Source organism: Microcebus murinus, unplaced genomic scaffold, assembly GCF_040939455.1.
Source record: "Microcebus murinus isolate Inina unplaced genomic scaffold, M.murinus_Inina_mat1.0 scaf014_hap2_Mmur4.0, whole genome shotgun sequence".
NCBI classification, from domain to species: domain Eukaryota; kingdom Metazoa; phylum Chordata; class Mammalia; order Primates; family Cheirogaleidae; genus Microcebus; species Microcebus murinus.
In genome coordinates this window covers 38,578-160,473 of record NW_027438960.1, presented here as the reverse complement: position 1 = coordinate 160,473, position 121,896 = coordinate 38,578, and the positions used below count along the sequence as shown (strand labels likewise).

Below are 121,896 nucleotides of genomic sequence, written 5' to 3'. Positions count from 1 at the left end.
TCTTCTGGAACTCCCTCCCCTCTCAGACTCTCAAGGTTTCCTCCAGCGTGTCGGTTCCCACAGAGCAGACCTTTGGTCTGAGACCTGACAGTCCAGATGCCACGCATGCTGCCGCGTGGCGGCGGTGTCGCGGCTTGGGACAAGAGGAGGCCCCACGGTGCGGGCTGGGGCGCCAGGCACCGCGGCGGGCGCTGAGGGTTGGGGTCACCCCCACCCCGGGCCGCCGCCGCGCTCCCAGAAAGGGGACAGAACAAGAGGCAAAAAAAAAAAAAAAAGAAGCAGCCTGTGGCACCCGGTATTCCCAGGCGGTCTCCCATCCAAGCACTAGCCAGGCCCGACCCTGCTTAGCTTCCGAGACCAGACGAGATCGGGGGCGTTCAGGGTGGTGTGGCCCTAGACGGCGGCCGCCGCCGCCTCCCGCCCCAGGCCCCGCGGCGGGCCGGGCCTGTTGAGTTCGCCGGCCGGGTCCCGCGGGCTCCCAGGGACGGGGGTGATGGGCGGGGCGGGGCGGGGCGGGGGGCTGTCTCTCTATACACACACACACACACTCACACTCACTCACACAAGATACGCCTCCACGGCTGGACTCGCCAAGGTGGAGCCCTCCCAGCCCCCCTCGTCTCCTCGCCCGGCCTCCTTCACCTACCCGCTGCCCACCCCCGGCGCGTCGCTGCCGCTGACTGCGCACGCGCGGGGCGCTCGCCCTTTGACCCCAGCCAGGGGCCGCCCTCCCCCACAACCCCTTTCAGCTGCGCCCCCCCCCTCGCCCTGTGGGTGGGCTGCCGCCTATTCCCCCGGGCCAGGGCTGGGGCACAGCCAGTGTATGGGGCGTCTCTCTCTGGGGATGTGTCCCATGGGTGGGGTGGGGTGGCGTGGTTTGGGGGGCGCTGAAGAAATCAGTCCCCTCCATCTCCTACCTCTGGAAAACGCCCAACCCCGTGGAGAACTGCCGGCACCGCTTCGTGGGGGCCGGGACCCTCCTCTGTGTCCTCCTGTGGCCCAGTCCAAGGGGCCTGGGCCTGGCCGGGGCTGCATTGCCCCCCAACCACCCTGGCGTGTGGACTCGCTAAAAATCGGCCATTAGATATTGGATTCCAGCTTCATTGAGGTCATTTCACTAATGAGTGCACCGGAAAGAGTTTCCTAATCCATCTGTGAGGGTGGCAACTGAAAGAGAATTTTCAAGCTGACAGAATAGGCGAGGGAAGGCATAGGAGATTTCCACACCCAGCAAGGAAGACTTTCCCGAAATGGAAGAAAGAAACGAGCAAACAGAGACACCGGTAGCCCGCCCGGAAAAGAGTCTGCCCCTTAGAGAAAGCACCCTGACCAGGTTCACCCGTGGGTGGGTGGCGAGCTAGCGGCCTTCAGAAGAGCGAGGCCCGCAGTCTGTGCGGAAGACACCTGCACTCGGGTGTGTGTGGCGGCGCGATTCCCAAGCAGCTCTAGATGTTAAACCAAGGAGAAGCCAGGGAGTTCCCAACGCCCCAGGTGTCCTCAGCCCACGACTGGCTGCTGTGGGAATGCGAAGCCCGGCTCCTTGTCTCAGAGCGGGGTTCCCAGGAGGATCAGGCTGAAGCTGGGACTTGGCCTCAAAGTGTCCCCTCGCATGGCCACCCCCTTCCCCTTCCTGCTCCTCTACTCCTGGTGCCCCTCCATCCAGGGGCCAGACCTTAAAGAGTCACCGCAAGAGAATCCTGGTCCCAAAGGAGCCTTCTGGGGGACCGGTGCTGAGAGAGGTGGTGGGCATGGCCCGCTGGGGCTCTGCCCGACCCAGGGCTGAGAGATGCAACCTCCCAGCTCTGGGTCCCTGCAGGAAGTGTTGGCAAGCACAGGGCCAGTCCTCCAAAGGCCCAGGTGCGGGGAGCCCAGGCCAAGCAGCCTGTGCAAGAAGCCACTTGCCGTGCCACCCCGGGAACAGGACTGCAGGCCCCGGCCCTTCCCACCTCCTCCTCCTCCTCCTCCTCCTCCCCCCCGCACCCCCCGCCCCCCCCCGACATGGCACAGGGCTCAGAGACACCTCAGACTCTTGCTACCCAAAGTGCAAAGGGCATCAGTTGCTCCTCCAACCCCCCCGCCCAGCAGACCACGTTGTCCAGCCAGCCCCCGGGCCTCCCTGGGGTGCCCAGCACAAAAGTGCAGACACCCACCGGACCCTCAGTCTCAGTTTTCGGATGTTTTTGCCACTCTAAGGACCCGCAGGCCAGCTGGGCCTTCGGGCAGGACAGAGAGCCCCGGAATCCGACGTGGAGAGCTGCGTGTACGTCCCCATGAGGAGGCGGTCCCCACCTCCGCGGCTCTCCCCTTGCGGGGAGCGGCAGCCGGCAGCCGCAGGGCCTCAGGGAAGACACCAGGCTGGGTCCCCGCGGGGGCACAGCGGGGGCACGTCCCCCGCACTCACGCGACTTAGGGACGGCTGCTGGAGACTGCTGCGGCCACCCTGCTGCCGGGTTTCTGGAGGGCTTCCTGGAAGCAGCGTCCACACCAAGCCCTTGGAAGGCCCAGGCGACGGAGGAGCCGGTCAGGCAGGGGCCGAGGACGGTGAGAGGCCGGGCGGGAAGGAGCATGTCAGGCAGGGGCAGAGGACGGTGACAGGCCGGGCGGGGAGGAGCCGGTCAGGCGGGGGCCCAGGACAGTGACGGGCCTGGCCGGGGAGGAGTGCGTCAGGCAGGGGCAGAGGAGACGGGCTGGGTAAGGGTTAGGGTGACAGTTAGGGCACAATTCACAATCGCAAAGACGTGGAAGCGACCCGAGTGCCCATCCATCCAGGAGTGCATCAATAAAATGTGGCGCGTGGACACCACGGAGTGCCATTCGGCTGTGAGGAGCAGCGGTGAGGGGGCACCTCTCGTGTTCTCCTGGCCAGAGCTGGAACCCGTTCCAGTAAGCCAGGTATCCCAAGAACGGACACACGAGCACCACGTGAGCGCGCTCACCAGCAAATTGGTACGAACGGATGGACACCTAAGTGGACGGAGAGGAATCACCTTCATCGGGTGGGTGTCGGGCGGGTGGGGGGAGGGGAGGGGCATACACCTCCATTAGGAATGGGGTGGGTGCGCACCCACTGGGGGATGGGCGCACTTGAAGCTCTGACCCGAGGGGGGAGGCTTGGAGAGGGCAACGCACCCGACCCTAACATTGGTACCCCCACAATACGCTGGAGCAACATGAGAGGTATATGAATAAGAACACAGGGGGGAGGGGGGCACGGGCAACACATGTCACCTGAATACTTGTACTCCCATCATCTGCTTGAAAAGAGAGAGAAAAGAAAATGCAATAATAGAGGTAAGAGACACTTTTTAAAAATCATGAATCCGAAGAGAAAAGTAAAAGGAGGCCTGTGGAGCAGGTCTGGGTGTGACTCCGGATCCCCCAACATCAGGTGCCACCACCAAAGATTCCTGCGTGTAGCCCATAGAACCCCAAAAGCAACGGGACGAGTTCTGGTCACATACTCCCTCAAAATGACATCCTGGCCTTCTTCTGGAACTCCCTCCCCTCTCAGACTCTCAAGGTTTCCTCCAGCGTGTCGGTTCCCACAGAGCAGACCTTTGGTCTGAGACCTGACAGTCCAGATGCCACGCATGCTGCCGCGTGGCGGCGGTGTCGCGGCTTGGGACAAGAGGAGGCCCCACGGTGCGGGCTGGGGCGCCAGGCACCGCTGCGGGCGCTGAGGGTTGGGGTCACCCCCACCCCGGGCCGCCGCCGCGCTCCCAGAAAGGGGACAGAACAAGAGGCAAAAAAAAAATAAATAAAAAGAAGCAGCCTGTGGCACCCGGTATTCCCAGGCGGTCTCCCATCCAAGTACTAACCAGGCCCGACCCTGCTTAGCTTCCGAGACCAGACGAGATCGGGGGCGTTCAGGGTGGTGTGGCCCTAGACGGCGGCGGAGGGCGCCCCTGCCCCGCTCAAGAAGCCGAGCCTCTCTGCGCTTTCCCGCCGCCTCCCGCCCCAGGCCCCGCGCCGGGCCGGGCCGGGCCTGTTGAGTTCGCCGGCCGGGTCCCGCGGGCTCCCAGGGACGGGGGTGATGGGCGGGGCGGGGCGGGGCGGGGCGGGGGGCTGTCTCTCTATACACACACACACACACTCACACTCACTCACACTCACACAAGATGCGCCTCCACGGCTGGACTCGCCAAGGTGGAGCCCTCCCAGCCCCCCTCGTCTCCTCGCCCGGCCTCCTTCACCTACCCGCTGCCCACCCCCAGCGCGTCGCCGCCGCTGACTGCGCACGCGCGCGCGGGTCGCTCGCCCTTTGACCCCAGCCAGGGGCCGCCCTCCCCCACAACCCCTTTCAGCTGCGCCCCCCCCCCCGCCCTGTGGGTGGGCTGCCGCCTATTCCCCCGGGCCAGGGCTGGGGCACAGCCAGTGTATGGGGCGTCTCCCTCTGGGGATGTGTCCCATGGGTGGGGTGGGGTGCCGTGGTTTGTGGGGCGCTGAAGAAATCAGTCCCCTCCATCTCCTTCCTCTGGAAAACGCCCAAGCCCGTGGAGAACTGCGGGCACCGCTTCGTGGGGGCCGGGACCCTCCTCTGTGTCCTCCTGTGGCCCAGTCCAAGGGGCCTGGGCCTGGCCGGGGCTGCATTGGACCCCGACCACCCTGGCGTGTGGACTCGCTAAAAATCGGCCATTAGATATTGGATTCCAGCTTCCTTGAGGTCATTTCACTAATGAGTGCACCGGAAAGAGTTTCCTAATCCATCTGTGAGGGTGGCAACTGAAAGAGAATTTGAAAGCTGACAGAATAGGCGAGGGAAGGCATAGGAGATTTCCACACCCAGCAAGGAAGACTTTCCCGAAATGGAAGAAAGAAAGGAGCAAACAGAGACACCGGTAGCCCGCCCGGAAAAGAGTCTGCCCCTTAGAGAAAGCACCCTGACCAGGTTCACCCGTGGGTGGGTGGCGAGCTAGCGGCATTCAGAAGAGCGAGGCCCGCAGTCTGTGCGGAAGACACCTGCACTCGGGGGTGTGTGGCGGCGCGATTCACAAGCAGCTCCAGATGTTAAGCCAAGGAGAAGCCAGGGAGTTCCCAACGCCCCAGGTGTCCTCAGCCCAGGACTGGGTGCTGTGGGAATGCGAAGCCCGGCTCCTTGTCTCAGAGCGGGGTTCCCAGGAGGATCAGGCTGAAGCTGGGACTTGGCCTCAAAGTGTCCCCTCGCATGGCCACCCCCTTCCCCTTCCTGCTCCTCTACTCCTGGTGCCCCTCCATCCAGGGGCCAGACCTTAAAGAGTCACCGCAAGAGAATCCTGGTCCCAAAGGAGCCTTCTGGGGGACCGGTGCTGAGAGAGGCTGTGGGCATGGCCCGCTGGGGCTCTGCCCGACCCAGGGCTGAGAGGTGCAACCTCCCAGCTCTGGGTCCCTGCAGGAAGTGTTGGCAAGCACGGGGCCAGTCCTCCAAAGGCCCAGGTGCAGGGAGCCCAGGCCAAGCAGCCTGTGGAAGAAGCCACTTGCCGTGCCACCCCGGGAACAGGACTGCAGGCCCCGGCCCTTCCCACCTCCTCCTCCTCCTCCTCCTCGCCCCCGGCCCCCCCCCCCCCCCCGCGACATGGCACAGGGCTCAGAGACACCTCAGACTCTTGCTACCCAAAGTGCAAAGGGCATCAGTTGCTCCTCCAACCCCCCCCCCGCCCAGCAGACCACATTGTCCAGCCAGCCCCCGGGCCTCCCTGGGGTGCCCAGCACAAAAGTGCAGACACCCACCGGACCCTCAATCTCAGCTTTCGGATGTTTTCGCCACTCTAAGGACCCGCAGGCCAGCTGGGCCTTCGGGCAGGACAGAGAGCCCCGGAATCCGACGTGGAGAGCTGCGTGTACGTCCCCATCAGGAGGCGGTCCCCACCTCCGCGGCTCTCCCCTTGCGGGGAGCGGCAGCCCAGCCGGCAGCCGCAGGGCCTCAGGGAAGACACCAGGCTGGGCCCCCGCGGCACAGCGGGGGCACGTCCCCCGCACTCACGCGACTTAGGGACGGCTGCTGGAGACTGCTGCGGCCACCCTGCTGCCGGGTTTCTGGAGGGCTTCCTGGAAGCAGCGTCCACACCAAGCCCTTGGAAGGCCCAGGTGACGGAGGAGCCGGTCAGGCAGGGGCCGAGGACGGTGAGAGGCCGGGCGGGAAGGAGCATGTCAGGCAGGGGCAGAGGACGGTGACAGGCCGGGCGGGGAGGAGCCGGTCAGGCGGGGGCCCAGGACAGTGACGGGCCTGGCCGGGGAGGAGTGCGTCAGGCAGGGGCAGAGGAGACGGGCTGGGTAAGGGTTAGGGTGACAGTTAGGGCACAATTCACAATCGCAAAGACGTGGAAGCGACCCGAGTGCCCATCCATCCAGGAGTGCATCAATAAAATGTGGCGCGTGGACACCACGGAGTGCCATTCGGCTGTGAGGAGCAGCGGTGAGAGGGCACCTCTCGTGTTCTCCTGGCCAGAGCTGGAACCCGTTCCAGTAAGCCAGGTATCCCAAGAACGGACACACGAGCACCACGTGAGCGCGCTCACCAGCAAATTGGTACGAACGGATGGACACCTAAGTGGACGGAGAGGAATCACCTTCATCGGGTGGGTGTCGGGCGGGTGGGGGGAGGGGAGGGGCATACACCTCCATTAGGAATGGGGTGGGTGCGCACCCACTGGGGGATGGGCGCACTTGAAGCTCTGACCCGAGGGGGGAGGCTTGGAGAGGGCAACGCACCCGACCCTAACATTGGTACCCCCACAATACGCTGGAGCAACATGAGAGGTATATGAATAAGAACACAGGGGGGAGGGGGGCACGGGCAACACATGTCACCTGAATACTTGTACTCCCATCATCTGCTTGAAAAGAGAGAGAAAAGAAAATGCAATAATAGAGGTAAGAGACACTTTTTAAAAATCATGAATCCGAAGAGAAAAGTAAAAGGAGGCCTGTGGAGCAGGTCTGGGTGTGACTCCGGATCCCCCAACATCAGGTGCCACCACCAAAGATTCCTGCGTGTAGCCCATAGAACCCCAAAAGCAACGGGACGAGTTCTGGTCACATACTCCCTCAAAATGACATCCTGGCCTTCTTCTGGAACTCCCTCCCCTCTCAGACTCTCAAGGTTTCCTCCAGCGTGTCGGTTCCCACAGAGCAGACCTTTGGTCTGAGACCTGACAGTCCAGATGCCACGCATGCTGCCGCGTGGCGGCGGTGTCGCGGCTTGGGACAAGAGGAGGCCCCACGGTGCGGGCTGGGGCGCCAGGCACCGCTGCGGGCGCTGAGGGTTGGGGTCACCCCCACCCCGGGCCGCCGCCGCGCTCCCAGAAAGGGGACAGAACAAGAGGCAAAAAAAAAATAAATAAAAAGCAGCAGCCTGTGGCACCCGGTATTCCCAGGCGGTCTCCCATCCAAGTACTAACCAGGCCCGACCCTGCTTAGCTTCCGAGACCAGACGAGATCGGGGGCGTTCAGGGTGGTGTGGCCCTAGACGGCGGCGGAGGGCGCCCCTGCCCCGCTCAAGAAGCCGAGCCTCTCTGCGCTTTCCCGCCGCCTCCCGCCCCAGGCCCCGCGCCGGGCCGGGCCGGGCCTGTTGAGTTCGCCGGCCGGGTCCCGCGGGCTCCCAGGGACGGGGGTGATGGGCGGGGCGGGGCGGGGCGGGGCGGGGGGCTGTCTCTCTATACACACACACACACACTCACACTCACTCACACTCACACAAGATGCGCCTCCACGGCTGGACTCGCCAAGGTGGAGCCCTCCCAGCCCCCCTCGTCTCCTAGCCCGGCCTCCTTCACCTACCCGCTGCCCACCCCCAGCGCGTCGCCGCCGCTGACTGCGCACGCGCGCGCGGGTCGCTCGCCCTTTGACCCCAGCCAGGGGCCGCCCTCCCCCACAACCCCTTTCAGCTGCGCCCCCCCCCCGCCCTGTGGGTGGGCTGCCGCCTATTCCCCCGGGCCAGGGCTGGGGCACAGCCAGTGTATGGGGCGTCTCCCTCTGGGGATGTGTCCCATGGGTGGGGTGGGGTGCCGTGGTTTGTGGGGCGCTGAAGAAATCAGTCCCCTCCATCTCCTTCCTCTGGAAAACGCCCAAGCCCGTGGAGAACTGCGGGCACCGCTTCGTGGGGGCCGGGACCCTCCTCTGTGTCCTCCTGTGGCCCAGTCCAAGGGGCCTGGGCCTGGCCGGGGCTGCATTGGACCCCGACCACCCTGGCGTGTGGACTCGCTAAAAATCGGCCATTAGATATTGGATTCCAGCTTCCTTGAGGTCATTTCACTAATGAGTGCACCGGAAAGAGTTTCCTAATCCATCTGTGAGGGTGGCAACTGAAAGAGAATTTGAAAGCTGACAGAATAGGCGAGGGAAGGCATAGGAGATTTCCACACCCAGCAAGGAAGACTTTCCCGAAATGGAAGAAAGAAAGGAGCAAACAGAGACACCGGTAGCCCGCCCGGAAAAGAGTCTGCCCCTTAGAGAAAGCACCCTGACCAGGTTCACCCGTGGGTGGGTGGCGAGCTAGCGGCATTCAGAAGAGCGAGGCCCGCAGTCTGTGCGGAAGACACCTGCACTCGGGGGTGTGTGGCGGCGCGATTCACAAGCAGCTCCAGATGTTAAGCCAAGGAGAAGCCAGGGAGTTCCCAACGCCCCAGGTGTCCTCAGCCCAGGACTGGGTGCTGTGGGAATGCGAAGCCCGGCTCCTTGTCTCAGAGCGGGGTTCCCAGGAGGATCAGGCTGAAGCTGGGACTTGGCCTCAAAGTGTCCCCTCGCATGGCCACCCCCTTCCCCTTCCTGCTCCTCTACTCCTGGTGCCCCTCCATCCAGGGGCCAGACCTTAAAGAGTCACCGCAAGAGAATCCTGGTCCCAAAGGAGCCTTCTGGGGGACCGGTGCTGAGAGAGGCTGTGGGCATGGCCCGCTGGGGCTCTGCCCGACCCAGGGCTGAGAGGTGCAACCTCCCAGCTCTGGGTCCCTGCAGGAAGTGTTGGCAAGCACGGGGCCAGTCCTCCAAAGGCCCAGGTGCAGGGAGCCCAGGCCAAGCAGCCTGTGGAAGAAGCCACTTGCCGTGCCACCCCGGGAACAGGACTGCAGGCCCCGGCCCTTCCCACCTCCTCCTCCTCCTCCTCCTCGCCCCCGGCCCCCCCCCCCCCCCCCCGCGACATGGCACAGGGCTCAGAGACACCTCAGACTCTTGCTACCCAAAGTGCAAAGGGCATCAGTTGCTCCTCCAACCCCCCCCCCGCCCAGCAGACCACATTGTCCAGCCAGCCCCCGGGCCTCCCTGGGGTGCCCAGCACAAAAGTGCAGACACCCACCGGACCCTCAATCTCAGCTTTCGGATGTTTTCGCCACTCTAAGGACCCGCAGGCCAGCTGGGCCTTCGGGCAGGACAGAGAGCCCCGGAATCCGACGTGGAGAGCTGCGTGTACGTCCCCATCAGGAGGCGGTCCCCACCTCCGCGGCTCTCCCCTTGCGGGGAGCGGCAGCCCAGCCGCCCAGCCGGCAGCCGCAGGGCCTCAGGGAAGACACCAGGCTGGGCCCCCGCGGCACAGCGGGGGCACGTCCCCCGCACTCACGCGACTTAGGGACGGCTGCTGGAGACTGCTGCGGCCACCCTGCTGCCGGGTTTCTGGAGGGCTTCCTGGAAGCAGCGTCCACACCAAGCCCTTGGAAGGCCCAGGCGACGGAGGAGCCGGTCAGGCAGGGGCCGAGGACGGTGAGAGGCCGGGCGGGAAGGAGCATGTCAGGCAGGGGCAGAGGACGGTGACAGGCCGGGCGGGGAGGAGCCGGTCAGGCGGGGGCCCAGGACAGTGACGGGCCTGGCCGGGGAGGAGTGCGTCAGGCAGGGGCAGAGGAGACGGGCTGGGTAAGGGTTAGGGTGACAGTTAGGGCACAATTCACAATCGCAAAGACGTGGAAGCGACCCGAGTGCCCATCCATCCAGGAGTGCATCAATAAAATGTGGCGCGTGGACACCACGGAGTGCCATTCGGCTGTGAGGAGCAGCGGTGAGAGGGCACCTCTCGTGTTCTCCTGGCCAGAGCTGGAACCCGTTCCAGTAAGCCAGGTATCCCAAGAACGGACACACGAGCACCACGTGAGCGCGCTCACCAGCAAATTGGTACGAACGGATGGACACCTAAGTGGACGGAGAGGAATCACCTTCATCGGGTGGGTGTCGGGCGGGTGGGGGGAGGGGAGGGGCATACACCTCCATTAGGAATGGGGTGGGTGCGCACCCACTGGGGGATGGGCGCACTTGAAGCTCTGACCCGAGGGGGGAGGCTTGGAGAGGGCAACGCACCCGACCCTAACATTGGTACCCCCACAATACGCTGGAGCAACATGAGAGGTATATGAATAAGAACACAGGGGGGAGGGGGGCACGGGCAACACATGTCACCTGAATACTTGTACTCCCATCATCTGCTTGAAAAGAGAGAGAAAAGAAAATGCAATAATAGAGGTAAGAGACACTTTTTAAAAATCATGAATCCGAAGAGAAAAGTAAAAGGAGGCCTGTGGAGCAGGTCTGGGTGTGACTCCGGATCCCCCAACATCAGGTGCCACCACCAAAGATTCCTGCGTGTAGCCCATAGAACCCCAAAAGCAACGGGACGAGTTCTGGTCACATACTCCCTCAAAATGACATCCTGGCCTTCTTCTGGAACTCCCTCCCCTCTCAGACTCTCAAGGTTTCCTCCAGCGTGTCGGTTCCCACAGAGCAGACCTTTGGTCTGAGACCTGACAGTCCAGATGCCACGCATGCTGCCGCGTGGCGGCGGTGTCGCGGCTTGGGACAAGAGGAGGCCCCACGGTGCGGGCTGGGGCGCCAGGCACCGCTGCGGGCGCTGAGGGTTGGGGTCACCCCCACCCCGGGCCGCCGCCGCGCTCCCAGAAAGGGGACAGAACAAGAGGCAAAAAAAAAATAAATAAAAAGCAGCAGCCTGTGGCACCCGGTATTCCCAGGCGGTCTCCCATCCAAGTACTAACCAGGCCCGACCCTGCTTAGCTTCCGAGACCAGACGAGATCGGGGGCGTTCAGGGTGGTGTGGCCCTAGACGGCGGCGGAGGGCGCCCCTGCCCCGCTCAAGAAGCCGAGCCTCTCTGCGCTTTCCCGCCGCCTCCCGCCCCAGGCCCCGCGCCGGGCCGGGCCGGGCCTGTTGAGTTCGCCGGCCGGGTCCCGCGGGCTCCCAGGGACGGGGGTGATGGGCGGGGCGGGGCGGGGCGGGGCGGGGGGCTGTCTCTCTATACACACACACACACACTCACACTCACTCACACTCACACAAGATGCGCCTCCACGGCTGGACTCGCCAAGGTGGAGCCCTCCCAGCCCCCCTCGTCTCCTCGCCCGGCCTCCTTCACCTACCCGCTGCCCACCCCCAGCGCGTCGCCGCCGCTGACTGCGCACGCGCGCGCGGGTCGCTCGCCCTTTGACCCCAGCCAGGGGCCGCCCTCCCCCACAACCCCTTTCAGCTGCGCCCCCCCCCCGCCCTGTGGGTGGGCTGCCGCCTATTCCCCCGGGCCAGGGCTGGGGCACAGCCAGTGTATGGGGCGTCTCCCTCTGGGGATGTGTCCCATGGGTGGGGTGGGGTGCCGTGGTTTGTGGGGCGCTGAAGAAATCAGTCCCCTCCATCTCCTTCCTCTGGAAAACGCCCAAGCCCGTGGAGAACTGCGGGCACCGCTTCGTGGGGGCCGGGACCCTCCTCTGTGTCCTCCTGTGGCCCAGTCCAAGGGGCCTGGGCCTGGCCGGGGCTGCATTGGACCCCGACCACCCTGGCGTGTGGACTCGCTAAAAATCGGCCATTAGATATTGGATTCCAGCTTCCTTGAGGTCATTTCACTAATGAGTGCACCGGAAAGAGTTTCCTAATCCATCTGTGAGGGTGGCAACTGAAAGAGAATTTGAAAGCTGACAGAATAGGCGAGGGAAGGCATAGGAGATTTCCACACCCAGCAAGGAAGACTTTCCCGAAATGGAAGAAAGAAAGGAGCAAACAGAGACACCGGTAGCCCGCCCGGAAAAGAGTCTGCCCCTTAGAGAAAGCACCCTGACCAGGTTCACCCGTGGGTGGGTGGCGAGCTAGCGGCATTCAGAAGAGCGAGGCCCGCAGTCTGTGCGGAAGACACCTGCACTCGGGGGTGTGTGGCGGCGCGATTCACAAGCAGCTCCAGATGTTAAGCCAAGGAGAAGCCAGGGAGTTCCCAACGCCCCAGGTGTCCTCAGCCCAGGACTGGGTGCTGTGGGAATGCGAAGCCCGGCTCCTTGTCTCAGAGCGGGGTTCCCAGGAGGATCAGGCTGAAGCTGGGACTTGGCCTCAAAGTGTCCCCTCGCATGGCCACCCCCTTCCCCTTCCTGCTCCTCTACTCCTGGTGCCCCTCCATCCAGGGGCCAGACCTTAAAGAGTCACCGCAAGAGAATCCTGGTCCCAAAGGAGCCTTCTGGGGGACCGGTGCTGAGAGAGGCTGTGGGCATGGCCCGCTGGGGCTCTGCCCGACCCAGGGCTGAGAGGTGCAACCTCCCAGCTCTGGGTCCCTGCAGGAAGTGTTGGCAAGCACGGGGCCAGTCCTCCAAAGGCCCAGGTGCAGGGAGCCCAGGCCAAGCAGCCTGTGGAAGAAGCCACTTGCCGTGCCACCCCGGGAACAGGACTGCAGGCCCCGGCCCTTCCCACCTCCTCCTCCTCCTCCTCCTCCCCCCCGCCCCCCCCCCCCCCCCGCGACATGGCACAGGGCTCAGAGACACCTCAGACTCTTGCTACCCAAAGTGCAAAGGGCATCAGTTGCTCCTCCAACCCCCCCCCCGCCCAGCAGACCACATTGTCCAGCCAGCCCCCGGGCCTCCCTGGGGTGCCCAGCACAAAAGTGCAGACACCCACCGGACCCTCAATCTCAGCTTTCGGATGTTTTCGCCACTCTAAGGACCCGCAGGCCAGCTGGGCCTTCGGGCAGGACAGAGAGCCCCGGAATCCGACGTGGAGAGCTGCGTGTACGTCCCCATCAGGAGGCGGTCCCCACCTCCGCGGCTCTCCCCTTGCGGGGAGCGGCAGCCCAGCCGCCCAGCCGGCAGCCGCAGGGCCTCAGGGAAGACACCAGGCTGGGCCCCCGCGGCACAGCGGGGGCACGTCCCCCGCACTCACGCGACTTAGGGACGGCTGCTGGAGACTGCTGCGGCCACCCTGCTGCCGGGTTTCTGGAGGGCTTCCTGGAAGCAGCGTCCACACCAAGCCCTTGGAAGGCCCAGGCGACGGAGGAGCCGGTCAGGCAGGGGCCGAGGACGGTGAGAGGCCGGGCGGGAAGGAGCATGTCAGGCAGGGGCAGAGGACGGTGACAGGCCGGGCGGGGAGGAGCCGGTCAGGCGGGGGCCCAGGACAGTGACGGGCCTGGCCGGGGAGGAGTGCGTCAGGCAGGGGCAGAGGAGACGGGCTGGGTAAGGGTTAGGGTGACAGTTAGGGCACAATTCACAATCGCAAAGACGTGGAAGCGACCCGAGTGCCCATCCATCCAGGAGTGCATCAATAAAATGTGGCGCGTGGACACCACGGAGTGCCATTCGGCTGTGAGGAGCAGCGGTGAGAGGGCACCTCTCGTGTTCTCCTGGCCAGAGCTGGAACCCGTTCCAGTAAGCCAGATATCCCAAGAACGGACACACGAGCACCACGTGAGCGCGCTCACCAGCAAATTGGTACGAACGGATGGACACCTAAGTGGACGGAGAGGAATCACCTTCATCGGGTGGGTGTCGGGCGGGTGGGGGGAGGGGAGGGGCATACACCTCCATTAGGAATGGGGTGGGTGCGCACCCACTGGGGGATGGGCGCACTTGAAGCTCTGACCCGAGGGGGGAGGCTTGGAGAGGGCAACGCACCCGACCCTAACATTGGTACCCCCACAATACGCTGGAGCAACATGAGAGGTATATGAATAAGAACACAGGGGGGAGGGGGGCACGGGCAACACATGTCACCTGAATACTTGTACTCCCATCATCTGCTTGAAAAGAGAGAGAAAAGAAAATGCAATAATAGAGGTAAGAGACACTTTTTAAAAATCATGAATCCGAAGAGAAAAGTAAAAGGAGGCCTGTGGAGCAGGTCTGGGTGTGACTCCGGATCCCCCAACATCAGGTGCCACCACCAAAGATTCCTGCGTGTAGCCCATAGAACCCCAAAAGCAACGGGACGAGTTCTGGTCACATACTCCCTCAAAATGACATCCTGGCCTTCTTCTGGAACTCCCTCCCCTCTCAGACTCTCAAGGTTTCCTCCAGCGTGTCGGTTCCCACAGAGCAGACCTTTGGTCTGAGACCTGACAGTCCAGATGCCACGCATGCTGCCGCGTGGCGGCGGTGTCGCGGCTTGGGACAAGAGGAGGCCCCACGGTGCGGGCTGGGGCGCCAGGCACCGCTGCGGGCGCTGAGGGTTGGGGTCACCCCCACCCCGGGCCGCCGCCGCGCTCCCAGAAAGGGGACAGAACAAGAGGCAAAAAAAAAATAAATAAAAAGCAGCAGCCTGTGGCACCCGGTATTCCCAGGCGGTCTCCCATCCAAGTACTAACCAGGCCCGACCCTGCTTAGCTTCCGAGACCAGACGAGATCGGGGGCGTTCAGGGTGGTGTGGCCCTAGACGGCGGCGGAGGGCGCCCCTGCCCCGCTCAAGAAGCCGAGCCTCTCTGCGCTTTCCCGCCGCCTCCCGCCCCAGGCCCCGCGCCGGGCCGGGCCGGGCCTGTTGAGTTCGCCGGCCGGGTCCCGCGGGCTCCCAGGGACGGGGGTGATGGGCGGGGCGGGGCGGGGCGGGGCGGGGGGCTGTCTCTCTATACACACACACACACACTCACACTCACTCACACTCACACAAGATGCGCCTCCACGGCTGGACTCGCCAAGGTGGAGCCCTCCCAGCCCCCCTCGTCTCCTCGCCCGGCCTCCTTCACCTACCCGCTGCCCACCCCCAGCGCGTCGCCGCCGCTGACTGCGCACGCGCGCGCGGGTCGCTCGCCCTTTGACCCCAGCCAGGGGCCGCCCTCCCCCACAACCCCTTTCAGCTGCGCCCCCCCCCCCGCCCTGTGGGTGGGCTGCCGCCTATTCCCCCGGGCCAGGGCTGGGGCACAGCCAGTGTATGGGGCGTCTCCCTCTGGGGATGTGTCCCATGGGTGGGGTGGGGTGCCGTGGTTTGTGGGGCGCTGAAGAAATCAGTCCCCTCCATCTCCTTCCTCTGGAAAACGCCCAAGCCCGTGGAGAACTGCGGGCACCGCTTCGTGGGGGCCGGGACCCTCCTCTGTGTCCTCCTGTGGCCCAGTCCAAGGGGCCTGGGCCTGGCCGGGGCTGCATTGGACCCCGACCACCCTGGCGTGTGGACTCGCTAAAAATCGGCCATTAGATATTGGATTCCAGCTTCCTTGAGGTCATTTCACTAATGAGTGCACCGGAAAGAGTTTCCTAATCCATCTGTGAGGGTGGCAACTGAAAGAGAATTTGAAAGCTGACAGAATAGGCGAGGGAAGGCATAGGAGATTTCCACACCCAGCAAGGAAGACTTTCCCGAAATGGAAGAAAGAAAGGAGCAAACAGAGACACCGGTAGCCCGCCCGGAAAAGAGTCTGCCCCTTAGAGAAAGCACCCTGACCAGGTTCACCCGTGGGTGGGTGGCGAGCTAGCGGCATTCAGAAGAGCGAGGCCCGCAGTCTGTGCGGAAGACACCTGCACTCGGGGGTGTGTGGCGGCGCGATTCACAAGCAGCTCCAGATGTTAAGCCAAGGAGAAGCCAGGGAGTTCCCAACGCCCCAGGTGTCCTCAGCCCAGGACTGGGTGCTGTGGGAATGCGAAGCCCGGCTCCTTGTCTCAGAGCGGGGTTCCCAGGAGGATCAGGCTGAAGCTGGGACTTGGCCTCAAAGTGTCCCCTCGCATGGCCACCCCCTTCCCCTTCCTGCTCCTCTACTCCTGGTGCCCCTCCATCCAGGGGCCAGACCTTAAAGAGTCACCGCAAGAGAATCCTGGTCCCAAAGGAGCCTTCTGGGGGACCGGTGCTGAGAGAGGCTGTGGGCATGGCCCGCTGGGGCTCTGCCCGACCCAGGGCTGAGAGGTGCAACCTCCCAGCTCTGGGTCCCTGCAGGAAGTGTTGGCAAGCACGGGGCCAGTCCTCCAAAGGCCCAGGTGCAGGGAGCCCAGGCCAAGCAGCCTGTGGAAGAAGCCACTTGCCGTGCCACCCCGGGAACAGGACTGCAGGCCCCGGCCCTTCCCACCTCCTCCTCCTCCTCCTCCTCCCCCCCGGCCCCCCCCCCCCCCCCCCGCGACATGGCACAGGGCTCAGAGACACCTCAGACTCTTGCTACCCAAAGTGCAAAGGGCATCAGTTGCTCCTCCAACCCCCCCCCCGCCCAGCAGACCACATTGTCCAGCCAGCCCCCGGGCCTCCCTGGGGTGCCCAGCACAAAAGTGCAGACACCCACCGGACCCTCAATCTCAGCTTTCGGATGTTTTCGCCACTCTAAGGACCCGCAGGCCAGCTGGGCCTTCGGGCAGGACAGAGAGCCCCGGAATCCGACGTGGAGAGCTGCGTGTACGTCCCCATCAGGAGGCGGTCCCCACCTCCGCGGCTCTCCCCTTGCGGGGAGCGGCAGCCCAGCCGCCCAGCCGGCAGCCGCAGGGCCTCAGGGAAGACACCAGGCTGGGCCCCCGCGGCACAGCGGGGGCACGTCCCCCGCACTCACGCGACTTAGGGACGGCTGCTGGAGACTGCTGCGGCCACCCTGCTGCCGGGTTTCTGGAGGGCTTCCTGGAAGCAGCGTCCACACCAAGCCCTTGGAAGGCCCAGGCGACGGAGGAGCCGGTCAGGCAGGGGCCGAGGACGGTGAGAGGCCGGGCGGGAAGGAGCATGTCAGGCAGGGGCAGAGGACGGTGACAGGCCGGGCGGGGAGGAGCCGGTCAGGCGGGGGCCCAGGACAGTGACGGGCCTGGCCGGGGAGGAGTGCGTCAGGCAGGGGCAGAGGAGACGGGCTGGGTAAGGGTTAGGGTGACAGTTAGGGCACAATTCACAATCGCAAAGACGTGGAAGCGACCCGAGTGCCCATCCATCCAGGAGTGCATCAATAAAATGTGGCGCGTGGACACCACGGAGTGCCATTCGGCTGTGAGGAGCAGCGGTGAGAGGGCACCTCTCGTGTTCTCCTGGCCAGAGCTGGAACCCGTTCCAGTAAGCCAGATATCCCAAGAACGGACACACGAGCACCACGTGAGCGCGCTCACCAGCAAATTGGTACGAACGGATGGACACCTAAGTGGACGGAGAGGAATCACCTTCATCGGGTGGGTGTCGGGCGGGTGGGGGGAGGGGAGGGGCATACACCTCCATTAGGAATGGGGTGGGTGCGCACCCACTGGGGGATGGGCGCACTTGAAGCTCTGACCCGAGGGGGGAGGCTTGGAGAGGGCAACGCACCCGACCCTAACATTGGTACCCCCACAATACGCTGGAGCAACATGAGAGGTATATGAATAAGAACACAGGGGGGAGGGGGGCACGGGCAACACATGTCACCTGAATACTTGTACTCCCATCATCTGCTTGAAAAGAGAGAGAAAAGAAAATGCAATAATAGAGGTAAGAGACACTTTTTAAAAATCATGAATCCGAAGAGAAAAGTAAAAGGAGGCCTGTGGAGCAGGTCTGGGTGTGACTCCGGATCCCCCAACATCAGGTGCCACCACCAAAGATTCCTGCGTGTAGCCCATAGAACCCCAAAAGCAACGGGACGAGTTCTGGTCACATACTCCCTCAAAATGACATCCTGGCCTTCTTCTGGAACTCCCTCCCCTCTCAGACTCTCAAGGTTTCCTCCAGCGTGTCGGTTCCCACAGAGCAGACCTTTGGTCTGAGACCTGACAGTCCAGATGCCACGCATGCTGCCGCGTGGCGGCGGTGTCGCGGCTTGGGACAAGAGGAGGCCCCACGGTGCGGGCTGGGGCGCCAGGCACCGCTGCGGGCGCTGAGGGTTGGGGTCACCCCCACCCCGGGCCGCCGCCGCGCTCCCAGAAAGGGGACAGAACAAGAGGCAAAAAAAAAATAAATAAAAAGCAGCAGCCTGTGGCACCCGGTATTCCCAGGCGGTCTCCCATCCAAGTACTAACCAGGCCCGACCCTGCTTAGCTTCCGAGACCAGACGAGATCGGGGGCGTTCAGGGTGGTGTGGCCCTAGACGGCGGCGGAGGGCGCCCCTGCCCCGCTCAAGAAGCCGAGCCTCTCTGCGCTTTCCCGCCGCCTCCCGCCCCAGGCCCCGCGCCGGGCCGGGCCGGGCCTGTTGAGTTCGCCGGCCGGGTCCCGCGGGCTCCCAGGGACGGGGGTGATGGGCGGGGCGGGGCGGGGCGGGGCGGGGGGCTGTCTCTCTATACACACACACACACACTCACACTCACTCACACTCACACAAGATGCGCCTCCACGGCTGGACTCGCCAAGGTGGAGCCCTCCCAGCCCCCCTCGTCTCCTCGCCCGGCCTCCTTCACCTACCCGCTGCCCACCCCCAGCGCGTCGCCGCCGCTGACTGCGCACGCGCGCGCGGGTCGCTCGCCCTTTGACCCCAGCCAGGGGCCGCCCTCCCCCACAACCCCTTTCAGCTGCGCCCCCCCCCCCGCCCTGTGGGTGGGCTGCCGCCTATTCCCCCGGGCCAGGGCTGGGGCACAGCCAGTGTATGGGGCGTCTCCCTCTGGGGATGTGTCCCATGGGTGGGGTGGGGTGCCGTGGTTTGTGGGGCGCTGAAGAAATCAGTCCCCTCCATCTCCTTCCTCTGGAAAACGCCCAAGCCCGTGGAGAACTGCGGGCACCGCTTCGTGGGGGCCGGGACCCTCCTCTGTGTCCTCCTGTGGCCCAGTCCAAGGGGCCTGGGCCTGGCCGGGGCTGCATTGGACCCCGACCACCCTGGCGTGTGGACTCGCTAAAAATCGGCCATTAGATATTGGATTCCAGCTTCCTTGAGGTCATTTCACTAATGAGTGCACCGGAAAGAGTTTCCTAATCCATCTGTGAGGGTGGCAACTGAAAGAGAATTTGAAAGCTGACAGAATAGGCGAGGGAAGGCATAGGAGATTTCCACACCCAGCAAGGAAGACTTTCCCGAAATGGAAGAAAGAAAGGAGCAAACAGAGACACCGGTAGCCCGCCCGGAAAAGAGTCTGCCCCTTAGAGAAAGCACCCTGACCAGGTTCACCCGTGGGTGGGTGGCGAGCTAGCGGCATTCAGAAGAGCGAGGCCCGCAGTCTGTGCGGAAGACACCTGCACTCGGGGGTGTGTGGCGGCGCGATTCACAAGCAGCTCCAGATGTTAAGCCAAGGAGAAGCCAGGGAGTTCCCAACGCCCCAGGTGTCCTCAGCCCAGGACTGGGTGCTGTGGGAATGCGAAGCCCGGCTCCTTGTCTCAGAGCGGGGTTCCCAGGAGGATCAGGCTGAAGCTGGGACTTGGCCTCAAAGTGTCCCCTCGCATGGCCACCCCCTTCCCCTTCCTGCTCCTCTACTCCTGGTGCCCCTCCATCCAGGGGCCAGACCTTAAAGAGTCACCGCAAGAGAATCCTGGTCCCAAAGGAGCCTTCTGGGGGACCGGTGCTGAGAGAGGCTGTGGGCATGGCCCGCTGGGGCTCTGCCCGACCCAGGGCTGAGAGGTGCAACCTCCCAGCTCTGGGTCCCTGCAGGAAGTGTTGGCAAGCACGGGGCCAGTCCTCCAAAGGCCCAGGTGCAGGGAGCCCAGGCCAAGCAGCCTGTGGAAGAAGCCACTTGCCGTGCCACCCCGGGAACAGGACTGCAGGCCCCGGCCCTTCCCACCTCCTCCTCCTCCTCCTCCTCGCCCCCGGCCCCCCCCCCCGCGACATGGCACAGGGCTCAGAGACACCTCAGACTCTTGCTACCCAAAGTGCAAAGGGCATCAGTTGCTCCTCCAACCCCCCCCCCGCCCAGCAGACCACATTGTCCAGCCAGCCCCCGGGCCTCCCTGGGGTGCCCAGCACAAAAGTGCAGACACCCACCGGACCCTCAATCTCAGCTTTCGGATGTTTTCGCCACTCTAAGGACCCGCAGGCCAGCTGGGCCTTCGGGCAGGACAGAGAGCCCCGGAATCCGACGTGGAGAGCTGCGTGTACGTCCCCATCAGGAGGCGGTCCCCACCTCCGCGGCTCTCCCCTTGCGGGGAGCGGCAGCCCAGCCGGCAGCCGCAGGGCCTCAGGGAAGACACCAGGCTGGGCCCCCGCGGCACAGCGGGGGCACGTCCCCCGCACTCACGCGACTTAGGGACGGCTGCTGGAGACTGCTGCGGCCACCCTGCTGCCGGGTTTCTGGAGGGCTTCCTGGAAGCAGCGTCCACACCAAGCCCTTGGAAGGCCCAGGTGACGGAGGAGCCGGTCAGGCAGGGGCCGAGGACGGTGAGAGGCCGGGCGGGAAGGAGCATGTCAGGCAGGGGCAGAGGACGGTGACAGGCCGGGCGGGGAGGAGCCGGTCAGGCGGGGGCCCAGGACAGTGACGGGCCTGGCCGGGGAGGAGTGCGTCAGGCAGGGGCAGAGGAGACGGGCTGGGTAAGGGTTAGGGTGACAGTTAGGGCACAATTCACAATCGCAAAGACGTGGAAGCGACCCGAGTGCCCATCCATCCAGGAGTGCATCAATAAAATGTGGCGCGTGGACACCACGGAGTGCCATTCGGCTGTGAGGAGCAGCGGTGAGAGGGCACCTCTCGTGTTCTCCTGGCCAGAGCTGGAACCCGTTCCAGTAAGCCAGGTATCCCAAGAACGGACACACGAGCACCACGTGAGCGCGCTCACCAGCAAATTGGTACGAACGGATGGACACCTAAGTGGACGGAGAGGAATCACCTTCATCGGGTGGGTGTCGGGCGGGTGGGGGGAGGGGAGGGGCATACACCTCCATTAGGAATGGGGTGGGTGCGCACCCACTGGGGGATGGGCGCACTTGAAGCTCTGACCCGAGGGGGGAGGCTTGGAGAGGGCAACGCACCCGACCCTAACATTGGTACCCCCACAATACGCTGGAGCAACATGAGAGGTATATGAATAAGAACACAGGGGGGAGGGGGGCACGGGCAACACATGTCACCTGAATACTTGTACTCCCATCATCTGCTTGAAAAGAGAGAGAAAAGAAAATGCAATAATAGAGGTAAGAGACACTTTTTAAAAATCATGAATCCGAAGAGAAAAGTAAAAGGAGGCCTGTGGAGCAGGTCTGGGTGTGACTCCGGATCCCCCAACATCAGGTGCCACCACCAAAGATTCCTGCGTGTAGCCCATAGAACCCCAAAAGCAACGGGACGAGTTCTGGTCACATACTCCCTCAAAATGACATCCTGGCCTTCTTCTGGAACTCCCTCCCCTCTCAGACTCTCAAGGTTTCCTCCAGCGTGTCGGTTCCCACAGAGCAGACCTTTGGTCTGAGACCTGACAGTCCAGATGCCACGCATGCTGCCGCGTGGCGGCGGTGTCGCGGCTTGGGACAAGAGGAGGCCCCACGGTGCGGGCTGGGGCGCCAGGCACCGCTGCGGGCGCTGAGGGTTGGGGTCACCCCCACCCCGGGCCGCCGCCGCGCTCCCAGAAAGGGGACAGAACAAGAGGCAAAAAAAAAATAAATAAAAAGCAGCAGCCTGTGGCACCCGGTATTCCCAGGCGGTCTCCCATCCAAGTACTAACCAGGCCCGACCCTGCTTAGCTTCCGAGACCAGACGAGATCGGGGGCGTTCAGGGTGGTGTGGCCCTAGACGGCGGCGGAGGGCGCCCCTGCCCCGCTCAAGAAGCCGAGCCTCTCTGCGCTTTCCCGCCGCCTCCCGCCCCAGGCCCCGCGCCGGGCCGGGCCGGGCCTGTTGAGTTCGCCGGCCGGGTCCCGCGGGCTCCCAGGGACGGGGGTGATGGGCGGGGCGGGGCGGGGCGGGGCGGGGGGCTGTCTCTCTATACACACACACACACACACTCACACTCACTCACACTCACACAAGATGCGCCTCCACGGCTGGACTCGCCAAGGTGGAGCCCTCCCAGCCCCCCTCGTCTCCTCGCCCGGCCTCCTTCACCTACCCGCTGCCCACCCCCAGCGCGTCGCCGCCGCTGACTGCGCACGCGCGCGCGGGTCGCTCGCCCTTTGACCCCAGCCAGGGGCCGCCCTCCCCCACAACCCCTTTCAGCTGCGCCCCCCCCCCCGCCCTGTGGGTGGGCTGCCGCCTATTCCCCCGGGCCAGGGCTGGGGCACAGCCAGTGTATGGGGCGTCTCCCTCTGGGGATGTGTCCCATGGGTGGGGTGGGGTGCCGTGGTTTGTGGGGCGCTGAAGAAATCAGTCCCCTCCATCTCCTTCCTCTGGAAAACGCCCAAGCCCGTGGAGAACTGCGGGCACCGCTTCGTGGGGGCCGGGACCCTCCTCTGTGTCCTCCTGTGGCCCAGTCCAAGGGGCCTGGGCCTGGCCGGGGCTGCATTGGACCCCGACCACCCTGGCGTGTGGACTCGCTAAAAATCGGCCATTAGATATTGGATTCCAGCTTCCTTGAGGTCATTTCACTAATGAGTGCACCGGAAAGAGTTTCCTAATCCATCTGTGAGGGTGGCAACTGAAAGAGAATTTGAAAGCTGACAGAATAGGCGAGGGAAGGCATAGGAGATTTCCACACCCAGCAAGGAAGACTTTCCCGAAATGGAAGAAAGAAAGGAGCAAACAGAGACACCGGTAGCCCGCCCGGAAAAGAGTCTGCCCCTTAGAGAAAGCACCCTGACCAGGTTCACCCGTGGGTGGGTGGCGAGCTAGCGGCATTCAGAAGAGCGAGGCCCGCAGTCTGTGCGGAAGACACCTGCACTCGGGGGTGTGTGGCGGCGCGATTCACAAGCAGCTCCAGATGTTAAGCCAAGGAGAAGCCAGGGAGTTCCCAACGCCCCAGGTGTCCTCAGCCCAGGACTGGGTGCTGTGGGAATGCGAAGCCCGGCTCCTTGTCTCAGAGCGGGGTTCCCAGGAGGATCAGGCTGAAGCTGGGACTTGGCCTCAAAGTGTCCCCTCGCATGGCCACCCCCTTCCCCTTCCTGCTCCTCTACTCCTGGTGCCCCTCCATCCAGGGGCCAGACCTTAAAGAGTCACCGCAAGAGAATCCTGGTCCCAAAGGAGCCTTCTGGGGGACCGGTGCTGAGAGAGGCTGTGGGCATGGCCCGCTGGGGCTCTGCCCGACCCAGGGCTGAGAGGTGCAACCTCCCAGCTCTGGGTCCCTGCAGGAAGTGTTGGCAAGCACGGGGCCAGTCCTCCAAAGGCCCAGGTGCAGGGAGCCCAGGCCAAGCAGCCTGTGGAAGAAGCCACTTGCCGTGCCACCCCGGGAACAGGACTGCAGGCCCCGGCCCTTCCCACCTCCTCCTCCTCCTCCTCCTCCCCCCCGCCCCCCCCCCCCCCCCCCCGCGACATGGCACAGGGCTCAGAGACACCTCAGACTCTTGCTACCCAAAGTGCAAAGGGCATCAGTTGCTCCTCCAACCCCCCCCCCGCCCAGCAGACCACATTGTCCAGCCAGCCCCCGGGCCTCCCTGGGGTGCCCAGCACAAAAGTGCAGACACCCACCGGACCCTCAATCTCAGCTTTCGGATGTTTTCGCCACTCTAAGGACCCGCAGGCCAGCTGGGCCTTCGGGCAGGACAGAGAGCCCCGGAATCCGACGTGGAGAGCTGCGTGTACGTCCCCATCAGGAGGCGGTCCCCACCTCCGCGGCTCTCCCCTTGCGGGGAGCGGCAGCCCAGCCGCCCAGCCGGCAGCCGCAGGGCCTCAGGGAAGACACCAGGCTGGGCCCCCGCGGCACAGCGGGGGCACGTCCCCCGCACTCACGCGACTTAGGGACGGCTGCTGGAGACTGCTGCGGCCACCCTGCTGCCGGGTTTCTGGAGGGCTTCCTGGAAGCAGCGTCCACACCAAGCCCTTGGAAGGCCCAGGCGACGGAGGAGCCGGTCAGGCAGGGGCCGAGGACGGTGAGAGGCCGGGCGGGAAGGAGCATGTCAGGCAGGGGCAGAGGACGGTGACAGGCCGGGCGGGGAGGAGCCGGTCAGGCGGGGGCCCAGGACAGTGACGGGCCTGGCCGGGGAGGAGTGCGTCAGGCAGGGGCAGAGGAGACGGGCTGGGTAAGGGTTAGGGTGACAGTTAGGGCACAATTCACAATCGCAAAGACGTGGAAGCGACCCGAGTGCCCATCCATCCAGGAGTGCATCAATAAAATGTGGCGCGTGGACACCACGGAGTGCCATTCGGCTGTGAGGAGCAGCGGTGAGAGGGCACCTCTCGTGTTCTCCTGGCCAGAGCTGGAACCCGTTCCAGTAAGCCAGGTATCCCAAGAACGGACACACGAGCACCACGTGAGCGCGCTCACCAGCAAATTGGTACGAACGGATGGACACCTAAGTGGACGGAGAGGAATCACCTTCATCGGGTGGGTGTCGGGCGGGTGGGGGGAGGGGAGGGGCATACACCTCCATTAGGAATGGGGTGGGTGCGCACCCACTGGGGGATGGGCGCACTTGAAGCTCTGACCCGAGGGGGGAGGCTTGGAGAGGGCAACGCACCCGACCCTAACATTGGTACCCCCACAATACGCTGGAGCAACATGAGAGGTATATGAATAAGAACACAGGGGGGAGGGGGGCACGGGCAACACATGTCACCTGAATACTTGTACTCCCATCATCTGCTTGAAAAGAGAGAGAAAAGAAAATGCAATAATAGAGGTAAGAGACACTTTTTAAAAATCATGAATCCGAAGAGAAAAGTAAAAGGAGGCCTGTGGAGCAGGTCTGGGTGTGACTCCGGATCCCCCAACATCAGGTGCCACCACCAAAGATTCCTGCGTGTAGCCCATAGAACCCCAAAAGCAACGGGACGAGTTCTGGTCACATACTCCCTCAAAATGACATCCTGGCCTTCTTCTGGAACTCCCTCCCCTCTCAGACTCTCAAGGTTTCCTCCAGCGTGTCGGTTCCCACAGAGCAGACCTTTGGTCTGAGACCTGACAGTCCAGATGCCACGCATGCTGCCGCGTGGCGGCGGTGTCGCGGCTTGGGACAAGAGGAGGCCCCACGGTGCGGGCTGGGGCGCCAGGCACCGCTGCGGGCGCTGAGGGTTGGGGTCACCCCCACCCCGGGCCGCCGCCGCGCTCCCAGAAAGGGGACAGAACAAGAGGCAAAAAAAAAATAAATAAAAAGCAGCAGCCTGTGGCACCCGGTATTCCCAGGCGGTCTCCCATCCAAGTACTAACCAGGCCCGACCCTGCTTAGCTTCCGAGACCAGACGAGATCGGGGGCGTTCAGGGTGGTGTGGCCCTAGACGGCGGCGGAGGGCGCCCCTGCCCCGCTCAAGAAGCCGAGCCTCTCTGCGCTTTCCCGCCGCCTCCCGCCCCAGGCCCCGCGCCGGGCCGGGCCGGGCCTGTTGAGTTCGCCGGCCGGGTCCCGCGGGCTCCCAGGGACGGGGGTGATGGGCGGGGCGGGGCGGGGCGGGGCGGGGGGCTGTCTCTCTATACACACACACACACACTCACACTCACTCACACTCACACAAGATGCGCCTCCACGGCTGGACTCGCCAAGGTGGAGCCCTCCCAGCCCCCCTCGTCTCCTCGCCCGGCCTCCTTCACCTACCCGCTGCCCACCCCCAGCGCGTCGCCGCCGCTGACTGCGCACGCGCGCGCGGGTCGCTCGCCCTTTGACCCCAGCCAGGGGCCGCCCTCCCCCACAACCCCTTTCAGCTGCGCCCCCCCCCCCGCCCTGTGGGTGGGCTGCCGCCTATTCCCCCGGGCCAGGGCTGGGGCACAGCCAGTGTATGGGGCGTCTCCCTCTGGGGATGTGTCCCATGGGTGGGGTGGGGTGCCGTGGTTTGTGGGGCGCTGAAGAAATCAGTCCCCTCCATCTCCTTCCTCTGGAAAACGCCCAAGCCCGTGGAGAACTGCGGGCACCGCTTCGTGGGGGCCGGGACCCTCCTCTGTGTCCTCCTGTGGCCCAGTCCAAGGGGCCTGGGCCTGGCCGGGGCTGCATTGGACCCCGACCACCCTGGCGTGTGGACTCGCTAAAAATCGGCCATTAGATATTGGATTCCAGCTTCCTTGAGGTCATTTCACTAATGAGTGCACCGGAAAGAGTTTCCTAATCCATCTGTGAGGGTGGCAACTGAAAGAGAATTTGAAAGCTGACAGAATAGGCGAGGGAAGGCATAGGAGATTTCCACACCCAGCAAGGAAGACTTTCCCGAAATGGAAGAAAGAAAGGAGCAAACAGAGACACCGGTAGCCCGCCCGGAAAAGAGTCTGCCCCTTAGAGAAAGCACCCTGACCAGGTTCACCCGTGGGTGGGTGGCGAGCTAGCGGCATTCAGAAGAGCGAGGCCCGCAGTCTGTGCGGAAGACACCTGCACTCGGGGGTGTGTGGCGGCGCGATTCACAAGCAGCTCCAGATGTTAAGCCAAGGAGAAGCCAGGGAGTTCCCAACGCCCCAGGTGTCCTCAGCCCAGGACTGGGTGCTGTGGGAATGCGAAGCCCGGCTCCTTGTCTCAGAGCGGGGTTCCCAGGAGGATCAGGCTGAAGCTGGGACTTGGCCTCAAAGTGTCCCCTCGCATGGCCACCCCCTTCCCCTTCCTGCTCCTCTACTCCTGGTGCCCCTCCATCCAGGGGCCAGACCTTAAAGAGTCACCGCAAGAGAATCCTGGTCCCAAAGGAGCCTTCTGGGGGACCGGTGCTGAGAGAGGCTGTGGGCATGGCCCGCTGGGGCTCTGCCCGACCCAGGGCTGAGAGGTGCAACCTCCCAGCTCTGGGTCCCTGCAGGAAGTGTTGGCAAGCACGGGGCCAGTCCTCCAAAGGCCCAGGTGCAGGGAGCCCAGGCCAAGCAGCCTGTGGAAGAAGCCACTTGCCGTGCCACCCCGGGAACAGGACTGCAGGCCCCGGCCCTTCCCACCTCCTCCTCCTCCTCCTCCTCCCCCCCGCCCCCCCCCCCCCCCCGCGACATGGCACAGGGCTCAGAGACACCTCAGACTCTTGCTACCCAAAGTGCAAAGGGCATCAGTTGCTCCTCCAACCCCCCCCCCGCCCAGCAGACCACATTGTCCAGCCAGCCCCCGGGCCTCCCTGGGGTGCCCAGCACAAAAGTGCAGACACCCACCGGACCCTCAATCTCAGCTTTCGGATGTTTTCGCCACTCTAAGGACCCGCAGGCCAGCTGGGCCTTCGGGCAGGACAGAGAGCCCCGGAATCCGACGTGGAGAGCTGCGTGTACGTCCCCATCAGGAGGCGGTCCCCACCTCCGCGGCTCTCCCCTTGCGGGGAGCGGCAGCCCAGCCGCCCAGCCGGCAGCCGCAGGGCCTCAGGGAAGACACCAGGCTGGGCCCCCGCGGCACAGCGGGGGCACGTCCCCCGCACTCACGCGACTTAGGGACGGCTGCTGGAGACTGCTGCGGCCACCCTGCTGCCGGGTTTCTGGAGGGCTTCCTGGAAGCAGCGTCCACACCAAGCCCTTGGAAGGCCCAGGCGACGGAGGAGCCGGTCAGGCAGGGGCCGAGGACGGTGAGAGGCCGGGCGGGAAGGAGCATGTCAGGCAGGGGCAGAGGACGGTGACAGGCCGGGCGGGGAGGAGCCGGTCAGGCGGGGGCCCAGGACAGTGACGGGCCTGGCCGGGGAGGAGTGCGTCAGGCAGGGGCAGAGGAGACGGGCTGGGTAAGGGTTAGGGTGACAGTTAGGGCACAATTCACAATCGCAAAGACGTGGAAGCGACCCGAGTGCCCATCCATCCAGGAGTGCATCAATAAAATGTGGCGCGTGGACACCACGGAGTGCCATTCGGCTGTGAGGAGCAGCGGTGAGAGGGCACCTCTCGTGTTCTCCTGGCCAGAGCTGGAACCCGTTCCAGTAAGCCAGGTATCCCAAGAACGGACACACGAGCACCACGTGAGCGCGCTCACCAGCAAATTGGTACGAACGGATGGACACCTAAGTGGACGGAGAGGAATCACCTTCATCGGGTGGGTGTCGGGCGGGTGGGGGGAGGGGAGGGGCATACACCTCCATTAGGAATGGGGTGGGTGCGCACCCACTGGGGGATGGGCGCACTTGAAGCTCTGACCCGAGGGGGGAGGCTTGGAGAGGGCAACGCACCCGACCCTAACATTGGTACCCCCACAATACGCTGGAGCAACATGAGAGGTATATGAATAAGAACACAGGGGGGAGGGGGGCACGGGCAACACATGTCACCTGAATACTTGTACTCCCATCATCTGCTTGAAAAGAGAGAGAAAAGAAAATGCAATAATAGAGGTAAGAGACACTTTTTAAAAATCATGAATCCGAAGAGAAAAGTAAAAGGAGGCCTGTGGAGCAGGTCTGGGTGTGACTCCGGATCCCCCAACATCAGGTGCCACCACCAAAGATTCCTGCGTGTAGCCCATAGAACCCCAAAAGCAACGGGACGAGTTCTGGTCACATACTCCCTCAAAATGACATCCTGGCCTTCTTCTGGAACTCCCTCCCCTCTCAGACTCTCAAGGTTTCCTCCAGCGTGTCGGTTCCCACAGAGCAGACCTTTGGTCTGAGACCTGACAGTCCAGATGCCACGCATGCTGCCGCGTGGCGGCGGTGTCGCGGCTTGGGACAAGAGGAGGCCCCACGGTGCGGGCTGGGGCGCCAGGCACCGCTGCGGGCGCTGAGGGTTGGGGTCACCCCCACCCCGGGCCGCCGCCGCGCTCCCAGAAAGGGGACAGAACAAGAGGCAAAAAAAAAATAAATAAAAAGCAGCAGCCTGTGGCACCCGGTATTCCCAGGCGGTCTCCCATCCAAGTACTAACCAGGCCCGACCCTGCTTAGCTTCCGAGACCAGACGAGATCGGGGGCGTTCAGGGTGGTGTGGCCCTAGACGGCGGCGGAGGGCGCCCCTGCCCCGCTCAAGAAGCCGAGCCTCTCTGCGCTTTCCCGCCGCCTCCCGCCCCAGGCCCCGCGCCGGGCCGGGCCGGGCCTGTTGAGTTCGCCGGCCGGGTCCCGCGGGCTCCCAGGGACGGGGGTGATGGGCGGGGCGGGGCGGGGCGGGGCGGGGGGCTGTCTCTCTATACACACACACACACACTCACACTCACTCACACTCACACAAGATGCGCCTCCACGGCTGGACTCGCCAAGGTGGAGCCCTCCCAGCCCCCCTCGTCTCCTCGCCCGGCCTCCTTCACCTACCCGCTGCCCACCCCCAGCGCGTCGCCGCCGCTGACTGCGCACGCGCGCGCGGGTCGCTCGCCCTTTGACCCCAGCCAGGGGCCGCCCTCCCCCACAACCCCTTTCAGCTGCGCCCCCCCCCCCGCCCTGTGGGTGGGCTGCCGCCTATTCCCCCGGGCCAGGGCTGGGGCACAGCCAGTGTATGGGGCGTCTCCCTCTGGGGATGTGTCCCATGGGTGGGGTGGGGTGCCGTGGTTTGTGGGGCGCTGAAGAAATCAGTCCCCTCCATCTCCTTCCTCTGGAAAACGCCCAAGCCCGTGGAGAACTGCGGGCACCGCTTCGTGGGGGCCGGGACCCTCCTCTGTGTCCTCCTGTGGCCCAGTCCAAGGGGCCTGGGCCTGGCCGGGGCTGCATTGGACCCCGACCACCCTGGCGTGTGGACTCGCTAAAAATCGGCCATTAGATATTGGATTCCAGCTTCCTTGAGGTCATTTCACTAATGAGTGCACCGGAAAGAGTTTCCTAATCCATCTGTGAGGGTGGCAACTGAAAGAGAATTTGAAAGCTGACAGAATAGGCGAGGGAAGGCATAGGAGATTTCCACACCCAGCAAGGAAGACTTTCCCGAAATGGAAGAAAGAAAGGAGCAAACAGAGACACCGGTAGCCCGCCCGGAAAAGAGTCTGCCCCTTAGAGAAAGCACCCTGACCAGGTTCACCCGTGGGTGGGTGGCGAGCTAGCGGCATTCAGAAGAGCGAGGCCCGCAGTCTGTGCGGAAGACACCTGCACTCGGGGGTGTGTGGCGGCGCGATTCACAAGCAGCTCCAGATGTTAAGCCAAGGAGAAGCCAGGGAGTTCCCAACGCCCCAGGTGTCCTCAGCCCAGGACTGGGTGCTGTGGGAATGCGAAGCCCGGCTCCTTGTCTCAGAGCGGGGTTCCCAGGAGGATCAGGCTGAAGCTGGGACTTGGCCTCAAAGTGTCCCCTCGCATGGCCACCCCCTTCCCCTTCCTGCTCCTCTACTCCTGGTGCCCCTCCATCCAGGGGCCAGACCTTAAAGAGTCACCGCAAGAGAATCCTGGTCCCAAAGGAGCCTTCTGGGGGACCGGTGCTGAGAGAGGCTGTGGGCATGGCCCGCTGGGGCTCTGCCCGACCCAGGGCTGAGAGGTGCAACCTCCCAGCTCTGGGTCCCTGCAGGAAGTGTTGGCAAGCACGGGGCCAGTCCTCCAAAGGCCCAGGTGCAGGGAGCCCAGGCCAAGCAGCCTGTGGAAGAAGCCACTTGCCGTGCCACCCCGGGAACAGGACTGCAGGCCCCGGCCCTTCCCACCTCCTCCTCCTCCTCCTCCTCCCCCCCGCCCCCCCCCCCCCCCCGCGACATGGCACAGGGCTCAGAGACACCTCAGACTCTTGCTACCCAAAGTGCAAAGGGCATCAGTTGCTCCTCCAACCCCCCCCCGCCCAGCAGACCACATTGTCCAGCCAGCCCCCGGGCCTCCCTGGGGTGCCCAGCACAAAAGTGCAGACACCCACCGGACCCTCAATCTCAGCTTTCGGATGTTTTCGCCACTCTAAGGACCCGCAGGCCAGCTGGGCCTTCGGGCAGGACAGAGAGCCCCGGAATCCGACGTGGAGAGCTGCGTGTACGTCCCCATCAGGAGGCGGTCCCCACCTCCGCGGCTCTCCCCTTGCGGGGAGCGGCAGCCCAGCCGCCCAGCCGGCAGCCGCAGGGCCTCAGGGAAGACACCAGGCTGGGCCCCCGCGGCACAGCGGGGGCACGTCCCCCGCACTCACGCGACTTAGGGACGGCTGCTGGAGACTGCTGCGGCCACCCTGCTGCCGGGTTTCTGGAGGGCTTCCTGGAAGCAGCGTCCACACCAAGCCCTTGGAAGGCCCAGGCGACGGAGGAGCCGGTCAGGCAGGGGCCGAGGACGGTGAGAGGCCGGGCGGGAAGGAGCATGTCAGGCAGGGGCAGAGGACGGTGACAGGCCGGGCGGGGAGGAGCCGGTCAGGCGGGGGCCCAGGACAGTGACGGGCCTGGCCGGGGAGGAGTGCGTCAGGCAGGGGCAGAGGAGACGGGCTGGGTAAGGGTTAGGGTGACAGTTAGGGCACAATTCACAATCGCAAAGACGTGGAAGCGACCCGAGTGCCCATCCATCCAGGAGTGCATCAATAAAATGTGGCGCGTGGACACCACGGAGTGCCATTCGGCTGTGAGGAGCAGCGGTGAGAGGGCACCTCTCGTGTTCTCCTGGCCAGAGCTGGAACCCGTTCCAGTAAGCCAGGTATCCCAAGAACGGACACACGAGCACCACGTGAGCGCGCTCACCAGCAAATTGGTACGAACGGATGGACACCTAAGTGGACGGAGAGGAATCACCTTCATCGGGTGGGTGTCGGGCGGGTGGGGGGAGGGGAGGGGCATACACCTCCATTAGGAATGGGGTGGGTGCGCACCCACTGGGGGATGGGCGCACTTGAAGCTCTGACCCGAGGGGGGAGGCTTGGAGAGGGCAACGCACCCGACCCTAACATTGGTACCCCCACAATACGCTGGAGCAACATGAGAGGTATATGAATAAGAACACAGGGGGGAGGGGGGCACGGGCAACACATGTCACCTGAATACTTGTACTCCCATCATCTGCTTGAAAAGAGAGAGAAAAGAAAATGCAATAATAGAGGTAAGAGACACTTTTTAAAAATCATGAATCCGAAGAGAAAAGTAAAAGGAGGCCTGTGGAGCAGGTCTGGGTGTGACTCCGGATCCCCCAACATCAGGTGCCACCACCAAAGATTCCTGCGTGTAGCCCATAGAACCCCAAAAGCAACGGGACGAGTTCTGGTCACATACTCCCTCAAAATGACATCCTGGCCTTCTTCTGGAACTCCCTCCCCTCTCAGACTCTCAAGGTTTCCTCCAGCGTGTCGGTTCCCACAGAGCAGACCTTTGGTCTGAGACCTGACAGTCCAGATGCCACGCATGCTGCCGCGTGGCGGCGGTGTCGCGGCTTGGGACAAGAGGAGGCCCCACGGTGCGGGCTGGGGCGCCAGGCACCGCTGCGGGCGCTGAGGGTTGGGGTCACCCCCACCCCGGGCCGCCGCCGCGCTCCCAGAAAGGGGACAGAACAAGAGGCAAAAAAAAAATAAATAAAAAGCAGCAGCCTGTGGCACCCGGTATTCCCAGGCGGTCTCCCATCCAAGTACTAACCAGGCCCGACCCTGCTTAGCTTCCGAGACCAGACGAGATCGGGGGCGTTCAGGGTGGTGTGGCCCTAGACGGCGGCGGAGGGCGCCCCTGCCCCGCTCAAGAAGCCGAGCCTCTCTGCGCTTTCCCGCCGCCTCCCGCCCCAGGCCCCGCGCCGGGCCGGGCCGGGCCTGTTGAGTTCGCCGGCCGGGTCCCGCGGGCTCCCAGGGACGGGGGTGATGGGCGGGGCGGGGCGGGGCGGGGCGGGGGGCTGTCTCTCTATACACACACACACACACTCACACTCACTCACACTCACACAAGATGCGCCTCCACGGCTGGACTCGCCAAGGTGGAGCCCTCCCAGCCCCCCTCGTCTCCTCGCCCGGCCTCCTTCACCTACCCGCTGCCCACCCCCAGCGCGTCGCCGCCGCTGACTGCGCACGCGCGCGCGGGTCGCTCGCCCTTTGACCCCAGCCAGGGGCCGCCCTCCCCCACAACCCCTTTCAGCTGCGCCCCCCCCCCCCGCCCTGTGGGTGGGCTGCCGCCTATTCCCCCGGGCCAGGGCTGGGGCACAGCCAGTGTATGGGGCGTCTCCCTCTGGGGATGTGTCCCATGGGTGGGGTGGGGTGCCGTGGTTTGTGGGGCGCTGAAGAAATCAGTCCCCTCCATCTCCTTCCTCTGGAAAACGCCCAAGCCCGTGGAGAACTGCGGGCACCGCTTCGTGGGGGCCGGGACCCTCCTCTGTGTCCTCCTGTGGCCCAGTCCAAGGGGCCTGGGCCTGGCCGGGGCTGCATTGGACCCCGACCACCCTGGCGTGTGGACTCGCTAAAAATCGGCCATTAGATATTGGATTCCAGCTTCCTTGAGGTCATTTCACTAATGAGTGCACCGGAAAGAGTTTCCTAATCCATCTGTGAGGGTGGCAACTGAAAGAGAATTTGAAAGCTGACAGAATAGGCGAGGGAAGGCATAGGAGATTTCCACACCCAGCAAGGAAGACTTTCCCGAAATGGAAGAAAGAAAGGAGCAAACAGAGACACCGGTAGCCCGCCCGGAAAAGAGTCTGCCCCTTAGAGAAAGCACCCTGACCAGGTTCACCCGTGGGTGGGTGGCGAGCTAGCGGCATTCAGAAGAGCGAGGCCCGCAGTCTGTGCGGAAGACACCTGCACTCGGGGGTGTGTGGCGGCGCGATTCACAAGCAGCTCCAGATGTTAAGCCAAGGAGAAGCCAGGGAGTTCCCAACGCCCCAGGTGTCCTCAGCCCAGGACTGGGTGCTGTGGGAATGCGAAGCCCGGCTCCTTGTCTCAGAGCGGGGTTCCCAGGAGGATCAGGCTGAAGCTGGGACTTGGCCTCAAAGTGTCCCCTCGCATGGCCACCCCCTTCCCCTTCCTGCTCCTCTACTCCTGGTGCCCCTCCATCCAGGGGCCAGACCTTAAAGAGTCACCGCAAGAGAATCCTGGTCCCAAAGGAGCCTTCTGGGGGACCGGTGCTGAGAGAGGCTGTGGGCATGGCCCGCTGGGGCTCTGCCCGACCCAGGGCTGAGAGGTGCAACCTCCCAGCTCTGGGTCCCTGCAGGAAGTGTTGGCAAGCACGGGGCCAGTCCTCCAAAGGCCCAGGTGCAGGGAGCCCAGGCCAAGTAGCCTGTGGAAGAAGCCACTTGCCGTGCCACCCCGGGAACAGGACTGCAGGCCCCGGCCCTTCCCACCTCCTCCTCCTCCTCCTCCTCCCCCCCGGCCCCCCCCCCCCCCCGCGACATGGCACAGGGCTCAGAGACACCTCAGACTCTTGCTACCCAAAGTGCAAAGGGCATCAGTTGCTCCTCCAACCCCCCCCCCCGCCCAGCAGACCACATTGTCCAGCCAGCCCCCGGGCCTCCCTGGGGTGCCCAGCACAAAAGTGCAGACACCCACCGGACCCTCAATCTCAGCTTTCGGATGTTTTCGCCACTCTAAGGACCCGCAGGCCAGCTGGGCCTTCGGGCAGGACAGAGAGCCCCGGAATCCGACGTGGAGAGCTGCGTGTACGTCCCCATCAGGAGGCGGTCCCCACCTCCGCGGCTCTCCCCTTGCGGGGAGCGGCAGCCCAGCCGGCAGCCGCAGGGCCTCAGGGAAGACACCAGGCTGGGCCCCCGCGGCACAGCGGGGGCACGTCCCCCGCACTCACGCGACTTAGGGACGGCTGCTGGAGACTGCTGCGGCCACCCTGCTGCCGGGTTTCTGGAGGGCTTCCTGGAAGCAGCGTCCACACCAAGCCCTTGGAAGGCCCAGGCGACGGAGGAGCCGGTCAGGCAGGGGCCGAGGACGGTGAGAGGCCGGGCGGGAAGGAGCATGTCAGGCAGGGGCAGAGGACGGTGACAGGCCGGGCGGGGAGGAGCCGGTCAGGCGGGGGCCCAGGACAGTGACGGGCCTGGCCGGGGAGGAGTGCGTCAGGCAGGGGCAGAGGAGACGGGCTGGGTAAGGGTTAGGGTGACAGTTAGGGCACAATTCACAATCGCAAAGACGTGGAAGCGACCCGAGTGCCCATCCATCCAGGAGTGCATCAATAAAATGTGGCGCGTGGACACCACGGAGTGCCATTCGGCTGTGAGGAGCAGCGGTGAGAGGGCACCTCTCGTGTTCTCCTGGCCAGAGCTGGAACCCGTTCCAGTAAGCCAGGTATCCCAAGAACGGACACACGAGCACCACGTGAGCGCGCTCACCAGCAAATTGGTACGAACGGATGGACACCTAAGTGGACGGAGAGGAATCACCTTCATCGGGTGGGTGTCGGGCGGGTGGGGGGAGGGGAGGGGCATACACCTCCATTAGGAATGGGGTGGGTGCGCACCCACTGGGGGATGGGCGCACTTGAAGCTCTGACCCGAGGGGGGAGGCTTGGAGAGGGCAACGCACCCGACCCTAACATTGGTACCCCCACAATACGCTGGAGCAACATGAGAGGTATATGAATAAGAACACAGGGGGGAGGGGGGCACGGGCAACACATGTCACCTGAATACTTGTACTCCCATCATCTGCTTGAAAAGAGAGAGAAAAGAAAATGCAATAATAGAGGTAAGAGACACTTTTTAAAAATCATGAATCCGAAGAGAAAAGTAAAAGGAGGCCTGTGGAGCAGGTCTGGGTGTGACTCCGGATCCCCCAACATCAGGTGCCACCACCAAAGATTCCTGCGTGTAGCCCATAGAACCCCAAAAGCAACGGGACGAGTTCTGGTCACATACTCCCTCAAAATGACATCCTGGCCTTCTTCTGGAACTCCCTCCCCTCTCAGACTCTCAAGGTTTCCTCCAGCGTGTCGGTTCCCACAGAGCAGACCTTTGGTCTGAGACCTGACAGTCCAGATGCCACGCATGCTGCCGCGTGGCGGCGGTGTCGCGGCTTGGGACAAGAGGAGGCCCCACGGTGCGGGCTGGGGCGCCAGGCACCGCTGCGGGCGCTGAGGGTTGGGGTCACCCCCACCCCGGGCCGCCGCCGCGCTCCCAGAAAGGGGACAGAACAAGAGGCAAAAAAAAAATAAATAAAAAGCAGCAGCCTGTGGCACCCGGTATTCCCAGGCGGTCTCCCATCCAAGTACTAACCAGGCCCGACCCTGCTTAGCTTCCGAGACCAGACGAGATCGGGGGCGTTCAGGGTGGTGTGGCCCTAGACGGCGGCGGAGGGCGCCCCTGCCCCGCTCAAGAAGCCGAGCCTCTCTGCGCTTTCCCGCCGCCTCCCGCCCCAGGCCCCGCGCCGGGCCGGGCCGGGCCTGTTGAGTTCGCCGGCCGGGTCCCGCGGGCTCCCAGGGACGGGGGTGATGGGCGGGGCGGGGCGGGGCGGGGCGGGGGGCTGTCTCTCTATACACACACACACACACACTCACACTCACTCACACTCACACAAGATGCGCCTCCACGGCTGGACTCGCCAAGGTGGAGCCCTCCCAGCCCCCCTCGTCTCCTCGCCCGGCCTCCTTCACCTACCCGCTGCCCACCCCCAGCGCGTCGCCGCCGCTGACTGCGCACGCGCGCGCGGGTCGCTCGCCCTTTGACCCCAGCCAGGGGCCGCCCTCCCCCACAACCCCTTTCAGCTGCGCCCCCCCCCCCGCCCTGTGGGTGGGCTGCCGCCTATTCCCCCGGGCCAGGGCTGGGGCACAGCCAGTGTATGGGGCGTCTCCCTCTGGGGATGTGTCCCATGGGTGGGGTGGGGTGCCGTGGTTTGTGGGGCGCTGAAGAAATCAGTCCCCTCCATCTCCTTCCTCTGGAAAACGCCCAAGCCCGTGGAGAACTGCGGGCACCGCTTCGTGGGGGCCGGGACCCTCCTCTGTGTCCTCCTGTGGCCCAGTCCAAGGGGCCTGGGCCTGGCCGGGGCTGCATTGGACCCCGACCACCCTGGCGTGTGGACTCGCTAAAAATCGGCCATTAGATATTGGATTCCAGCTTCCTTGAGGTCATTTCACTAATGAGTGCACCGGAAAGAGTTTCCTAATCCATCTGTGAGGGTGGCAACTGAAAGAGAATTTGAAAGCTGACAGAATAGGCGAGGGAAGGCATAGGAGATTTCCACACCCAGCAAGGAAGACTTTCCCGAAATGGAAGAAAGAAAGGAGCAAACAGAGACACCGGTAGCCCGCCCGGAAAAGAGTCTGCCCCTTAGAGAAAGCACCCTGACCAGGTTCACCCGTGGGTGGGTGGCGAGCTAGCGGCATTCAGAAGAGCGAGGCCCGCAGTCTGTGCGGAAGACACCTGCACTCGGGGGTGTGTGGCGGCGCGATTCACAAGCAGCTCCAGATGTTAAGCCAAGGAGAAGCCAGGGAGTTCCCAACGCCCCAGGTGTCCTCAGCCCAGGACTGGGTGCTGTGGGAATGCGAAGCCCGGCTCCTTGTCTCAGAGCGGGGTTCCCAGGAGGATCAGGCTGAAGCTGGGACTTGGCCTCAAAGTGTCCCCTCGCATGGCCACCCCCTTCCCCTTCCTGCTCCTCTACTCCTGGTGCCCCTCCATCCAGGGGCCAGACCTTAAAGAGTCACCGCAAGAGAATCCTGGTCCCAAAGGAGCCTTCTGGGGGACCGGTGCTGAGAGAGGCTGTGGGCATGGCCCGCTGGGGCTCTGCCCGACCCAGGGCTGAGAGGTGCAACCTCCCAGCTCTGGGTCCCTGCAGGAAGTGTTGGCAAGCACGGGGCCAGTCCTCCAAAGGCCCAGGTGCAGGGAGCCCAGGCCAAGCAGCCTGTGGAAGAAGCCACTTGCCGTGCCACCCCGGGAACAGGACTGCAGGCCCCGGCCCTTCCCACCTCCTCCTCCTCCTCCTCCTCCCCCCCGCCCCCCCCCCCCCGCGACATGGCACAGGGCTCAGAGACACCTCAGACTCTTGCTACCCAAAGTGCAAAGGGCATCAGTTGCTCCTCCAACCCCCCCCCGCCCAGCAGACCACATTGTCCAGCCAGCCCCCGGGCCTCCCTGGGGTGCCCAGCACAAAAGTGCAGACACCCACCGGACCCTCAATCTCAGCTTTCGGATGTTTTCGCCACTCTAAGGACCCGCAGGCCAGCTGGGCCTTCGGGCAGGACAGAGAGCCCCGGAATCCGACGTGGAGAGCTGCGTGTACGTCCCCATCAGGAGGCGGTCCCCACCTCCGCGGCTCTCCCCTTGCGGGGAGCGGCAGCCCAGCCGCCCAGCCGGCAGCCGCAGGGCCTCAGGGAAGACACCAGGCTGGGCCCCCGCGGCACAGCGGGGGCACGTCCCCCGCACTCACGCGACTTAGGGACGGCTGCTGGAGACTGCTGCGGCCACCCTGCTGCCGGGTTTCTGGAGGGCTTCCTGGAAGCAGCGTCCACACCAAGCCCTTGGAAGGCCCAGGCGACGGAGGAGCCGGTCAGGCAGGGGCCGAGGACGGTGAGAGGCCGGGCGGGAAGGAGCATGTCAGGCAGGGGCAGAGGACGGTGACAGGCCGGGCGGGGAGGAGCCGGTCAGGCGGGGGCCCAGGACAGTGACGGGCCTGGCCGGGGAGGAGTGCGTCAGGCAGGGGCAGAGGAGACGGGCTGGGTAAGGGTTAGGGTGACAGTTAGGGCACAATTCACAATCGCAAAGACGTGGAAGCGACCCGAGTGCCCATCCATCCAGGAGTGCATCAATAAAATGTGGCGCGTGGACACCACGGAGTGCCATTCGGCTGTGAGGAGCAGCGGTGAGAGGGCACCTCTCGTGTTCTCCTGGCCAGAGCTGGAACCCGTTCCAGTAAGCCAGGTATCCCAAGAACGGACACACGAGCACCACGTGAGCGCGCTCACCAGCAAATTGGTACGAACGGATGGACACCTAAGTGGACGGAGAGGAATCACCTTCATCGGGTGGGTGTCGGGCGGGTGGGGGGAGGGGAGGGGCATACACCTCCATTAGGAATGGGGTGGGTGCGCACCCACTGGGGGATGGGCGCACTTGAAGCTCTGACCCGAGGGGGGAGGCTTGGAGAGGGCAACGCACCCGACCCTAACATTGGTACCCCCACAATACGCTGGAGCAACATGAGAGGTATATGAATAAGAACACAGGGGGGAGGGGGGCACGGGCAACACATGTCACCTGAATACTTGTACTCCCATCATCTGCTTGAAAAGAGAGAGAAAAGAAAATGCAATAATAGAGGTAAGAGACACTTTTTAAAAATCATGAATCCGAAGAGAAAAGTAAAAGGAGGCCTGTGGAGCAGGTCTGGGTGTGACTCCGGATCCCCCAACATCAGGTGCCACCACCAAAGATTCCTGCGTGTAGCCCATAGAACCCCAAAAGCAACGGGACGAGTTCTGGTCACATACTCCCTCAAAATGACATCCTGGCCTTCTTCTGGAACTCCCTCCCCTCTCAGACTCTCAAGGTTTCCTCCAGCGTGTCGGTTCCCACAGAGCAGACCTTTGGTCTGAGACCTGACAGTCCAGATGCCACGCATGCTGCCGCGTGGCGGCGGTGTCGCGGCTTGGGACAAGAGGAGGCCCCACGGTGCGGGCTGGGGCGCCAGGCACCGCTGCGGGCGCTGAGGGTTGGGGTCACCCCCACCCCGGGCCGCCGCCGCGCTCCCAGAAAGGGGACAGAACAAGAGGCAAAAAAAAAATAAATAAAAAGCAGCAGCCTGTGGCACCCGGTATTCCCAGGCGGTCTCCCATCCAAGTACTAACCAGGCCCGACCCTGCTTAGCTTCCGAGACCAGACGAGATCGGGGGCGTTCAGGGTGGTGTGGCCCTAGACGGCGGCGGAGGGCGCCCCTGCCCCGCTCAAGAAGCCGAGCCTCTCTGCGCTTTCCCGCCGCCTCCCGCCCCAGGCCCCGCGCCGGGCCGGGCCGGGCCTGTTGAGTTCGCCGGCCGGGTCCCGCGGGCTCCCAGGGACGGGGGTGATGGGCGGGGCGGGGCGGGGCGGGGCGGGGGGCTGTCTCTCTATACACACACACACACACACTCACACTCACTCACACTCACACAAGATGCGCCTCCACGGCTGGACTCGCCAAGGTGGAGCCCTCCCAGCCCCCCTCGTCTCCTCGCCCGGCCTCCTTCACCTACCCGCTGCCCACCCCCAGCGCGTCGCCGCCGCTGACTGCGCACGCGCGCGCGGGTCGCTCGCCCTTTGACCCCAGCCAGGGGCCGCCCTCCCCCACAACCCCTTTCAGCTGCGCCCCCCCCCCCGCCCTGTGGGTGGGCTGCCGCCTATTCCCCCGGGCCAGGGCTGGGGCACAGCCAGTGTATGGGGCGTCTCCCTCTGGGGATGTGTCCCATGGGTGGGGTGGGGTGCCGTGGTTTGTGGGGCGCTGAAGAAATCAGTCCCCTCCATCTCCTTCCTCTGGAAAACGCCCAAGCCCGTGGAGAACTGCGGGCACCGCTTCGTGGGGGCCGGGACCCTCCTCTGTGTCCTCCTGTGGCCCAGTCCAAGGGGCCTGGGCCTGGCCGGGGCTGCATTGGACCCCGACCACCCTGGCGTGTGGACTCGCTAAAAATCGGCCATTAGATATTGGATTCCAGCTTCCTTGAGGTCATTTCACTAATGAGTGCACCGGAAAGAGTTTCCTAATCCATCTGTGAGGGTGGCAACTGAAAGAGAATTTGAAAGCTGACAGAATAGGCGAGGGAAGGCATAGGAGATTTCCACACCCAGCAAGGAAGACTTTCCCGAAATGGAAGAAAGAAAGGAGCAAACAGAGACACCGGTAGCCCGCCCGGAAAAGAGTCTGCCCCTTAGAGAAAGCACCCTGACCAGGTTCACCCGTGGGTGGGTGGCGAGCTAGCGGCATTCAGAAGAGCGAGGCCCGCAGTCTGTGCGGAAGACACCTGCACTCGGGGGTGTGTGGCGGCGCGATTCACAAGCAGCTCCAGATGTTAAGCCAAGGAGAAGCCAGGGAGTTCCCAACGCCCCAGGTGTCCTCAGCCCAGGACTGGGTGCTGTGGGAATGCGAAGCCCGGCTCCTTGTCTCAGAGCGGGGTTCCCAGGAGGATCAGGCTGAAGCTGGGACTTGGCCTCAAAGTGTCCCCTCGCATGGCCACCCCCTTCCCCTTCCTGCTCCTCTACTCCTGGTGCCCCTCCATCCAGGGGCCAGACCTTAAAGAGTCACCGCAAGAGAATCCTGGTCCCAAAGGAGCCTTCTGGGGGACCGGTGCTGAGAGAGGCTGTGGGCATGGCCCGCTGGGGCTCTGCCCGACCCAGGGCTGAGAGGTGCAACCTCCCAGCTCTGGGTCCCTGCAGGAAGTGTTGGCAAGCACGGGGCCAGTCCTCCAAAGGCCCAGGTGCAGGGAGCCCAGGCCAAGCAGCCTGTGGAAGAAGCCACTTGCCGTGCCACCCCGGGAACAGGACTGCAGGCCCCGGCCCTTCCCACCTCCTCCTCCTCCTCCTCCTCCCCCCCGCCCCCCCCCCCCCCCGCGACATGGCACAGGGCTCAGAGACACCTCAGACTCTTGCTACCCAAAGTGCAAAGGGCATCAGTTGCTCCTCCAACCCCCCCCCGCCCAGCAGACCACATTGTCCAGCCAGCCCCCGGGCCTCCCTGGGGTGCCCAGCACAAAAGTGCAGACACCCACCGGACCCTCAATCTCAGCTTTCGGATGTTTTCGCCACTCTAAGGACCCGCAGGCCAGCTGGGCCTTCGGGCAGGACAGAGAGCCCCGGAATCCGACGTGGAGAGCTGCGTGTACGTCCCCATCAGGAGGCGGTCCCCACCTCCGCGGCTCTCCCCTTGCGGGGAGCGGCAGCCCAGCCGCCCAGCCGGCAGCCGCAGGGCCTCAGGGAAGACACCAGGCTGGGCCCCCGCGGCACAGCGGGGGCACGTCCCCCGCACTCACGCGACTTAGGGACGGCTGCTGGAGACTGCTGCGGCCACCCTGCTGCCGGGTTTCTGGAGGGCTTCCTGGAAGCAGCGTCCACACCAAGCCCTTGGAAGGCCCAGGCGACGGAGGAGCCGGTCAGGCAGGGGCCGAGGACGGTGAGAGGCCGGGCGGGAAGGAGCATGTCAGGCAGGGGCAGAGGACGGTGACAGGCCGGGCGGGGAGGAGCCGGTCAGGCGGGGGCCCAGGACAGTGACGGGCCTGGCCGGGGAGGAGTGCGTCAGGCAGGGGCAGAGGAGACGGGCTGGGTAAGGGTTAGGGTGACAGTTAGGGCACAATTCACAATCGCAAAGACGTGGAAGCGACCCGAGTGCCCATCCATCCAGGAGTGCATCAATAAAATGTGGCGCGTGGACACCACGGAGTGCCATTCGGCTGTGAGGAGCAGCGGTGAGAGGGCACCTCTCGTGTTCTCCTGGCCAGAGCTGGAACCCGTTCCAGTAAGCCAGGTATCCCAAGAACGGACACACGAGCACCACGTGAGCGCGCTCACCAGCAAATTGGTACGAACGGATGGACACCTAAGTGGACGGAGAGGAATCACCTTCATCGGGTGGGTGTCGGGCGGGTGGGGGGAGGGGAGGGGCATACACCTCCATTAGGAATGGGGTGGGTGCGCACCCACTGGGGGATGGGCGCACTTGAAGCTCTGACCCGAGGGGGGAGGCTTGGAGAGGGCAACGCACCCGACCCTAACATTGGTACCCCCACAATACGCTGGAGCAACATGAGAGGTATATGAATAAGAACACAGGGGGGAGGGGGGCACGGGCAACACATGTCACCTGAATACTTGTACTCCCATCATCTGCTTGAAAAGAGAGAGAAAAGAAAATGCAATAATAGAGGTAAGAGACACTTTTTAAAAATCATGAATCCGAAGAGAAAAGTAAAAGGAGGCCTGTGGAGCAGGTCTGGGTGTGACTCCGGATCCCCCAACATCAGGTGCCACCACCAAAGATTCCTGCGTGTAGCCCATAGAACCCCAAAAGCAACGGGACGAGTTCTGGTCACATACTCCCTCAAAATGACATCCTGGCCTTCTTCTGGAACTCCCTCCCCTCTCAGACTCTCAAGGTTTCCTCCAGCGTGTCGGTTCCCACAGAGCAGACCTTTGGTCTGAGACCTGACAGTCCAGATGCCACGCATGCTGCCGCGTGGCGGCGGTGTCGCGGCTTGGGACAAGAGGAGGCCCCACGGTGCGGGCTGGGGCGCCAGGCACCGCTGCGGGCGCTGAGGGTTGGGGTCACCCCCACCCCGGGCCGCCGCCGCGCTCCCAGAAAGGGGACAGAACAAGAGGCAAAAAAAAAATAAATAAAAAGCAGCAGCCTGTGGCACCCGGTATTCCCAGGCGGTCTCCCATCCAAGTACTAACCAGGCCCGACCCTGCTTAGCTTCCGAGACCAGACGAGATCGGGGGCGTTCAGGGTGGTGTGGCCCTAGACGGCGGCGGAGGGCGCCCCTGCCCCGCTCAAGAAGCCGAGCCTCTCTGCGCTTTCCCGCCGCCTCCCGCCCCAGGCCCCGCGCCGGGCCGGGCCGGGCCTGTTGAGTTCGCCGGCCGGGTCCCGCGGGCTCCCAGGGACGGGGGTGATGGGCGGGGCGGGGCGGGGCGGGGCGGGGGGCTGTCTCTCTATACACACACACACACACTCACACTCACTCACACTCACACAAGATGCGCCTCCACGGCTGGACTCGCCAAGGTGGAGCCCTCCCAGCCCCCCTCGTCTCCTCGCCCGGCCTCCTTCACCTACCCGCTGCCCACCCCCAGCGCGTCGCCGCCGCTGACTGCGCACGCGCGCGCGGGTCGCTCGCCCTTTGACCCCAGCCAGGGGCCGCCCTCCCCCACAACCCCTTTCAGCTGCGCCCCCCCCCCCGCCCTGTGGGTGGGCTGCCGCCTATTCCCCCGGGCCAGGGCTGGGGCACAGCCAGTGTATGGGGCGTCTCCCTCTGGGGATGTGTCCCATGGGTGGGGTGGGGTGCCGTGGTTTGTGGGGCGCTGAAGAAATCAGTCCCCTCCATCTCCTTCCTCTGGAAAACGCCCAAGCCCGTGGAGAACTGCGGGCACCGCTTCGTGGGGGCCGGGACCCTCCTCTGTGTCCTCCTGTGGCCCAGTCCAAGGGGCCTGGGCCTGGCCGGGGCTGCATTGGACCCCGACCACCCTGGCGTGTGGACTCGCTAAAAATCGGCCATTAGATATTGGATTCCAGCTTCCTTGAGGTCATTTCACTAATGAGTGCACCGGAAAGAGTTTCCTAATCCATCTGTGAGGGTGGCAACTGAAAGAGAATTTGAAAGCTGACAGAATAGGCGAGGGAAGGCATAGGAGATTTCCACACCCAGCAAGGAAGACTTTCCCGAAATGGAAGAAAGAAAGGAGCAAACAGAGACACCGGTAGCCCGCCCGGAAAAGAGTCTGCCCCTTAGAGAAAGCACCCTGACCAGGTTCACCCGTGGGTGGGTGGCGAGCTAGCGGCATTCAGAAGAGCGAGGCCCGCAGTCTGTGCGGAAGACACCTGCACTCGGGGGTGTGTGGCGGCGCGATTCACAAGCAGCTCCAGATGTTAAGCCAAGGAGAAGCCAGGGAGTTCCCAACGCCCCAGGTGTCCTCAGCCCAGGACTGGGTGCTGTGGGAATGCGAAGCCCGGCTCCTTGTCTCAGAGCGGGGTTCCCAGGAGGATCAGGCTGAAGCTGGGACTTGGCCTCAAAGTGTCCCCTCGCATGGCCACCCCCTTCCCCTTCCTGCTCCTCTACTCCTGGTGCCCCTCCATCCAGGGGCCAGACCTTAAAGAGTCACCGCAAGAGAATCCTGGTCCCAAAGGAGCCTTCTGGGGGACCGGTGCTGAGAGAGGCTGTGGGCATGGCCCGCTGGGGCTCTGCCCGACCCAGGGCTGAGAGGTGCAACCTCCCAGCTCTGGGTCCCTGCAGGAAGTGTTGGCAAGCACGGGGCCAGTCCTCCAAAGGCCCAGGTGCAGGGAGCCCAGGCCAAGCAGCCTGTGGAAGAAGCCACTTGCCGTGCCACCCCGGGAACAGGACTGCAGGCCCCGGCCCTTCCCACCTCCTCCTCCTCCTCCTCCTCGCCCCCGGCCCCCCCCCCCCCCCCCCGCGACATGGCACAGGGCTCAGAGACACCTCAGACTCTTGCTACCCAAAGTGCAAAGGGCATCAGTTGCTCCTCCAACCCCCCCCCCGCCCAGCAGACCACATTGTCCAGCCAGCCCCCGGGCCTCCCTGGGGTGCCCAGCACAAAAGTGCAGACACCCACCGGACCCTCAATCTCAGCTTTCGGATGTTTTCGCCACTCTAAGGACCCGCAGGCCAGCTGGGCCTTCGGGCAGGACAGAGAGCCCCGGAATCCGACGTGGAGAGCTGCGTGTACGTCCCCATCAGGAGGCGGTCCCCACCTCCGCGGCTCTCCCCTTGCGGGGAGCGGCAGCCCAGCCGGCAGCCGCAGGGCCTCAGGGAAGACACCAGGCTGGGCCCCCGCGGCACAGCGGGGGCACGTCCCCCGCACTCACGCGACTTAGGGACGGCTGCTGGAGACTGCTGCGGCCACCCTGCTGCCGGGTTTCTGGAGGGCTTCCTGGAAGCAGCGTCCACACCAAGCCCTTGGAAGGCCCAGGTGACGGAGGAGCCGGTCAGGCAGGGGCCGAGGACGGTGAGAGGCCGGGCGGGAAGGAGCATGTCAGGCAGGGGCAGAGGACGGTGACAGGCCGGGCGGGGAGGAGCCGGTCAGGCGGGGGCCCAGGACAGTGACGGGCCTGGCCGGGGAGGAGTGCGTCAGGCAGGGGCAGAGGAGACGGGCTGGGTAAGGGTTAGGGTGACAGTTAGGGCACAATTCACAATCGCAAAGACGTGGAAGCGACCCGAGTGCCCATCCATCCAGGAGTGCATCAATAAAATGTGGCGCGTGGACACCACGGAGTGCCATTCGGCTGTGAGGAGCAGCGGTGAGAGGGCACCTCTCGTGTTCTCCTGGCCAGAGCTGGAACCCGTTCCAGTAAGCCAGGTATCCCAAGAACGGACACACGAGCACCACGTGAGCGCGCTCACCAGCAAATTGGTACGAACGGATGGACACCTAAGTGGACGGAGAGGAATCACCTTCATCGGGTGGGTGTCGGGCGGGTGGGGGGAGGGGAGGGGCATACACCTCCATTAGGAATGGGGTGGGTGCGCACCCACTGGGGGATGGGCGCACTTGAAGCTCTGACCCGAGGGGGGAGGCTTGGAGAGGGCAACGCACCCGACCCCAACATTGGTACCCCCACAATACGCTGGAGCAACATGAGAGGTATATGAATAAGAACACAGGGGGGAGGGGGGCACGGGCAACACATGTCACCTGAATACTTGTACTCCCATCATCTGCTTGAAAAGAGAGAGAAAAGAAAATGCAATAATAGAGGTAAGAGACACTTTTTAAAAATCATGAATCCGAAGAGAAAAGTAAAAGGAGGCCTGTGGAGCAGGTCTGGGTGTGACTCCGGATCCCCCAACATCAGGTGCCACCACCAAAGATTCCTGCGTGTAGCCCATAGAACCCCAAAAGCAACGGGACGAGTTCTGGTCACATACTCCCTCAAAATGACATCCTGGCCTTCTTCTGGAACTCCCTCCCCTCTCAGACTCTCAAGGTTTCCTCCAGCGTGTCGGTTCCCACAGAGCAGACCTTTGGTCTGAGACCTGACAGTCCAGATGCCACGCATGCTGCCGCGTGGCGGCGGTGTCGCGGCTTGGGACAAGAGGAGGCCCCACGGTGCGGGCTGGGGCGCCAGGCACCGCTGCGGGCGCTGAGGGTTGGGGTCACCCCCACCCCGGGCCGCCGCCGCGCTCCCAGAAAGGGGACAGAACAAGAGGCAAAAAAAAAATAAATAAAAAGCAGCAGCCTGTGGCACCCGGTATTCCCAGGCGGTCTCCCATCCAAGTACTAACCAGGCCCGACCCTGCTTAGCTTCCGAGACCAGACGAGATCGGGGGCGTTCAGGGTGGTGTGGCCCTAGACGGCGGCGGAGGGCGCCCCTGCCCCGCTCAAGAAGCCGAGCCTCTCTGCGCTTTCCCGCCGCCTCCCGCCCCAGGCCCCGCGCCGGGCCGGGCCGGGCCTGTTGAGTTCGCCGGCCGGGTCCCGCGGGCTCCCAGGGACGGGGGTGATGGGCGGGGCGGGGCGGGGCGGGGCGGGGGGCTGTCTCTCTATACACACACACACACACACTCACACTCACTCACACTCACACAAGATGCGCCTCCACGGCTGGACTCGCCAAGGTGGAGCCCTCCCAGCCCCCCTCGTCTCCTCGCCCGGCCTCCTTCACCTACCCGCTGCCCACCCCCAGCGCGTCGCCGCCGCTGACTGCGCACGCGCGCGCGGGTCGCTCGCCCTTTGACCCCAGCCAGGGGCCGCCCTCCCCCACAACCCCTTTCAGCTGCGCCCCCCCCCCCGCCCTGTGGGTGGGCTGCCGCCTATTCCCCCGGGCCAGGGCTGGGGCACAGCCAGTGTATGGGGCGTCTCCCTCTGGGGATGTGTCCCATGGGTGGGGTGGGGTGCCGTGGTTTGTGGGGCGCTGAAGAAATCAGTCCCCTCCATCTCCTTCCTCTGGAAAACGCCCAAGCCCGTGGAGAACTGCGGGCACCGCTTCGTGGGGGCCGGGACCCTCCTCTGTGTCCTCCTGTGGCCCAGTCCAAGGGGCCTGGGCCTGGCCGGGGCTGCATTGGACCCCGACCACCCTGGCGTGTGGACTCGCTAAAAATCGGCCATTAGATATTGGATTCCAGCTTCCTTGAGGTCATTTCACTAATGAGTGCACCGGAAAGAGTTTCCTAATCCATCTGTGAGGGTGGCAACTGAAAGAGAATTTGAAAGCTGACAGAATAGGCGAGGGAAGGCATAGGAGATTTCCACACCCAGCAAGGAAGACTTTCCCGAAATGGAAGAAAGAAAGGAGCAAACAGAGACACCGGTAGCCCGCCCGGAAAAGAGTCTGCCCCTTAGAGAAAGCACCCTGACCAGGTTCACCCGTGGGTGGGTGGCGAGCTAGCGGCATTCAGAAGAGCGAGGCCCGCAGTCTGTGCGGAAGACACCTGCACTCGGGGGTGTGTGGCGGCGCGATTCACAAGCAGCTCCAGATGTTAAGCCAAGGAGAAGCCAGGGAGTTCCCAACGCCCCAGGTGTCCTCAGCCCAGGACTGGGTGCTGTGGGAATGCGAAGCCCGGCTCCTTGTCTCAGAGCGGGGTTCCCAGGAGGATCAGGCTGAAGCTGGGACTTGGCCTCAAAGTGTCCCCTCGCATGGCCACCCCCTTCCCCTTCCTGCTCCTCTACTCCTGGTGCCCCTCCATCCAGGGGCCAGACCTTAAAGAGTCACCGCAAGAGAATCCTGGTCCCAAAGGAGCCTTCTGGGGGACCGGTGCTGAGAGAGGCTGTGGGCATGGCCCGCTGGGGCTCTGCCCGACCCAGGGCTGAGAGGTGCAACCTCCCAGCTCTGGGTCCCTGCAGGAAGTGTTGGCAAGCACGGGGCCAGTCCTCCAAAGGCCCAGGTGCAGGGAGCCCAGGCCAAGCAGCCTGTGGAAGAAGCCACTTGCCGTGCCACCCCGGGAACAGGACTGCAGGCCCCGGCCCTTCCCACCTCCTCCTCCTCCTCCTCCTCCCCCCCGCCCCCCCCCCCCCCCCGCGACATGGCACAGGGCTCAGAGACACCTCAGACTCTTGCTACCCAAAGTGCAAAGGGCATCAGTTGCTCCTCCAACCCCCCCCCCGCCCAGCAGACCACATTGTCCAGCCAGCCCCCGGGCCTCCCTGGGGTGCCCAGCACAAAAGTGCAGACACCCACCGGACCCTCAATCTCAGCTTTCGGATGTTTTCGCCACTCTAAGGACCCGCAGGCCAGCTGGGCCTTCGGGCAGGACAGAGAGCCCCGGAATCCGACGTGGAGAGCTGCGTGTACGTCCCCATCAGGAGGCGGTCCCCACCTCCGCGGCTCTCCCCTTGCGGGGAGCGGCAGCCCAGCCGCCCAGCCGGCAGCCGCAGGGCCTCAGGGAAGACACCAGGCTGGGCCCCCGCGGCACAGCGGGGGCACGTCCCCCGCACTCACGCGACTTAGGGACGGCTGCTGGAGACTGCTGCGGCCACCCTGCTGCCGGGTTTCTGGAGGGCTTCCTGGAAGCAGCGTCCACACCAAGCCCTTGGAAGGCCCAGGCGACGGAGGAGCCGGTCAGGCAGGGGCCGAGGACGGTGAGAGGCCGGGCGGGAAGGAGCATGTCAGGCAGGGGCAGAGGACGGTGACAGGCCGGGCGGGGAGGAGCCGGTCAGGCGGGGGCCCAGGACAGTGACGGGCCTGGCCGGGGAGGAGTGCGTCAGGCAGGGGCAGAGGAGACGGGCTGGGTAAGGGTTAGGGTGACAGTTAGGGCACAATTCACAATCGCAAAGACGTGGAAGCGACCCGAGTGCCCATCCATCCAGGAGTGCATCAATAAAATGTGGCGCGTGGACACCACGGAGTGCCATTCGGCTGTGAGGAGCAGCGGTGAGAGGGCACCTCTCGTGTTCTCCTGGCCAGAGCTGGAACCCGTTCCAGTAAGCCAGGTATCCCAAGAACGGACACACGAGCACCACGTGAGCGCGCTCACCAGCAAATTGGTACGAACGGATGGACACCTAAGTGGACGGAGAGGAATCACCTTCATCGGGTGGGTGTCGGGCGGGTGGGGGGAGGGGAGGGGCATACACCTCCATTAGGAATGGGGTGGGTGCGCACCCACTGGGGGATGGGCGCACTTGAAGCTCTGACCCGAGGGGGGAGGCTTGGAGAGGGCAACGCACCCGACCCTAACATTGGTACCCCCACAATACGCTGGAGCAACATGAGAGGTATATGAATAAGAACACAGGGGGGAGGGGGGCACGGGCAACACATGTCACCTGAATACTTGTACTCCCATCATCTGCTTGAAAAGAGAGAGAAAAGAAAATGCAATAATAGAGGTAAGAGACACTTTTTAAAAATCATGAATCCGAAGAGAAAAGTAAAAGGAGGCCTGTGGAGCAGGTCTGGGTGTGACTCCGGATCCCCCAACATCAGGTGCCACCACCAAAGATTCCTGCGTGTAGCCCATAGAACCCCAAAAGCAACGGGACGAGTTCTGGTCACATACTCCCTCAAAATGACATCCTGGCCTTCTTCTGGAACTCCCTCCCCTCTCAGACTCTCAAGGTTTCCTCCAGCGTGTCGGTTCCCACAGAGCAGACCTTTGGTCTGAGACCTGACAGTCCAGATGCCACGCATGCTGCCGCGTGGCGGCGGTGTCGCGGCTTGGGACAAGAGGAGGCCCCACGGTGCGGGCTGGGGCGCCAGGCACCGCTGCGGGCGCTGAGGGTTGGGGTCACCCCCACCCCGGGCCGCCGCCGCGCTCCCAGAAAGGGGACAGAACAAGAGGCAAAAAAAAAATAAATAAAAAGCAGCAGCCTGTGGCACCCGGTATTCCCAGGCGGTCTCCCATCCAAGTACTAACCAGGCCCGACCCTGCTTAGCTTCCGAGACCAGACGAGATCGGGGGCGTTCAGGGTGGTGTGGCCCTAGACGGCGGCGGAGGGCGCCCCTGCCCCGCTCAAGAAGCCGAGCCTCTCTGCGCTTTCCCGCCGCCTCCCGCCCCAGGCCCCGCGCCGGGCCGGGCCGGGCCTGTTGAGTTCGCCGGCCGGGTCCCGCGGGCTCCCAGGGACGGGGGTGATGGGCGGGGCGGGGCGGGGCGGGGCGGGGGGCTGTCTCTCTATACACACACACACACACTCACACTCACTCACACTCACACAAGATGCGCCTCCACGGCTGGACTCGCCAAGGTGGAGCCCTCCCAGCCCCCCTCGTCTCCTCGCCCGGCCTCCTTCACCTACCCGCTGCCCACCCCCAGCGCGTCGCCGCCGCTGACTGCGCACGCGCGCGCGGGTCGCTCGCCCTTTGACCCCAGCCAGGGGCCGCCCTCCCCCACAACCCCTTTCAGCTGCGCCCCCCCCCCCGCCCTGTGGGTGGGCTGCCGCCTATTCCCCCGGGCCAGGGCTGGGGCACAGCCAGTGTATGGGGCGTCTCCCTCTGGGGATGTGTCCCATGGGTGGGGTGGGGTGCCGTGGTTTGTGGGGCGCTGAAGAAATCAGTCCCCTCCATCTCCTTCCTCTGGAAAACGCCCAAGCCCGTGGAGAACTGCGGGCACCGCTTCGTGGGGGCCGGGACCCTCCTCTGTGTCCTCCTGTGGCCCAGTCCAAGGGGCCTGGGCCTGGCCGGGGCTGCATTGGACCCCGACCACCCTGGCGTGTGGACTCGCTAAAAATCGGCCATTAGATATTGGATTCCAGCTTCCTTGAGGTCATTTCACTAATGAGTGCACCGGAAAGAGTTTCCTAATCCATCTGTGAGGGTGGCAACTGAAAGAGAATTTGAAAGCTGACAGAATAGGCGAGGGAAGGCATAGGAGATTTCCACACCCAGCAAGGAAGACTTTCCCGAAATGGAAGAAAGAAAGGAGCAAACAGAGACACCGGTAGCCCGCCCGGAAAAGAGTCTGCCCCTTAGAGAAAGCACCCTGACCAGGTTCACCCGTGGGTGGGTGGCGAGCTAGCGGCATTCAGAAGAGCGAGGCCCGCAGTCTGTGCGGAAGACACCTGCACTCGGGGGTGTGTGGCGGCGCGATTCACAAGCAGCTCCAGATGTTAAGCCAAGGAGAAGCCAGGGAGTTCCCAACGCCCCAGGTGTCCTCAGCCCAGGACTGGGTGCTGTGGGAATGCGAAGCCCGGCTCCTTGTCTCAGAGCGGGGTTCCCAGGAGGATCAGGCTGAAGCTGGGACTTGGCCTCAAAGTGTCCCCTCGCATGGCCACCCCCTTCCCCTTCCTGCTCCTCTACTCCTGGTGCCCCTCCATCCAGGGGCCAGACCTTAAAGAGTCACCGCAAGAGAATCCTGGTCCCAAAGGAGCCTTCTGGGGGACCGGTGCTGAGAGAGGCTGTGGGCATGGCCCGCTGGGGCTCTGCCCGACCCAGGGCTGAGAGGTGCAACCTCCCAGCTCTGGGTCCCTGCAGGAAGTGTTGGCAAGCACGGGGCCAGTCCTCCAAAGGCCCAGGTGCAGGGAGCCCAGGCCAAGCAGCCTGTGGAAGAAGCCACTTGCCGTGCCACCCCGGGAACAGGACTGCAGGCCCCGGCCCTTCCCACCTCCTCCTCCTCCTCCTCCTCCCCCCCGCCCCCCCCCCCCCCCCGCGACATGGCACAGGGCTCAGAGACACCTCAGACTCTTGCTACCCAAAGTGCAAAGGGCATCAGTTGCTCCTCCAACCCCCCCCCCGCCCAGCAGACCACATTGTCCAGCCAGCCCCCGGGCCTCCCTGGGGTGCCCAGCACAAAAGTGCAGACACCCACCGGACCCTCAATCTCAGCTTTCGGATGTTTTCGCCACTCTAAGGACCCGCAGGCCAGCTGGGCCTTCGGGCAGGACAGAGAGCCCCGGAATCCGACGTGGAGAGCTGCGTGTACGTCCCCATCAGGAGGCGGTCCCCACCTCCGCGGCTCTCCCCTTGCGGGGAGCGGCAGCCCAGCCGCCCAGCCGGCAGCCGCAGGGCCTCAGGGAAGACACCAGGCTGGGCCCCCGCGGCACAGCGGGGGCACGTCCCCCGCACTCACGCGACTTAGGGACGGCTGCTGGAGACTGCTGCGGCCACCCTGCTGCCGGGTTTCTGGAGGGCTTCCTGGAAGCAGCGTCCACACCAAGCCCTTGGAAGGCCCAGGCGACGGAGGAGCCGGTCAGGCAGGGGCCGAGGACGGTGAGAGGCCGGGCGGGAAGGAGCATGTCAGGCAGGGGCAGAGGACGGTGACAGGCCGGGCGGGGAGGAGCCGGTCAGGCGGGGGCCCAGGACAGTGACGGGCCTGGCCGGGGAGGAGTGCGTCAGGCAGGGGCAGAGGAGACGGGCTGGGTAAGGGTTAGGGTGACAGTTAGGGCACAATTCACAATCGCAAAGACGTGGAAGCGACCCGAGTGCCCATCCATCCAGGAGTGCATCAATAAAATGTGGCGCGTGGACACCACGGAGTGCCATTCGGCTGTGAGGAGCAGCGGTGAGAGGGCACCTCTCGTGTTCTCCTGGCCAGAGCTGGAACCCGTTCCAGTAAGCCAGGTATCCCAAGAACGGACACACGAGCACCACGTGAGCGCGCTCACCAGCAAATTGGTACGAACGGATGGACACCTAAGTGGACGGAGAGGAATCACCTTCATCGGGTGGGTGTCGGGCGGGTGGGGGGAGGGGAGGGGCATACACCTCCATTAGGAATGGGGTGGGTGCGCACCCACTGGGGGATGGGCGCACTTGAAGCTCTGACCCGAGGGGGGAGGCTTGGAGAGGGCAACGCACCCGACCCTAACATTGGTACCCCCACAATACGCTGGAGCAACATGAGAGGTATATGAATAAGAACACAGGGGGGAGGGGGGCACGGGCAACACATGTCACCTGAATACTTGTACTCCCATCATCTGCTTGAAAAGAGAGAGAAAAGAAAATGCAATAATAGAGGTAAGAGACACTTTTTAAAAATCATGAATCCGAAGAGAAAAGTAAAAGGAGGCCTGTGGAGCAGGTCTGGGTGTGACTCCGGATCCCCCAACATCAGGTGCCACCACCAAAGATTCCTGCGTGTAGCCCATAGAACCCCAAAAGCAACGGGACGAGTTCTGGTCACATACTCCCTCAAAATGACATCCTGGCCTTCTTCTGGAACTCCCTCCCCTCTCAGACTCTCAAGGTTTCCTCCAGCGTGTCGGTTCCCACAGAGCAGACCTTTGGTCTGAGACCTGACAGTCCAGATGCCACGCATGCTGCCGCGTGGCGGCGGTGTCGCGGCTTGGGACAAGAGGAGGCCCCACGGTGCGGGCTGGGGCGCCAGGCACCGCTGCGGGCGCTGAGGGTTGGGGTCACCCCCACCCCGGGCCGCCGCCGCGCTCCCAGAAAGGGGACAGAACAAGAGGCAAAAAAAAAATAAATAAAAAGCAGCAGCCTGTGGCACCCGGTATTCCCAGGCGGTCTCCCATCCAAGTACTAACCAGGCCCGACCCTGCTTAGCTTCCGAGACCAGACGAGATCGGGGGCGTTCAGGGTGGTGTGGCCCTAGACGGCGGCGGAGGGCGCCCCTGCCCCGCTCAAGAAGCCGAGCCTCTCTGCGCTTTCCCGCCGCCTCCCGCCCCAGGCCCCGCGCCGGGCCGGGCCGGGCCTGTTGAGTTCGCCGGCCGGGTCCCGCGGGCTCCCAGGGACGGGGGTGATGGGCGGGGCGGGGCGGGGCGGGGCGGGGGGCTGTCTCTCTATACACACACACACACACTCACACTCACTCACACTCACACAAGATGCGCCTCCACGGCTGGACTCGCCAAGGTGGAGCCCTCCCAGCCCCCCTCGTCTCCTCGCCCGGCCTCCTTCACCTACCCGCTGCCCACCCCCAGCGCGTCGCCGCCGCTGACTGCGCACGCGCGCGCGGGTCGCTCGCCCTTTGACCCCAGCCAGGGGCCGCCCTCCCCCACAACCCCTTTCAGCTGCGCCCCCCCCCCCGCCCTGTGGGTGGGCTGCCGCCTATTCCCCCGGGCCAGGGCTGGGGCACAGCCAGTGTATGGGGCGTCTCCCTCTGGGGATGTGTCCCATGGGTGGGGTGGGGTGCCGTGGTTTGTGGGGCGCTGAAGAAATCAGTCCCCTCCATCTCCTTCCTCTGGAAAACGCCCAAGCCCGTGGAGAACTGCGGGCACCGCTTCGTGGGGGCCGGGACCCTCCTCTGTGTCCTCCTGTGGCCCAGTCCAAGGGGCCTGGGCCTGGCCGGGGCTGCATTGGACCCCGACCACCCTGGCGTGTGGACTCGCTAAAAATCGGCCATTAGATATTGGATTCCAGCTTCCTTGAGGTCATTTCACTAATGAGTGCACCGGAAAGAGTTTCCTAATCCATCTGTGAGGGTGGCAACTGAAAGAGAATTTGAAAGCTGACAGAATAGGCGAGGGAAGGCATAGGAGATTTCCACACCCAGCAAGGAAGACTTTCCCGAAATGGAAGAAAGAAAGGAGCAAACAGAGACACCGGTAGCCCGCCCGGAAAAGAGTCTGCCCCTTAGAGAAAGCACCCTGACCAGGTTCACCCGTGGGTGGGTGGCGAGCTAGCGGCATTCAGAAGAGCGAGGCCCGCAGTCTGTGCGGAAGACACCTGCACTCGGGGGTGTGTGGCGGCGCGATTCACAAGCAGCTCCAGATGTTAAGCCAAGGAGAAGCCAGGGAGTTCCCAACGCCCCAGGTGTCCTCAGCCCAGGACTGGGTGCTGTGGGAATGCGAAGCCCGGCTCCTTGTCTCAGAGCGGGGTTCCCAGGAGGATCAGGCTGAAGCTGGGACTTGGCCTCAAAGTGTCCCCTCGCATGGCCACCCCCTTCCCCTTCCTGCTCCTCTACTCCTGGTGCCCCTCCATCCAGGGGCCAGACCTTAAAGAGTCACCGCAAGAGAATCCTGGTCCCAAAGGAGCCTTCTGGGGGACCGGTGCTGAGAGAGGCTGTGGGCATGGCCCGCTGGGGCTCTGCCCGACCCAGGGCTGAGAGGTGCAACCTCCCAGCTCTGGGTCCCTGCAGGAAGTGTTGGCAAGCACGGGGCCAGTCCTCCAAAGGCCCAGGTGCAGGGAGCCCAGGCCAAGCAGCCTGTGGAAGAAGCCACTTGCCGTGCCACCCCGGGAACAGGACTGCAGGCCCCGGCCCTTCCCACCTCCTCCTCCTCCTCCTCCTCCCCCCCGCCCCCCCCCCCCCCCCCGCGACATGGCACAGGGCTCAGAGACACCTCAGACTCTTGCTACCCAAAGTGCAAAGGGCATCAGTTGCTCCTCCAACCCCCCCCCCGCCCAGCAGACCACATTGTCCAGCCAGCCCCCGGGCCTCCCTGGGGTGCCCAGCACAAAAGTGCAGACACCCACCGGACCCTCAATCTCAGCTTTCGGATGTTTTCGCCACTCTAAGGACCCGCAGGCCAGCTGGGCCTTCGGGCAGGACAGAGAGCCCCGGAATCCGACGTGGAGAGCTGCGTGTACGTCCCCATCAGGAGGCGGTCCCCACCTCCGCGGCTCTCCCCTTGCGGGGAGCGGCAGCCCAGCCGCCCAGCCGGCAGCCGCAGGGCCTCAGGGAAGACACCAGGCTGGGCCCCCGCGGCACAGCGGGGGCACGTCCCCCGCACTCACGCGACTTAGGGACGGCTGCTGGAGACTGCTGCGGCCACCCTGCTGCCGGGTTTCTGGAGGGCTTCCTGGAAGCAGCGTCCACACCAAGCCCTTGGAAGGCCCAGGCGACGGAGGAGCCGGTCAGGCAGGGGCCGAGGACGGTGAGAGGCCGGGCGGGAAGGAGCATGTCAGGCAGGGGCAGAGGACGGTGACAGGCCGGGCGGGGAGGAGCCGGTCAGGCGGGGGCCCAGGACAGTGACGGGCCTGGCCGGGGAGGAGTGCGTCAGGCAGGGGCAGAGGAGACGGGCTGGGTAAGGGTTAGGGTGACAGTTAGGGCACAATTCACAATCGCAAAGACGTGGAAGCGACCCGAGTGCCCATCCATCCAGGAGTGCATCAATAAAATGTGGCGCGTGGACACCACGGAGTGCCATTCGGCTGTGAGGAGCAGCGGTGAGAGGGCACCTCTCGTGTTCTCCTGGCCAGAGCTGGAACCCGTTCCAGTAAGCCAGGTATCCCAAGAACGGACACACGAGCACCACGTGAGCGCGCTCACCAGCAAATTGGTACGAACGGATGGACACCTAAGTGGACGGAGAGGAATCACCTTCATCGGGTGGGTGTCGGGCGGGTGGGGGGAGGGGAGGGGCATACACCTCCATTAGGAATGGGGTGGGTGCGCACCCACTGGGGGATGGGCGCACTTGAAGCTCTGACCCGAGGGGGGAGGCTTGGAGAGGGCAACGCACCCGACCCTAACATTGGTACCCCCACAATACGCTGGAGCAACATGAGAGGTATATGAATAAGAACACAGGGGGGAGGGGGGCACGGGCAACACATGTCACCTGAATACTTGTACTCCCATCATCTGCTTGAAAAGAGAGAGAAAAGAAAATGCAATAATAGAGGTAAGAGACACTTTTTAAAAATCATGAATCCGAAGAGAAAAGTAAAAGGAGGCCTGTGGAGCAGGTCTGGGTGTGACTCCGGATCCCCCAACATCAGGTGCCACCACCAAAGATTCCTGCGTGTAGCCCATAGAACCCCAAAAGCAACGGGACGAGTTCTGGTCACATACTCCCTCAAAATGACATCCTGGCCTTCTTCTGGAACTCCCTCCCCTCTCAGACTCTCAAGGTTTCCTCCAGCGTGTCGGTTCCCACAGAGCAGACCTTTGGTCTGAGACCTGACAGTCCAGATGCCACGCATGCTGCCGCGTGGCGGCGGTGTCGCGGCTTGGGACAAGAGGAGGCCCCACGGTGCGGGCTGGGGCGCCAGGCACCGCTGCGGGCGCTGAGGGTTGGGGTCACCCCCACCCCGGGCCGCCGCCGCGCTCCCAGAAAGGGGACAGAACAAGAGGCAAAAAAAAAATAAATAAAAAGCAGCAGCCTGTGGCACCCGGTATTCCCAGGCGGTCTCCCATCCAAGTACTAACCAGGCCCGACCCTGCTTAGCTTCCGAGACCAGACGAGATCGGGGGCGTTCAGGGTGGTGTGGCCCTAGACGGCGGCGGAGGGCGCCCCTGCCCCGCTCAAGAAGCCGAGCCTCTCTGCGCTTTCCCGCCGCCTCCCGCCCCAGGCCCCGCGCCGGGCCGGGCCGGGCCTGTTGAGTTCGCCGGCCGGGTCCCGCGGGCTCCCAGGGACGGGGGTGATGGGCGGGGCGGGGCGGGGCGGGGCGGGGGGCTGTCTCTCTATACACACACACACACACTCACACTCACTCACACTCACACAAGATGCGCCTCCACGGCTGGACTCGCCAAGGTGGAGCCCTCCCAGCCCCCCTCGTCTCCTCGCCCGGCCTCCTTCACCTACCCGCTGCCCACCCCCAGCGCGTCGCCGCCGCTGACTGCGCACGCGCGCGCGGGTCGCTCGCCCTTTGACCCCAGCCAGGGGCCGCCCTCCCCCACAACCCCTTTCAGCTGCGCCCCCCCCCCCCGCCCTGTGGGTGGGCTGCCGCCTATTCCCCCGGGCCAGGGCTGGGGCACAGCCAGTGTATGGGGCGTCTCCCTCTGGGGATGTGTCCCATGGGTGGGGTGGGGTGCCGTGGTTTGTGGGGCGCTGAAGAAATCAGTCCCCTCCATCTCCTTCCTCTGGAAAACGCCCAAGCCCGTGGAGAACTGCGGGCACCGCTTCGTGGGGGCCGGGACCCTCCTCTGTGTCCTCCTGTGGCCCAGTCCAAGGGGCCTGGGCCTGGCCGGGGCTGCATTGGACCCCGACCACCCTGGCGTGTGGACTCGCTAAAAATCGGCCATTAGATATTGGATTCCAGCTTCCTTGAGGTCATTTCACTAATGAGTGCACCGGAAAGAGTTTCCTAATCCATCTGTGAGGGTGGCAACTGAAAGAGAATTTGAAAGCTGACAGAATAGGCGAGGGAAGGCATAGGAGATTTCCACACCCAGCAAGGAAGACTTTCCCGAAATGGAAGAAAGAAAGGAGCAAACAGAGACACCGGTAGCCCGCCCGGAAAAGAGTCTGCCCCTTAGAGAAAGCACCCTGACCAGGTTCACCCGTGGGTGGGTGGCGAGCTAGCGGCATTCAGAAGAGCGAGGCCCGCAGTCTGTGCGGAAGACACCTGCACTCGGGGGTGTGTGGCGGCGCGATTCACAAGCAGCTCCAGATGTTAAGCCAAGGAGAAGCCAGGGAGTTCCCAACGCCCCAGGTGTCCTCAGCCCAGGACTGGGTGCTGTGGGAATGCGAAGCCCGGCTCCTTGTCTCAGAGCGGGGTTCCCAGGAGGATCAGGCTGAAGCTGGGACTTGGCCTCAAAGTGTCCCCTCGCATGGCCACCCCCTTCCCCTTCCTGCTCCTCTACTCCTGGTGCCCCTCCATCCAGGGGCCAGACCTTAAAGAGTCACCGCAAGAGAATCCTGGTCCCAAAGGAGCCTTCTGGGGGACCGGTGCTGAGAGAGGCTGTGGGCATGGCCCGCTGGGGCTCTGCCCGACCCAGGGCTGAGAGGTGCAACCTCCCAGCTCTGGGTCCCTGCAGGAAGTGTTGGCAAGCACGGGGCCAGTCCTCCAAAGGCCCAGGTGCAGGGAGCCCAGGCCAAGCAGCCTGTGGAAGAAGCCACTTGCCGTGCCACCCCGGGAACAGGACTGCAGGCCCCGGCCCTTCCCACCTCCTCCTCCTCCTCCTCCTCCCCCCCGGCCCCCCCCCCCCCCCGCGACATGGCACAGGGCTCAGAGACACCTCAGACTCTTGCTACCCAAAGTGCAAAGGGCATCAGTTGCTCCTCCAACCCCCCCCCCGCCCAGCAGACCACATTGTCCAGCCAGCCCCCGGGCCTCCCTGGGGTGCCCAGCACAAAAGTGCAGACACCCACCGGACCCTCAATCTCAGCTTTCGGATGTTTTCGCCACTCTAAGGACCCGCAGGCCAGCTGGGCCTTCGGGCAGGACAGAGAGCCCCGGAATCCGACGTGGAGAGCTGCGTGTACGTCCCCATCAGGAGGCGGTCCCCACCTCCGCGGCTCTCCCCTTGCGGGGAGCGGCAGCCCAGCCGGCAGCCGCAGGGCCTCAGGGAAGACACCAGGCTGGGCCCCCGCGGCACAGCGGGGGCACGTCCCCCGCACTCACGCGACTTAGGGACGGCTGCTGGAGACTGCTGCGGCCACCCTGCTGCCGGGTTTCTGGAGGGCTTCCTGGAAGCAGCGTCCACACCAAGCCCTTGGAAGGCCCAGGCGACGGAGGAGCCGGTCAGGCAGGGGCCGAGGACGGTGAGAGGCCGGGCGGGAAGGAGCATGTCAGGCAGGGGCAGAGGACGGTGACAGGCCGGGCGGGGAGGAGCCGGTCAGGCGGGGGCCCAGGACAGTGACGGGCCTGGCCGGGGAGGAGTGCGTCAGGCAGGGGCAGAGGAGACGGGCTGGGTAAGGGTTAGGGTGACAGTTAGGGCACAATTCACAATCGCAAAGACGTGGAAGCGACCCGAGTGCCCATCCATCCAGGAGTGCATCAATAAAATGTGGCGCGTGGACACCACGGAGTGCCATTCGGCTGTGAGGAGCAGCGGTGAGAGGGCACCTCTCGTGTTCTCCTGGCCAGAGCTGGAACCCGTTCCAGTAAGCCAGGTATCCCAAGAACGGACACACGAGCACCACGTGAGCGCGCTCACCAGCAAATTGGTACGAACGGATGGACACCTAAGTGGACGGAGAGGAATCACCTTCATCGGGTGGGTGTCGGGCGGGTGGGGGGAGGGGAGGGGCATACACCTCCATTAGGAATGGGGTGGGTGCGCACCCACTGGGGGATGGGCGCACTTGAAGCTCTGACCCGAGGGGGGAGGCTTGGAGAGGGCAACGCACCCGACCCTAACATTGGTACCCCCACAATACGCTGGAGCAACATGAGAGGTATATGAATAAGAACACAGGGGGGAGGGGGGCACGGGCAACACATGTCACCTGAATACTTGTACTCCCATCATCTGCTTGAAAAGAGAGAGAAAAGAAAATGCAATAATAGAGGTAAGAGACACTTTTTAAAAATCATGAATCCGAAGAGAAAAGTAAAAGGAGGCCTGTGGAGCAGGTCTGGGTGTGACTCCGGATCCCCCAACATCAGGTGCCACCACCAAAGATTCCTGCGTGTAGCCCATAGAACCCCAAAAGCAACGGGACGAGTTCTGGTCACATACTCCCTCAAAATGACATCCTGGCCTTCTTCTGGAACTCCCTCCCCTCTCAGACTCTCAAGGTTTCCTCCAGCGTGTCGGTTCCCACAGAGCAGACCTTTGGTCTGAGACCTGACAGTCCAGATGCCACGCATGCTGCCGCGTGGCGGCGGTGTCGCGGCTTGGGACAAGAGGAGGCCCCACGGTGCGGGCTGGGGCGCCAGGCACCGCTGCGGGCGCTGAGGGTTGGGGTCACCCCCACCCCGGGCCGCCGCCGCGCTCCCAGAAAGGGGACAGAACAAGAGGCAAAAAAAAAATAAATAAAAAGCAGCAGCCTGTGGCACCCGGTATTCCCAGGCGGTCTCCCATCCAAGTACTAACCAGGCCCGACCCTGCTTAGCTTCCGAGACCAGACGAGATCGGGGGCGTTCAGGGTGGTGTGGCCCTAGACGGCGGCGGAGGGCGCCCCTGCCCCGCTCAAGAAGCCGAGCCTCTCTGCGCTTTCCCGCCGCCTCCCGCCCCAGGCCCCGCGCCGGGCCGGGCCGGGCCTGTTGAGTTCGCCGGCCGGGTCCCGCGGGCTCCCAGGGACGGGGGTGATGGGCGGGGCGGGGCGGGGCGGGGCGGGGGGCTGTCTCTCTATACACACACACACACACTCACACTCACTCACACTCACACAAGATGCGCCTCCACGGCTGGACTCGCCAAGGTGGAGCCCTCCCAGCCCCCCTCGTCTCCTCGCCCGGCCTCCTTCACCTACCCGCTGCCCACCCCCAGCGCGTCGCCGCCGCTGACTGCGCACGCGCGCGCGGGTCGCTCGCCCTTTGACCCCAGCCAGGGGCCGCCCTCCCCCACAACCCCTTTCAGCTGCGCCCCCCCCCCCCGCCCTGTGGGTGGGCTGCCGCCTATTCCCCCGGGCCAGGGCTGGGGCACAGCCAGTGTATGGGGCGTCTCCCTCTGGGGATGTGTCCCATGGGTGGGGTGGGGTGCCGTGGTTTGTGGGGCGCTGAAGAAATCAGTCCCCTCCATCTCCTTCCTCTGGAAAACGCCCAAGCCCGTGGAGAACTGCGGGCACCGCTTCGTGGGGGCCGGGACCCTCCTCTGTGTCCTCCTGTGGCCCAGTCCAAGGGGCCTGGGCCTGGCCGGGGCTGCATTGGACCCCGACCACCCTGGCGTGTGGACTCGCTAAAAATCGGCCATTAGATATTGGATTCCAGCTTCCTTGAGGTCATTTCACTAATGAGTGCACCGGAAAGAGTTTCCTAATCCATCTGTGAGGGTGGCAACTGAAAGAGAATTTGAAAGCTGACAGAATAGGCGAGGGAAGGCATAGGAGATTTCCACACCCAGCAAGGAAGACTTTCCCGAAATGGAAGAAAGAAAGGAGCAAACAGAGACACCGGTAGCCCGCCCGGAAAAGAGTCTGCCCCTTAGAGAAAGCACCCTGACCAGGTTCACCCGTGGGTGGGTGGCGAGCTAGCGGCATTCAGAAGAGCGAGGCCCGCAGTCTGTGCGGAAGACACCTGCACTCGGGGGTGTGTGGCGGCGCGATTCACAAGCAGCTCCAGATGTTAAGCCAAGGAGAAGCCAGGGAGTTCCCAACGCCCCAGGTGTCCTCAGCCCAGGACTGGGTGCTGTGGGAATGCGAAGCCCGGCTCCTTGTCTCAGAGCGGGGTTCCCAGGAGGATCAGGCTGAAGCTGGGACTTGGCCTCAAAGTGTCCCCTCGCATGGCCACCCCCTTCCCCTTCCTGCTCCTCTACTCCTGGTGCCCCTCCATCCAGGGGCCAGACCTTAAAGAGTCACCGCAAGAGAATCCTGGTCCCAAAGGAGCCTTCTGGGGGACCGGTGCTGAGAGAGGCTGTGGGCATGGCCCGCTGGGGCTCTGCCCGACCCAGGGCTGAGAGGTGCAACCTCCCAGCTCTGGGTCCCTGCAGGAAGTGTTGGCAAGCACGGGGCCAGTCCTCCAAAGGCCCAGGTGCAGGGAGCCCAGGCCAAGCAGCCTGTGGAAGAAGCCACTTGCCGTGCCACCCCGGGAACAGGACTGCAGGCCCCGGCCCTTCCCACCTCCTCCTCCTCCTCCTCCTCCCCCCCGCCCCCCCCCCCCCCCGCGACATGGCACAGGGCTCAGAGACACCTCAGACTCTTGCTACCCAAAGTGCAAAGGGCATCAGTTGCTCCTCCAACCCCCCCCCCGCCCAGCAGACCACATTGTCCAGCCAGCCCCCGGGCCTCCCTGGGGTGCCCAGCACAAAAGTGCAGACACCCACCGGACCCTCAATCTCAGCTTTCGGATGTTTTCGCCACTCTAAGGACCCGCAGGCCAGCTGGGCCTTCGGGCAGGACAGAGAGCCCCGGAATCCGACGTGGAGAGCTGCGTGTACGTCCCCATCAGGAGGCGGTCCCCACCTCCGCGGCTCTCCCCTTGCGGGGAGCGGCAGCCCAGCCGCCCAGCCGGCAGCCGCAGGGCCTCAGGGAAGACACCAGGCTGGGCCCCCGCGGCACAGCGGGGGCACGTCCCCCGCACTCACGCGACTTAGGGACGGCTGCTGGAGACTGCTGCGGCCACCCTGCTGCCGGGTTTCTGGAGGGCTTCCTGGAAGCAGCGTCCACACCAAGCCCTTGGAAGGCCCAGGCGACGGAGGAGCCGGTCAGGCAGGGGCCGAGGACGGTGAGAGGCCGGGCGGGAAGGAGCATGTCAGGCAGGGGCAGAGGACGGTGACAGGCCGGGCGGGGAGGAGCCGGTCAGGCGGGGGCCCAGGACAGTGACGGGCCTGGCCGGGGAGGAGTGCGTCAGGCAGGGGCAGAGGAGACGGGCTGGGTAAGGGTTAGGGTGACAGTTAGGGCACAATTCACAATCGCAAAGACGTGGAAGCGACCCGAGTGCCCATCCATCCAGGAGTGCATCAATAAAATGTGGCGCGTGGACACCACGGAGTGCCATTCGGCTGTGAGGAGCAGCGGTGAGAGGGCACCTCTCGTGTTCTCCTGGCCAGAGCTGGAACCCGTTCCAGTAAGCCAGGTATCCCAAGAACGGACACACGAGCACCACGTGAGCGCGCTCACCAGCAAATTGGTACGAACGGATGGACACCTAAGTGGACGGAGAGGAATCACCTTCATCGGGTGGGTGTCGGGCGGGTGGGGGGAGGGGAGGGGCATACACCTCCATTAGGAATGGGGTGGGTGCGCACCCACTGGGGGATGGGCGCACTTGAAGCTCTGACCCGAGGGGGGAGGCTTGGAGAGGGCAACGCACCCGACCCTAACATTGGTACCCCCACAATACGCTGGAGCAACATGAGAGGTATATGAATAAGAACACAGGGGGGAGGGGGGCACGGGCAACACATGTCACCTGAATACTTGTACTCCCATCATCTGCTTGAAAAGAGAGAGAAAAGAAAATGCAATAATAGAGGTAAGAGACACTTTTTAAAAATCATGAATCCGAAGAGAAAAGTAAAAGGAGGCCTGTGGAGCAGGTCTGGGTGTGACTCCGGATCCCCCAACATCAGGTGCCACCACCAAAGATTCCTGCGTGTAGCCCATAGAACCCCAAAAGCAACGGGACGAGTTCTGGTCACATACTCCCTCAAAATGACATCCTGGCCTTCTTCTGGAACTCCCTCCCCTCTCAGACTCTCAAGGTTTCCTCCAGCGTGTCGGTTCCCACAGAGCAGACCTTTGGTCTGAGACCTGACAGTCCAGATGCCACGCATGCTGCCGCGTGGCGGCGGTGTCGCGGCTTGGGACAAGAGGAGGCCCCACGGTGCGGGCTGGGGCGCCAGGCACCGCTGCGGGCGCTGAGGGTTGGGGTCACCCCCACCCCGGGCCGCCGCCGCGCTCCCAGAAAGGGGACAGAACAAGAGGCAAAAAAAAAATAAATAAAAAGCAGCAGCCTGTGGCACCCGGTATTCCCAGGCGGTCTCCCATCCAAGTACTAACCAGGCCCGACCCTGCTTAGCTTCCGAGACCAGACGAGATCGGGGGCGTTCAGGGTGGTGTGGCCCTAGACGGCGGCGGAGGGCGCCCCTGCCCCGCTCAAGAAGCCGAGCCTCTCTGCGCTTTCCCGCCGCCTCCCGCCCCAGGCCCCGCGCCGGGCCGGGCCGGGCCTGTTGAGTTCGCCGGCCGGGTCCCGCGGGCTCCCAGGGACGGGGGTGATGGGCGGGGCGGGGCGGGGCGGGGCGGGGGGCTGTCTCTCTATACACACACACACACACTCACACTCACTCACACTCACACAAGATGCGCCTCCACGGCTGGACTCGCCAAGGTGGAGCCCTCCCAGCCCCCCTCGTCTCCTCGCCCGGCCTCCTTCACCTACCCGCTGCCCACCCCCAGCGCGTCGCCGCCGCTGACTGCGCACGCGCGCGCGGGTCGCTCGCCCTTTGACCCCAGCCAGGGGCCGCCCTCCCCCACAACCCCTTTCAGCTGCGCCCCCCCCCCCGCCCTGTGGGTGGGCTGCCGCCTATTCCCCCGGGCCAGGGCTGGGGCACAGCCAGTGTATGGGGCGTCTCCCTCTGGGGATGTGTCCCATGGGTGGGGTGGGGTGCCGTGGTTTGTGGGGCGCTGAAGAAATCAGTCCCCTCCATCTCCTTCCTCTGGAAAACGCCCAAGCCCGTGGAGAACTGCGGGCACCGCTTCGTGGGGGCCGGGACCCTCCTCTGTGTCCTCCTGTGGCCCAGTCCAAGGGGCCTGGGCCTGGCCGGGGCTGCATTGGACCCCGACCACCCTGGCGTGTGGACTCGCTAAAAATCGGCCATTAGATATTGGATTCCAGCTTCCTTGAGGTCATTTCACTAATGAGTGCACCGGAAAGAGTTTCCTAATCCATCTGTGAGGGTGGCAACTGAAAGAGAATTTGAAAGCTGACAGAATAGGCGAGGGAAGGCATAGGAGATTTCCACACCCAGCAAGGAAGACTTTCCCGAAATGGAAGAAAGAAAGGAGCAAACAGAGACACCGGTAGCCCGCCCGGAAAAGAGTCTGCCCCTTAGAGAAAGCACCCTGACCAGGTTCACCCGTGGGTGGGTGGCGAGCTAGCGGCATTCAGAAGAGCGAGGCCCGCAGTCTGTGCGGAAGACACCTGCACTCGGGGGTGTGTGGCGGCGCGATTCACAAGCAGCTCCAGATGTTAAGCCAAGGAGAAGCCAGGGAGTTCCCAACGCCCCAGGTGTCCTCAGCCCAGGACTGGGTGCTGTGGGAATGCGAAGCCCGGCTCCTTGTCTCAGAGCGGGGTTCCCAGGAGGATCAGGCTGAAGCTGGGACTTGGCCTCAAAGTGTCCCCTCGCATGGCCACCCCCTTCCCCTTCCTGCTCCTCTACTCCTGGTGCCCCTCCATCCAGGGGCCAGACCTTAAAGAGTCACCGCAAGAGAATCCTGGTCCCAAAGGAGCCTTCTGGGGGACCGGTGCTGAGAGAGGCTGTGGGCATGGCCCGCTGGGGCTCTGCCCGACCCAGGGCTGAGAGGTGCAACCTCCCAGCTCTGGGTCCCTGCAGGAAGTGTTGGCAAGCACGGGGCCAGTCCTCCAAAGGCCCAGGTGCAGGGAGCCCAGGCCAAGCAGCCTGTGGAAGAAGCCACTTGCCGTGCCACCCCGGGAACAGGACTGCAGGCCCCGGCCCTTCCCACCTCCTCCTCCTCCTCCTCCTCCCCCCCGCCCCCCCCCCCCCCCCGCGACATGGCACAGGGCTCAGAGACACCTCAGACTCTTGCTACCCAAAGTGCAAAGGGCATCAGTTGCTCCTCCAACCCCCCCCCCGCCCAGCAGACCACATTGTCCAGCCAGCCCCCGGGCCTCCCTGGGGTGCCCAGCACAAAAGTGCAGACACCCACCGGACCCTCAATCTCAGCTTTCGGATGTTTTCGCCACTCTAAGGACCCGCAGGCCAGCTGGGCCTTCGGGCAGGACAGAGAGCCCCGGAATCCGACGTGGAGAGCTGCGTGTACGTCCCCATCAGGAGGCGGTCCCCACCTCCGCGGCTCTCCCCTTGCGGGGAGCGGCAGCCCAGCCGCCCAGCCGGCAGCCGCAGGGCCTCAGGGAAGACACCAGGCTGGGCCCCCGCGGCACAGCGGGGGCACGTCCCCCGCACTCACGCGACTTAGGGACGGCTGCTGGAGACTGCTGCGGCCACCCTGCTGCCGGGTTTCTGGAGGGAAGCAGCGTCCACACCAAGCCCTTGGAAGGCCCAGGCGACGGAGGAGCCGGTCAGGCAGGGGCCGAGGACGGTGAGAGGCCGGGCGGGAAGGAGCATGTCAGGCAGGGGCAGAGGACGGTGACAGGCCGGGCGGGGAGGAGCCGGTCAGGCGGGGGCCCAGGACAGTGACGGGCCTGGCCGGGGAGGAGTGCGTCAGGCAGGGGCAGAGGAGACGGGCTGGGTAAGGGTTAGGGTGACAGTTAGGGCACAATTCACAATCGCAAAGACGTGGAAGCGACCCGAGTGCCCATCCATCCAGGAGTGCATCAATAAAATGTGGCGCGTGGACACCACGGAGTGCCATTCGGCTGTGAGGAGCAGCGGTGAGAGGGCACCTCTCGTGTTCTCCTGGCCAGAGCTGGAACCCGTTCCAGTAAGCCAGGTATCCCAAGAACGGACACACGAGCACCACGTGAGCGCGCTCACCAGCAAATTGGTACGAACGGATGGACACCTAAGTGGACGGAGAGGAATCACCTTCATCGGGTGGGTGTCGGGCGGGTGGGGGGAGGGGAGGGGCATACACCTCCATTAGGAATGGGGTGGGTGCGCACCCACTGGGGGATGGGCGCACTTGAAGCTCTGACCCGAGGGGGGAGGCTTGGAGAGGGCAACGCACCCGACCCTAACATTGGTACCCCCACAATACGCTGGAGCAACATGAGAGGTATATGAATAAGAACACAGGGGGGAGGGGGGCACGGGCAACACATGTCACCTGAATACTTGTACTCCCATCATCTGCTTGAAAAGAGAGAGAAAAGAAAATGCAATAATAGAGGTAAGAGACACTTTTTAAAAATCATGAATCCGAAGAGAAAAGTAAAAGGAGGCCTGTGGAGCAGGTCTGGGTGTGACTCCGGATCCCCCAACATCAGGTGCCACCACCAAAGATTCCTGCGTGTAGCCCATAGAACCCCAAAAGCAACGGGACGAGTTCTGGTCACATACTCCCTCAAAATGACATCCTGGCCTTCTTCTGGAACTCCCTCCCCTCTCAGACTCTCAAGGTTTCCTCCAGCGTGTCGGTTCCCACAGAGCAGACCTTTGGTCTGAGACCTGACAGTCCAGATGCCACGCATGCTGCCGCGTGGCGGCGGTGTCGCGGCTTGGGACAAGAGGAGGCCCCACGGTGCGGGCTGGGGCGCCAGGCACCGCTGCGGGCGCTGAGGGTTGGGGTCACCCCCACCCCGGGCCGCCGCCGCGCTCCCAGAAAGGGGACAGAACAAGAGGCAAAAAAAAAATAAATAAAAAGCAGCAGCCTGTGGCACCCGGTATTCCCAGGCGGTCTCCCATCCAAGTACTAACCAGGCCCGACCCTGCTTAGCTTCCGAGACCAGACGAGATCGGGGGCGTTCAGGGTGGTGTGGCCCTAGACGGCGGCGGAGGGCGCCCCTGCCCCGCTCAAGAAGCCGAGCCTCTCTGCGCTTTCCCGCCGCCTCCCGCCCCAGGCCCCGCGCCGGGCCGGGCCGGGCCTGTTGAGTTCGCCGGCCGGGTCCCGCGGGCTCCCAGGGACGGGGGTGATGGGCGGGGCGGGGCGGGGCGGGGCGGGGGGCTGTCTCTCTATACACACACACACACACACTCACACTCACTCACACTCACACAAGATGCGCCTCCACGGCTGGACTCGCCAAGGTGGAGCCCTCCCAGCCCCCCTCGTCTCCTCGCCCGGCCTCCTTCACCTACCCGCTGCCCACCCCCAGCGCGTCGCCGCCGCTGACTGCGCACGCGCGCGCGGGTCGCTCGCCCTTTGACCCCAGCCAGGGGCCGCCCTCCCCCACAACCCCTTTCAGCTGCGCCCCCCCCCCCGCCCTGTGGGTGGGCTGCCGCCTATTCCCCCGGGCCAGGGCTGGGGCACAGCCAGTGTATGGGGCGTCTCCCTCTGGGGATGTGTCCCATGGGTGGGGTGGGGTGCCGTGGTTTGTGGGGCGCTGAAGAAATCAGTCCCCTCCATCTCCTTCCTCTGGAAAACGCCCAAGCCCGTGGAGAACTGCGGGCACCGCTTCGTGGGGGCCGGGACCCTCCTCTGTGTCCTCCTGTGGCCCAGTCCAAGGGGCCTGGGCCTGGCCGGGGCTGCATTGGACCCCGACCACCCTGGCGTGTGGACTCGCTAAAAATCGGCCATTAGATATTGGATTCCAGCTTCCTTGAGGTCATTTCACTAATGAGTGCACCGGAAAGAGTTTCCTAATCCATCTGTGAGGGTGGCAACTGAAAGAGAATTTGAAAGCTGACAGAATAGGCGAGGGAAGGCATAGGAGATTTCCACACCCAGCAAGGAAGACTTTCCCGAAATGGAAGAAAGAAAGGAGCAAACAGAGACACCGGTAGCCCGCCCGGAAAAGAGTCTGCCCCTTAGAGAAAGCACCCTGACCAGGTTCACCCGTGGGTGGGTGGCGAGCTAGCGGCATTCAGAAGAGCGAGGCCCGCAGTCTGTGCGGAAGACACCTGCACTCGGGGGTGTGTGGCGGCGCGATTCACAAGCAGCTCCAGATGTTAAGCCAAGGAGAAGCCAGGGAGTTCCCAACGCCCCAGGTGTCCTCAGCCCAGGACTGGGTGCTGTGGGAATGCGAAGCCCGGCTCCTTGTCTCAGAGCGGGGTTCCCAGGAGGATCAGGCTGAAGCTGGGACTTGGCCTCAAAGTGTCCCCTCGCATGGCCACCCCCTTCCCCTTCCTGCTCCTCTACTCCTGGTGCCCCTCCATCCAGGGGCCAGACCTTAAAGAGTCACCGCAAGAGAATCCTGGTCCCAAAGGAGCCTTCTGGGGGACCGGTGCTGAGAGAGGCTGTGGGCATGGCCCGCTGGGGCTCTGCCCGACCCAGGGCTGAGAGGTGCAACCTCCCAGCTCTGGGTCCCTGCAGGAAGTGTTGGCAAGCACGGGGCCAGTCCTCCAAAGGCCCAGGTGCAGGGAGCCCAGGCCAAGCAGCCTGTGGAAGAAGCCACTTGCCGTGCCACCCCGGGAACAGGACTGCAGGCCCCGGCCCTTCCCACCTCCTCCTCCTCCTCCTCCTCCCCCCCGCCCCCCCCCCCCCGCGACATGGCACAGGGCTCAGAGACACCTCAGACTCTTGCTACCCAAAGTGCAAAGGGCATCAGTTGCTCCTCCAACCCCCCCCCGCCCAGCAGACCACATTGTCCAGCCAGCCCCCGGGCCTCCCTGGGGTGCCCAGCACAAAAGTGCAGACACCCACCGGACCCTCAATCTCAGCTTTCGGATGTTTTCGCCACTCTAAGGACCCGCAGGCCAGCTGGGCCTTCGGGCAGGACAGAGAGCCCCGGAATCCGACGTGGAGAGCTGCGTGTACGTCCCCATCAGGAGGCGGTCCCCACCTCCGCGGCTCTCCCCTTGCGGGGAGCGGCAGCCCAGCCGCCCAGCCGGCAGCCGCAGGGCCTCAGGGAAGACACCAGGCTGGGCCCCCGCGGCACAGCGGGGGCACGTCCCCCGCACTCACGCGACTTAGGGACGGCTGCTGGAGACTGCTGCGGCCACCCTGCTGCCGGGTTTCTGGAGGGCTTCCTGGAAGCAGCGTCCACACCAAGCCCTTGGAAGGCCCAGGCGACGGAGGAGCCGGTCAGGCAGGGGCCGAGGACGGTGAGAGGCCGGGCGGGAAGGAGCATGTCAGGCAGGGGCAGAGGACGGTGACAGGCCGGGCGGGGAGGAGCCGGTCAGGCGGGGGCCCAGGACAGTGACGGGCCTGGCCGGGGAGGAGTGCGTCAGGCAGGGGCAGAGGAGACGGGCTGGGTAAGGGTTAGGGTGACAGTTAGGGCACAATTCACAATCGCAAAGACGTGGAAGCGACCCGAGTGCCCATCCATCCAGGAGTGCATCAATAAAATGTGGCGCGTGGACACCACGGAGTGCCATTCGGCTGTGAGGAGCAGCGGTGAGAGGGCACCTCTCGTGTTCTCCTGGCCAGAGCTGGAACCCGTTCCAGTAAGCCAGGTATCCCAAGAACGGACACACGAGCACCACGTGAGCGCGCTCACCAGCAAATTGGTACGAACGGATGGACACCTAAGTGGACGGAGAGGAATCACCTTCATCGGGTGGGTGTCGGGCGGGTGGGGGGAGGGGAGGGGCATACACCTCCATTAGGAATGGGGTGGGTGCGCACCCACTGGGGGATGGGCGCACTTGAAGCTCTGACCCGAGGGGGGAGGCTTGGAGAGGGCAACGCACCCGACCCTAACATTGGTACCCCCACAATACGCTGGAGCAACATGAGAGGTATATGAATAAGAACACAGGGGGGAGGGGGGCACGGGCAACACATGTCACCTGAATACTTGTACTCCCATCATCTGCTTGAAAAGAGAGAGAAAAGAAAATGCAATAATAGAGGTAAGAGACACTTTTTAAAAATCATGAATCCGAAGAGAAAAGTAAAAGGAGGCCTGTGGAGCAGGTCTGGGTGTGACTCCGGATCCCCCAACATCAGGTGCCACCACCAAAGATTCCTGCGTGTAGCCCATAGAACCCCAAAAGCAACGGGACGAGTTCTGGTCACATACTCCCTCAAAATGACATCCTGGCCTTCTTCTGGAACTCCCTCCCCTCTCAGACTCTCAAGGTTTCCTCCAGCGTGTCGGTTCCCACAGAGCAGACCTTTGGTCTGAGACCTGACAGTCCAGATGCCACGCATGCTGCCGCGTGGCGGCGGTGTCGCGGCTTGGGACAAGAGGAGGCCCCACGGTGCGGGCTGGGGCGCCAGGCACCGCTGCGGGCGCTGAGGGTTGGGGTCACCCCCACCCCGGGCCGCCGCCGCGCTCCCAGAAAGGGGACAGAACAAGAGGCAAAAAAAAAATAAATAAAAAGCAGCAGCCTGTGGCACCCGGTATTCCCAGGCGGTCTCCCATCCAAGTACTAACCAGGCCCGACCCTGCTTAGCTTCCGAGACCAGACGAGATCGGGGGCGTTCAGGGTGGTGTGGCCCTAGACGGCGGCGGAGGGCGCCCCTGCCCCGCTCAAGAAGCCGAGCCTCTCTGCGCTTTCCCGCCGCCTCCCGCCCCAGGCCCCGCGCCGGGCCGGGCCGGGCCTGTTGAGTTCGCCGGCCGGGTCCCGCGGGCTCCCAGGGACGGGGGTGATGGGCGGGGCGGGGCGGGGCGGGGCGGGGGGCTGTCTCTCTATACACACACACACACACACTCACACTCACTCACACTCACACAAGATGCGCCTCCACGGCTGGACTCGCCAAGGTGGAGCCCTCCCAGCCCCCCTCGTCTCCTCGCCCGGCCTCCTTCACCTACCCGCTGCCCACCCCCAGCGCGTCGCCGCCGCTGACTGCGCACGCGCGCGCGGGTCGCTCGCCCTTTGACCCCAGCCAGGGGCCGCCCTCCCCCACAACCCCTTTCAGCTGCGCCCCCCCCCCCGCCCTGTGGGTGGGCTGCCGCCTATTCCCCCGGGCCAGGGCTGGGGCACAGCCAGTGTATGGGGCGTCTCCCTCTGGGGATGTGTCCCATGGGTGGGGTGGGGTGCCGTGGTTTGTGGGGCGCTGAAGAAATCAGTCCCCTCCATCTCCTTCCTCTGGAAAACGCCCAAGCCCGTGGAGAACTGCGGGCACCGCTTCGTGGGGGCCGGGACCCTCCTCTGTGTCCTCCTGTGGCCCAGTCCAAGGGGCCTGGGCCTGGCCGGGGCTGCATTGGACCCCGACCACCCTGGCGTGTGGACTCGCTAAAAATCGGCCATTAGATATTGGATTCCAGCTTCCTTGAGGTCATTTCACTAATGAGTGCACCGGAAAGAGTTTCCTAATCCATCTGTGAGGGTGGCAACTGAAAGAGAATTTGAAAGCTGACAGAATAGGCGAGGGAAGGCATAGGAGATTTCCACACCCAGCAAGGAAGACTTTCCCGAAATGGAAGAAAGAAAGGAGCAAACAGAGACACCGGTAGCCCGCCCGGAAAAGAGTCTGCCCCTTAGAGAAAGCACCCTGACCAGGTTCACCCGTGGGTGGGTGGCGAGCTAGCGGCATTCAGAAGAGCGAGGCCCGCAGTCTGTGCGGAAGACACCTGCACTCGGGGGTGTGTGGCGGCGCGATTCACAAGCAGCTCCAGATGTTAAGCCAAGGAGAAGCCAGGGAGTTCCCAACGCCCCAGGTGTCCTCAGCCCAGGACTGGGTGCTGTGGGAATGCGAAGCCCGGCTCCTTGTCTCAGAGCGGGGTTCCCAGGAGGATCAGGCTGAAGCTGGGACTTGGCCTCAAAGTGTCCCCTCGCATGGCCACCCCCTTCCCCTTCCTGCTCCTCTACTCCTGGTGCCCCTCCATCCAGGGGCCAGACCTTAAAGAGTCACCGCAAGAGAATCCTGGTCCCAAAGGAGCCTTCTGGGGGACCGGTGCTGAGAGAGGCTGTGGGCATGGCCCGCTGGGGCTCTGCCCGACCCAGGGCTGAGAGGTGCAACCTCCCAGCTCTGGGTCCCTGCAGGAAGTGTTGGCAAGCACGGGGCCAGTCCTCCAAAGGCCCAGGTGCAGGGAGCCCAGGCCAAGCAGCCTGTGGAAGAAGCCACTTGCCGTGCCACCCCGGGAACAGGACTGCAGGCCCCGGCCCTTCCCACCTCCTCCTCCTCCTCCTCCTCCCCCCCGCCCCCCCCCCCCCCCGCGACATGGCACAGGGCTCAGAGACACCTCAGACTCTTGCTACCCAAAGTGCAAAGGGCATCAGTTGCTCCTCCAACCCCCCCCCGCCCAGCAGACCACATTGTCCAGCCAGCCCCCGGGCCTCCCTGGGGTGCCCAGCACAAAAGTGCAGACACCCACCGGACCCTCAATCTCAGCTTTCGGATGTTTTCGCCACTCTAAGGACCCGCAGGCCAGCTGGGCCTTCGGGCAGGACAGAGAGCCCCGGAATCCGACGTGGAGAGCTGCGTGTACGTCCCCATCAGGAGGCGGTCCCCACCTCCGCGGCTCTCCCCTTGCGGGGAGCGGCAGCCCAGCCGCCCAGCCGGCAGCCGCAGGGCCTCAGGGAAGACACCAGGCTGGGCCCCCGCGGCACAGCGGGGGCACGTCCCCCGCACTCACGCGACTTAGGGACGGCTGCTGGAGACTGCTGCGGCCACCCTGCTGCCGGGTTTCTGGAGGGCTTCCTGGAAGCAGCGTCCACACCAAGCCCTTGGAAGGCCCAGGCGACGGAGGAGCCGGTCAGGCAGGGGCCGAGGACGGTGAGAGGCCGGGCGGGAAGGAGCATGTCAGGCAGGGGCAGAGGACGGTGACAGGCCGGGCGGGGAGGAGCCGGTCAGGCGGGGGCCCAGGACAGTGACGGGCCTGGCCGGGGAGGAGTGCGTCAGGCAGGGGCAGAGGAGACGGGCTGGGTAAGGGTTAGGGTGACAGTTAGGGCACAATTCACAATCGCAAAGACGTGGAAGCGACCCGAGTGCCCATCCATCCAGGAGTGCATCAATAAAATGTGGCGCGTGGACACCACGGAGTGCCATTCGGCTGTGAGGAGCAGCGGTGAGAGGGCACCTCTCGTGTTCTCCTGGCCAGAGCTGGAACCCGTTCCAGTAAGCCAGGTATCCCAAGAACGGACACACGAGCACCACGTGAGCGCGCTCACCAGCAAATTGGTACGAACGGATGGACACCTAAGTGGACGGAGAGGAATCACCTTCATCGGGTGGGTGTCGGGCGGGTGGGGGGAGGGGAGGGGCATACACCTCCATTAGGAATGGGGTGGGTGCGCACCCACTGGGGGATGGGCGCACTTGAAGCTCTGACCCGAGGGGGGAGGCTTGGAGAGGGCAACGCACCCGACCCTAACATTGGTACCCCCACAATACGCTGGAGCAACATGAGAGGTATATGAATAAGAACACAGGGGGGAGGGGGGCACGGGCAACACATGTCACCTGAATACTTGTACTCCCATCATCTGCTTGAAAAGAGAGAGAAAAGAAAATGCAATAATAGAGGTAAGAGACACTTTTTAAAAATCATGAATCCGAAGAGAAAAGTAAAAGGAGGCCTGTGGAGCAGGTCTGGGTGTGACTCCGGATCCCCCAACATCAGGTGCCACCACCAAAGATTCCTGCGTGTAGCCCATAGAACCCCAAAAGCAACGGGACGAGTTCTGGTCACATACTCCCTCAAAATGACATCCTGGCCTTCTTCTGGAACTCCCTCCCCTCTCAGACTCTCAAGGTTTCCTCCAGCGTGTCGGTTCCCACAGAGCAGACCTTTGGTCTGAGACCTGACAGTCCAGATGCCACGCATGCTGCCGCGTGGCGGCGGTGTCGCGGCTTGGGACAAGAGGAGGCCCCACGGTGCGGGCTGGGGCGCCAGGCACCGCTGCGGGCGCTGAGGGTTGGGGTCACCCCCACCCCGGGCCGCCGCCGCGCTCCCAGAAAGGGGACAGAACAAGAGGCAAAAAAAAAATAAATAAAAAGCAGCAGCCTGTGGCACCCGGTATTCCCAGGCGGTCTCCCATCCAAGTACTAACCAGGCCCGACCCTGCTTAGCTTCCGAGACCAGACGAGATCGGGGGCGTTCAGGGTGGTGTGGCCCTAGACGGCGGCGGAGGGCGCCCCTGCCCCGCTCAAGAAGCCGAGCCTCTCTGCGCTTTCCCGCCGCCTCCCGCCCCAGGCCCCGCGCCGGGCCGGGCCGGGCCTGTTGAGTTCGCCGGCCGGGTCCCGCGGGCTCCCAGGGACGGGGGTGATGGGCGGGGCGGGGCGGGGCGGGGCGGGGGGCTGTCTCTCTATACACACACACACACACTCACACTCACTCACACTCACACAAGATGCGCCTCCACGGCTGGACTCGCCAAGGTGGAGCCCTCCCAGCCCCCCTCGTCTCCTCGCCCGGCCTCCTTCACCTACCCGCTGCCCACCCCCAGCGCGTCGCCGCCGCTGACTGCGCACGCGCGCGCGGGTCGCTCGCCCTTTGACCCCAGCCAGGGGCCGCCCTCCCCCACAACCCCTTTCAGCTGCGCCCCCCCCCCCGCCCTGTGGGTGGGCTGCCGCCTATTCCCCCGGGCCAGGGCTGGGGCACAGCCAGTGTATGGGGCGTCTCCCTCTGGGGATGTGTCCCATGGGTGGGGTGGGGTGCCGTGGTTTGTGGGGCGCTGAAGAAATCAGTCCCCTCCATCTCCTTCCTCTGGAAAACGCCCAAGCCCGTGGAGAACTGCGGGCACCGCTTCGTGGGGGCCGGGACCCTCCTCTGTGTCCTCCTGTGGCCCAGTCCAAGGGGCCTGGGCCTGGCCGGGGCTGCATTGGACCCCGACCACCCTGGCGTGTGGACTCGCTAAAAATCGGCCATTAGATATTGGATTCCAGCTTCCTTGAGGTCATTTCACTAATGAGTGCACCGGAAAGAGTTTCCTAATCCATCTGTGAGGGTGGCAACTGAAAGAGAATTTGAAAGCTGACAGAATAGGCGAGGGAAGGCATAGGAGATTTCCACACCCAGCAAGGAAGACTTTCCCGAAATGGAAGAAAGAAAGGAGCAAACAGAGACACCGGTAGCCCGCCCGGAAAAGAGTCTGCCCCTTAGAGAAAGCACCCTGACCAGGTTCACCCGTGGGTGGGTGGCGAGCTAGCGGCATTCAGAAGAGCGAGGCCCGCAGTCTGTGCGGAAGACACCTGCACTCGGGGGTGTGTGGCGGCGCGATTCACAAGCAGCTCCAGATGTTAAGCCAAGGAGAAGCCAGGGAGTTCCCAACGCCCCAGGTGTCCTCAGCCCAGGACTGGGTGCTGTGGGAATGCGAAGCCCGGCTCCTTGTCTCAGAGCGGGGTTCCCAGGAGGATCAGGCTGAAGCTGGGACTTGGCCTCAAAGTGTCCCCTCGCATGGCCACCCCCTTCCCCTTCCTGCTCCTCTACTCCTGGTGCCCCTCCATCCAGGGGCCAGACCTTAAAGAGTCACCGCAAGAGAATCCTGGTCCCAAAGGAGCCTTCTGGGGGACCGGTGCTGAGAGAGGCTGTGGGCATGGCCCGCTGGGGCTCTGCCCGACCCAGGGCTGAGAGGTGCAACCTCCCAGCTCTGGGTCCCTGCAGGAAGTGTTGGCAAGCACGGGGCCAGTCCTCCAAAGGCCCAGGTGCAGGGAGCCCAGGCCAAGCAGCCTGTGGAAGAAGCCACTTGCCGTGCCACCCCGGGAACAGGACTGCAGGCCCCGGCCCTTCCCACCTCCTCCTCCTCCTCCTCCTCGCCCCCGGCCCCCCCCCCCCCCCCCCGCGACATGGCACAGGGCTCAGAGACACCTCAGACTCTTGCTACCCAAAGTGCAAAGGGCATCAGTTGCTCCTCCAACCCCCCCCCCGCCCAGCAGACCACATTGTCCAGCCAGCCCCCGGGCCTCCCTGGGGTGCCCAGCACAAAAGTGCAGACACCCACCGGACCCTCAATCTCAGCTTTCGGATGTTTTCGCCACTCTAAGGACCCGCAGGCCAGCTGGGCCTTCGGGCAGGACAGAGAGCCCCGGAATCCGACGTGGAGAGCTGCGTGTACGTCCCCATCAGGAGGCGGTCCCCACCTCCGCGGCTCTCCCCTTGCGGGGAGCGGCAGCCCAGCCGGCAGCCGCAGGGCCTCAGGGAAGACACCAGGCTGGGCCCCCGCGGCACAGCGGGGGCACGTCCCCCGCACTCACGCGACTTAGGGACGGCTGCTGGAGACTGCTGCGGCCACCCTGCTGCCGGGTTTCTGGAGGGCTTCCTGGAAGCAGCGTCCACACCAAGCCCTTGGAAGGCCCAGGTGACGGAGGAGCCGGTCAGGCAGGGGCCGAGGACGGTGAGAGGCCGGGCGGGAAGGAGCATGTCAGGCAGGGGCAGAGGACGGTGACAGGCCGGGCGGGGAGGAGCCGGTCAGGCGGGGGCCCAGGACAGTGACGGGCCTGGCCGGGGAGGAGTGCGTCAGGCAGGGGCAGAGGAGACGGGCTGGGTAAGGGTTAGGGTGACAGTTAGGGCACAATTCACAATCGCAAAGACGTGGAAGCGACCCGAGTGCCCATCCATCCAGGAGTGCATCAATAAAATGTGGCGCGTGGACACCACGGAGTGCCATTCGGCTGTGAGGAGCAGCGGTGAGAGGGCACCTCTCGTGTTCTCCTGGCCAGAGCTGGAACCCGTTCCAGTAAGCCAGGTATCCCAAGAACGGACACACGAGCACCACGTGAGCGCGCTCACCAGCAAATTGGTACGAACGGATGGACACCTAAGTGGACGGAGAGGAATCACCTTCATCGGGTGGGTGTCGGGCGGGTGGGGGGAGGGGAGGGGCATACACCTCCATTAGGAATGGGGTGGGTGCGCACCCACTGGGGGATGGGCGCACTTGAAGCTCTGACCCGAGGGGGGAGGCTTGGAGAGGGCAACGCACCCGACCCCAACATTGGTACCCCCACAATACGCTGGAGCAACATGAGAGGTATATGAATAAGAACACAGGGGGGAGGGGGGCACGGGCAACACATGTCACCTGAATACTTGTACTCCCATCATCTGCTTGAAAAGAGAGAGAAAAGAAAATGCAATAATAGAGGTAAGAGACACTTTTTAAAAATCATGAATCCGAAGAGAAAAGTAAAAGGAGGCCTGTGGAGCAGGTCTGGGTGTGACTCCGGATCCCCCAACATCAGGTGCCACCACCAAAGATTCCTGCGTGTAGCCCATAGAACCCCAAAAGCAACGGGACGAGTTCTGGTCACATACTCCCTCAAAATGACATCCTGGCCTTCTTCTGGAACTCCCTCCCCTCTCAGACTCTCAAGGTTTCCTCCAGCGTGTCGGTTCCCACAGAGCAGACCTTTGGTCTGAGACCTGACAGTCCAGATGCCACGCATGCTGCCGCGTGGCGGCGGTGTCGCGGCTTGGGACAAGAGGAGGCCCCACGGTGCGGGCTGGGGCGCCAGGCACCGCTGCGGGCGCTGAGGGTTGGGGTCACCCCCACCCCGGGCCGCCGCCGCGCTCCCAGAAAGGGGACAGAACAAGAGGCAAAAAAAAAATAAATAAAAAGCAGCAGCCTGTGGCACCCGGTATTCCCAGGCGGTCTCCCATCCAAGTACTAACCAGGCCCGACCCTGCTTAGCTTCCGAGACCAGACGAGATCGGGGGCGTTCAGGGTGGTGTGGCCCTAGACGGCGGCGGAGGGCGCCCCTGCCCCGCTCAAGAAGCCGAGCCTCTCTGCGCTTTCCCGCCGCCTCCCGCCCCAGGCCCCGCGCCGGGCCGGGCCGGGCCTGTTGAGTTCGCCGGCCGGGTCCCGCGGGCTCCCAGGGACGGGGGTGATGGGCGGGGCGGGGCGGGGCGGGGCGGGGGGCTGTCTCTCTATACACACACACACACACACTCACACTCACTCACACTCACACAAGATGCGCCTCCACGGCTGGACTCGCCAAGGTGGAGCCCTCCCAGCCCCCCTCGTCTCCTCGCCCGGCCTCCTTCACCTACCCGCTGCCCACCCCCAGCGCGTCGCCGCCGCTGACTGCGCACGCGCGCGCGGGTCGCTCGCCCTTTGACCCCAGCCAGGGGCCGCCCTCCCCCACAACCCCTTTCAGCTGCGCCCCCCCCCCCGCCCTGTGGGTGGGCTGCCGCCTATTCCCCCGGGCCAGGGCTGGGGCACAGCCAGTGTATGGGGCGTCTCCCTCTGGGGATGTGTCCCATGGGTGGGGTGGGGTGCCGTGGTTTGTGGGGCGCTGAAGAAATCAGTCCCCTCCATCTCCTTCCTCTGGAAAACGCCCAAGCCCGTGGAGAACTGCGGGCACCGCTTCGTGGGGGCCGGGACCCTCCTCTGTGTCCTCCTGTGGCCCAGTCCAAGGGGCCTGGGCCTGGCCGGGGCTGCATTGGACCCCGACCACCCTGGCGTGTGGACTCGCTAAAAATCGGCCATTAGATATTGGATTCCAGCTTCCTTGAGGTCATTTCACTAATGAGTGCACCGGAAAGAGTTTCCTAATCCATCTGTGAGGGTGGCAACTGAAAGAGAATTTGAAAGCTGACAGAATAGGCGAGGGAAGGCATAGGAGATTTCCACACCCAGCAAGGAAGACTTTCCCGAAATGGAAGAAAGAAAGGAGCAAACAGAGACACCGGTAGCCCGCCCGGAAAAGAGTCTGCCCCTTAGAGAAAGCACCCTGACCAGGTTCACCCGTGGGTGGGTGGCGAGCTAGCGGCATTCAGAAGAGCGAGGCCCGCAGTCTGTGCGGAAGACACCTGCACTCGGGGGTGTGTGGCGGCGCGATTCACAAGCAGCTCCAGATGTTAAGCCAAGGAGAAGCCAGGGAGTTCCCAACGCCCCAGGTGTCCTCAGCCCAGGACTGGGTGCTGTGGGAATGCGAAGCCCGGCTCCTTGTCTCAGAGCGGGGTTCCCAGGAGGATCAGGCTGAAGCTGGGACTTGGCCTCAAAGTGTCCCCTCGCATGGCCACCCCCTTCCCCTTCCTGCTCCTCTACTCCTGGTGCCCCTCCATCCAGGGGCCAGACCTTAAAGAGTCACCGCAAGAGAATCCTGGTCCCAAAGGAGCCTTCTGGGGGACCGGTGCTGAGAGAGGCTGTGGGCATGGCCCGCTGGGGCTCTGCCCGACCCAGGGCTGAGAGGTGCAACCTCCCAGCTCTGGGTCCCTGCAGGAAGTGTTGGCAAGCACGGGGCCAGTCCTCCAAAGGCCCAGGTGCAGGGAGCCCAGGCCAAGCAGCCTGTGGAAGAAGCCACTTGCCGTGCCACCCCGGGAACAGGACTGCAGGCCCCGGCCCTTCCCACCTCCTCCTCCTCCTCCTCCTCCCCCCCGCCCCCCCCCCCCCCCCGCGACATGGCACAGGGCTCAGAGACACCTCAGACTCTTGCTACCCAAAGTGCAAAGGGCATCAGTTGCTCCTCCAACCCCCCCCCGCCCAGCAGACCACATTGTCCAGCCAGCCCCCGGGCCTCCCTGGGGTGCCCAGCACAAAAGTGCAGACACCCACCGGACCCTCAATCTCAGCTTTCGGATGTTTTCGCCACTCTAAGGACCCGCAGGCCAGCTGGGCCTTCGGGCAGGACAGAGAGCCCCGGAATCCGACGTGGAGAGCTGCGTGTACGTCCCCATCAGGAGGCGGTCCCCACCTCCGCGGCTCTCCCCTTGCGGGGAGCGGCAGCCCAGCCGCCCAGCCGGCAGCCGCAGGGCCTCAGGGAAGACACCAGGCTGGGCCCCCGCGGCACAGCGGGGGCACGTCCCCCGCACTCACGCGACTTAGGGACGGCTGCTGGAGACTGCTGCGGCCACCCTGCTGCCGGGTTTCTGGAGGGCTTCCTGGAAGCAGCGTCCACACCAAGCCCTTGGAAGGCCCAGGTGACGGAGGAGCCGGTCAGGCAGGGGCCGAGGACGGTGAGAGGCCGGGCGGGAAGGAGCATGTCAGGCAGGGGCAGAGGACGGTGACAGGCCGGGCGGGGAGGAGCCGGTCAGGCGGGGGCCCAGGACAGTGACGGGCCTGGCCGGGGAGGAGTGCGTCAGGCAGGGGCAGAGGAGACGGGCTGGGTAAGGGTTAGGGTGACAGTTAGGGCACAATTCACAATCGCAAAGACGTGGAAGCGACCCGAGTGCCCATCCATCCAGGAGTGCATCAATAAAATGTGGCGCGTGGACACCACGGAGTGCCATTCGGCTGTGAGGAGCAGCGGTGAGAGGGCACCTCTCGTGTTCTCCTGGCCAGAGCTGGAACCCGTTCCAGTAAGCCAGGTATCCCAAGAACGGACACACGAGCACCACGTGAGCGCGCTCACCAGCAAATTGGTACGAACGGATGGACACCTAAGTGGACGGAGAGGAATCACCTTCATCGGGTGGGTGTCGGGCGGGTGGGGGGAGGGGAGGGGCATACACCTCCATTAGGAATGGGGTGGGTGCGCACCCACTGGGGGATGGGCGCACTTGAAGCTCTGACCCGAGGGGGGAGGCTTGGAGAGGGCAACGCACCCGACCCCAACATTGGTACCCCCACAATACGCTGGAGCAACATGAGAGGTATATGAATAAGAACACAGGGGGGAGGGGGGCACGGGCAACACATGTCACCTGAATACTTGTACTCCCATCATCTGCTTGAAAAGAGAGAGAAAAGAAAATGCAATAATAGAGGTAAGAGACACTTTTTAAAAATCATGAATCCGAAGAGAAAAGTAAAAGGAGGCCTGTGGAGCAGGTCTGGGTGTGACTCCGGATCCCCCAACATCAGGTGCCACCACCAAAGATTCCTGCGTGTAGCCCATAGAACCCCAAAAGCAACGGGACGAGTTCTGGTCACATACTCCCTCAAAATGACATCCTGGCCTTCTTCTGGAACTCCCTCCCCTCTCAGACTCTCAAGGTTTCCTCCAGCGTGTCGGTTCCCACAGAGCAGACCTTTGGTCTGAGACCTGACAGTCCAGATGCCACGCATGCTGCCGCGTGGCGGCGGTGTCGCGGCTTGGGACAAGAGGAGGCCCCACGGTGCGGGCTGGGGCGCCAGGCACCGCTGCGGGCGCTGAGGGTTGGGGTCACCCCCACCCCGGGCCGCCGCCGCGCTCCCAGAAAGGGGACAGAACAAGAGGCAAAAAAAAAATAAATAAAAAGCAGCAGCCTGTGGCACCCGGTATTCCCAGGCGGTCTCCCATCCAAGTACTAACCAGGCCCGACCCTGCTTAGCTTCCGAGACCAGACGAGATCGGGGGCGTTCAGGGTGGTGTGGCCCTAGACGGCGGCGGAGGGCGCCCCTGCCCCGCTCAAGAAGCCGAGCCTCTCTGCGCTTTCCCGCCGCCTCCCGCCCCAGGCCCCGCGCCGGGCCGGGCCGGGCCTGTTGAGTTCGCCGGCCGGGTCCCGCGGGCTCCCAGGGACGGGGGTGATGGGCGGGGCGGGGCGGGGCGGGGCGGGGGGCTGTCTCTCTATACACACACACACACACACTCACACTCACTCACACTCACACAAGATGCGCCTCCACGGCTGGACTCGCCAAGGTGGAGCCCTCCCAGCCCCCCTCGTCTCCTCGCCCGGCCTCCTTCACCTACCCGCTGCCCACCCCCAGCGCGTCGCCGCCGCTGACTGCGCACGCGCGCGCGGGTCGCTCGCCCTTTGACCCCAGCCAGGGGCCGCCCTCCCCCACAACCCCTTTCAGCTGCGCCCCCCCCCCCGCCCTGTGGGTGGGCTGCCGCCTATTCCCCCGGGCCAGGGCTGGGGCACAGCCAGTGTATGGGGCGTCTCCCTCTGGGGATGTGTCCCATGGGTGGGGTGGGGTGCCGTGGTTTGTGGGGCGCTGAAGAAATCAGTCCCCTCCATCTCCTTCCTCTGGAAAACGCCCAAGCCCGTGGAGAACTGCGGGCACCGCTTCGTGGGGGCCGGGACCCTCCTCTGTGTCCTCCTGTGGCCCAGTCCAAGGGGCCTGGGCCTGGCCGGGGCTGCATTGGACCCCGACCACCCTGGCGTGTGGACTCGCTAAAAATCGGCCATTAGATATTGGATTCCAGCTTCCTTGAGGTCATTTCACTAATGAGTGCACCGGAAAGAGTTTCCTAATCCATCTGTGAGGGTGGCAACTGAAAGAGAATTTGAAAGCTGACAGAATAGGCGAGGGAAGGCATAGGAGATTTCCACACCCAGCAAGGAAGACTTTCCCGAAATGGAAGAAAGAAAGGAGCAAACAGAGACACCGGTAGCCCGCCCGGAAAAGAGTCTGCCCCTTAGAGAAAGCACCCTGACCAGGTTCACCCGTGGGTGGGTGGCGAGCTAGCGGCATTCAGAAGAGCGAGGCCCGCAGTCTGTGCGGAAGACACCTGCACTCGGGGGTGTGTGGCGGCGCGATTCACAAGCAGCTCCAGATGTTAAGCCAAGGAGAAGCCAGGGAGTTCCCAACGCCCCAGGTGTCCTCAGCCCAGGACTGGGTGCTGTGGGAATGCGAAGCCCGGCTCCTTGTCTCAGAGCGGGGTTCCCAGGAGGATCAGGCTGAAGCTGGGACTTGGCCTCAAAGTGTCCCCTCGCATGGCCACCCCCTTCCCCTTCCTGCTCCTCTACTCCTGGTGCCCCTCCATCCAGGGGCCAGACCTTAAAGAGTCACCGCAAGAGAATCCTGGTCCCAAAGGAGCCTTCTGGGGGACCGGTGCTGAGAGAGGCTGTGGGCATGGCCCGCTGGGGCTCTGCCCGACCCAGGGCTGAGAGGTGCAACCTCCCAGCTCTGGGTCCCTGCAGGAAGTGTTGGCAAGCACGGGGCCAGTCCTCCAAAGGCCCAGGTGCAGGGAGCCCAGGCCAAGCAGCCTGTGGAAGAAGCCACTTGCCGTGCCACCCCGGGAACAGGACTGCAGGCCCCGGCCCTTCCCACCTCCTCCTCCTCCTCCTCCTCCCCCCCGCCCCCCCCCCCCCCCCCCCGCGACATGGCACAGGGCTCAGAGACACCTCAGACTCTTGCTACCCAAAGTGCAAAGGGCATCAGTTGCTCCTCCAACCCCCCCCCGCCCAGCAGACCACATTGTCCAGCCAGCCCCCGGGCCTCCCTGGGGTGCCCAGCACAAAAGTGCAGACACCCACCGGACCCTCAATCTCAGCTTTCGGATGTTTTCGCCACTCTAAGGACCCGCAGGCCAGCTGGGCCTTCGGGCAGGACAGAGAGCCCCGGAATCCGACGTGGAGAGCTGCGTGTACGTCCCCATCAGGAGGCGGTCCCCACCTCCGCGGCTCTCCCCTTGCGGGGAGCGGCAGCCCAGCCGCCCAGCCGGCAGCCGCAGGGCCTCAGGGAAGACACCAGGCTGGGCCCCCGCGGCACAGCGGGGGCACGTCCCCCGCACTCACGCGACTTAGGGACGGCTGCTGGAGACTGCTGCGGCCACCCTGCTGCCGGGTTTCTGGAGGGCTTCCTGGAAGCAGCGTCCACACCAAGCCCTTGGAAGGCCCAGGCGACGGAGGAGCCGGTCAGGCAGGGGCCGAGGACGGTGAGAGGCCGGGCGGGAAGGAGCATGTCAGGCAGGGGCAGAGGACGGTGACAGGCCGGGCGGGGAGGAGCCGGTCAGGCGGGGGCCCAGGACAGTGACGGGCCTGGCCGGGGAGGAGTGCGTCAGGCAGGGGCAGAGGAGACGGGCTGGGTAAGGGTTAGGGTGACAGTTAGGGCACAATTCACAATCGCAAAGACGTGGAAGCGACCCGAGTGCCCATCCATCCAGGAGTGCATCAATAAAATGTGGCGCGTGGACACCACGGAGTGCCATTCGGCTGTGAGGAGCAGCGGTGAGAGGGCACCTCTCGTGTTCTCCTGGCCAGAGCTGGAACCCGTTCCAGTAAGCCAGGTATCCCAAGAACGGACACACGAGCACCACGTGAGCGCGCTCACCAGCAAATTGGTACGAACGGATGGACACCTAAGTGGACGGAGAGGAATCACCTTCATCGGGTGGGTGTCGGGCGGGTGGGGGGAGGGGAGGGGCATACACCTCCATTAGGAATGGGGTGGGTGCGCACCCACTGGGGGATGGGCGCACTTGAAGCTCTGACCCGAGGGGGGAGGCTTGGAGAGGGCAACGCACCCGACCCTAACATTGGTACCCCCACAATACGCTGGAGCAACATGAGAGGTATATGAATAAGAACACAGGGGGGAGGGGGGCACGGGCAACACATGTCACCTGAATACTTGTACTCCCATCATCTGCTTGAAAAGAGAGAGAAAAGAAAATGCAATAATAGAGGTAAGAGACACTTTTTAAAAATCATGAATCCGAAGAGAAAAGTAAAAGGAGGCCTGTGGAGCAGGTCTGGGTGTGACTCCGGATCCCCCAACATCAGGTGCCACCACCAAAGATTCCTGCGTGTAGCCCATAGAACCCCAAAAGCAACGGGACGAGTTCTGGTCACATACTCCCTCAAAATGACATCCTGGCCTTCTTCTGGAACTCCCTCCCCTCTCAGACTCTCAAGGTTTCCTCCAGCGTGTCGGTTCCCACAGAGCAGACCTTTGGTCTGAGACCTGACAGTCCAGATGCCACGCATGCTGCCGCGTGGCGGCGGTGTCGCGGCTTGGGACAAGAGGAGGCCCCACGGTGCGGGCTGGGGCGCCAGGCACCGCTGCGGGCGCTGAGGGTTGGGGTCACCCCCACCCCGGGCCGCCGCCGCGCTCCCAGAAAGGGGACAGAACAAGAGGCAAAAAAAAAATAAATAAAAAGCAGCAGCCTGTGGCACCCGGTATTCCCAGGCGGTCTCCCATCCAAGTACTAACCAGGCCCGACCCTGCTTAGCTTCCGAGACCAGACGAGATCGGGGGCGTTCAGGGTGGTGTGGCCCTAGACGGCGGCGGAGGGCGCCCCTGCCCCGCTCAAGAAGCCGAGCCTCTCTGCGCTTTCCCGCCGCCTCCCGCCCCAGGCCCCGCGCCGGGCCGGGCCGGGCCTGTTGAGTTCGCCGGCCGGGTCCCGCGGGCTCCCAGGGACGGGGGTGATGGGCGGGGCGGGGCGGGGCGGGGCGGGGGGCTGTCTCTCTATACACACACACACACACTCACACTCACTCACACTCACACAAGATGCGCCTCCACGGCTGGACTCGCCAAGGTGGAGCCCTCCCAGCCCCCCTCGTCTCCTCGCCCGGCCTCCTTCACCTACCCGCTGCCCACCCCCAGCGCGTCGCCGCCGCTGACTGCGCACGCGCGCGCGGGTCGCTCGCCCTTTGACCCCAGCCAGGGGCCGCCCTCCCCCACAACCCCTTTCAGCTGCGCCCCCCCCCCCGCCCTGTGGGTGGGCTGCCGCCTATTCCCCCGGGCCAGGGCTGGGGCACAGCCAGTGTATGGGGCGTCTCCCTCTGGGGATGTGTCCCATGGGTGGGGTGGGGTGCCGTGGTTTGTGGGGCGCTGAAGAAATCAGTCCCCTCCATCTCCTTCCTCTGGAAAACGCCCAAGCCCGTGGAGAACTGCGGGCACCGCTTCGTGGGGGCCGGGACCCTCCTCTGTGTCCTCCTGTGGCCCAGTCCAAGGGGCCTGGGCCTGGCCGGGGCTGCATTGGACCCCGACCACCCTGGCGTGTGGACTCGCTAAAAATCGGCCATTAGATATTGGATTCCAGCTTCCTTGAGGTCATTTCACTAATGAGTGCACCGGAAAGAGTTTCCTAATCCATCTGTGAGGGTGGCAACTGAAAGAGAATTTGAAAGCTGACAGAATAGGCGAGGGAAGGCATAGGAGATTTCCACACCCAGCAAGGAAGACTTTCCCGAAATGGAAGAAAGAAAGGAGCAAACAGAGACACCGGTAGCCCGCCCGGAAAAGAGTCTGCCCCTTAGAGAAAGCACCCTGACCAGGTTCACCCGTGGGTGGGTGGCGAGCTAGCGGCATTCAGAAGAGCGAGGCCCGCAGTCTGTGCGGAAGACACCTGCACTCGGGGGTGTGTGGCGGCGCGATTCACAAGCAGCTCCAGATGTTAAGCCAAGGAGAAGCCAGGGAGTTCCCAACGCCCCAGGTGTCCTCAGCCCAGGACTGGGTGCTGTGGGAATGCGAAGCCCGGCTCCTTGTCTCAGAGCGGGGTTCCCAGGAGGATCAGGCTGAAGCTGGGACTTGGCCTCAAAGTGTCCCCTCGCATGGCCACCCCCTTCCCCTTCCTGCTCCTCTACTCCTGGTGCCCCTCCATCCAGGGGCCAGACCTTAAAGAGTCACCGCAAGAGAATCCTGGTCCCAAAGGAGCCTTCTGGGGGACCGGTGCTGAGAGAGGCTGTGGGCATGGCCCGCTGGGGCTCTGCCCGACCCAGGGCTGAGAGGTGCAACCTCCCAGCTCTGGGTCCCTGCAGGAAGTGTTGGCAAGCACGGGGCCAGTCCTCCAAAGGCCCAGGTGCAGGGAGCCCAGGCCAAGCAGCCTGTGGAAGAAGCCACTTGCCGTGCCACCCCGGGAACAGGACTGCAGGCCCCGGCCCTTCCCACCTCCTCCTCCTCCTCCTCCTCGCCCCCGGCCCCCCCCCCCCCCGCGACATGGCACAGGGCTCAGAGACACCTCAGACTCTTGCTACCCAAAGTGCAAAGGGCATCAGTTGCTCCTCCAACCCCCCCCCCGCCCAGCAGACCACATTGTCCAGCCAGCCCCCGGGCCTCCCTGGGGTGCCCAGCACAAAAGTGCAGACACCCACCGGACCCTCAATCTCAGCTTTCGGATGTTTTCGCCACTCTAAGGACCCGCAGGCCAGCTGGGCCTTCGGGCAGGACAGAGAGCCCCGGAATCCGACGTGGAGAGCTGCGTGTACGTCCCCATCAGGAGGCGGTCCCCACCTCCGCGGCTCTCCCCTTGCGGGGAGCGGCAGCCCAGCCGGCAGCCGCAGGGCCTCAGGGAAGACACCAGGCTGGGCCCCCGCGGCACAGCGGGGGCACGTCCCCCGCACTCACGCGACTTAGGGACGGCTGCTGGAGACTGCTGCGGCCACCCTGCTGCCGGGTTTCTGGAGGGCTTCCTGGAAGCAGCGTCCACACCAAGCCCTTGGAAGGCCCAGGTGACGGAGGAGCCGGTCAGGCAGGGGCCGAGGACGGTGAGAGGCCGGGCGGGAAGGAGCATGTCAGGCAGGGGCAGAGGACGGTGACAGGCCGGGCGGGGAGGAGCCGGTCAGGCGGGGGCCCAGGACAGTGACGGGCCTGGCCGGGGAGGAGTGCGTCAGGCAGGGGCAGAGGAGACGGGCTGGGTAAGGGTTAGGGTGACAGTTAGGGCACAATTCACAATCGCAAAGACGTGGAAGCGACCCGAGTGCCCATCCATCCAGGAGTGCATCAATAAAATGTGGCGCGTGGACACCACGGAGTGCCATTCGGCTGTGAGGAGCAGCGGTGAGAGGGCACCTCTCGTGTTCTCCTGGCCAGAGCTGGAACCCGTTCCAGTAAGCCAGGTATCCCAAGAACGGACACACGAGCACCACGTGAGCGCGCTCACCAGCAAATTGGTACGAACGGATGGACACCTAAGTGGACGGAGAGGAATCACCTTCATCGGGTGGGTGTCGGGCGGGTGGGGGGAGGGGAGGGGCATACACCTCCATTAGGAATGGGGTGGGTGCGCACCCACTGGGGGATGGGCGCACTTGAAGCTCTGACCCGAGGGGGGAGGCTTGGAGAGGGCAACGCACCCGACCCTAACATTGGTACCCCCACAATACGCTGGAGCAACATGAGAGGTATATGAATAAGAACACAGGGGGGAGGGGGGCACGGGCAACACATGTCACCTGAATACTTGTACTCCCATCATCTGCTTGAAAAGAGAGAGAAAAGAAAATGCAATAATAGAGGTAAGAGACACTTTTTAAAAATCATGAATCCGAAGAGAAAAGTAAAAGGAGGCCTGTGGAGCAGGTCTGGGTGTGACTCCGGATCCCCCAACATCAGGTGCCACCACCAAAGATTCCTGCGTGTAGCCCATAGAACCCCAAAAGCAACGGGACGAGTTCTGGTCACATACTCCCTCAAAATGACATCCTGGCCTTCTTCTGGAACTCCCTCCCCTCTCAGACTCTCAAGGTTTCCTCCAGCGTGTCGGTTCCCACAGAGCAGACCTTTGGTCTGAGACCTGACAGTCCAGATGCCACGCATGCTGCCGCGTGGCGGCGGTGTCGCGGCTTGGGACAAGAGGAGGCCCCACGGTGCGGGCTGGGGCGCCAGGCACCGCTGCGGGCGCTGAGGGTTGGGGTCACCCCCACCCCGGGCCGCCGCCGCGCTCCCAGAAAGGGGACAGAACAAGAGGCAAAAAAAAAATAAATAAAAAGCAGCAGCCTGTGGCACCCGGTATTCCCAGGCGGTCTCCCATCCAAGTACTAACCAGGCCCGACCCTGCTTAGCTTCCGAGACCAGACGAGATCGGGGGCGTTCAGGGTGGTGTGGCCCTAGACGGCGGCGGAGGGCGCCCCTGCCCCGCTCAAGAAGCCGAGCCTCTCTGCGCTTTCCCGCCGCCTCCCGCCCCAGGCCCCGCGCCGGGCCGGGCCGGGCCTGTTGAGTTCGCCGGCCGGGTCCCGCGGGCTCCCAGGGACGGGGGTGATGGGCGGGGCGGGGCGGGGCGGGGCGGGGGGCTGTCTCTCTATACACACACACACACACTCACACTCACTCACACTCACACAAGATGCGCCTCCACGGCTGGACTCGCCAAGGTGGAGCCCTCCCAGCCCCCCTCGTCTCCTCGCCCGGCCTCCTTCACCTACCCGCTGCCCACCCCCAGCGCGTCGCCGCCGCTGACTGCGCACGCGCGCGCGGGTCGCTCGCCCTTTGACCCCAGCCAGGGGCCGCCCTCCCCCACAACCCCTTTCAGCTGCGCCCCCCCCCCCCGCCCTGTGGGTGGGCTGCCGCCTATTCCCCCGGGCCAGGGCTGGGGCACAGCCAGTGTATGGGGCGTCTCCCTCTGGGGATGTGTCCCATGGGTGGGGTGGGGTGCCGTGGTTTGTGGGGCGCTGAAGAAATCAGTCCCCTCCATCTCCTTCCTCTGGAAAACGCCCAAGCCCGTGGAGAACTGCGGGCACCGCTTCGTGGGGGCCGGGACCCTCCTCTGTGTCCTCCTGTGGCCCAGTCCAAGGGGCCTGGGCCTGGCCGGGGCTGCATTGGACCCCGACCACCCTGGCGTGTGGACTCGCTAAAAATCGGCCATTAGATATTGGATTCCAGCTTCCTTGAGGTCATTTCACTAATGAGTGCACCGGAAAGAGTTTCCTAATCCATCTGTGAGGGTGGCAACTGAAAGAGAATTTGAAAGCTGACAGAATAGGCGAGGGAAGGCATAGGAGATTTCCACACCCAGCAAGGAAGACTTTCCCGAAATGGAAGAAAGAAAGGAGCAAACAGAGACACCGGTAGCCCGCCCGGAAAAGAGTCTGCCCCTTAGAGAAAGCACCCTGACCAGGTTCACCCGTGGGTGGGTGGCGAGCTAGCGGCATTCAGAAGAGCGAGGCCCGCAGTCTGTGCGGAAGACACCTGCACTCGGGGGTGTGTGGCGGCGCGATTCACAAGCAGCTCCAGATGTTAAGCCAAGGAGAAGCCAGGGAGTTCCCAACGCCCCAGGTGTCCTCAGCCCAGGACTGGGTGCTGTGGGAATGCGAAGCCCGGCTCCTTGTCTCAGAGCGGGGTTCCCAGGAGGATCAGGCTGAAGCTGGGACTTGGCCTCAAAGTGTCCCCTCGCATGGCCACCCCCTTCCCCTTCCTGCTCCTCTACTCCTGGTGCCCCTCCATCCAGGGGCCAGACCTTAAAGAGTCACCGCAAGAGAATCCTGGTCCCAAAGGAGCCTTCTGGGGGACCGGTGCTGAGAGAGGCTGTGGGCATGGCCCGCTGGGGCTCTGCCCGACCCAGGGCTGAGAGGTGCAACCTCCCAGCTCTGGGTCCCTGCAGGAAGTGTTGGCAAGCACGGGGCCAGTCCTCCAAAGGCCCAGGTGCAGGGAGCCCAGGCCAAGCAGCCTGTGGAAGAAGCCACTTGCCGTGCCACCCCGGGAACAGGACTGCAGGCCCCGGCCCTTCCCACCTCCTCCTCCTCCTCCTCCTCCCCCCCGGCCCCCCCCCCGCGACATGGCACAGGGCTCAGAGACACCTCAGACTCTTGCTACCCAAAGTGCAAAGGGCATCAGTTGCTCCTCCAACCCCCCCCCCGCCCAGCAGACCACATTGTCCAGCCAGCCCCCGGGCCTCCCTGGGGTGCCCAGCACAAAAGTGCAGACACCCACCGGACCCTCAATCTCAGCTTTCGGATGTTTTCGCCACTCTAAGGACCCGCAGGCCAGCTGGGCCTTCGGGCAGGACAGAGAGCCCCGGAATCCGACGTGGAGAGCTGCGTGTACGTCCCCATCAGGAGGCGGTCCCCACCTCCGCGGCTCTCCCCTTGCGGGGAGCGGCAGCCCAGCCGGCAGCCGCAGGGCCTCAGGGAAGACACCAGGCTGGGCCCCCGCGGCACAGCGGGGGCACGTCCCCCGCACTCACGCGACTTAGGGACGGCTGCTGGAGACTGCTGCGGCCACCCTGCTGCCGGGTTTCTGGAGGGCTTCCTGGAAGCAGCGTCCACACCAAGCCCTTGGAAGGCCCAGGCGACGGAGGAGCCGGTCAGGCAGGGGCCGAGGACGGTGAGAGGCCGGGCGGGAAGGAGCATGTCAGGCAGGGGCAGAGGACGGTGACAGGCCGGGCGGGGAGGAGCCGGTCAGGCGGGGGCCCAGGACAGTGACGGGCCTGGCCGGGGAGGAGTGCGTCAGGCAGGGGCAGAGGAGACGGGCTGGGTAAGGGTTAGGGTGACAGTTAGGGCACAATTCACAATCGCAAAGACGTGGAAGCGACCCGAGTGCCCATCCATCCAGGAGTGCATCAATAAAATGTGGCGCGTGGACACCACGGAGTGCCATTCGGCTGTGAGGAGCAGCGGTGAGAGGGCACCTCTCGTGTTCTCCTGGCCAGAGCTGGAACCCGTTCCAGTAAGCCAGGTATCCCAAGAACGGACACACGAGCACCACGTGAGCGCGCTCACCAGCAAATTGGTACGAACGGATGGACACCTAAGTGGACGGAGAGGAATCACCTTCATCGGGTGGGTGTCGGGCGGGTGGGGGGAGGGGAGGGGCATACACCTCCATTAGGAATGGGGTGGGTGCGCACCCACTGGGGGATGGGCGCACTTGAAGCTCTGACCCGAGGGGGGAGGCTTGGAGAGGGCAACGCACCCGACCCTAACATTGGTACCCCCACAATACGCTGGAGCAACATGAGAGGTATATGAATAAGAACACAGGGGGGAGGGGGGCACGGGCAACACATGTCACCTGAATACTTGTACTCCCATCATCTGCTTGAAAAGAGAGAGAAAAGAAAATGCAATAATAGAGGTAAGAGACACTTTTTAAAAATCATGAATCCGAAGAGAAAAGTAAAAGGAGGCCTGTGGAGCAGGTCTGGGTGTGACTCCGGATCCCCCAACATCAGGTGCCACCACCAAAGATTCCTGCGTGTAGCCCATAGAACCCCAAAAGCAACGGGACGAGTTCTGGTCACATACTCCCTCAAAATGACATCCTGGCCTTCTTCTGGAACTCCCTCCCCTCTCAGACTCTCAAGGTTTCCTCCAGCGTGTCGGTTCCCACAGAGCAGACCTTTGGTCTGAGACCTGACAGTCCAGATGCCACGCATGCTGCCGCGTGGCGGCGGTGTCGCGGCTTGGGACAAGAGGAGGCCCCACGGTGCGGGCTGGGGCGCCAGGCACCGCTGCGGGCGCTGAGGGTTGGGGTCACCCCCACCCCGGGCCGCCGCCGCGCTCCCAGAAAGGGGACAGAACAAGAGGCAAAAAAAAAATAAATAAAAAGCAGCAGCCTGTGGCACCCGGTATTCCCAGGCGGTCTCCCATCCAAGTACTAACCAGGCCCGACCCTGCTTAGCTTCCGAGACCAGACGAGATCGGGGGCGTTCAGGGTGGTGTGGCCCTAGACGGCGGCGGAGGGCGCCCCTGCCCCGCTCAAGAAGCCGAGCCTCTCTGCGCTTTCCCGCCGCCTCCCGCCCCAGGCCCCGCGCCGGGCCGGGCCGGGCCTGTTGAGTTCGCCGGCCGGGTCCCGCGGGCTCCCAGGGACGGGGGTGATGGGCGGGGCGGGGCGGGGCGGGGCGGGGGGCTGTCTCTCTATACACACACACTCACACTCACACTCACTCACACTCACACAAGATGCGCCTCCACGGCTGGACTCGCCAAGGTGGAGCCCTCCCAGCCCCCCTCGTCTCCTCGCCCGGCCTCCTTCACCTACCCGCTGCCCACCCCCAGCGCGTCGCCGCCGCTGACTGCGCACGCGCGCGCGGGTCGCTCGCCCTTTGACCCCAGCCAGGGGCCGCCCTCCCCCACAACCCCTTTCAGCTGCGCCCCCCCCCCGCCCTGTGGGTGGGCTGCCGCCTATTCCCCCGGGCCAGGGCTGGGGCACAGCCAGTGTATGGGGCGTCTCCCTCTGGGGATGTGTCCCATGGGTGGGGTGGGGTGCCGTGGTTTGTGGGGCGCTGAAGAAATCAGTCCCCTCCATCTCCTTCCTCTGGAAAACGCCCAAGCCCGTGGAGAACTGCGGGCACCGCTTCGTGGGGGCCGGGACCCTCCTCTGTGTCCTCCTGTGGCCCAGTCCAAGGGGCCTGGGCCTGGCCGGGGCTGCATTGGACCCCGACCACCCTGGCGTGTGGACTCGCTAAAAATCGGCCATTAGATATTGGATTCCAGCTTCCTTGAGGTCATTTCACTAATGAGTGCACCGGAAAGAGTTTCCTAATCCATCTGTGAGGGTGGCAACTGAAAGAGAATTTGAAAGCTGACAGAATAGGCGAGGGAAGGCATAGGAGATTTCCACACCCAGCAAGGAAGACTTTCCCGAAATGGAAGAAAGAAAGGAGCAAACAGAGACACCGGTAGCCCGCCCGGAAAAGAGTCTGCCCCTTAGAGAAAGCACCCTGACCAGGTTCACCCGTGGGTGGGTGGCGAGCTAGCGGCATTCAGAAGAGCGAGGCCCGCAGTCTGTGCGGAAGACACCTGCACTCGGGGGTGTGTGGCGGCGCGATTCACAAGCAGCTCCAGATGTTAAGCCAAGGAGAAGCCAGGGAGTTCCCAACGCCCCAGGTGTCCTCAGCCCAGGACTGGGTGCTGTGGGAATGCGAAGCCCGGCTCCTTGTCTCAGAGCGGGGTTCCCAGGAGGATCAGGCTGAAGCTGGGACTTGGCCTCAAAGTGTCCCCTCGCATGGCCACCCCCTTCCCCTTCCTGCTCCTCTACTCCTGGTGCCCCTCCATCCAGGGGCCAGACCTTAAAGAGTCACCGCAAGAGAATCCTGGTCCCAAAGGAGCCTTCTGGGGGACCGGTGCTGAGAGAGGCTGTGGGCATGGCCCGCTGGGGCTCTGCCCGACCCAGGGCTGAGAGGTGCAACCTCCCAGCTCTGGGTCCCTGCAGGAAGTGTTGGCAAGCACGGGGCCAGTCCTCCAAAGGCCCAGGTGCAGGGAGCCCAGGCCAAGCAGCCTGTGGAAGAAGCCACTTGCCGTGCCACCCCGGGAACAGGACTGCAGGCCCCGGCCCTTCCCACCTCCTCCTCCTCCTCCTCCTCGCCCCCGGCCCCCCCCCCCCCCGCGACATGGCACAGGGCTCAGAGACACCTCAGACTCTTGCTACCCAAAGTGCAAAGGGCATCAGTTGCTCCTCCAACCCCCCCCCCGCCCAGCAGACCACATTGTCCAGCCAGCCCCCGGGCCTCCCTGGGGTGCCCAGCACAAAAGTGCAGACACCCACCGGACCCTCAATCTCAGCTTTCGGATGTTTTCGCCACTCTAAGGACCCGCAGGCCAGCTGGGCCTTCGGGCAGGACAGAGAGCCCCGGAATCCGACGTGGAGAGCTGCGTGTACGTCCCCATCAGGAGGCGGTCCCCACCTCCGCGGCTCTCCCCTTGCGGGGAGCGGCAGCCCAGCCGGCAGCCGCAGGGCCTCAGGGAAGACACCAGGCTGGGCCCCCGCGGCACAGCGGGGGCACGTCCCCCGCACTCACGCGACTTAGGGACGGCTGCTGGAGACTGCTGCGGCCACCCTGCTGCCGGGTTTCTGGAGGGCTTCCTGGAAGCAGCGTCCACACCAAGCCCTTGGAAGGCCCAGGTGACGGAGGAGCCGGTCAGGCAGGGGCCGAGGACGGTGAGAGGCCGGGCGGGAAGGAGCATGTCAGGCAGGGGCAGAGGACGGTGACAGGCCGGGCGGGGAGGAGCCGGTCAGGCGGGGGCCCAGGACAGTGACGGGCCTGGCCGGGGAGGAGTGCGTCAGGCAGGGGCAGAGGAGACGGGCTGGGTAAGGGTTAGGGTGACAGTTAGGGCACAATTCACAATCGCAAAGACGTGGAAGCGACCCGAGTGCCCATCCATCCAGGAGTGCATCAATAAAATGTGGCGCGTGGACACCACGGAGTGCCATTCGGCTGTGAGGAGCAGCGGTGAGAGGGCACCTCTCGTGTTCTCCTGGCCAGAGCTGGAACCCGTTCCAGTAAGCCAGGTATCCCAAGAACGGACACACGAGCACCACGTGAGCGCGCTCACCAGCAAATTGGTACGAACGGATGGACACCTAAGTGGACGGAGAGGAATCACCTTCATCGGGTGGGTGTCGGGCGGGTGGGGGGAGGGGAGGGGCATACACCTCCATTAGGAATGGGGTGGGTGCGCACCCACTGGGGGATGGGCGCACTTGAAGCTCTGACCCGAGGGGGGAGGCTTGGAGAGGGCAACGCACCCGACCCCAACATTGGTACCCCCACAATACGCTGGAGCAACATGAGAGGTATATGAATAAGAACACAGGGGGGAGGGGGGCACGGGCAACACATGTCACCTGAATACTTGTACTCCCATCATCTGCTTGAAAAGAGAGAGAAAAGAAAATGCAATAATAGAGGTAAGAGACACTTTTTAAAAATCATGAATCCGAAGAGAAAAGTAAAAGGAGGCCTGTGGAGCAGGTCTGGGTGTGACTCCGGATCCCCCAACATCAGGTGCCACCACCAAAGATTCCTGCGTGTAGCCCATAGAACCCCAAAAGCAACGGGACGAGTTCTGGTCACATACTCCCTCAAAATGACATCCTGGCCTTCTTCTGGAACTCCCTCCCCTCTCAGACTCTCAAGGTTTCCTCCAGCGTGTCGGTTCCCACAGAGCAGACCTTTGGTCTGAGACCTGACAGTCCAGATGCCACGCATGCTGCCGCGTGGCGGCGGTGTCGCGGCTTGGGACAAGAGGAGGCCCCACGGTGCGGGCTGGGGCGCCAGGCACCGCTGCGGGCGCTGAGGGTTGGGGTCACCCCCACCCCGGGCCGCCGCCGCGCTCCCAGAAAGGGGACAGAACAAGAGGCAAAAAAAAAATAAATAAAAAGCAGCAGCCTGTGGCACCCGGTATTCCCAGGCGGTCTCCCATCCAAGTACTAACCAGGCCCGACCCTGCTTAGCTTCCGAGACCAGACGAGATCGGGGGCGTTCAGGGTGGTGTGGCCCTAGACGGCGGCGGAGGGCGCCCCTGCCCCGCTCAAGAAGCCGAGCCTCTCTGCGCTTTCCCGCCGCCTCCCGCCCCAGGCCCCGCGCCGGGCCGGGCCAGGCCTGTTGAGTTCGCCGGCCGGGTCCCGCGGGCTCCCAGGGACGGGGGTGATGGGCGGGGCGGGGCGGGGCGGGGCGGGGGGCTGTCTCTCTATACACACACACACACACACTCACACTCACTCACACTCACACAAGATGCGCCTCCACGGCTGGACTCGCCAAGGTGGAGCCCTCCCAGCCCCCCTCGTCTCCTCGCCCGGCCTCCTTCACCTACCCGCTGCCCACCCCCAGCGCGTCGCCGCCGCTGACTGCGCACGCGCGCGCGGGTCGCTCGCCCTTTGACCCCAGCCAGGGGCCGCCCTCCCCCACAACCCCTTTCAGCTGCGCCCCCCCCCCCGCCCTGTGGGTGGGCTGCCGCCTATTCCCCCGGGCCAGGGCTGGGGCACAGCCAGTGTATGGGGCGTCTCCCTCTGGGGATGTGTCCCATGGGTGGGGTGGGGTGCCGTGGTTTGTGGGGCGCTGAAGAAATCAGTCCCCTCCATCTCCTTCCTCTGGAAAACGCCCAAGCCCGTGGAGAACTGCGGGCACCGCTTCGTGGGGGCCGGGACCCTCCTCTGTGTCCTCCTGTGGCCCAGTCCAAGGGGCCTGGGCCTGGCCGGGGCTGCATTGGACCCCGACCACCCTGGCGTGTGGACTCGCTAAAAATCGGCCATTAGATATTGGATTCCAGCTTCCTTGAGGTCATTTCACTAATGAGTGCACCGGAAAGAGTTTCCTAATCCATCTGTGAGGGTGGCAACTGAAAGAGAATTTGAAAGCTGACAGAATAGGCGAGGGAAGGCATAGGAGATTTCCACACCCAGCAAGGAAGACTTTCCCGAAATGGAAGAAAGAAAGGAGCAAACAGAGACACCGGTAGCCCGCCCGGAAAAGAGTCTGCCCCTTAGAGAAAGCACCCTGACCAGGTTCACCCGTGGGTGGGTGGCGAGCTAGCGGCATTCAGAAGAGCGAGGCCCGCAGTCTGTGCGGAAGACACCTGCACTCGGGGGTGTGTGGCGGCGCGATTCACAAGCAGCTCCAGATGTTAAGCCAAGGAGAAGCCAGGGAGTTCCCAACGCCCCAGGTGTCCTCAGCCCAGGACTGGGTGCTGTGGGAATGCGAAGCCCGGCTCTTTGTCTCAGAGCGGGGTTCCCAGGAGGATCAGGCTGAAGCTGGGACTTGGCCTCAAAGTGTCCCCTCGCATGGCCACCCCCTTCCCCTTCCTGCTCCTCTACTCCTGGTGCCCCTCCATCCAGGGGCCAGACCTTAAAGAGTCACCGCAAGAGAATCCTGGTCCCAAAGGAGCCTTCTGGGGGACCGGTGCTGAGAGAGGCTGTGGGCATGGCCCGCTGGGGCTCTGCCCGACCCAGGGCTGAGAGGTGCAACCTCCCAGCTCTGGGTCCCTGCAGGAAGTGTTGGCAAGCACGGGGCCAGTCCTCCAAAGGCCCAGGTGCAGGGAGCCCAGGCCAAGCAGCCTGTGGAAGAAGCCACTTGCCGTGCCACCCCGGGAACAGGACTGCAGGCCCCGGCCCTTCCCACCTCCTCCTCCTCCTCCTCCTCCCCCCCGCCCCCCCCCCCCCCCCCCCCCGCGACATGGCACAGGGCTCAGAGACACCTCAGACTCTTGCTACCCAAAGTGCAAAGGGCATCAGTTGCTCCTCCAACCCCCCCCCGCCCAGCAGACCACATTGTCCAGCCAGCCCCCGGGCCTCCCTGGGGTGCCCAGCACAAAAGTGCAGACACCCACCGGACCCTCAATCTCAGCTTTCGGATGTTTTCGCCACTCTAAGGACCCGCAGGCCAGCTGGGCCTTCGGGCAGGACAGAGAGCCCCGGAATCCGACGTGGAGAGCTGCGTGTACGTCCCCATCAGGAGGCGGTCCCCACCTCCGCGGCTCTCCCCTTGCGGGGAGCGGCAGCCCAGCCGCCCAGCCGGCAGCCGCAGGGCCTCAGGGAAGACACCAGGCTGGGCCCCCGCGGCACAGCGGGGGCACGTCCCCCGCACTCACGCGACTTAGGGACGGCTGCTGGAGACTGCTGCGGCCACCCTGCTGCCGGGTTTCTGGAGGGCTTCCTGGAAGCAGCGTCCACACCAAGCCCTTGGAAGGCCCAGGCGACGGAGGAGCCGGTCAGGCAGGGGCCGAGGACGGTGAGAGGCCGGGCGGGAAGGAGCATGTCAGGCAGGGGCAGAGGACGGTGACAGGCCGGGCGGGGAGGAGCCGGTCAGGCGGGGGCCCAGGACAGTGACGGGCCTGGCCGGGGAGGAGTGCGTCAGGCAGGGGCAGAGGAGACGGGCTGGGTAAGGGTTAGGGTGACAGTTAGGGCACAATTCACAATCGCAAAGACGTGGAAGCGACCCGAGTGCCCATCCATCCAGGAGTGCATCAATAAAATGTGGCGCGTGGACACCACGGAGTGCCATTCGGCTGTGAGGAGCAGCGGTGAGAGGGCACCTCTCGTGTTCTCCTGGCCAGAGCTGGAACCCGTTCCAGTAAGCCAGGTATCCCAAGAACGGACACACGAGCACCACGTGAGCGCGCTCACCAGCAAATTGGTACGAACGGATGGACACCTAAGTGGACGGAGAGGAATCACCTTCATCGGGTGGGTGTCGGGCGGGTGGGGGGAGGGGAGGGGCATACACCTCCATTAGGAATGGGGTGGGTGCGCACCCACTGGGGGATGGGCGCACTTGAAGCTCTGACCCGAGGGGGGAGGCTTGGAGAGGGCAACGCACCCGACCCTAACATTGGTACCCCCACAATACGCTGGAGCAACATGAGAGGTATATGAATAAGAACACAGGGGGGAGGGGGGCACGGGCAACACATGTCACCTGAATACTTGTACTCCCATCATCTGCTTGAAAAGAGAGAGAAAAGAAAATGCAATAATAGAGGTAAGAGACACTTTTTAAAAATCATGAATCCGAAGAGAAAAGTAAAAGGAGGCCTGTGGAGCAGGTCTGGGTGTGACTCCGGATCCCCCAACATCAGGTGCCACCACCAAAGATTCCTGCGTGTAGCCCATAGAACCCCAAAAGCAACGGGACGAGTTCTGGTCACATACTCCCTCAAAATGACATCCTGGCCTTCTTCTGGAACTCCCTCCCCTCTCAGACTCTCAAGGTTTCCTCCAGCGTGTCGGTTCCCACAGAGCAGACCTTTGGTCTGAGACCTGACAGTCCAGATGCCACGCATGCTGCCGCGTGGCGGCGGTGTCGCGGCTTGGGACAAGAGGAGGCCCCACGGTGCGGGCTGGGGCGCCAGGCACCGCTGCGGGCGCTGAGGGTTGGGGTCACCCCCACCCCGGGCCGCCGCCGCGCTCCCAGAAAGGGGACAGAACAAGAGGCAAAAAAAAAATAAATAAAAAGCAGCAGCCTGTGGCACCCGGTATTCCCAGGCGGTCTCCCATCCAAGTACTAACCAGGCCCGACCCTGCTTAGCTTCCGAGACCAGACGAGATCGGGGGCGTTCAGGGTGGTGTGGCCCTAGACGGCGGCGGAGGGCGCCCCTGCCCCGCTCAAGAAGCCGAGCCTCTCTGCGCTTTCCCGCCGCCTCCCGCCCCAGGCCCCGCGCCGGGCCGGGCCGGGCCTGTTGAGTTCGCCGGCCGGGTCCCGCGGGCTCCCAGGGACGGGGGTGATGGGCGGGGCGGGGCGGGGCGGGGCGGGGGGCTGTCTCTCTATACACACACACACACACTCACACTCACTCACACTCACACAAGATGCGCCTCCACGGCTGGACTCGCCAAGGTGGAGCCCTCCCAGCCCCCCTCGTCTCCTCGCCCGGCCTCCTTCACCTACCCGCTGCCCACCCCCAGCGCGTCGCCGCCGCTGACTGCGCACGCGCGCGCGGGTCGCTCGCCCTTTGACCCCAGCCAGGGGCCGCCCTCCCCCACAACCCCTTTCAGCTGCGCCCCCCCCCCCGCCCTGTGGGTGGGCTGCCGCCTATTCCCCCGGGCCAGGGCTGGGGCACAGCCAGTGTATGGGGCGTCTCCCTCTGGGGATGTGTCCCATGGGTGGGGTGGGGTGCCGTGGTTTGTGGGGCGCTGAAGAAATCAGTCCCCTCCATCTCCTTCCTCTGGAAAACGCCCAAGCCCGTGGAGAACTGCGGGCACCGCTTCGTGGGGGCCGGGACCCTCCTCTGTGTCCTCCTGTGGCCCAGTCCAAGGGGCCTGGGCCTGGCCGGGGCTGCATTGGACCCCGACCACCCTGGCGTGTGGACTCGCTAAAAATCGGCCATTAGATATTGGATTCCAGCTTCCTTGAGGTCATTTCACTAATGAGTGCACCGGAAAGAGTTTCCTAATCCATCTGTGAGGGTGGCAACTGAAAGAGAATTTGAAAGCTGACAGAATAGGCGAGGGAAGGCATAGGAGATTTCCACACCCAGCAAGGAAGACTTTCCCGAAATGGAAGAAAGAAAGGAGCAAACAGAGACACCGGTAGCCCGCCCGGAAAAGAGTCTGCCCCTTAGAGAAAGCACCCTGACCAGGTTCACCCGTGGGTGGGTGGCGAGCTAGCGGCATTCAGAAGAGCGAGGCCCGCAGTCTGTGCGGAAGACACCTGCACTCGGGGGTGTGTGGCGGCGCGATTCACAAGCAGCTCCAGATGTTAAGCCAAGGAGAAGCCAGGGAGTTCCCAACGCCCCAGGTGTCCTCAGCCCAGGACTGGGTGCTGTGGGAATGCGAAGCCCGGCTCCTTGTCTCAGAGCGGGGTTCCCAGGAGGATCAGGCTGAAGCTGGGACTTGGCCTCAAAGTGTCCCCTCGCATGGCCACCCCCTTCCCCTTCCTGCTCCTCTACTCCTGGTGCCCCTCCATCCAGGGGCCAGACCTTAAAGAGTCACCGCAAGAGAATCCTGGTCCCAAAGGAGCCTTCTGGGGGACCGGTGCTGAGAGAGGCTGTGGGCATGGCCCGCTGGGGCTCTGCCCGACCCAGGGCTGAGAGGTGCAACCTCCCAGCTCTGGGTCCCTGCAGGAAGTGTTGGCAAGCACGGGGCCAGTCCTCCAAAGGCCCAGGTGCAGGGAGCCCAGGCCAAGCAGCCTGTGGAAGAAGCCACTTGCCGTGCCACCCCGGGAACAGGACTGCAGGCCCCGGCCCTTCCCACCTCCTCCTCCTCCTCCTCCTCCCCCCCGCCCCCCCCCCCCCCCCCCCCGCGACATGGCACAGGGCTCAGAGACACCTCAGACTCTTGCTACCCAAAGTGCAAAGGGCATCAGTTGCTCCTCCAACCCCCCCCCCGCCCAGCAGACCACATTGTCCAGCCAGCCCCCGGGCCTCCCTGGGGTGCCCAGCACAAAAGTGCAGACACCCACCGGACCCTCAATCTCAGCTTTCGGATGTTTTCGCCACTCTAAGGACCCGCAGGCCAGCTGGGCCTTCGGGCAGGACAGAGAGCCCCGGAATCCGACGTGGAGAGCTGCGTGTACGTCCCCATCAGGAGGCGGTCCCCACCTCCGCGGCTCTCCCCTTGCGGGGAGCGGCAGCCCAGCCGCCCAGCCGGCAGCCGCAGGGCCTCAGGGAAGACACCAGGCTGGGCCCCCGCGGCACAGCGGGGGCACGTCCCCCGCACTCACGCGACTTAGGGACGGCTGCTGGAGACTGCTGCGGCCACCCTGCTGCCGGGTTTCTGGAGGGCTTCCTGGAAGCAGCGTCCACACCAAGCCCTTGGAAGGCCCAGGCGACGGAGGAGCCGGTCAGGCAGGGGCCGAGGACGGTGAGAGGCCGGGCGGGAAGGAGCATGTCAGGCAGGGGCAGAGGACGGTGACAGGCCGGGCGGGGAGGAGCCGGTCAGGCGGGGGCCCAGGACAGTGACGGGCCTGGCCGGGGAGGAGTGCGTCAGGCAGGGGCAGAGGAGACGGGCTGGGTAAGGGTTAGGGTGACAGTTAGGGCACAATTCACAATCGCAAAGACGTGGAAGCGACCCGAGTGCCCATCCATCCAGGAGTGCATCAATAAAATGTGGCGCGTGGACACCACGGAGTGCCATTCGGCTGTGAGGAGCAGCGGTGAGAGGGCACCTCTCGTGTTCTCCTGGCCAGAGCTGGAACCCGTTCCAGTAAGCCAGGTATCCCAAGAACGGACACACGAGCACCACGTGAGCGCGCTCACCAGCAAATTGGTACGAACGGATGGACACCTAAGTGGACGGAGAGGAATCACCTTCATCGGGTGGGTGTCGGGCGGGTGGGGGGAGGGGAGGGGCATACACCTCCATTAGGAATGGGGTGGGTGCGCACCCACTGGGGGATGGGCGCACTTGAAGCTCTGACCCGAGGGGGGAGGCTTGGAGAGGGCAACGCACCCGACCCTAACATTGGTACCCCCACAATACGCTGGAGCAACATGAGAGGTATATGAATAAGAACACAGGGGGGAGGGGGGCACGGGCAACACATGTCACCTGAATACTTGTACTCCCATCATCTGCTTGAAAAGAGAGAGAAAAGAAAATGCAATAATAGAGGTAAGAGACACTTTTTAAAAATCATGAATCCGAAGAGAAAAGTAAAAGGAGGCCTGTGGAGCAGGTCTGGGTGTGACTCCGGATCCCCCAACATCAGGTGCCACCACCAAAGATTCCTGCGTGTAGCCCATAGAACCCCAAAAGCAACGGGACGAGTTCTGGTCACATACTCCCTCAAAATGACATCCTGGCCTTCTTCTGGAACTCCCTCCCCTCTCAGACTCTCAAGGTTTCCTCCAGCGTGTCGGTTCCCACAGAGCAGACCTTTGGTCTGAGACCTGACAGTCCAGATGCCACGCATGCTGCCGCGTGGCGGCGGTGTCGCGGCTTGGGACAAGAGGAGGCCCCACGGTGCGGGCTGGGGCGCCAGGCACCGCTGCGGGCGCTGAGGGTTGGGGTCACCCCCACCCCGGGCCGCCGCCGCGCTCCCAGAAAGGGGACAGAACAAGAGGCAAAAAAAAAATAAATAAAAAGCAGCAGCCTGTGGCACCCGGTATTCCCAGGCGGTCTCCCATCCAAGTACTAACCAGGCCCGACCCTGCTTAGCTTCCGAGACCAGACGAGATCGGGGGCGTTCAGGGTGGTGTGGCCCTAGACGGCGGCGGAGGGCGCCCCTGCCCCGCTCAAGAAGCCGAGCCTCTCTGCGCTTTCCCGCCGCCTCCCGCCCCAGGCCCCGCGCCCGGCCGGGCCGGGCCTGTTGAGTTCGCCGGCCGGGTCCCGCGGGCTCCCAGGGACGGGGGTGATGGGCGGGGCGGGGCGGGGCGGGGCGGGGGGCTGTCTCTCTATACACACACACACACACTCACACTCACTCACACTCACACAAGATGCGCCTCCACGGCTGGACTCGCCAAGGTGGAGCCCTCCCAGCCCCCCTCGTCTCCTCGCCCGGCCTCCTTCACCTACCCGCTGCCCACCCCCAGCGCGTCGCCGCCGCTGACTGCGCACGCGCGCGCGGGTCGCTCGCCCTTTGACCCCAGCCAGGGGCCGCCCTCCCCCACAACCCCTTTCAGCTGCGCCCCCCCCCCCCCGCCCTGTGGGTGGGCTGCCGCCTATTCCCCCGGGCCAGGGCTGGGGCACAGCCAGTGTATGGGGCGTCTCCCTCTGGGGATGTGTCCCATGGGTGGGGTGGGGTGCCGTGGTTTGTGGGGCGCTGAAGAAATCAGTCCCCTCCATCTCCTTCCTCTGGAAAACGCCCAAGCCCGTGGAGAACTGCGGGCACCGCTTCGTGGGGGCCGGGACCCTCCTCTGTGTCCTCCTGTGGCCCAGTCCAAGGGGCCTGGGCCTGGCCGGGGCTGCATTGGACCCTGACCACCCTGGCGTGTGGACTCGCTAAAAATCGGCCATTAGATATTGGATTCCAGCTTCCTTGAGGTCATTTCACTAATGAGTGCACCGGAAAGAGTTTCCTAATCCATCTGTGAGGGTGGCAACTGAAAGAGAATTTGAAAGCTGACAGAATAGGCGAGGGAAGGCATAGGAGATTTCCACACCCAGCAAGGAAGACTTTCCCGAAATGGAAGAAAGAAAGGAGCAAACAGAGACACCGGTAGCCCGCCCGGAAAAGAGTCTGCCCCTTAGAGAAAGCACCCTGACCAGGTTCACCCGTGGGTGGGTGGCGAGCTAGCGGCATTCAGAAGAGCGAGGCCCGCAGTCTGTGCGGAAGACACCTGCACTCGGGGGTGTGTGGCGGCGCGATTCACAAGCAGCTCCAGATGTTAAGCCAAGGAGAAGCCAGGGAGTTCCCAACGCCCCAGGTGTCCTCAGCCCAGGACTGGGTGCTGTGGGAATGCGAAGCCCGGCTCCTTGTCTCAGAGCGGGGTTCCCAGGAGGATCAGGCTGAAGCTGGGACTTGGCCTCAAAGTGTCCCCTCGCATGGCCACCCCCTTCCCCTTCCTGCTCCTCTACTCCTGGTGCCCCTCCATCCAGGGGCCAGACCTTAAAGAGTCACCGCAAGAGAATCCTGGTCCCAAAGGAGCCTTCTGGGGGACCGGTGCTGAGAGAGGCTGTGGGCATGGCCCGCTGGGGCTCTGCCCGACCCAGGGCTGAGAGGTGCAACCTCCCAGCTCTGGGTCCCTGCAGGAAGTGTTGGCAAGCACGGGGCCAGTCCTCCAAAGGCCCAGGTGCAGGGAGCCCAGGCCAAGCAGCCTGTGGAAGAAGCCACTTGCCGTGCCACCCCGGGAACAGGACTGCAGGCCCCGGCCCTTCCCACCTCCTCCTCCTCCTCCTCCTCCCCCCCGGCCCCCCCCCCCCCCCCCGCGACATGGCACAGGGCTCAGAGACACCTCAGACTCTTGCTACCCAAAGTGCAAAGGGCATCAGTTGCTCCTCCAACCCCCCCCCCGCCCAGCAGACCACATTGTCCAGCCAGCCCCCGGGCCTCCCTGGGGTGCCCAGCACAAAAGTGCAGACACCCACCGGACCCTCAATCTCAGCTTTCGGATGTTTTCGCCACTCTAAGGACCCGCAGGCCAGCTGGGCCTTCGGGCAGGACAGAGAGCCCCGGAATCCGACGTGGAGAGCTGCGTGTACGTCCCCATCAGGAGGCGGTCCCCACCTCCGCGGCTCTCCCCTTGCGGGGAGCGGCAGCCCAGCCGCCCAGCCGGCAGCCGCAGGGCCTCAGGGAAGACACCAGGCTGGGCCCCCGCGGCACAGCGGGGGCACGTCCCCCGCACTCACGCGACTTAGGGACGGCTGCTGGAGACTGCTGCGGCCACCCTGCTGCCGGGTTTCTGGAGGGCTTCCTGGAAGCAGCGTCCACACCAAGCCCTTGGAAGGCCCAGGCGACGGAGGAGCCGGTCAGGCAGGGGCCGAGGACGGTGAGAGGCCGGGCGGGAAGGAGCATGTCAGGCAGGGGCAGAGGACGGTGACAGGCCGGGCGGGGAGGAGCCGGTCAGGCGGGGGCCCAGGACAGTGACGGGCCTGGCCGGGGAGGAGTGCGTCAGGCAGGGGCAGAGGAGACGGGCTGGGTAAGGGTTAGGGTGACAGTTAGGGCACAATTCACAATCGCAAAGACGTGGAAGCGACCCGAGTGCCCATCCATCCAGGAGTGCATCAATAAAATGTGGCGCGTGGACACCACGGAGTGCCATTCGGCTGTGAGGAGCAGCGGTGAGAGGGCACCTCTCGTGTTCTCCTGGCCAGAGCTGGAACCCGTTCCAGTAAGCCAGGTATCCCAAGAACGGACACACGAGCACCACGTGAGCGCGCTCACCAGCAAATTGGTACGAACGGATGGACACCTAAGTGGACGGAGAGGAATCACCTTCATCGGGTGGGTGTCGGGCGGGTGGGGGGAGGGGAGGGGCATACACCTCCATTAGGAATGGGGTGGGTGCGCACCCACTGGGGGATGGGCGCACTTGAAGCTCTGACCCGAGGGGGGAGGCTTGGAGAGGGCAACGCACCCGACCCTAACATTGGTACCCCCACAATACGCTGGAGCAACATGAGAGGTATATGAATAAGAACACAGGGGGGAGGGGGGCACGGGCAACACATGTCACCTGAATACTTGTACTCCCATCATCTGCTTGAAAAGAGAGAGAAAAGAAAATGCAATAATAGAGGTAAGAGACACTTTTTAAAAATCATGAATCCGAAGAGAAAAGTAAAAGGAGGCCTGTGGAGCAGGTCTGGGTGTGACTCCGGATCCCCCAACATCAGGTGCCACCACCAAAGATTCCTGCGTGTAGCCCATAGAACCCCAAAAGCAACGGGACGAGTTCTGGTCACATACTCCCTCAAAATGACATCCTGGCCTTCTTCTGGAACTCCCTCCCCTCTCAGACTCTCAAGGTTTCCTCCAGCGTGTCGGTTCCCACAGAGCAGACCTTTGGTCTGAGACCTGACAGTCCAGATGCCACGCATGCTGCCGCGTGGCGGCGGTGTCGCGGCTTGGGACAAGAGGAGGCCCCACGGTGCGGGCTGGGGCGCCAGGCACCGCTGCGGGCGCTGAGGGTTGGGGTCACCCCCACCCCGGGCCGCCGCCGCGCTCCCAGAAAGGGGACAGAACAAGAGGCAAAAAAAAAATAAATAAAAAGCAGCAGCCTGTGGCACCCGGTATTCCCAGGCGGTCTCCCATCCAAGTACTAACCAGGCCCGACCCTGCTTAGCTTCCGAGACCAGACGAGATCGGGGGCGTTCAGGGTGGTGTGGCCCTAGACGGCGGCGGAGGGCGCCCCTGCCCCGCTCAAGAAGCCGAGCCTCTCTGCGCTTTCCCGCCGCCTCCCGCCCCAGGCCCCGCGCCGGGCCGGGCCGGGCCTGTTGAGTTCGCCGGCCGGGTCCCGCGGGCTCCCAGGGACGGGGGTGATGGGCGGGGCGGGGCGGGGCGGGGCGGGGGGCTGTCTCTCTATACACACACACACACACTCACACTCACTCACACTCACACAAGATGCGCCTCCACGGCTGGACTCGCCAAGGTGGAGCCCTCCCAGCCCCCCTCGTCTCCTCGCCCGGCCTCCTTCACCTACCCGCTGCCCACCCCCAGCGCGTCGCCGCCGCTGACTGCGCACGCGCGCGCGGGTCGCTCGCCCTTTGACCCCAGCCAGGGGCCGCCCTCCCCCACAACCCCTTTCAGCTGCGCCCCCCCCCCCCGCCCTGTGGGTGGGCTGCCGCCTATTCCCCCGGGCCAGGGCTGGGGCACAGCCAGTGTATGGGGCGTCTCCCTCTGGGGATGTGTCCCATGGGTGGGGTGGGGTGCCGTGGTTTGTGGGGCGCTGAAGAAATCAGTCCCCTCCATCTCCTTCCTCTGGAAAACGCCCAAGCCCGTGGAGAACTGCGGGCACCGCTTCGTGGGGGCCGGGACCCTCCTCTGTGTCCTCCTGTGGCCCAGTCCAAGGGGCCTGGGCCTGGCCGGGGCTGCATTGGACCCCGACCACCCTGGCGTGTGGACTCGCTAAAAATCGGCCATTAGATATTGGATTCCAGCTTCCTTGAGGTCATTTCACTAATGAGTGCACCGGAAAGAGTTTCCTAATCCATCTGTGAGGGTGGCAACTGAAAGAGAATTTGAAAGCTGACAGAATAGGCGAGGGAAGGCATAGGAGATTTCCACACCCAGCAAGGAAGACTTTCCCGAAATGGAAGAAAGAAAGGAGCAAACAGAGACACCGGTAGCCCGCCCGGAAAAGAGTCTGCCCCTTAGAGAAAGCACCCTGACCAGGTTCACCCGTGGGTGGGTGGCGAGCTAGCGGCATTCAGAAGAGCGAGGCCCGCAGTCTGTGCGGAAGACACCTGCACTCGGGGGTGTGTGGCGGCGCGATTCACAAGCAGCTCCAGATGTTAAGCCAAGGAGAAGCCAGGGAGTTCCCAACGCCCCAGGTGTCCTCAGCCCAGGACTGGGTGCTGTGGGAATGCGAAGCCCGGCTCCTTGTCTCAGAGCGGGGTTCCCAGGAGGATCAGGCTGAAGCTGGGACATGGCCTCAAAGTGTCCCCTCGCATGGCCACCCCCTTCCCCTTCCTGCTCCTCTACTCCTGGTGCCCCTCCATCCAGGGGCCAGACCTTAAAGAGTCACCGCAAGAGAATCCTGGTCCCAAAGGAGCCTTCTGGGGGACCGGTGCTGAGAGAGGCTGTGGGCATGGCCCGCTGGGGCTCTGCCCGACCCAGGGCTGAGAGGTGCAACCTCCCAGCTCTGGGTCCCTGCAGGAAGTGTTGGCAAGCACGGGGCCAGTCCTCCAAAGGCCCAGGTGCAGGGAGCCCAGGCCAAGCAGCCTGTGGAAGAAGCCACTTGCCGTGCCACCCCGGGAACAGGACTGCAGGCCCCGGCCCTTCCCACCTCCTCCTCCTCCTCCTCCTCCCCCCCGGCCCCCCCCCCCCCCGCGACATGGCACAGGGCTCAGAGACACCTCAGACTCTTGCTACCCAAAGTGCAAAGGGCATCAGTTGCTCCTCCAACCCCCCCCCCCGCCCAGCAGACCACATTGTCCAGCCAGCCCCCGGACCTCCCTGGGGTGCCCAGCACAAAAGTGCAGACACCCACCGGACCCTCAATCTCAGCTTTCGGATGTTTTCGCCACTCTAAGGACCCGCAGGCCAGCTGGGCCTTCGGGCAGGACAGAGAGCCCCGGAATCCGACGTGGAGAGCTGCGTGTACGTCCCCATCAGGAGGCGGTCCCCACCTCCGCGGCTCTCCCCTTGCGGGGAGCGGCAGCCCAGCCGGCAGCCGCAGGGCCTCAGGGAAGACACCAGGCTGGGCCCCCGCGGCACAGCGGGGGCACGTCCCCCGCACTCACGCGACTTAGGGACGGCTGCTGGAGACTGCTGCGGCCACCCTGCTGCCGGGTTTCTGGAGGGCTTCCTGGAAGCAGCGTCCACACCAAGCCCTTGGAAGGCCCAGGCGACGGAGGAGCCGGTCAGGCAGGGGCCGAGGACGGTGAGAGGCCGGGCGGGAAGGAGCATGTCAGGCAGGGGCAGAGGACGGTGACAGGCCGGGCGGGGAGGAGCCGGTCAGGCGGGGGCCCAGGACAGTGACGGGCCTGGCCGGGGAGGAGTGCGTCAGGCAGGGGCAGAGGAGACGGGCTGGGTAAGGGTTAGGGTGACAGTTAGGGCACAATTCACAATCGCAAAGACGTGGAAGCGACCCGAGTGCCCATCCATCCAGGAGTGCATCAATAAAATGTGGCGCGTGGACACCACGGAGTGCCATTCGGCTGTGAGGAGCAGCGGTGAGAGGGCACCTCTCGTGTTCTCCTGGCCAGAGCTGGAACCCGTTCCAGTAAGCCAGGTATCCCAAGAACGGACACACGAGCACCACGTGAGCGCGCTCACCAGCAAATTGGTACGAACGGATGGACACCTAAGTGGACGGAGAGGAATCACCTTCATCGGGTGGGTGTCGGGCGGGTGGGGGGAGGGGAGGGGCATACACCTCCATTAGGAATGGGGTGGGTGCGCACCCACTGGGGGATGGGCGCACTTGAAGCTCTGACCCGAGGGGGGAGGCTTGGAGAGGGCAACGCACCCGACCCTAACATTGGTACCCCCACAATACGCTGGAGCAACATGAGAGGTATATGAATAAGAACACAGGGGGGAGGGGGGCACGGGCAACACATGTCACCTGAATACTTGTACTCCCATCATCTGCTTGAAAAGAGAGAGAAAAGAAAATGCAATAATAGAGGTAAGAGACACTTTTTAAAAATCATGAATCCGAAGAGAAAAGTAAAAGGAGGCCTGTGGAGCAGGTCTGGGTGTGACTCCGGATCCCCCAACATCAGGTGCCACCACCAAAGATTCCTGCGTGTAGCCCATAGAACCCCAAAAGCAACGGGACGAGTTCTGGTCACATACTCCCTCAAAATGACATCCTGGCCTTCTTCTGGAACTCCCTCCCCTCTCAGACTCTCAAGGTTTCCTCCAGCGTGTCGGTTCCCACAGAGCAGACCTTTGGTCTGAGACCTGACAGTCCAGATGCCACGCATGCTGCCGCGTGGCGGCGGTGTCGCGGCTTGGGACAAGAGGAGGCCCCACGGTGCGGGCTGGGGCGCCAGGCACCGCTGCGGGCGCTGAGGGTTGGGGTCACCCCCACCCCGGGCCGCCGCCGCGCTCCCAGAAAGGGGACAGAACAAGAGGCAAAAAAAAAATAAATAAAAAGCAGCAGCCTGTGGCACCCGGTATTCCCAGGCGGTCTCCCATCCAAGTACTAACCAGGCCCGACCCTGCTTAGCTTCCGAGACCAGACGAGATCGGGGGCGTTCAGGGTGGTGTGGCCCTAGACGGCGGCGGAGGGCGCCCCTGCCCCGCTCAAGAAGCCGAGCCTCTCTGCGCTTTCCCGCCGCCTCCCGCCCCAGGCCCCGCGCCGGGCCGGGCCGGGCCTGTTGAGTTCGCCGGCCGGGTCCCGCGGGCTCCCAGGGACGGGGGTGATGGGCGGGGCGGGGCGGGGCGGGGCGGGGGGCTGTCTCTCTATACACACACACACACACTCACACTCACTCACACTCACACAAGATGCGCCTCCACGGCTGGACTCGCCAAGGTGGAGCCCTCCCAGCCCCCCTCGTCTCCTCGCCCGGCCTCCTTCACCTACCCGCTGCCCACCCCCAGCGCGTCGCCGCCGCTGACTGCGCACGCGCGCGCGGGTCGCTCGCCCTTTGACCCCAGCCAGGGGCCGCCCTCCCCCACAACCCCTTTCAGCTGCGCCCCCCCCCCCCGCCCTGTGGGTGGGCTGCCGCCTATTCCCCCGGGCCAGGGCTGGGGCACAGCCAGTGTATGGGGCGTCTCCCTCTGGGGATGTGTCCCATGGGTGGGGTGGGGTGCCGTGGTTTGTGGGGCGCTGAAGAAATCAGTCCCCTCCATCTCCTTCCTCTGGAAAACGCCCAAGCCCGTGGAGAACTGCGGGCACCGCTTCGTGGGGGCCGGGACCCTCCTCTGTGTCCTCCTGTGGCCCAGTCCAAGGGGCCTGGGCCTGGCCGGGGCTGCATTGGACCCCGACCACCCTGGCGTGTGGACTCGCTAAAAATCGGCCATTAGATATTGGATTCCAGCTTCCTTGAGGTCATTTCACTAATGAGTGCACCGGAAAGAGTTTCCTAATCCATCTGTGAGGGTGGCAACTGAAAGAGAATTTGAAAGCTGACAGAATAGGCGAGGGAAGGCATAGGAGATTTCCACACCCAGCAAGGAAGACTTTCCCGAAATGGAAGAAAGAAAGGAGCAAACAGAGACACCGGTAGCCCGCCCGGAAAAGAGTCTGCCCCTTAGAGAAAGCACCCTGACCAGGTTCACCCGTGGGTGGGTGGCGAGCTAGCGGCATTCAGAAGAGCGAGGCCCGCAGTCTGTGCGGAAGACACCTGCACTCGGGGGTGTGTGGCGGCGCGATTCACAAGCAGCTCCAGATGTTAAGCCAAGGAGAAGCCAGGGAGTTCCCAACGCCCCAGGTGTCCTCAGCCCAGGACTGGGTGCTGTGGGAATGCGAAGCCCGGCTCCTTGTCTCAGAGCGGGGTTCCCAGGAGGATCAGGCTGAAGCTGGGACTTGGCCTCAAAGTGTCCCCTCGCATGGCCACCCCCTTCCCCTTCCTGCTCCTCTACTCCTGGTGCCCCTCCATCCAGGGGCCAGACCTTAAAGAGTCACCGCAAGAGAATCCTGGTCCCAAAGGAGCCTTCTGGGGGACCGGTGCTGAGAGAGGCTGTGGGCATGGCCCGCTGGGGCTCTGCCCGACCCAGGGCTGAGAGGTGCAACCTCCCAGCTCTGGGTCCCTGCAGGAAGTGTTGGCAAGCACGGGGCCAGTCCTCCAAAGGCCCAGGTGCAGGGAGCCCAGGCCAAGCAGCCTGTGGAAGAAGCCACTTGCCGTGCCACCCCGGGAACAGGACTGCAGGCCCCGGCCCTTCCCACCTCCTCCTCCTCCTCCTCCTCCCCCCCGGCCCCCCCCCCGCGACATGGCACAGGGCTCAGAGACACCTCAGACTCTTGCTACCCAAAGTGCAAAGGGCATCAGTTGCTCCTCCAACCCCCCCCCCGCCCAGCAGACCACATTGTCCAGCCAGCCCCCGGGCCTCCCTGGGGTGCCCAGCACAAAAGTGCAGACACCCACCGGACCCTCAATCTCAGCTTTCGGATGTTTTCGCCACTCTAAGGACCCGCAGGCCAGCTGGGCCTTCGGGCAGGACAGAGAGCCCCGGAATCCGACGTGGAGAGCTGCGTGTACGTCCCCATCAGGAGGCGGTCCCCACCTCCGCGGCTCTCCCCTTGCGGGGAGCGGCAGCCCAGCCGGCAGCCGCAGGGCCTCAGGGAAGACACCAGGCTGGGCCCCCGCGGCACAGCGGGGGCACGTCCCCCGCACTCACGCGACTTAGGGACGGCTGCTGGAGACTGCTGCGGCCACCCTGCTGCCGGGTTTCTGGAGGGCTTCCTGGAAGCAGCGTCCACACCAAGCCCTTGGAAGGCCCAGGCGACGGAGGAGCCGGTCAGGCAGGGGCCGAGGACGGTGAGAGGCCGGGCGGGAAGGAGCATGTCAGGCAGGGGCAGAGGACGGTGACAGGCCGGGCGGGGAGGAGCCGGTCAGGCGGGGGCCCAGGACAGTGACGGGCCTGGCCGGGGAGGAGTGCGTCAGGCAGGGGCAGAGGAGACGGGCTGGGTAAGGGTTAGGGTGACAGTTAGGGCACAATTCACAATCGCAAAGACGTGGAAGCGACCCGAGTGCCCATCCATCCAGGAGTGCATCAATAAAATGTGGCGCGTGGACACCACGGAGTGCCATTCGGCTGTGAGGAGCAGCGGTGAGAGGGCACCTCTCGTGTTCTCCTGGCCAGAGCTGGAACCCGTTCCAGTAAGCCAGGTATCCCAAGAACGGACACACGAGCACCACGTGAGCGCGCTCACCAGCAAATTGGTACGAACGGATGGACACCTAAGTGGACGGAGAGGAATCACCTTCATCGGGTGGGTGTCGGGCGGGTGGGGGGAGGGGAGGGGCATACACCTCCATTAGGAATGGGGTGGGTGCGCACCCACTGGGGGATGGGCGCACTTGAAGCTCTGACCCGAGGGGGGAGGCTTGGAGAGGGCAACGCACCCGACCCTAACATTGGTACCCCCACAATACGCTGGAGCAACATGAGAGGTATATGAATAAGAACACAGGGGGGAGGGGGGCACGGGCAACACATGTCACCTGAATACTTGTACTCCCATCATCTGCTTGAAAAGAGAGAGAAAAGAAAATGCAATAATAGAGGTAAGAGACACTTTTTAAAAATCATGAATCCGAAGAGAAAAGTAAAAGGAGGCCTGTGGAGCAGGTCTGGGTGTGACTCCGGATCCCCCAACATCAGGTGCCACCACCAAAGATTCCTGCGTGTAGCCCATAGAACCCCAAAAGCAACGGGACGAGTTCTGGTCACATACTCCCTCAAAATGACATCCTGGCCTTCTTCTGGAACTCCCTCCCCTCTCAGACTCTCAAGGTTTCCTCCAGCGTGTCGGTTCCCACAGAGCAGACCTTTGGTCTGAGACCTGACAGTCCAGATGCCACGCATGCTGCCGCGTGGCGGCGGTGTCGCGGCTTGGGACAAGAGGAGGCCCCACGGTGCGGGCTGGGGCGCCAGGCACCGCTGCGGGCGCTGAGGGTTGGGGTCACCCCCACCCCGGGCCGCCGCCGCGCTCCCAGAAAGGGGACAGAACAAGAGGCAAAAAAAAAATAAATAAAAAGCAGCAGCCTGTGGCACCCGGTATTCCCAGGCGGTCTCCCATCCAAGTACTAACCAGGCCCGACCCTGCTTAGCTTCCGAGACCAGACGAGATCGGGGGCGTTCAGGGTGGTGTGGCCCTAGACGGCGGCGGAGGGCGCCCCTGCCCCGCTCAAGAAGCCGAGCCTCTCTGCGCTTTCCCGCCGCCTCCCGCCCCAGGCCCCGCGCCGGGCCGGGCCGGGCCTGTTGAGTTCGCCGGCCGGGTCCCGCGGGCTCCCAGGGACGGGGGTGATGGGCGGGGCGGGGCGGGGCGGGGCGGGGGGCTGTCTCTCTATACACACACACACACACTCACACTCACTCACACTCACACAAGATGCGCCTCCACGGCTGGACTCGCCAAGGTGGAGCCCTCCCAGCCCCCCTCGTCTCCTCGCCCGGCCTCCTTCACCTACCCGCTGCCCACCCCCAGCGCGTCGCCGCCGCTGACTGCGCACGCGCGCGCGGGTCGCTCGCCCTTTGACCCCAGCCAGGGGCCGCCCTCCCCCACAACCCCTTTCAGCTGCGCCCCCCCCCCGCCCTGTGGGTGGGCTGCCGCCTATTCCCCCGGGCCAGGGCTGGGGCACAGCCAGTGTATGGGGCGTCTCCCTCTGGGGATGTGTCCCATGGGTGGGGTGGGGTGCCGTGGTTTGTGGGGCGCTGAAGAAATCAGTCCCCTCCATCTCCTTCCTCTGGAAAACGCCCAAGCCCGTGGAGAACTGCGGGCACCGCTTCGTGGGGGCCGGGACCCTCCTCTGTGTCCTCCTGTGGCCCAGTCCAAGGGGCCTGGGCCTGGCCGGGGCTGCATTGGACCCCGACCACCCTGGCGTGTGGACTCGCTAAAAATCGGCCATTAGATATTGGATTCCAGCTTCCTTGAGGTCATTTCACTAATGAGTGCACCGGAAAGAGTTTCCTAATCCATCTGTGAGGGTGGCAACTGAAAGAGAATTTGAAAGCTGACAGAATAGGCGAGGGAAGGCATAGGAGATTTCCACACCCAGCAAGGAAGACTTTCCCGAAATGGAAGAAAGAAAGGAGCAAACAGAGACACCGGTAGCCCGCCCGGAAAAGAGTCTGCCCCTTAGAGAAAGCACCCTGACCAGGTTCACCCGTGGGTGGGTGGCGAGCTAGCGGCATTCAGAAGAGCGAGGCCCGCAGTCTGTGCGGAAGACACCTGCACTCGGGGGTGTGTGGCGGCGCGATTCACAAGCAGCTCCAGATGTTAAGCCAAGGAGAAGCCAGGGAGTTCCCAACGCCCCAGGTGTCCTCAGCCCAGGACTGGGTGCTGTGGGAATGCGAAGCCCGGCTCCTTGTCTCAGAGCGGGGTTCCCAGGAGGATCAGGCTGAAGCTGGGACTTGGCCTCAAAGTGTCCCCTCGCATGGCCACCCCCTTCCCCTTCCTGCTCCTCTACTCCTGGTGCCCCTCCATCCAGGGGCCAGACCTTAAAGAGTCACCGCAAGAGAATCCTGGTCCCAAAGGAGCCTTCTGGGGGACCGGTGCTGAGAGAGGCTGTGGGCATGGCCCGCTGGGGCTCTGCCCGACCCAGGGCTGAGAGGTGCAACCTCCCAGCTCTGGGTCCCTGCAGGAAGTGTTGGCAAGCACGGGGCCAGTCCTCCAAAGGCCCAGGTGCAGGGAGCCCAGGCCAAGCAGCCTGTGGAAGAAGCCACTTGCCGTGCCACCCCGGGAACAGGACTGCAGGCCCCGGCCCTTCCCACCTCCTCCTCCTCCTCCTCCTCGCCCCCGGCCCCCCCCCCCCCCGCGACATGGCACAGGGCTCAGAGACACCTCAGACTCTTGCTACCCAAAGTGCAAAGGGCATCAGTTGCTCCTCCAACCCCCCCCCCGCCCAGCAGACCACATTGTCCAGCCAGCCCCCGGGCCTCCCTGGGGTGCCCAGCACAAAAGTGCAGACACCCACCGGACCCTCAATCTCAGCTTTCGGATGTTTTCGCCACTCTAAGGACCCGCAGGCCAGCTGGGCCTTCGGGCAGGACAGAGAGCCCCGGAATCCGACGTGGAGAGCTGCGTGTACGTCCCCATCAGGAGGCGGTCCCCACCTCCGCGGCTCTCCCCTTGCGGGGAGCGGCAGCCCAGCCGGCAGCCGCAGGGCCTCAGGGAAGACACCAGGCTGGGCCCCCGCGGCACAGCGGGGGCACGTCCCCCGCACTCACGCGACTTAGGGACGGCTGCTGGAGACTGCTGCGGCCACCCTGCTGCCGGGTTTCTGGAGGGCTTCCTGGAAGCAGCGTCCACACCAAGCCCTTGGAAGGCCCAGGTGACGGAGGAGCCGGTCAGGCAGGGGCCGAGGACGGTGAGAGGCCGGGCGGGAAGGAGCATGTCAGGCAGGGGCAGAGGACGGTGACAGGCCGGGCGGGGAGGAGCCGGTCAGGCGGGGGCCCAGGACAGTGACGGGCCTGGCCGGGGAGGAGTGCGTCAGGCAGGGGCAGAGGAGACGGGCTGGGTAAGGGTTAGGGTGACAGTTAGGGCACAATTCACAATCGCAAAGACGTGGAAGCGACCCGAGTGCCCATCCATCCAGGAGTGCATCAATAAAATGTGGCGCGTGGACACCACGGAGTGCCATTCGGCTGTGAGGAGCAGCGGTGAGAGGGCACCTCTCGTGTTCTCCTGGCCAGAGCTGGAACCCGTTCCAGTAAGCCAGGTATCCCAAGAACGGACACACGAGCACCACGTGAGCGCGCTCACCAGCAAATTGGTACGAACGGATGGACACCTAAGTGGACGGAGAGGAATCACCTTCATCGGGTGGGTGTCGGGCGGGTGGGGGGAGGGGAGGGGCATACACCTCCATTAGGAATGGGGTGGGTGCGCACCCACTGGGGGATGGGCGCACTTGAAGCTCTGACCCGAGGGGGGAGGCTTGGAGAGGGCAACGCACCCGACCCTAACATTGGTACCCCCACAATACGCTGGAGCAACATGAGAGGTATATGAATAAGAACACAGGGGGGAGGGGGGCACGGGCAACACATGTCACCTGAATACTTGTACTCCCATCATCTGCTTGAAAAGAGAGAGAAAAGAAAATGCAATAATAGAGGTAAGAGACACTTTTTAAAAATCATGAATCCGAAGAGAAAAGTAAAAGGAGGCCTGTGGAGCAGGTCTGGGTGTGACTCCGGATCCCCCAACATCAGGTGCCACCACCAAAGATTCCTGCGTGTAGCCCATAGAACCCCAAAAGCAACGGGACGAGTTCTGGTCACATACTCCCTCAAAATGACATCCTGGCCTTCTTCTGGAACTCCCTCCCCTCTCAGACTCTCAAGGTTTCCTCCAGCGTGTCGGTTCCCACAGAGCAGACCTTTGGTCTGAGACCTGACAGTCCAGATGCCACGCATGCTGCCGCGTGGCGGCGGTGTCGCGGCTTGGGACAAGAGGAGGCCCCACGGTGCGGGCTGGGGCGCCAGGCACCGCTGCGGGCGCTGAGGGTTGGGGTCACCCCCACCCCGGGCCGCCGCCGCGCTCCCAGAAAGGGGACAGAACAAGAGGCAAAAAAAAAATAAATAAAAAGCAGCAGCCTGTGGCACCCGGTATTCCCAGGCGGTCTCCCATCCAAGTACTAACCAGGCCCGACCCTGCTTAGCTTCCGAGACCAGACGAGATCGGGGGCGTTCAGGGTGGTGTGGCCCTAGACGGCGGCGGAGGGCGCCCCTGCCCCGCTCAAGAAGCCGAGCCTCTCTGCGCTTTCCCGCCGCCTCCCGCCCCAGGCCCCGCGCCGGGCCGGGCCGGGCCTGTTGAGTTCGCCGGCCGGGTCCCGCGGGCTCCCAGGGACGGGGGTGATGGGCGGGGCGGGGCGGGGCGGGGCGGGGGGCTGTCTCTCTATACACACACACACACACACTCACACTCACTCACACTCACACAAGATGCGCCTCCACGGCTGGACTCGCCAAGGTGGAGCCCTCCCAGCCCCCCTCGTCTCCTCGCCCGGCCTCCTTCACCTACCCGCTGCCCACCCCCAGCGCGTCGCCGCCGCTGACTGCGCACGCGCGCGCGGGTCGCTCGCCCTTTGACCCCAGCCAGGGGCCGCCCTCCCCCACAACCCCTTTCAGCTGCGCCCCCCCCCCCGCCCTGTGGGTGGGCTGCCGCCTATTCCCCCGGGCCAGGGCTGGGGCACAGCCAGTGTATGGGGCGTCTCCCTCTGGGGATGTGTCCCATGGGTGGGGTGGGGTGCCGTGGTTTGTGGGGCGCTGAAGAAATCAGTCCCCTCCATCTCCTTCCTCTGGAAAACGCCCAAGCCCGTGGAGAACTGCGGGCACCGCTTCGTGGGGGCCGGGACCCTCCTCTGTGTCCTCCTGTGGCCCAGTCCAAGGGGCCTGGGCCTGGCCGGGGCTGCATTGGACCCCGACCACCCTGGCGTGTGGACTCGCTAAAAATCGGCCATTAGATATTGGATTCCAGCTTCCTTGAGGTCATTTCACTAATGAGTGCACCGGAAAGAGTTTCCTAATCCATCTGTGAGGGTGGCAACTGAAAGAGAATTTGAAAGCTGACAGAATAGGCGAGGGAAGGCATAGGAGATTTCCACACCCAGCAAGGAAGACTTTCCCGAAATGGAAGAAAGAAAGGAGCAAACAGAGACACCGGTAGCCCGCCCGGAAAAGAGTCTGCCCCTTAGAGAAAGCACCCTGACCAGGTTCACCCGTGGGTGGGTGGCGAGCTAGCGGCATTCAGAAGAGCGAGGCCCGCAGTCTGTGCGGAAGACACCTGCACTCGGGGGTGTGTGGCGGCGCGATTCACAAGCAGCTCCAGATGTTAAGCCAAGGAGAAGCCAGGGAGTTCCCAACGCCCCAGGTGTCCTCAGCCCAGGACTGGGTGCTGTGGGAATGCGAAGCCCGGCTCCTTGTCTCAGAGCGGGGTTCCCAGGAGGATCAGGCTGAAGCTGGGACTTGGCCTCAAAGTGTCCCCTCGCATGGCCACCCCCTTCCCCTTCCTGCTCCTCTACTCCTGGTGCCCCTCCATCCAGGGGCCAGACCTTAAAGAGTCACCGCAAGAGAATCCTGGTCCCAAAGGAGCCTTCTGGGGGACCGGTGCTGAGAGAGGCTGTGGGCATGGCCCGCTGGGGCTCTGCCCGACCCAGGGCTGAGAGGTGCAACCTCCCAGCTCTGGGTCCCTGCAGGAAGTGTTGGCAAGCACGGGGCCAGTCCTCCAAAGGCCCAGGTGCAGGGAGCCCAGGCCAAGCAGCCTGTGGAAGAAGCCACTTGCCGTGCCACCCCGGGAACAGGACTGCAGGCCCCGGCCCTTCCCACCTCCTCCTCCTCCTCCTCCTCCCCCCCGCCCCCCCCCCCCCCCCCCCGCGACATGGCACAGGGCTCAGAGACACCTCAGACTCTTGCTACCCAAAGTGCAAAGGGCATCAGTTGCTCCTCCAACCCCCCCCCGCCCAGCAGACCACATTGTCCAGCCAGCCCCCGGGCCTCCCTGGGGTGCCCAGCACAAAAGTGCAGACACCCACCGGACCCTCAATCTCAGCTTTCGGATGTTTTCGCCACTCTAAGGACCCGCAGGCCAGCTGGGCCTTCGGGCAGGACAGAGAGCCCCGGAATCCGACGTGGAGAGCTGCGTGTACGTCCCCATCAGGAGGCGGTCCCCACCTCCGCGGCTCTCCCCTTGCGGGGAGCGGCAGCCCAGCCGCCCAGCCGGCAGCCGCAGGGCCTCAGGGAAGACACCAGGCTGGGCCCCCGCGGCACAGCGGGGGCACGTCCCCCGCACTCACGCGACTTAGGGACGGCTGCTGGAGACTGCTGCGGCCACCCTGCTGCCGGGTTTCTGGAGGGCTTCCTGGAAGCAGCGTCCACACCAAGCCCTTGGAAGGCCCAGGTGACGGAGGAGCCGGTCAGGCAGGGGCCGAGGACGGTGAGAGGCCGGGCGGGAAGGAGCATGTCAGGCAGGGGCAGAGGACGGTGACAGGCCGGGCGGGGAGGAGCCGGTCAGGCGGGGGCCCAGGACAGTGACGGGCCTGGACGGGGAGGAGTGCGTCAGGCAGGGGCAGAGGAGACGGGCTGGGTAAGGGTTAGGGTGACAGTTAGGGCACAATTCACAATCGCAAAGACGTGGAAGCGACCCGAGTGCCCATCCATCCAGGAGTGCATCAATAAAATGTGGCGCGTGGACACCACGGAGTGCCATTCGGCTGTGAGGAGCAGCGGTGAGAGGGCACCTCTCGTGTTCTCCTGGCCAGAGCTGGAACCCGTTCCAGTAAGCCAGGTATCCCAAGAACGGACACACGAGCACCACGTGAGCGCGCTCACCAGCAAATTGGTACGAACGGATGGACACCTAAGTGGACGGAGAGGAATCACCTTCATCGGGTGGGTGTCGGGCGGGTGGGGGGAGGGGAGGGGCATACACCTCCATTAGGAATGGGGTGGGTGCGCACCCACTGGGGGATGGGCGCACTTGAAGCTCTGACCCGAGGGGGGAGGCTTGGAGAGGGCAACGCACCCGACCCCAACATTGGTACCCCCACAATACGCTGGAGCAACATGAGAGGTATATGAATAAGAACACAGGGGGGAGGGGGGCACGGGCAACACATGTCACCTGAATACTTGTACTCCCATCATCTGCTTGAAAAGAGAGAGAAAAGAAAATGCAATAATAGAGGTAAGAGACACTTTTTAAAAATCATGAATCCGAAGAGAAAAGTAAAAGGAGGCCTGTGGAGCAGGTCTGGGTGTGACTCCGGATCCCCCAACATCAGGTGCCACCACCAAAGATTCCTGCGTGTAGCCCATAGAACCCCAAAAGCAACGGGACGAGTTCTGGTCACATACTCCCTCAAAATGACATCCTGGCCTTCTTCTGGAACTCCCTCCCCTCTCAGACTCTCAAGGTTTCCTCCAGCGTGTCGGTTCCCACAGAGCAGACCTTTGGTCTGAGACCTGACAGTCCAGATGCCACGCATGCTGCCGCGTGGCGGCGGTGTCGCGGCTTGGGACAAGAGGAGGCCCCACGGTGCGGGCTGGGGCGCCAGGCACCGCTGCGGGCGCTGAGGGTTGGGGTCACCCCCACCCCGGGCCGCCGCCGCGCTCCCAGAAAGGGGACAGAACAAGAGGCAAAAAAAAAATAAATAAAAAGCAGCAGCCTGTGGCACCCGGTATTCCCAGGCGGTCTCCCATCCAAGTACTAACCAGGCCCGACCCTGCTTAGCTTCCGAGACCAGACGAGATCGGGGGCGTTCAGGGTGGTGTGGCCCTAGACGGCGGCGGAGGGCGCCCCTGCCCCGCTCAAGAAGCCGAGCCTCTCTGCGCTTTCCCGCCGCCTCCCGCCCCAGGCCCCGCGCCCGGCCGGGCCGGGCCTGTTGAGTTCGCCGGCCGGGTCCCGCGGGCTCCCAGGGACGGGGGTGATGGGCGGGGCGGGGCGGGGCGGGGCGGGGGGCTGTCTCTCTATACACACACACACACACTCACACTCACTCACACTCACACAAGATGCGCCTCCACGGCTGGACTCGCCAAGGTGGAGCCCTCCCAGCCCCCCTCGTCTCCTCGCCCGGCCTCCTTCACCTACCCGCTGCCCACCCCCAGCGCGTCGCCGCCGCTGACTGCGCACGCGCGCGCGGGTCGCTCGCCCTTTGACCCCAGCCAGGGGCCGCCCTCCCCCACAACCCCTTTCAGCTGCGCCCCCCCCCCCCCGCCCTGTGG

General features: G+C 64.1%; 34 non-coding genes and 1 pseudogene across 34 annotated transcripts; all 35 read right to left on the bottom strand.

Annotated features, from left to right (window-relative positions):
• Window positions 1–280: 280 nt before the first annotated feature.
• LOC142867188 (uncharacterized) lies at window positions 281–399 on the bottom strand (annotated as a pseudogene).
• A 3,370-nt stretch (window positions 400–3,769) lies between these two features.
• LOC142867322 (5S ribosomal RNA) lies at window positions 3,770–3,888 on the bottom strand. Its single transcript, XR_012916954.1, has one exon. It is a non-coding gene; the product is annotated as a 5S ribosomal RNA (ribosomal RNA).
• Window positions 3,889–7,327: 3,439 nt separating this feature from the next.
• Window positions 7,328–7,446, bottom strand: LOC142867321 (5S ribosomal RNA). The gene has a single exon (XR_012916953.1). It is a non-coding gene; the product is annotated as a 5S ribosomal RNA (ribosomal RNA).
• Window positions 7,447–10,894: 3,448 nt separating this feature from the next.
• On the bottom strand, window positions 10,895–11,013 carry LOC142867320 (5S ribosomal RNA). The gene has a single exon (XR_012916952.1). It is a non-coding gene; the product is annotated as a 5S ribosomal RNA (ribosomal RNA).
• Window positions 11,014–14,458: 3,445 nt separating this feature from the next.
• Window positions 14,459–14,577, bottom strand: LOC142867319 (5S ribosomal RNA). Its single transcript, XR_012916951.1, has one exon. It is a non-coding gene; the product is annotated as a 5S ribosomal RNA (ribosomal RNA).
• A 3,449-nt stretch (window positions 14,578–18,026) lies between these two features.
• On the bottom strand, window positions 18,027–18,145 carry LOC142867318 (5S ribosomal RNA). Its single transcript, XR_012916950.1, has one exon. It is a non-coding gene; the product is annotated as a 5S ribosomal RNA (ribosomal RNA).
• Window positions 18,146–21,579: 3,434 nt separating this feature from the next.
• On the bottom strand, window positions 21,580–21,698 carry LOC142867317 (5S ribosomal RNA). The gene has a single exon (XR_012916949.1). It is a non-coding gene; the product is annotated as a 5S ribosomal RNA (ribosomal RNA).
• A 3,451-nt stretch (window positions 21,699–25,149) lies between these two features.
• Window positions 25,150–25,268, bottom strand: LOC142867316 (5S ribosomal RNA). The gene has a single exon (XR_012916948.1). It is a non-coding gene; the product is annotated as a 5S ribosomal RNA (ribosomal RNA).
• Window positions 25,269–28,714: 3,446 nt separating this feature from the next.
• Window positions 28,715–28,833, bottom strand: LOC142867315 (5S ribosomal RNA). The gene has a single exon (XR_012916947.1). It is a non-coding gene; the product is annotated as a 5S ribosomal RNA (ribosomal RNA).
• A 3,445-nt stretch (window positions 28,834–32,278) lies between these two features.
• LOC142867314 (5S ribosomal RNA) lies at window positions 32,279–32,397 on the bottom strand. Its single transcript, XR_012916946.1, has one exon. It is a non-coding gene; the product is annotated as a 5S ribosomal RNA (ribosomal RNA).
• Window positions 32,398–35,837: 3,440 nt separating this feature from the next.
• LOC142867312 (5S ribosomal RNA) lies at window positions 35,838–35,956 on the bottom strand. The gene has a single exon (XR_012916944.1). It is a non-coding gene; the product is annotated as a 5S ribosomal RNA (ribosomal RNA).
• A 3,444-nt stretch (window positions 35,957–39,400) lies between these two features.
• LOC142867311 (5S ribosomal RNA) lies at window positions 39,401–39,519 on the bottom strand. Its single transcript, XR_012916943.1, has one exon. It is a non-coding gene; the product is annotated as a 5S ribosomal RNA (ribosomal RNA).
• A 3,446-nt stretch (window positions 39,520–42,965) lies between these two features.
• On the bottom strand, window positions 42,966–43,084 carry LOC142867310 (5S ribosomal RNA). The gene has a single exon (XR_012916942.1). It is a non-coding gene; the product is annotated as a 5S ribosomal RNA (ribosomal RNA).
• A 3,441-nt stretch (window positions 43,085–46,525) lies between these two features.
• Window positions 46,526–46,644, bottom strand: LOC142867309 (5S ribosomal RNA). The gene has a single exon (XR_012916941.1). It is a non-coding gene; the product is annotated as a 5S ribosomal RNA (ribosomal RNA).
• Window positions 46,645–50,092: 3,448 nt separating this feature from the next.
• LOC142867308 (5S ribosomal RNA) lies at window positions 50,093–50,211 on the bottom strand. The gene has a single exon (XR_012916940.1). It is a non-coding gene; the product is annotated as a 5S ribosomal RNA (ribosomal RNA).
• A 3,446-nt stretch (window positions 50,212–53,657) lies between these two features.
• On the bottom strand, window positions 53,658–53,776 carry LOC142867307 (5S ribosomal RNA). The gene has a single exon (XR_012916939.1). It is a non-coding gene; the product is annotated as a 5S ribosomal RNA (ribosomal RNA).
• Window positions 53,777–57,223: 3,447 nt separating this feature from the next.
• Window positions 57,224–57,342, bottom strand: LOC142867306 (5S ribosomal RNA). The gene has a single exon (XR_012916938.1). It is a non-coding gene; the product is annotated as a 5S ribosomal RNA (ribosomal RNA).
• A 3,439-nt stretch (window positions 57,343–60,781) lies between these two features.
• LOC142867305 (5S ribosomal RNA) lies at window positions 60,782–60,900 on the bottom strand. Its single transcript, XR_012916937.1, has one exon. It is a non-coding gene; the product is annotated as a 5S ribosomal RNA (ribosomal RNA).
• A 3,446-nt stretch (window positions 60,901–64,346) lies between these two features.
• Window positions 64,347–64,465, bottom strand: LOC142867304 (5S ribosomal RNA). The gene has a single exon (XR_012916936.1). It is a non-coding gene; the product is annotated as a 5S ribosomal RNA (ribosomal RNA).
• A 3,438-nt stretch (window positions 64,466–67,903) lies between these two features.
• Window positions 67,904–68,022, bottom strand: LOC142867303 (5S ribosomal RNA). The gene has a single exon (XR_012916935.1). It is a non-coding gene; the product is annotated as a 5S ribosomal RNA (ribosomal RNA).
• Window positions 68,023–71,466: 3,444 nt separating this feature from the next.
• Window positions 71,467–71,585, bottom strand: LOC142867301 (5S ribosomal RNA). The gene has a single exon (XR_012916933.1). It is a non-coding gene; the product is annotated as a 5S ribosomal RNA (ribosomal RNA).
• A 3,446-nt stretch (window positions 71,586–75,031) lies between these two features.
• On the bottom strand, window positions 75,032–75,150 carry LOC142867300 (5S ribosomal RNA). The gene has a single exon (XR_012916932.1). It is a non-coding gene; the product is annotated as a 5S ribosomal RNA (ribosomal RNA).
• A 3,441-nt stretch (window positions 75,151–78,591) lies between these two features.
• On the bottom strand, window positions 78,592–78,710 carry LOC142867299 (5S ribosomal RNA). The gene has a single exon (XR_012916931.1). It is a non-coding gene; the product is annotated as a 5S ribosomal RNA (ribosomal RNA).
• A 3,447-nt stretch (window positions 78,711–82,157) lies between these two features.
• On the bottom strand, window positions 82,158–82,276 carry LOC142867298 (5S ribosomal RNA). The gene has a single exon (XR_012916930.1). It is a non-coding gene; the product is annotated as a 5S ribosomal RNA (ribosomal RNA).
• Window positions 82,277–85,726: 3,450 nt separating this feature from the next.
• Window positions 85,727–85,845, bottom strand: LOC142867297 (5S ribosomal RNA). Its single transcript, XR_012916929.1, has one exon. It is a non-coding gene; the product is annotated as a 5S ribosomal RNA (ribosomal RNA).
• A 3,437-nt stretch (window positions 85,846–89,282) lies between these two features.
• LOC142867296 (5S ribosomal RNA) lies at window positions 89,283–89,401 on the bottom strand. The gene has a single exon (XR_012916928.1). It is a non-coding gene; the product is annotated as a 5S ribosomal RNA (ribosomal RNA).
• Window positions 89,402–92,835: 3,434 nt separating this feature from the next.
• LOC142867295 (5S ribosomal RNA) lies at window positions 92,836–92,954 on the bottom strand. The gene has a single exon (XR_012916927.1). It is a non-coding gene; the product is annotated as a 5S ribosomal RNA (ribosomal RNA).
• A 3,436-nt stretch (window positions 92,955–96,390) lies between these two features.
• On the bottom strand, window positions 96,391–96,509 carry LOC142867294 (5S ribosomal RNA). The gene has a single exon (XR_012916926.1). It is a non-coding gene; the product is annotated as a 5S ribosomal RNA (ribosomal RNA).
• A 3,452-nt stretch (window positions 96,510–99,961) lies between these two features.
• LOC142867293 (5S ribosomal RNA) lies at window positions 99,962–100,080 on the bottom strand. Its single transcript, XR_012916925.1, has one exon. It is a non-coding gene; the product is annotated as a 5S ribosomal RNA (ribosomal RNA).
• A 3,450-nt stretch (window positions 100,081–103,530) lies between these two features.
• Window positions 103,531–103,649, bottom strand: LOC142867292 (5S ribosomal RNA). The gene has a single exon (XR_012916924.1). It is a non-coding gene; the product is annotated as a 5S ribosomal RNA (ribosomal RNA).
• Window positions 103,650–107,099: 3,450 nt separating this feature from the next.
• LOC142867286 (5S ribosomal RNA) lies at window positions 107,100–107,218 on the bottom strand. The gene has a single exon (XR_012916922.1). It is a non-coding gene; the product is annotated as a 5S ribosomal RNA (ribosomal RNA).
• Window positions 107,219–110,657: 3,439 nt separating this feature from the next.
• LOC142867275 (5S ribosomal RNA) lies at window positions 110,658–110,776 on the bottom strand. Its single transcript, XR_012916921.1, has one exon. It is a non-coding gene; the product is annotated as a 5S ribosomal RNA (ribosomal RNA).
• Window positions 110,777–114,210: 3,434 nt separating this feature from the next.
• LOC142867264 (5S ribosomal RNA) lies at window positions 114,211–114,329 on the bottom strand. Its single transcript, XR_012916920.1, has one exon. It is a non-coding gene; the product is annotated as a 5S ribosomal RNA (ribosomal RNA).
• A 3,436-nt stretch (window positions 114,330–117,765) lies between these two features.
• Window positions 117,766–117,884, bottom strand: LOC142867253 (5S ribosomal RNA). Its single transcript, XR_012916919.1, has one exon. It is a non-coding gene; the product is annotated as a 5S ribosomal RNA (ribosomal RNA).
• Window positions 117,885–121,334: 3,450 nt separating this feature from the next.
• Window positions 121,335–121,453, bottom strand: LOC142867242 (5S ribosomal RNA). The gene has a single exon (XR_012916918.1). It is a non-coding gene; the product is annotated as a 5S ribosomal RNA (ribosomal RNA).
• Window positions 121,454–121,896: the final 443 nt, after the last annotated feature.